The sequence below is a fragment of the Podarcis filfolensis genome (genome assembly GCF_964270895.1).
Source record: "Podarcis filfolensis genome assembly, chromosome: 10".
NCBI classification, from domain to species: domain Eukaryota; kingdom Metazoa; phylum Chordata; class Lepidosauria; order Squamata; family Lacertidae; genus Podarcis; species Podarcis filfolensis.
Genome location: NC_139612.1, coordinates 19,657,195 through 19,799,824, shown reverse-complemented (window position 1 = coordinate 19,799,824; position 142,630 = coordinate 19,657,195).

Sequence of the window (142,630 nt, the reverse complement as noted above, 5' to 3'; positions counted from 1 at the left end):
CCCGGGGCTTAGGGATTTTTTCAAAAAAATCTTTTTCTGCCGGTTAAGTTGTCGAGGGCTGATTTCTTGCACTGTGATATAAAGCCTTCTGTTTCGACCGCCAAACCTCTCAGGGGAGCATTTGCAACCGTTTGGCACCATTTGGATTGAATTGCCGAAAGTCAGATTTTCGATGAAATTATGACCCCGGGGCTTAGGGATTTTTTCAAAAAAATATTTTTCTGCCGGTTAAGTTGTTAAGGGCTAATTTCTTTTCCTGTGATAAAAAGCCTTCTGTTTCGACAGGCAAACCTCTCACGGGAGCATTTGCAACCGTTTGGCACCATTTTTGAGTGAAATGCCGAAAGTAAGAGTTTTGATGAAAATGTGACCCCGGGGCTTAGGCATTTTTTCAAAACAATCTTTTTCTGCGGTTAAGTTGTCGAGGGCTGATTTCTTTTCCCGTTATAAAGAGCCCTCCGTTTCGACCGCCAAACCTCTCAGGGGAGCATTTGCAACCGTTTGGCACCATTTCGATTGAATTGCCGAAAGTCAGATTTTTGATGAAATTGTTACCCTGGGGCTTAGGGATTTTTTCAAAAAAATATTTTTCTGCCGGTTAAGCTGTCCATGGCTGATTTCTTGCTCTGTGATATAAAGCCATCTGTTTCGACCGCCAAACCTCTCAGGGGAGCATTTGGAACCGTTTGGCACCATTTTTGAGTGAATTGCCGAAAGTCGGATTTTTGATGAAATTGTGACCCCGGGGCTTAGGGATTTTTTCAAAAAAATCTTTTTCTGCCGGTTAAATTGTCGAGGGCTGATTTCTTTTCCTCTGATAAAAAGACTTCTGTTTCGACAGAAAAACCTTTCAGGGGAGTATTTGCATCCGTTTAGCACCTTTTTTGAGAGAATTGCCGAAAGTAAGAGTTTTGATGAAATTGTGACCCCGGTGCTTAGGGATTTTTTCAAAAAATCTTTTTCTGCCGGTTAAGTTGTCGAGGGCTGATTTCTTTTCCCATGATAAAAAGCCTTCTGTATCAACCGCCAAACCTCTCAGGGGAGTATTTGCAACCGTTTGGCACCATTTTAGAGTGAATTGCCGAAAGTCAGATTTTTGATGAAATTGTGACACCGGGGTTTAGTGATTTTTTCAAAAAAAATATTTATCTGCCGGTTAAGTTGTCCATGGCTGATTTCTTGCTCTGTGATATAAAGCCATCTGTTTCGACCTCCAAACCTATCAGGGGAGCATTTGCAACCGTTTGGCACCATGTTTGAGTGAAATGTCGAAAGTCAGATTTTTGATGAAATTGTGACCCCGGGGCTTAGGGATTTTTTCAAAAAAATCTTTTTCTGCCGGTTAGGCTGTCGAGGGCTGATTTCTTTTCCCGTGATAAAAAGCCTTCTGTATCGACCGCCAAACCTCTCAGGGGAGTATTTGCAACCGTTTGGCACCATTTTTGAGTGAATTGCCTAAAGTCAGGTTTTTGATGAAATTGTGACCCCGGGGCTTAGGGATTTTTTGAAAAAAATCTTTTTCTGCCGGTTAAGTTGTCGAGGGCTGATACCTTGTTCTGTGATATAAAGCCTTCTGTTTCGTCTTCCAAACCTCTCAGGGGAGCATTTGCAACCGTTTGGCACCATTTTTGAGTGAAATGCCGAAAGTAAGAGTTTTGATGAAATTGTGACCCCGGGGCTTAGGGATTTTTTCAAAAAAATCTTTTTCTGCCGGTTAAGTTGTTGAGGGCTGATTTCTTTTCCCGTGATAAAAAGCCTTCTGTTTCGACCGCCAAACCTCTGAGGCGAGCATTTGCAACCGTTTGGCACCATTTTTGAGTGAATTACCGAAAGTCAGATTTTTTATGAAATTGTGACCCCGGGGCTTAGGGATTTTTTCAAAAAAATCTTTTTCTTCTGGTTAAGTTGTCGAGGGCTGATTTCTTTTCCTGTAATAAAAAGCCTTCTGTTTCGACTGCCAAACCTCTCAGGGGAGCATTTGCAACCTTTTGGCACCATTTTTCTGCTGGTTAATTGTCCATGGCTGATTTCTTGCTCTCTGATATAAAGCCTTCTGTTTCGTCCGCCAAACCTCTCAGGGGAGCTTTTGCAACCGTTTGGCACCATTTTTGAGTGAATTGCTGAAAGTCAGAATTTTGGTGAAATCGTGACCCCGGGGCTTAGGGATTCTTTCAAAAAATTCTTTTTCTGCCGGTTAAGTTGTCGAGGGCTGATTTCTTTTCCTGTGATAAAAAGCCTTCTGTTTCGACCGCCAAACCTCTCAGGGGAGCATTTGCAACCGTTTGGCACCATTTTTCAGTGAAATACCGAAAGTCAGATTTTTGATGAAATTGTGACCCCGTGGCTTAGGGATATTTTTAAAAAAATATTTTTCTGCCGGTTAAGTTGTCCATGGCTGATTTCTTGCTCTGTGATATAAAGCCATCTGTTTCGACCGCCAAACCTCTCAGGGGAGCATTTGGAACCGTTTGGCACCATTTTTGAGTGAATTGCCAAAAGTCAGATTTTTGATGAAATTGTGACCCCGGGGCTTAGGGATTTTTTCAAAAAAATATTTTTCTGCCGGTTAAGTTGTCGAGGGCTGATTTCTTTTCCCGTGAAAAATAGCCTTCTGCATCAACCGCAGTGGCGTAGCGTGGGGGGTGCAGGGGGTGCCGGCCGCACCGGGCGCAACATCTGGGGTTAGGGCAAATCCACGAGTTAGGGGGCGCAAATCCACGGGTTAGGGGGCGCAAATCCATGGGTTAGGGGGCGCAAATTACTTGCCTTGCCCCGGGTGCTGACAACCCACGCTACGCCACTGATCAACCGCCAAACATCTCATGGGAGTATTTGCAACCGTTTTCCACCATTTGGATTGAATTGCCTAAAGTCAGATATTCGGTGAAATTTCAAAAAAATATTTTTCTGCCGGTTAAGTTGACCATGGCTGATTTCTTTTCCTGTGATAAAAAGCCTTCTCTATCGACCGCCAAACCTCTCATGAGAGCATTTGCAACCGTTTGGCACCATTTTTGAGTGAAATGCCAAAAGTCAGATTTTTGATGAAATTGTGACCCCGGGGTTTAGGGATTTTTTCAAAAAAATCTTTTTCTGCCGCTTAAGTTGTCTTGGGCTGATTTCTTTTCCCGTGATAGAAAGCCTTCTGTTTCAGCCGCCAAACCTCTCAGGGGAGCATTTGCAACCGTTTGGCAGCATTTTTGAGTGAATTGCCGAAAGTCAGATTTTTGATGAAATTGTGACCCCGGGGTTTAGGGATTTTTTCAAAAAAAACTTTTTCTGCCGGTTAAGTTGTCTTGGGCTGATTTCTTTTCCCGTGATAGAAAGCCTTCTGTTTCAGCCGCCAAACCTCTCAGGGGAGTATTTGCAACCGTTTGGCACCATTTTTGAGTGAATTGCCGAAAGTCAGATTTTTGATGAAATTGTGACCCTGGGGCTTAGGGATTTTTAAAAAAAATATTTTTCTGCCTGTTAAGTTGTCGAGGGCTGATTTCTTTTCATGTGATAAAAAGGCTTCTGTTTCGATCGCCAAACCTCTCAGGGGAGCATTTGCAATCGTTTGGCACCATTTTTGAGTGAAATGCCGAAAGTCAGATTTTTGATGAAATTGTGACCCCGGGGTTTAGGGATTTTTTCAAAAAAATCTTTTTCTGCTGGTTAAGTTGTCCATGGCTGATTTCTTACTCTGTGATATAAAGCCTTCTGTTTCCACCGCCAAACCTCTCAGGGGAGCATTTGCAACCGTTTGGCACCATTTTTGAGTGAAATGCCGAAAGTCAGATTTTTTATGAAATTGTGACCCCGGGGTTTAGGGATTTTTTTAAAAAAAAATATTTTTCTGCCGGTTAAGTTGTCCATGGCTGATTTCTTTTCCTGTGATAAAAGGCCTTCTGTATCGACCGCCAAACCTCTCAGGGGAGTATTTGCAACCGTTTGGCACCATTTTTGAGTGAATTGCCGAAAGTCAGATTTTTAATGAAATTGTGACCCCGGGGCTTAGGGATTTTTTCAAAAAAATCTTTTTCTGCCGGTTAAGTTGTCGAGGGCTGATACCTTGTTCTGTGATATAAAGCCTTCTGTTTCGTCTGCCAAACCTCTCAGGGGAGCCTTTGCAACCGTTTGGCACCATTTTTGAGTGAAATGCCGAAAGTAAGAGTTTTGATGAAATTGTGACCCCTGGGCTTAGGGATTTTTTCAAAAAAATCTTTTTCTGCCTGTTAAGCTGTCGAGGGCTGATTTCTTTTCCCGTGATAAAAAGCCTTCTGTATCAACCGCCACACCTCTCAGGGGAGTATTTGCAACCGTTTGGCACCATTTTTGAGTGAATTGCCGAAAGTCAGATTTTTGATGAAATTGTGACCCCGGGGCTTAGGGATTTTTTCAAAAAAATATTTTTCTGCCGGTTAGGTTGTCCATGGCTGATTTCTTGCTCTGTGATATAAAGCCTTCTGTTTCGACCGCCAAACCTCTCAGGGGAGCATTTGCAACCGTTTGGCACCATTTTTGAGTGAATTGTCGAAAGTCAGATTTTTGAAGAAATTGTGACCCTGGGGCTTAGGGATTTTTACAAAAAAATATTTTTCTGCCGGTTAAGTTGTCGAGGGCTGATTTCTTTTCATGTGATAAAAAGGCTTCTGTTTCGATCGCCAAACCTCTCAGGGGAGCATTTGCAATCGTTTGGCACCATTTTTGAGTGAAATGCCGAAAGTCAGATTTTTGATGAAATTGTGACCCCGGGGTTTAGGGATTTTTTCAAAAAAATCTTTTTCTGCCGGTTAAGTTGTCCATGGCTGATTTCTTTTCCCGTGATAAAAAGCCTTCTGTTTCCACCGCCAAACCTCTCAGGGGAGCATTTGCAACCGTTTGGCACCATTTTTGAGTGAAATGCCGAAAGTCAGATTTTTTATGAAATTGTGACCCCGGGGTTTAGGGATTTTTTTAAAAAAAATATTTTTCTGCCGGTTAAGTTGTCCATAGCTGATTTCTTTTCCTGTGATAAAAGGCCTTCTGTATCGACCGCCAAACCTCTCAGGGGAGTATTTGCAACCGTTTGGCACCATTTTTGAGTGAATTGCCGAAAGTCAGATTTTTGATGAAATTGTGACCCCGGGGCTTAGGGATTTTTTCAAAAAAATATTTTTCTACCGGTTAAGTTGTCCATGGCTGATTTCTTGCTCTGTGATATAAAGCCATCTGTTTCGACCGCGAAACCTCTCAGGGGAGCATTTGCAACCGTTTGGCACCAGTTTTGAGTGAATTGCCGAAAGTCAGATTTTTGATGAAATTGTGACCCCGGGGCTTAGGGATTTTTTCAAAAAAACTTTTTTAAGTTGTCGAGGGCTGATGCCTTGTTCTGTGATATAAAGCCTTCTGTTTCATCTGCCAAACCTCTCAGGGGAGCATTTGCAACCGTTTGGCACCATTTTTGAGTGTAATGCCGAAAGTAAGAGTTTTGATGAAATTGTGACCCCGGGGCTTAGGGATTTTTTCAAAAAAATCTTTTTCTGCCGGTTAAGTTGTCGAGGGCTGATTTCTTTTCCCGTGATAAAAAGCCTTCTGTTTCGACCGCCAAACCTCTGACGCGAGCATTTGCAACCTTTTGGCACCATTTTTCTGCCGGTTAATTGTCCATGGCTGATTTCTTGCTCTGTGATATAAAGCCTTCTGTTTCGACCACCGAACCTCTCAGGGGAGCTTTTGCAACCGTTTGGCACCATTTTTGAGTGAATTGCCGAAAGTCAGAATTTTGGTGAAATCGTGACCCCGGGGCTTAGGGATTTTTTCAAAAAAATCTTTTTCTGCCGGTTAAGTTGTTGAGGGCTGATTTCTTTTCCCGTAATAAAAAGCCTTCTGTTTCGACCGCCAAACCTCTCAGGGGAGCTTTTGCAACCGTTTGGCACCATTTTTCTGCCGGTTAAGTTGTCCATGGCTGATTTCTTTGCTCTGTGATATAAAGCCTTCTGTTTCGACCGCCAAACCTCTCAGGGGAGCATTTGCAACAGCTGGGCACCATTTTTGGGTGAATTGCCGAAAGTCAGATTTTTGATGAAATTGTGACCGCGCCCTAATATAAATTAGTCAACTACATCTTGTATAGATTCATTCGAAATACTGTCGTATTTATCCAAGCAGTCTATGTTTGTAAGCAGTCCGTTCACAGGTTGCAAGTGTTACCATATTATCAATCCACCGATTAAAGGAGATCATCTCTTTACTCTTCCAGTTTATCAATATCAGCCTCTCAGCTACCATTAGAGTGTGTACAATCCATTTCTGTTGTCCAGTTGTTAACTTCCATATAGTAGGCATATAGTTAAAAAAAGTTTCATGTTTTATTGTTTATTATTTTATCCTGCAAGCTGCTGAGCGTGGCTGGCACGACCCAGACAGATGGGTGGGGTATAAATAATAAAACTATTATTATTATTTATTTATTATTGAATAGGACATCCCTTTTTTCATCAGAGAAGTCTTGGAGGGTTTGAGAATGAAATATACTCTGAGTCGAGAGTGGATTTCATGCTCTTATTTCAGCTCATAGTGGCGAGGAGGAATGGATGTTCCCTCAAAGTATCTGCTTTATATACATTATTTACACAATGGGCTGCATGTGATTGGCTAATTTACTCCTGCCTTAATCCTAGTTCACACCTAGTTTACTCCTCCTTTACACCTAGTTTACTCCTAGTTTACATCTACTTTACACCTAGCCTACTCCTACTTTACTCCTACTTTACACCTACTTTACATCTACTTTACACCTAGCCTACTCCTAGTTTACACCTACTTTACTCCTAGTTTACTCCTAGTTTACTTCTAGTTTACACCTAGTCTACTCCTAGTCTACTCCTAGTTTACTCCTAGTTTACTCCTAGTTTACTCCTAGTTTACTCCTAGTTTACACCTACTTTACTCCTACTTTACACCTACTTTGCACCTAGTTTACTCCTAGTTTGCACCTAGTTTACTCCTACTTTACTTCTAGTTTACTCCTGGTTTACACCTACTTTACTCCTAGTTTACACCTAGTTTACTCCTACTTTATGTGTGCATTTATTTAAAATGCATCTCTGGGTTACTTGGGGGCATAGGAATTTGTTCATTTTTTTCTCACACCACATGGTCTGAGGGACGGTGCACAGGCGGTGGACAACCTCTCAGGGGAGCATTTGCGATTTTTTCAAAAAAATATTTTTCTCCCGGTTGAGTTGTCGAGGGCTGATTTCTTTTCCTGTGATAAAAAGCCTTCTGTTTCAAACGCCAAACCTCTCAGGGGAGCATTTGCAACCGTTTGGCACCATTTTTGGGTGAATTGCAGATCTTCAGATTTAAGTTGTTTAGGGCTGATTTCGTGTCCTACGATAAAAAGCCTTCTGTTTCGACAGCCAAACCTCTCAGGGGGGCATTTGCAACCGTTTGGCACTTTTTTTGAGTGAATTGCCAAAAGTCAGATTTTTGATGAAATTGTGACCCCGGGGCTTAGCGATTTAAAAAATTTTTTTTTCTACCGGTTAAGTTGTCAAGGGCTGATTCCTTTTCTTGTGATAAAAAGCCTTCTGTTTCAAACGCCAAACATCTCAGGGGAGCATTTGCAACCGTTTGGTACCATTTTTGGGTGAATTGCAGAACGTCAGATTTTTGCTGAAATTGTGACCGCGCGGCTTAGGGATTTTTTTAAAAAAGCTTTTCCTACAGACTACGTTGTAGAGGTCTGATTTCTTGTGCTGTGATAAAAACCCTTTTGTTTTGACTGTAAAGCCTCTCAGGTGAGCATTTGCAACCGTTTGGCACCATGTTTGAGTGAAATGTCGAAAGTCAGAGTTTTGATGAAATTGTGACCCCGGGGCTTAGGGATTTTTTCAAAAAAATCTTTTTCTGCCGGTTAAGTTGTTGAGGGCTGATTTCTTTTCCCGTGATAAAAAGCCTTCTGTTTCGACCGCCAAACCTCTGAGGCGAGCATTTGCAACCGTTTGGCACCATTTTTGAGTGAATTACCGAAAGTCAGATTTTTTATGAAATTGTGACCCCGGGGCTTAGGGATTTTTTCAAAAAAATCTTTTTCTTCTGGTTAAGTTGTCGAGGGCTGATTTCTTTTCCTGTAATAAAAAGCCTTCTGTTTCGACTGCCAAACCTCTCAGGGGAGCATTTGCAACCTTTTGGCACCATTTTTCTGCTGGTTAATTGTCCATGGCTGATTTCTTGCTCTCTGATATAAAGCCTTCTGTTTCGACCGCCAAACCTCTCAGGGGAGCTTTTGCAACCGTTTGGCACCATTTTTGAGTGAATTGCTGAAAGTCAGAATTTTGGTGAAATCGTGACCCCGGGGCTTAGGGATTCTTTCAAAAAATTCTTTTTCTGCCGGTTAAGTTGTCGAGGGCTGATTTCTTTTCCTGTGATAAAAAGCCTTCTGTTTCGACCGCCAAACCTCTCAGGGGAGCATTTGCAACCGTTTGGCACCATTTTTCAGTGAAATACCGAAAGTCAGATTTTTGATGAAATTGTGACCCCGTGGCTTAGGGATATTTTTAAAAAAATATTTTTCTGCCGGTTAAGTTGTCCATGGCTGATTTCTTGCTCTGTGATATAAAGCCATCTGTTTCGACCGCCAAACCTCTCAGGGGAGCATTTGGAACCGTTTGGCACCATTTTTGAGTGAATTGCCAAAAGTCAGATTTTTGATGAAATTGTGACCCCGGGGCTTAGGGATTTTTTCAAAAAAATATTTTTCTGCCGGTTAAGTTGTCGAGGGCTGATTTCTTTTCCCGTGAAAAATAGCCTTCTGCATCAACCGCAGTGGCGTAGCGTGGGGGGTGCAGGGGGTGCCGGCCACACCGGGCGCAACATCTGGGGTTAGGGCAAATCCACGAGTTAGGGGGCGCAAATCCACGGGTTAGGGGGCGCAAATCCATGGGTTAGGGGGCGCAAATTACTTGCCTTGCCCCGGGTGCTGACAACCCACGCTACGCCACTGATCAACCGCCAAACATCTCATGGGAGTATTTGCAACCGTTTTCCACCATTTGGATTGAATTGCCTAAAGTCAGATATTCGGTGAAATTTCAAAAAAATATTTTTCTGCCGGTTAAGTTGACCATGGCTGATTTCTTTTCCTGTGATAAAAAGCCTTCTCTATCGACCGCCAAACCTCTCATGAGAGCATTTGCAATCGTTTGGCACCATTTTTGAGTGAAATGCCAAAAGTCAGATTTTTGATGAAATTGTGACCCCGGGGTTTAGGGATTTTTTCAAAAAAATCTTTTTCTGCCGCTTAAGTTGTCTTGGGCTGATTTCTTTTCCCGTGATAGAAAGCCTTCTGTTTCAGCCGCCAAACCTCTCAGGGGAGCATTTGCAACCGTTTGGCAGCATTTTTGAGTGAATTGCCGAAAGTCAGATTTTTGATGAAATTGTGACCCCGGGGTTTAGGGATTTTTTCAAAAAAAACTTTTTCTGCCGGTTAAGTTGTCTTGGGCTGATTTCTTTTCCCGTGATAGAAAGCCTTCTGTTTCAGCCGCCAAACCTCTCAGGGGAGTATTTGCAACCGTTTGGCACCATTTTTGAGTGAATTGCCGAAAGTCAGATTTTTGATGAAATTGTGACCCTGGGGCTTAGGGATTTTTTAAAAAAATATTTTTCTGCCTGTTAAGTTGTCGAGGGCTGATTTCTTTTCATGTGATAAAAAGGCTTCTGTTTCGATCGCCAAACCTCTCAGGGGAGCATTTGCAATCGTTTGGCACCATTTTTGAGTGAAATGCCGAAAGTCAGATTTTTGATGAAATTGTGACCCCGGGGTTTAGGGATTTTTTCAAAAAAATCTTTTTCTGCTGGTTAAGTTGTCCATGGCTGATTTCTTACTCTGTGATATAAAGCCTTCTGTTTCCACCGCCAAACCTCTCAGGGGAGCATTTGCAACCGTTTGGCACCATTTTTGAGTGAAATGCCGAAAGTCAGATTTTTTATGAAATTGTGACCCCGGGGTTTAGGGATTTTTTTTAAAAAAAATATTTTTCTGCCGGTTAAGTTGTCCATGGCTGATTTCTTTTCCTGTGATAAAAGGCCTTCTGTATCGACCGCCAAACCTCTCAGGGGAGTATTTGCAACCGTTTGGCACCATTTTTGAGTGAATTGCCGAAAGTCAGATTTTTAATGAAATTGTGACCCCGGGGCTTAGGGATTTTTTCAAAAAAATCTTTTTCTGCCGGTTAAGCTGTCGAGGGCTGATACCTTGTTCTGTGATATAAAGCCTTCTGTTTCGTCTGCCAAACCTCTCAGGGGAGCCTTTGCAACCGTTTGGCACCATTTTTGAGTGAAATGCCGAAAGTAAGAGTTTTGATGAAATTGTGACCCCTGGGCTTAGGGATTTTTTAAAAAAAATCTTTTTCTGCCTGTTAAGCTGTCGAGGGCTGATTTCTTTTCCCGTGATAAAAAGCCTTCTGTATCAACCGCCACACCTCTCAGGGGAGTATTTGCAACCGTTTGGCACCATTTTTGAGTGAATTGCCGAAAGTCAGATTTTTGATGAAATTGTGACCCCGGGGCTTAGGGATTTTTTCAAAAAAATATTTTTCTGCCGGTTAGGTTGTCCATGGCTGATTTCTTGCTCTGTGATATAAAGCCTTCTGTTTCGACCGCCAAACCTCTCAGGGGAGCATTTGCAACCGTTTGGCACCATTTTTGAGTGAATTGTCGAAAGTCAGATTTTTGAAGAAATTGTGACCCTGGGGCTTAGGGATTTTTACAAAAAAATATTTTTCTGCCGGTTAAGTTGTCGAGGGCTGATTTCTTTTCATGTGATAAAAAGGCTTCTGTTTCGATCGCCAAACCTCTCAGGGGAGCATTTGCAATCGTTTGGCACCATTTTTGAGTGAAATGCCGAAAGTCAGATTTTTGATGAAATTGTGACCCCGGGGTTTAGGGATTTTTTCAAAAAAATCTTTTTCTGCCGGTTAAGTTGTCCATGGCTGATTTCTTTTCCCGTGATAAAAAGCCTTCTGTTTCCACCGCCAAACCTCTCAGGGGAGCATTTGCAACCGTTTGGCACCATTTTTGAGTGAAATGCCGAAAGTCAGATTTTTTATGAAATTGTGACCCCGGGGTTTAGGGATTTTTTGAAAAAAAATATTTTTCTGCCGGTTAAGTTGTCCATAGCTGATTTCTTTTCCTGTGATAAAAGGCCTTCTGTATCGACCGCCAAACCTCTCAGGGGAGTATTTGCAACCGTTTGGCACCATTTTTGAGTGAATTGCCGAAAGTCAGATTTTTGATGAAATTGTGACCCCGGGGCTTAGGGATTTTTTCAAAAAAATATTTTTCTACCGGTTAAGTTGTCCATGGCTGATTTCTTGCTCTGTGATATAAAGCCATCTGTTTCGACCGCGAAACCTCTCAGGGGAGCATTTGCAACCGTTTGGCACCAGTTTTGAGTGAATTGCCGAAAGTCAGATTTTTGATGAAATTGTGACCCCGGGGCTTAGGGATTTTTTCAAAAAAATCTTTTTTAAGTTGTCGAGGGCTGATGCCTTGTTCTGTGATATAAAGCCTTCTGTTTCATCTGCCAAACCTCTCAGGGGAGCATTTGCAACCGTTTGGCACCATTTTTGAGTGTAATGCCGAAAGTAAGAGTTTTGATGAAATTGTGACCCCGGGGCTTAGGGATTTTTTCAAAAAAATCTTTTTCTGCCGGTTAAGTTGTCGAGGGCTGATTTCTTTTCCCGTGATAAAAAGCCTTCTGTTTCGACCGCCAAACCTCTGACGCGAGCATTTGCAACCTTTTGGCACCATTTTTCTGCCGGTTAATTGTCCATGGCTGATTTCTTGCTCTGTGATATAAAGCCTTCTGTTTCGACCACCGAACCTCTCAGGGGAGCTTTTGCAACCGTTTGGCACCATTTTTGAGTGAATTGCCGAAAGTCAGAATTTTGGTGAAATCGTGACCCCGGGGCTTAGGGATTTTTTCAAAAAAATCTTTTTCTGCCGGTTAAGTTGTCCATGGCTGATTTCTTTTCCCGTAATAAAAAGCCTTCTGTTTCGACCGCCAAACCTCTCAGGGGAGCTTTTGCAACCGTTTGGCACCATTTTTCTGCCGGTTAAGTTGTCCATGGCTGATTTCTTTGCTCTGTGATATAAAGCCTTCTGTTTCGACCGCCAAACCTCTCAGGGGAGCATTTGCAACAGCTGGGCACCATTTTTGGGTGAATTGCCGAAAGTCAGATTTTTGATGAAATTGTGACCGCGCCCTAATATAAATTAGTCAACTACATCTTGTATAGATTCATTCGAAATACTGTCGTATTTATCCAAGCAGTCTATGTTTGTAAGCAGTCCGTTCACAGGTTGCAAGTGTTACCATATTATCAATCCACCGATTAAAGGAGATCATCTCTTTACTCTTCCAGTTTATCAATATCAGCCTCTCAGCTACCATTAGAGTGTGTACAATCCATTTCTGTTGTCCAGTTGTTAACTTCCATATAGTAGGCATATAGTTAAAAAAAGTTTCATGTTTTATTGTTTATTATTTTATCCTGCAAGCTGCTGAGCGTGGCTGGCACGACCCAGTCAGATGGGTGGGGTATAAATAATAAAACTATTATTATTATTTATTTATTATTGAATAGGACATCCCTTTTTTCATCAGAGAAGTGTTGGAGGGTTTGAGAATGAAATATACTCTGAGTCGAGAGTGGATTTCAGGCACTTTATTCAGCTCATAGTGGCGAGGAGGAATGGATGTTCCCTCAAAGTATCTGCTTTATATACATTATTTACACAATGGGCTGCATGTGATTGGCTAATTTACTCCTGCCTTACTCCTAGTTCACACCTAGTTTACTCCTCCTTTACACCTAGTTTACTCCTAGTTTACATCTACTTTACACCTAGTCTACTCCTACTTTACTCCTAGTTTACTCCTAGTTTACTCCTAGTTTACTCCTAGTTTACTCCTAGTTTACACCTACTTTACTCCTAGTTTACTCCTAGTTTACTTCTAGTTTACACCTAGTCTACTCCTAGTCTACTCCTAGTTTACTCCTAGTTTACTCCTAGTTTACTCCTAGTTTACACCTACTTTACTCCTACTTTACACCTACTTTGCACCTAGTTTGCTCCTAGTTTGCACCTAGTTTACTCCTACTTTACTTCTAGTTTACTCCTGGTTTACACCTACTTTACTCCTAGTTTACACCTAGTTTACTCCTACTTTATGTGTGCATTTATTTAAAATGCATCTCTGGGTTACTTGGGGGCATAGGAATTTGTTCATTTTTTTCTCACACCACATGGTCTGAGGGACGGTGCACAGGCGGTGGACAACCTCTCAGGGGAGCATTTGCGATTTTTTCAAAAAAATATTTTTCTCCCGGTTGAGTTGTCGAGGGCTGATTTCTTTTCCTGTGATAAAAAGCCTTCTGTTTCAAACGCCAAACCTCTCAGGGGAGCATTTGCAACCGTTTGGCACCATTTTTGGGTGAATTGCAGATCTTCAGATTTAAGTTGTTTAGGGCTGATTTCGTGTCCTACGATAAAAAGCCTTCTGTTTCGACAGCCAAACCTCTCAGGGGGGCATTTGCAACCGTTTGGCACTTTTTTTGAGTGAATTGCCAAAAGTCAGATTTTTGATGAAATTGTGACCCCGGGGCTTAGCGATTTAAAAAATTTTTTTTTCTACCGGTTAAGTTGTCAAGGGCTGATTCCTTTTCTTGTGATAAAAAGCCTTCTGTTTCAAACGCCAAACATCTCAGGGGAGCATTTGCAACCGTTTGGTACCATTTTTGGGTGAATTGCAGAACGTCAGATTTTTGCTGAAATTGTGACCGCGCGGCTTAGGGATTTTTTTAAAAAAGCTTTTCCTACAGACTACGTTGTAGAGGTCTGATTTCTTGTGCTGTGATTAAAAACCCTTTTGTTTTGACTGTAAAGCCTCTCAGGTGAGCATTTGCAACCGTTTGGCACCATGTTTGAGTGAAATGTCGAAAGTCAGATTTTTGATGAAATTGTGACCCCGGGGCTTAGGGATTTTTTCAAAAAAATCTTTTTCTGCCGGTTAAGCTGTCGAGGGCTGATTTCTTTTCCCGTGATAAAAAGCCTTCTGTATCGACCGCCAAACCTCTCAGGGGAGTATTTGCAACCGTTTGGCACCATTTTTGAGTGAATTGCCTAAAGTCAGGTTTTTGATGAAATTGTGACCCCGGGGCTTAGGGATTTTTTGAAAAAAATCTTTTTCTGCCGGTTAAGTTGTCGAGGGCTGATACCTTGTTCTGTGATATAAAGCCTTCTGTTTCGTCTTCCAAACCTCTCAGGGGAGCATTTGCAACCGTTTGGCACCATTTTTGAGTGAAATGCCGAAAGTAAGAGTTTTGATGAAATTGTGACCCCGGGGCTTAGGGATTTTTTCAAAAAAATCTTTTTCTGCCGGTTAAGTTGTTGAGGGCTGATTTCTTTTCCCGTGATAAAAAGCCTTCTGTTTCGACCGCCAAACCTCTGAGGCGAGCATTTGCAACCGTTTGGCACCATTTTTGAGTGAATTACCGAAAGTCAGATTTTTTATGAAATTGTGACCCCGGGGCTTAGGGATTTTTTCAAAAAAATCTTTTTCTGCTGGTTAAGTTGTCGAGGGCTGATTTCTTTTCCTGTAATAAAAAGCCTTCTGTTTCGACTGCCAAACCTCTCAGGGGAGCATTTGCAACCTTTTGGCACCATTTTTCTGCTGGTTAATTGTCCATGGCTGATTTCTTGCTCTCTGATATAAAGCCTTCTGTTTCGACCGCCAAACCTCTCAGGGGAGCTTTTGCAACCGTTTGGCACCATTTTTGAGTGAATTGCTGAAAGTCAGAATTTTGGTGAAATCGTGACCCCGGGGCTTAGGGATTTTTTCAAAAAAATCTTTTTCTGCCGGTTAAGTTGTTGAGGGCTGATTTCTTTTCCCGTAATAAAAAGCCTTCTGTTTCGACCGCCAAACCTCTCAGGGGAGCATTTGCAACCGTTTGGCACCATTTTTGAGTGAATTGCCGAAAGTCAGATTTTTGATGAAATGTGACCCCGGGGCTTAGGGATTCTTTCAAAAAATTCTTTTTCTGCCGGTTAAGTTGTCGAGGGCTGATTTCTTTTCCTGTGATAAAAAGCCTTCTGTTTCGACCGCCAAACCTCTCAGGGGAGCATTTGCAACCGTTTGGCACCATTTTTCTGCCGGTTAAGTTGTCCATGGCTGATTTCTTTGCTCTGTGATATAAAGCCTTCTGTTTCGACTGCCAAACCTCTCAGGGGAGCATTTGCAACAGCTGGGCACCATTTTTGGGTGAATTGCCGAAAGTCAGATTTTTGATGAAATTGTGACCGCGCCCTAATATAAATTAGTCAACTACATGTTGTATAGATTCATTCGAAATACTGTCGTATTTATCCAAGCAGTCTATGTTTGTAAGCAGTCCGTTCACAGGTTGCAAGTGTTACCATATTATCAATCCACCGATTAAAGGAGATCATCTCTTTACTCTTCCAGTTTATCAATATCAGCCTCTCAGCTACCATTAGAGTGTGTACAATCCATTTCTGTTGTCCAGTTGTTAACTTCCATATAGTAGGCATATAGTTAAAAAAAGTTTCATGTTTTATTGTTTATTATTTTATCCTGCAAGCTGCTGAGCGTGGCTGGCACGACCCAGTCAGATGGGTGGGGTATAAATAATAAAACTATTATTATTATTTATTTATTATTGAATAGGACATCCCTTTTTTCATCAGAGAAGTGTTGGAGGGTTTGAGAATGAAATATACTCTGAGTCGAGAGTGGATTTCAGGCACTTTATTCAGCTCATAGTGGCGAGGAGGAATGGATGTTCCCTCAAAGTATCTGCTTTATATACATTATTTACACAATGGGCTGCATGTGATTGGCTAATTTACTCCTGCCTTACTCCTAGTTCACACCTAGTTTACTCCTCCTTTACACCTAGTTTACTCCTAGTTTACATCTACTTTACACCTAGTCTACTCCTACTTTACTCCTAGTTTACTCCTAGTTTACTCCTAGTTTACTCCTAGTTTACTCCTACTTTACTCCAAGTTCACAGCTACTTTACTCCTAGTTCACACCTAGTTTACTCCTCCTTTACACCTAGTTTACATCTACTTTACACCTAGTCTACTCCTACTTTACTCCTCATTTAATCCTAGTTTACACCTACTTTACTTCTAGTTTACTCCTGGTTTACACCTAGTTTATTCCTAGTTTACACCTAGTTTACTCCTACTTTATGTGTGCATTTATTTAAAATGCATCTCTGGGTTACTTGGGGGCATAGGAATTTGTTCATTTTTTTCTCACACCACATGGTCTGAGGGACGATGCACAGGCGGTGGACAACCTCTCAGGGGAGCATTTGCGATTTTTTCAAAAAAATCTTTTTCTCCCGGTTGAGTTGTCGAGGGCTGATTTCTTTTCCTGTGATAAAAAGCCTTCTGTTTCAAACGCCAAACCTCTCAGGGGAGCATTTGCAACCGTTTGGCACCATTTTTGGGTGAATTGCAGATCTTCAGATTTTTGATGAAATCTGCTTCTGCCAGTGAAGTTGTTTAGGGCTGATTTCGTGTCCTACGATAAAAAGCCTTCTGTTTCGACAGCCAAACCTCTCAGGGGGGCATTTGCAACCGTTTGGCACTTTTTTTGAGTGAATTGCCAAAAGTCAGATTTTTGATGAAATTGTGACCCCGGGGGTTAGCGATTTTCAAAAAAAAATCTTTCTACCGGTTAAGTTGTCAAGGCCTGATTCCTTTTCCTGTGATAAAAAGCCTTCTGTTTCAAACGCCAAACATCTCAGGGGAGCATTTGCAACCGTTTGGTACCATTTTTGGGTGAATTTCGGAACGTCAGATTTTTGCTGAAATTGTGACCGCGCGGCTTAGGGATTTTTTTTAAAAAAGCTTTTTCTACAGACTACGTTGTAGAGGTCTGATTTCTTGTGCTGTGATAAAAACCCTTTTGTTTTGACTGTAAAGGCTCTCAGGTGAGCATTTGCAACCGTTTGGCACCATGTTTGAGTGACATGCCGAAAGTCAGATTTTTGATGAAATTGTGACCCCGGGGCTTAGGGATTTTTTCAAAAAAATCTTTTTCTGCCGGTTAAGTTGTCCATGGTTGATTTCTTGCTCTGTGATATAAAGCCTTCTGTTTCGACCGCCAAACCTCTCAGGGGAGCATTTGCCACCGTTTGTCACCATTTTTGAGTGAATTGCCGAAAGTCAGATTTTTGATGAAATTGTGACCCCGGGGCTTAGGGATTTTTTCAAAAAAATCTTTTTCTGCCGGTTAAGTTGTCGAGGGCTGATTTCTTTTCCCGTGATAAAGAGCCTTCCGTTTCGGCCGCCAAACCTCTCAGGGGAGCATTTGCAACCGTTTGGCACCATTTTTGAGTGAATTGCCGAAAGTCAGATTTTTGATGAAATTGTGACTCCGGGGCTTAGGGATTTTTTCAAAAAAATATTTTTCTGCCGGTTAAGTTGTTGAGGGCTGATTTCTTTTCCCATAATAAAAAGCCTTCTGTTTCGACCGCTAAACCTCTCAGGCGAGCATTTGCAACCGTTTGGCACCATTTTTGAGTGAAATGCCGAAAGTCAGATTTTTGATGAAATTGTGACCCCGAGGCTTAGGGATTTTTTCAAAAAAATATTTTTCTGCCGGTTAAGTTGTTAAGGGCTAATTTCTTTTCCTGTGATAAAAAGCCTTCTGTTTCAACAGGCAAACCTCTCACGGGAGCATTTGCAACCGTTTGGCACCATTTTTGAGTGAAAAGCCGAAAGTAAGAGTTTTGATGAAAATGTGACCCCCGGGCTTAGGGATTTTTTCAAGAAAATCTTTTTCTGCCGGTCAAGTTATCTTGGGCTGATTTCTTTTCCTGTGATAGAAAGCCTTCTGTTTCAGCCGCCAAACCTCTCAGGGGAGCATTTGCAACCGTTTGGCACCATTTTTGAGTGAATTGCCAAAAGTCAGATTTTTGATGAAATTGTGACCTTAGGGATTTTTTCAAAAAAATATTCTTCTGCCGGTTAAGTTGTCCATGGCTGATTTCTTGCTCTGTGATATAAAGCCATCTGTTTCGTCCGCCAAACCTCTCAGGGGAGCATTTGCAACCGTTTGGCACCATTTTTGAGTGAATTGCCAAAAGTCAGATTTTTGATGAAATTGTGACCCCGGGGCTTAGGGATATTTTCAAAAAAATCTTTTTTTGCCGGTTAAGTTGTCAAGGGCTGATTTCTTTTCCTGTGATAAAAAGGCTTCTGTTTCGATCGCCAAACCTCTCATGGGAGCATTTACAATCGTTTGGCACCATTTTTGAGTGAAATGCCGAAGTCAGATTTTTGATGAAATTGTGACCCCGGGGCTTAGGGATATTTTGAAAAAAATATTTTTTTACCGGTTAAGTTGTCCATGGCTGATTTCCTGCTCTGTGATATAAAGCCATCTGTTTCGACCGCCAAAACTCTCAGGGGAGCATTTGCAACCGTTTGGCACCATTTTTGAGTGAAATGCTGAAGTCAGATTTTTGATGAAATTGTGACCCCGGGGCTTAGGGATATTTTGAAAAAAATATTTTTTTACCGGTTAAGTTGTCCATGGCTGATTTCCTGCTCTGTGATATAAAGCCATCTGTTTCGACCGCCAAAACTCTCAGGGGAGCATTTGCAACCGTTTGGCATCATTTTTGAGTGAATTGCCGAAAGTCAGATTTTTGATGAAATTGTGACCTTAGGGATTTTTTCAAAAAAATATTTTTCTGCCGGTTAAGTTGTCCATGGCTGATTTCTTGCTCTGTGATATAAAGCCATCTGTTTCGACCGCCAAACCTCTCAGGGGAGCATTTGGAACCGTTTGGCAACATTTTTGAGTGAATTGCCGAAAGTCAGATTTTTGATGAAATTGTGACCCCGGTGCTTAGGGATTTTTTCAAAAAAATATTTTTCTGCCGGTTAAGTTGTCTTGGGCTGATTTCTTTTCCCGTGATAGAAAGCCTTCTGTTTCAGCCGCCAAACCTCTCAGGGGAGCATTTGCAACCGTTTGGCACCATTTTTGAGTGAATTGCCAAAAGTCAGATTTTTGATGAAATTGTGACCCCGGGGCTTAGGGATTTTTTCAAAAAAATCTTTTTCCGCCGGTTAAGTTGTCGAGGGCTGATTTCTCTTCCTGTGATAAAAAGCCTTCTGTTTCGACAGGCAAACCTCTCACGGGAGCATTTGCAACCGTTTGGCACCATTTTTGAGTGAAATGCCGAAAGCAAGAGTGTTGATGAAATTGTGACCCCTGGGCTTAGGGATTTTTTCAAAAAAATCTTTTTCTGGCGGTTAAGCTGTCGAGGGCTGATTTCTTTTCCCGTGATAAAAAGCCTTCTGTATCAACCGCCAAACCTCTCACGGGAGTATTTGCAACCGTTTGGCACCATTTTTGAGTCAATTGCCAAAAGTCAGATTTTTGATGAAATTGTGACCCCGGGGCTTAGGGATTTTTTTTTAAAAAAATTTTTTTCTGCCGGTTAAGTTGTCCATGGCTGATTTCTTGCTCTGTGATAAAAAGCCATCTGTTTCGACCGCCAAACCTCTCAGGGGAGCATTTGCAACCGTTTGGCATCATTTTTGAGTGAATTGCCGAAAGTCAGATTTTTGATGAAATTGTGACCCCGGGGCTTAGGGATTTTTTCAAAAAAATCTTTTTCTGCCGGTTAAGTCGTCGAGGGCTGATTTCTTTTCCTGTGATAAAAAGGCTTCTGTTTCGATCGCCAAACCTCTCAGGGGAGCATTTGCAACCGTTTGGCACCATTTTTGAGTGAATTGCCGAAAGTCAGATTTTTGATGAAATTGTGACCTTAGGGATTTTTTCAAAAAAATATTTTTCTGCCGGTTAAGTTGTCCATGGCTGATTTCTTGCTCTGTGATATAAAGCCATCTGTTTCGACCGCCAAACCTCTCAGGGGAGCATTTGCAACCGTTTGGCACCATTTTTGAGTGAATTGCCAAAAGTCAGATTTTTGATGAAATTGTGACCCCGGGGCTTAGGGATATTTTCAAAATAATCTTTTTTTGCCGGTTAAGTTGTCAAGGGCTGATTTCTTTTCCTGTGATAAAAAGGCTTCTGTTTCGATCGCCAAACCTCTCAGGGGAGCATTTGCAACCGTTTGGCACCATTTTTGAGTGAAATGCCGAAGTCAGATTTTTGATGAAATTGTGACCCCGGGGCTTAGGGATATTTTGAAAAAAATATTTTTTTACCGGTTAAGTTGTCCATGGCTGATTTCCTGCTCTGTGATATAAAGCCATCTGTTTCGACCGCCAAAACTCTCAGGGGAGCATTTGCAACCGTTTGGCACCATTTTTGAGTGAAATGCCGAAGTCAGATTTTTGATGAAATTGTGACCCCGGGGCTTAGGGATATTTTGAAAAAAATATTTTTTTACCGGTTAAGTTGTCCATGGCTGATTTCCTGCTCTGTGATATAAAGCCATCTGTTTCGACCGCCAAAACTCTCAGGGGAGCATTTGCAACCGTTTGGCATCATTTTTGAGTGAATTGCCGAAAGTCAGATTTTTGATGAAATTGTGACCTTAGGGATTTTTTCAAAAAAATATTTTTCTGCCGGTTAAGTTGTCCATGGCTGATTTCTTGCTCTGTGATATAAAGCCATCTGTTTCGACCGCCAAACCTCTCAGGGGAGCATTTGGAACCGTTTGGCAACATTTTTGAGTGAATTGCCGAAAGTCAGATTTTTGATGAAATTGTGACCCCGGTGCTTAGGGATTTTTTCAAAAAAATATTTTTCTGCCGGTTAAGTTGTCTTGGGCTGATTTCTTTTCCCGTGATAGAAAGCCTTCTGTTTCAGCCGCCAAACCTCTCAGGGGAGCATTTGCAACCGTTTGGCACCATTTTTGAGTGAATTGCCAAAAGTCAGATTTTTGATGAAATTGTGACCCCGGGGCTTAGGGATTTTTTCAAAAAAATCTTTTTCTGCCGGTTAAGTTGTCGAGGGCTGATTTCTCTTCCTGTGATAAAAAGCCTTCTGTTTCGACAGGCAAACCTCTCACGGGAGCATTTGCAACCGTTTGGCACCATTTTTGAGTGAAATGCCGAAAGCAAGAGTGTTGATGAAATTGTGACCCCTGGGCTTAGGGATTTTTTCAAAAAAATCTTTTTCTGCCGGTTAAGCTGTCGAGGGCTGATTTCTTTTCCCGTGATAAAAAGCCTTCTGTATCAACCGCCAAACCTCTCAGGGGAGCATTTGCAACCGTTTGGCATCATTTTTGAGTGAATTGACGAAAGTCAGATTTTTGATGAAATTGTGACCTTAGGGATTTTTTCAAAAAAATATTTTTCTGCCGGTTAAGTTGTCCATGGCTGATTTCTTGCTCTGTGATATAAAGCCATCTGTTCCGACCGCCAAACCTCTCAGGGGAGCATTTGCAACCGTTTGGCACCATTTTTGAGTGAATTGCCAAAAGTCAGATTTTTGATGAAATTGTGACCTTAGGGATTTTTTCAAAAAAATCTTTTTTTGCCGGTTAAGTTGTCAAGGGCTGATTTCTTTTCCTGTGATAAAAAGGCTTCTGTTTCGATCGCCAAACCTCTCATGGGAGCATTTACAATCGTTTGGCACCATTTTTGAGTGAAATGCCGAAGTCAGATTTTTGATGAAATTGTGACCCCGGGGCTTAGGGATATTTTGAAAAAAATATTTTTTTACCGGTTAAGTTGTCCATGGCTGATTTCCTGCTCTGTGATATAAAGCCATCTGTTTCGACCGCCAAAACTCTCAGGGGAGCATTTGCAACCGTTTGGCACCATTTTTGAGTGAAATGCCGAAGTCAGATTTTTGATGAAATTGTGACCCCGGGGCTTAGGGATATTTTGAAAAAAATATTTTTTTACCGGTTAAGTTGTCCATGGCTGATTTCCTGCTCTGTGATATAAAGCCATCTGTTTCGACCGCCAAAACTCTCAGGGGAGCATTTGCAACCGTTTGGCATCATTTTTGAGTGAATTGCTGAAAGTCAGATTTTTGATGAAATTGTGACCCCGGGGCTTAGGGATTTTTTCAAAAAAATCTTTTTCTGCCGGTCAAGTTATCTTGGGCTGATTTCTTTTCCCGTGATAGAAAGCCTTCTGTTTCAGCCGCCAAACCTCTCAGGGGAGCATTTGCAACCGTTTGGCACCATTTTTGAGTGAATTGCCGAAAGTCAGATTTTTGATGAAATTGTGACCTTAGGGATTTTTTCAAAAAAATATTTTTCTGCCGGTTAAGTTGTCCATGGCTGATTTCTTGCTCTGTGATATAAAGCCATCTGTTTCGACCGCCAAACCTCTCAGGGGAGCATTTGGAACCGTTTGGCAACATTTTTGAGTGAATTGCCGAAAGTCAGATTTTTGATGAAATTGTGACCCCGGTGCTTAGGGATTTTTTCAAAAAAATATTTTTCTGCCGGTTAAGTTGTCTTGGGCTGATTTCTTTTCCCGTGATAGAAAGCCTTCTGTTACAGCCGCCAAACCTCTCAGGGGAGCATTTGCAACCGTTTGGCATCATTTTTGAGTGAATTGCCAAAAGTCAGATTTTTGATGAAATTGTGACCCCGGGGCTTAGGGATTTTTTCAAAAAAATCTTTTTCTGCCGGTTAAGCTGTCGAGGGCTGATTTCTTTTCCCGTGATAAAAAGCCTTCTGTATCAACCGCCAAACCTCTCACGGGAGTATTTGCAACCGTTTGGCACCATTTTTGAGTCAATTGCCAAAAGTCAGATTTTTGATGAAATTGTGACCCCGGGGCTTAGGGATTTTTTCAAAAAAATCTTTTTCTGCCGGTTAAGTTGTCCATGGCTGATTTCTTGCTCTGTGATAAAAAGGCTTCTGTTTCGATCGCCAAACCTCTCAGGGGAGCATTTGCAATCGTTTGGCACCATTTTTGAGTGAAATGCCGAAAGTCAGATTTTTGATGAAATTGTGACCCCGGGGCTTAGGGATTTTTTCAAAAAAATCTTTTTCTGCCGGTTAAGTTGTCCATGGCTGATTTCTTTTCCCGTGATAAAAAGCCTTCTGTTTCCACCGCCAAACCTCTCAGGGGAGCATTTGCAACCGTTTGGCACCATTTTTGAGTGAAATGCCGAAAGTCAGATTTTTTATGAAATTGTGACCCCGGGGTTTAGGGATTTTTTTTAAAAAAATATTTTTCTGCCGGTTAAGTTGTCCATGGCTGATTTCTTTTCCTGTGATATAAAGCCATCTGTTTCGACCGCCAAACCTCTCAGGGGAGCATTTGGAAACGTTTGGCACCAGTTTTGAGTGAATTGCCGAAAGTCAGATTTTTGATGAAATTGTGACCCCGGGGCTTAGGGATTTTTTCAAAAAAATCTTTTTCTGCCGGTTAAGTTGTCGAGGGCTGATACCTTGTTCTGTGATATAAAGCCTTCTGTTTCAAACGCCAAACATCTCAGGGGAGCATTTGCAACCGTTTGGTACCATTTTTGGGTGAATTGCAGAACGTCAGATTTTTGCTGAAATTGTGACCGCGCAGCTTAGGGATTTTTTTAAAAAAAGCTTTTTCTACAGACTACGTTGTAGAGGTCTGATTTCTTGTCCTGTGATAAAAACCCTTTTGTTTTGACTGTAAAGCCTCTCAGGTGAGCATTTGCAACCGTTTGGCACCATGTTTGAGTGAAATGCCGAAAGTCAGATTTTTGATGAAATTGTGACCCCGGGGCTTAGGGATTTTTTCAAAAAAATCTTTTTCTGCCGGTTAAGTTGTCCATGGTTTATTTCTTGCTCTGTGATATAAAGCCTTCTGTTTCGACCGCCAAACCTCTCAGGGGAGCATTTGCAACCGTTTGGCACCATTTTTGAGTGAAATGCCGAAAGCAAGAGTGTTGATGAAATTGTGACCCCTGGGCTTAGGGATTTTTTCAAAAAAATCTTTTTCTGCCGGTTAAGCTGTCGAGGGCTGATTTCTTTGGTACCATTTTTGGGTGAATTGCAGAACGTCAGATTTTTGCTGAAATTGTGACCGCGCGGCTTAGGGATTTTTTTTAAAAAAGCTTTTTCTACAGAATACGTTGTAGAGGTCTGATTTCTTGTCCTGTGATAAAAACCCTTTTGTTTTGACTGTAAAGCCTCTCAGGTGAGCATTTGCAACCGTTTGGCACCATGTTTGAGTGAAATGCCGAAAGTCAGATTTTTGATGAAATTGTGACCCCGGGGCTTAGGGATTTTTTCAAAAAAATCTTTTTCTGCCGGTTAAGTTGTCCATGGTTTATTTCTTGCTCTGTGATATAAAGCCTTCTGTTTCGACCGCCAAACCTCTCAGGGGAGCATTTGCAACCGTTTGGCACCATTTTTGAGTGAAATGCCGAAAGCAAGAGTGTTGATGAAATTGTGACCCCTGGGCTTAGGGATTTTTTCAAAAAAATCTTTTTCTGCCGGTTAAGCTGTCGAGGGCTGATTTCTTTGGTACCATTTTTGGGTGAATTGCAGAACGTCAGATTTTTGCTGAAATTGTGACCGCGCGGCTTAGGGATTTTTTTTAAAAAAGCTTTTTCTACAGAATACGTTGTAGAGGTCTGATTTCTTGTCCTGTGATAAAAACCCTTTTGTTTTGACTGTAAAGCCTCTCAGGTGAGCATTTGCAACCGTTTGGCACCATGTTTGAGTGAAATGCCGAAAGTCAGATTTTTGATGAAATTGTGACCCCGGGGCTTAGGGATTTTTTCAAAAAAATATTTTTCTACCGGTTAAGTTGTCCATGGCTGATTTCTTGCTCTGTGATATAAAGCCATCAGTTTCGACCGCCAAACCTCTCAGGGGAGCATTTGGAAACGTTTGGCACCAGTTTTGAGTGAATTGCCGAAAGTCAGATTTTTGATGAAATTGTGACCCCGGGGCTTAGGGATTTTTTCAAAAAAATCTTTTTCTGCCGGTTAAGTTGTCGAGGGCTGATACCTTGTTCTGTGATATAAAGCCTTCTGTTTCAAACGCCAAACATCTCAGGGGAGCATTTGCAACCGTTTGGTACCATTTTTGGGTGAATTGCAGAACGTCAGATTTTTGCTGAAATTGTGACCGCGCGGCTTAGGGATTTTTTTTTAAAAAGCTTTTTCTACAGACTACGTTGTAGAGGTCTGATTTTTGTCCTGTGATAAAAACCCTTTTGTTTTGACTGTAAAGCCTCTCAGGTGAGCATTTGCAACCGTTTGGCACCATGTTTGAGTGAAATGCCGAAAGTCAGATTTTTGATGAAATTGTGACCCCGGGGCTTAGGGATTTTTTCAAAAAAATCTTTTTCTGCCGGTTAAGTTGTCCATGGTTTATTTCTTGCTCTGTGATATAAAGCCTTCTGTTTCGACCGCCAAACCTCTCAGGGGAGCATTTGCCACCGTTTGTCACCATTTTTGAGTGAATTGCCGAAAGTCAGATTTTTGATGAAATTGTGACCCCGGGGCTTAGGGATTTTTTCAAAAAAATCTTTTTCTGCCGGTTAAGTTGTCGAGGGCTGATTTCTTTTCCCGTGATAAAGAGTCTTCCGTTTCGGCCGCCAAACCTCTCAGGGGAGCATTTGCAACCGTTTGGCACCATTTTTGAGTGAATTGCCGAAAGTCAGATTTTTGATGAAATTGTGACCCCGGGGCTTAGGGATTTTTTCAAAAAAATCTTTTTCTGCCGGTTAAGTTGTCGAGGGCTGATTTCTTTTCCTGTGATAAAAAGCCTTCTGTTTCAACAGGCAAACCTCTCACGGGAGCATTTGCAACCGTTTGGCACCATTTTTGAGTGAAATGCCGAAAGCAAGAGTGTTGATGAAATTGTGACCCCTGGGCTTAGGGATTTTTTCAAAAAAATCTTTTTCTGCCGGTTAAGCTGTCGAGGGCTGATTTCTTTTCCCGTGATAAAAAGCCTTCTGTATCAACCGCCAAACCTCTCAGGGGAGTATTTGCAACCGTTTGGCACCATTTTTGAGTGAATTGCCAAAAGTCAGATTTTTGATGAAATTGTGACCCCGGGGCTTAGGGATATTTTCAAAAAAATCTTTTTCTGCCGGTTAAGTTGTCCATGGCTGATTTCTTGCTCTGTGGTAAAAAGCCATCTGTTTCGACCGCCAAACCTCTCAGGGGAGCATTTGGAACCGTTTGGCACCATTTTTGAGTGAATTGTCGAAAGTCAGATTTTTGATGAAATTGTGACCCTGGGGCTTAGGGATTTTTACAAAAAAATATTTTTCTGCCGGTTAAGTTGTCGAGGGCTGATTTCTTTTCATGTGATAAAAAGGCTTCTGTTTCGATCGCCAAACCTCTCAGGGGAGCATTTGCAATCGTTTGGCACCATTTTTGAGTGAAATGCCGAAAGTCAGATTTTTGATGAAATTGTGACCCTGGGGCTTAGGGATTTTTTCAAAAAAATCTTTTTCTGCCGGTTAAGTTGTTCATGGCTGATTTCTTTTCCCGTGATAAAAAGCCTTCTGTTTCCACCGCCAAACCTCTCAGGGGAGCATTTGCAACCGTTTGGCACCATTTTTGAGTGAAATGCCGAAAGTCAGATTTTTTATGAAATTGTGACCCCGGGGTTTAGGGATTTTTTTTAAAAAAATATTTTTCTGCCGGTTAAGTTGTCCATGGCTGATTTCTTTTCCTGTGATAAAAGGCCTTCTGTATCGACCGCCAAACCTCTCAGGGGAGTATTTGCAATCGTTTGGCACCATTTTGGAGTGAATTGCCGAAAGTCAGATTTTTGATGAAATTGTGACCCCGGGGCTTAGGGATTTTTTCAAAAAAATATTTTTCTACCGGTTAAGTTGTCCATGGCTGATTTCTTGCTCTGTGATATAAAGCCATCTGTTTCGACCGCCAAACCTCTCAGGGGAGCATTTGGAAACGTTTGGCACCAGTTTTGAGTGAATTGCCGAAAGTCAGATTTTTGATGAAATTGTGACCCCGGGGCTTAGGGATTTTTTCAAAAAAATCTTTTTCTGCCGGTTAAGTTGTCGAGGGCTGATACCTTGTTCTGTGATATAAAGCCTTCTGTTTCAAACGCCAAACATCTCAGGGGAGCATTTGCAACCGTTTGGTACCATTTTTGGGTGAATTGCAGAACGTCAGATTTTTGCTGAAATTGTGACCGCGCGGCTTAGGGATTTTTTTTTAAAAAGCTTTTTCTACAGACTACGTTGTAGAGGTCTGATTTCTTGTCCTGTGATAAAAACCCTTTTGTTTTGACTGTAAAGCCTCTCAGGTGAACATTTGCAACCGTTTGGCACCATGTTTGAGCGAAATGCCGAAAGTCAGATTTTTGATGAAATTGTGACCCCGGGGCTTAGGGATTTTTTCAAAAAAATCTTTTTCTGCCGGTTAAGTTGTCCATGGTTTATTTCTTGCTCTGTGATATAAAGCCTTCTGTTTCGACCGCCAAACCTCTCAGGGGAGCATTTGCCACCGTTTGTCACCATTTTTGAGTGAATTGCCGAAAGTCAGATTTTTGATGAAATTGTGACCCCGGGGCTTAGGGATTTTTTCAAAAAAATCTTTTTCTGCCGGTTAAGTTGTCGAGGGCTGATTTCTTTTCCCGTGATAAAGAGTCTTCCGTTTCGGCCGCCAAACCTCTCAGGGGAGCATTTGCAACTGTTTGGCACCATTTTTGAGTGAATTGCCGAAAGTCAGATTTTTGATGAAATTGTGACCCCGGGGCTTAGGGATTTTTTCAAAAAAATCTTTTTCTGCCGGTTAAGTTGTCGAGGGCTGATTTCTTTTCCCGTGATAAAGAGTCTTCCGTTTCGATCGCCAAACCTCTCAGGGGAGCATTTGCAATCGTTTGGCACCATTTTTGAGTGAATTGCCGAAAGTCAGATTTTTGATGAAATTGTGACCCCGGGGCTTAGGGATTTTTTCAAAAAAATCTTTTTCTGCCGGTTAAGTTGTCGAGGGCTGATTTCTTTTCCTGTGATAAAAAGCCTTCTGTTTCAACAGGCAAACCTCTCACGGGAGCATTTGCAACCGTTTGGCACCATTTTTGAGTGAAATGCCGAAAGCAAGAGTGTTGATGAAATTGTGACCCCTGGGCTTAGGGATTTTTTCAAAAAAATCTTTTTCTGCCGGTTAAGCTGTCGAGGGCTGATTTCTTTTCCCGTGATAAAAAGCCTTCTGTATCAACCGCCAAACCTCTCAGGGGAGTATTTGCAACCGTTTGGCACCATTTTTGAGTGAATTGCCAAAAGTCAGATTTTTGATGAAATTGTGACCCCGGGGCTTAGGGATATTTTCAAAAAAATCTTTTTCTGCCGGTTAAGTTGTCCATGGCTGATTTCTTGCTCTGTGGTAAAAAGCCATCTGTTTCGACCGCCAAACCTCTCAGGGGAGCATTTGGAACCGTTTGGCACCATTTTTGAGTGAATTGTCGAAAGTCAGATTTTTGATGAAATTGTGACCCTGGGGCTTAGGGATTTTTACAAAAAAATATTTTTCTGCCGGTTAAGTTGTCGAGGGCTGATTTCTTTTCATGTGATAAAAAGGCTTCTGTTTCGATCGCCAAACCTCTCAGGGGAGCATTTGCAATCGTTTGGCACCATTTTTGAGTGAAATGCCGAAAGTCAGATTTTTGATGAAATTGTGACCCTGGGGCTTAGGGATTTTTTCAAAAAAATCTTTTTCTGCCGGTTAAGTTGTTCATGGCTGATTTCTTTTCCCGTGATAAAAAGCCTTCTGTTTCCACCGCCAAACCTCTCAGGGGAGCATTTGCCACCGTTTGGCACCATTTTTGAGTGAAATGCCGAAAGTCAGATTTTTGATGAAATTGTGACCCCGGGGCTTAGGGATTTTTTCAAAAAAATATTTTTCTACCGGTTAAGTTGTCCATGGCTGATTTCTTGCTCTGTGATATAAAGCCATCTGTTTCGACCGCCAAACCTCTCAGGGGAGCATTTGGAAACGTTTGGCACCAGTTTTGAGTGAATTGCCGAAAGTCAGATTTTTGATGAAATTGTGACCCCGGGGCTTAGGGATTTTTTCAAAAAAATCTTTTTCTGCCGGTTAAGTTGTCGAGGGCTGATACCTTGTTCTGTGATATAAAGCCTTCTGTTTCAAACGCCAAACATCTCAGGGGAGCATTTGCAACCGTTTGGTACCATTTTTGGGTGAATTGCAGAACGTCAGATTTTTGCTGAAATTGTGACCGCGCGGCTTAGGGATTTTTTTTAAAAAAGCTTTTTCTACAGACTACGTTGTAGAGGTCTGATTTCTTGTCCTGTGATAAAAACCCTTTTGTTTTGACTGTAAAGCCTCTCAGGTGAGCATTTGCAACCGTTTGGCACCATGTTTGAGTGAAATGCCGAAAGTCAGATTTTTGATGAAATTGTGACCCCGGGGCTTAGGGATTTTTTCAAAAAAATCTTTTTCTGCCAGTTAAGTTGTCCATGGTTTATTTCTTGCTCTGTGATATAAAGCCTTCTGTTTCGACCGCCAAAGCTCTCAGGGGAGCATTTGCCACCGTTTGTCACCATTTTTGAGTGAATTGCCGAAAGTCAGATTTTTGATGAAATTGTGACCCCGGGGCTTAGGGATTTTTTCAAAAAAATCTTTTTCTGCCGGTTAAGTTGTCGAGGGCTGATTTCTTTTCCTGTGATAAAAAGCCTTCTGTTTCGACAGGCAAACCTCTCACGGGAGCATTTGCAACCGTTTGGCACCATTTTTGAGTGAAATGCCGAAAGCAAGAGTGTTGATGAAATTGTGACCCCTGGGCTTAGGGATTTTTTCAAAAAAATCTTTTTCTGCCGGTTAAGCTGTCGAGGGCTGATTTCTTTTCCCGTGATAAAAAGCCTTCTGTATCAACCGCCAAACCTCTCAGGGGAGTATTTGCAACCGTTTGGCACCATTTTTGAGTGAATTGCCAAAAGTCAGATTTTTGATGAAATTGTGACCCCGTGGCTTAGGGATATTTTCAAAAAAATCTTTTTCTGCCGGTTAAGTTGTCCATGGCTGATTTCTTGCTCTGTGATAAAAAGCCATCTGTTTCGACCGCCAAACCTCTCAGGGGAGCATTTGGAACCGTTTGGCACCATTTTTGAGTGAATTGTCGAAAGTCAGATTTTTGATGAAATTGTGACCCTGGGGCTTAGGGATTTTTACAAAAAAATATTTTTCTGCCGGTTAAGTTGTCGAGGGCTGATTTCTTTTCATGTGATAAAAAGGCTTCTGTTTCGATCGCCAAACCTCTCAGGGGAGCATTTGCAATCGTTTGGCACCATTTTTGAGTGAAATGCCGAAAGTCAGATTTTTGATGAAATTGTGACCCTGGGGCTTAGGGATTTTTTCAAAAAAATCTTTTTCTGCCGGTTAAGTTGTTCATGGCTGATTTCTTTTCCCGTGATAAAAAGCCTTCTGTTTCCACCGCCAAACCTCTCAGGGGAGCATTTGCAACCGTTTGGCACCATTTTTGAGTGAAATGCCGAAAGTCAGATTTTTTATGAAATTGTGACCCCGGGGTTTAGGGATTTTTTTAAAAAAAATATTTTTCTGCCGGTTAAGTTGTCCATGGCTGATTTCTTTTCCTGTGATAAAAGGCCTTCTGTATCGACCGCCAAACCTCTCAGGGGAGTATTTGCAATCGTTTGGCACCATTTTGGAGTGAATTGTCGAAAGTCAGATTTTTGATGAAATTGTGACCCCGGGGCTTAGGGATTTTTTCAAAAAAATATTTTTCTACCGGTTAAGTTGTCCATGGCTGATTTCTTGCTCTGTGATATAAAGCCATCTGTTTCGACCGCCAAACCTCTCAGGGGAGCATTTGGAAACGTTTGGCACCAGTTTTGAGTGAATTGCCGAAAGTCAGATTTTTGATGAAATTGTGACCCCGGGGCTTAGGGATTTTTTCAAAAAAATCTTTTTCTGCCGGTTAAGTTGTCGAGGGCTGATACCTTGTTCTGTGATATAAAGCCTTCTGTTTCAAACGCCAAACATCTCAGGGGAGCATTTGCAACCGTTTGGTACCATTTTTGGGTGAATTGCAGAACGTCAGATTTTTGCTGAAATTGTGACCGCGCGGCTTAGGGATTTTTTTTTAAAAAGCTTTTTCTACAGACTACGTTGTAGAGGTCTGATTTCTTGTCCTGTGATAAAAACCCTTTTGTTTTGACTGTAAAGCCTCTCAGGTGAGCATTTGCAACCGTTTGGCACCATGTTTGAGTGAAATGCCGAAAGTCAGATTTTTGATGAAATTGTGACCCCGGGGCTTAGGGATTTTTTCAAAAAAATCTTTTTCTGCCGGTTAAGTTGTCCATGGTTTATTTCTTGCTCTGTGATATAAAGCCTTCTGTTTCGAACGCCAAACCTCTCAGGGGAGCATTTGCCACCGTTTGTCACCATTTTTGAGTGAATTGCCGAAAGTCAGATTTTTGATGAAATTGTGACCCCGGGGCTTAGGGATTTTTTCAAAAAAATCTTTTTCTGCCGGTTAAGTTGTCGAGGGCTGATTTCTTTTCCCGTGATAAAGAGTCTTCCGTTTCGGCCGCCAAACCTCTCAGGGGAGCATTTGCAACCGTTTGGCACCATTTTTGAGTGAATTGCCGAAAGTCAGATTTTTGATGAAATTGTGACCCCGGGGCTTAGGGCTTCTTTCAAAAAAATCTTTTTCTGCCGGTTAAGTTGTCGAGGGCTGATTTCTTTTCCTGTGATAAAAAGCCTTCCGTTTCGACCGCCAAACCTCTCACGGGAGCATTTGCAACCGTTTGGCACCATTTTTCTGCCGGTTAAGTTGTCTATGGCTGATTTCTTTGCTCTCTGATATAAAGCCTTCTGTTTCGACCGCCAAACCTCTCAGGGGAGCATTTGCAACAGCCGGGCACCATTTTTGGGTGAATTGCCGAAAGTCAGATTTTTGATGAAATTGTGACCGCGCCCTAATATAAATTAGTCAACTACATGTTGTATAAATTCATTCGAAATACTGTCGTATTTATCCAAGCAGTCTATGTTTGTAAGCAGTCCGTTCACAGGTTGCAAGTGTTACCATATTATCAATCCACCGATTAAAGGAGATCACCTCTTTACTCTTCCAGTTTATCAATATCAGCCTCTCAGCTACCATTAGAGTGTGTACAATCCATTTCTGTTGTCCAGTTGTTAACTTCCATATAGTAGGCATATAGTTCAAAAAAGTTTCATGTTTTATTGTTTATTATTTTATCCTGCAAGCTGCTGAGCGTGGCTGGCACGACCCAGTCAGATGGGTGGGGTATAAATAATAAAACTATTATTATTATTTATTTATTATTGAATAGGACATCCCTTTTTTCATCAGAGAAGTATTGGAGGGTTTGAGAATGAAATATACTCTGAGTCGAGAGTGGATTTCATGCTCTTTAGTCAGCTCATAGTGGCGAGGAGGAATGGATGTTCCCTCAAAGTATCTGCTTTATATACATTATTTACACAATGGGCTGCATGTGATTGGCTAATTTACTCCTACTTTACTCCTAGTTTACAACTAGTTTACTCCTACTTTACACCTACTTTACTCCTGGTTTACACCTACTTTACTCCTAGTTTACTCCTGGTTTACACCTACTTTACTCCTAGTTTACACCTAGTTTACTCCTACTTTATGTGTGCATTTATTTAAAATGCATCTCTGGGTTAATTGGGGGCATAGGAATTTGTTCATTTTTTTCTTACACCACATGGTCTGAGGGACGGTGCACAGGCGGTGGACAACCTCTCAGGGGAGCATTTGCGATTTTTTCAAAAAAATCTTTTTCTCCCGGTTGAGTTGTCGAGGGCTGATTTCTTTTCCTGTGATAAAAAGCCTTCTGTTTCAAACGCCAAACCTCTCAGGGGAGCATTTGCAACCGTTTGGCACCATTTCTGGGTGAATTGCAGAACTTCAGATTTTTGCTGAAATTGTAACCGCGCGGCTTAGGGATTTTTTTAAAAAAAACTTTTTCTACAGACTACGTTGTGGAGGTCTGATTTCCTCTCCTGCGATAAGAAGCCTTCTGTTTCGACCGCCAAACCTCTCGGGGGAGCATTTGCAACCGTTTGGCACCATTTTTGAGAGAATTGCCGAAAGTCAGATTTTTGATGAAATTTGTTTCTGCCAGTGAAGTTGTTTAGGGCTGATTTCGTGTCCTACGATAAAAAGCCTTCTGTTTCGACAGCCAAACCTCTCAGGGGGGCATTTACAACCGTTTGGCACTTTTTTTGAGTGAATTGCCAAAAGTCAGATTTTTGATGAAATTGTGACCCCGGGGCTTAGGGATTTTTTCAAAAAAATATTTTTCTGCCGGTTAAGTTGTCAAGGGCTGATTCCTTTTCCTGTGATAAAAAGCCTTCTGTATCAACCGCCAAACATCTCAGGGGAGTATTTGCAACAGTTTGGCACCATTTTTGAGTGAATTGCCGAAAGTCAGATTTTTTTAAAAAAGCTTTTTCTACAGACTACGTTGTAGAGGTCTGATTTCTTGTCCTGTGATAAAAACCCTTTTGTTTTGAATGTAAAGCCTCTCAGGTGAGCATTTGCAAACGTTTGGCACCATGTTTGAGTGAATTGCCGAAAGTCAGATTTTTGATGAAATTGTGACCCCGGGGCTTAGGGATTTTTTCAAAAAAATCTTTTTCTGCCGGTTAAGTTGTTGAGTGCTGATTTCCTTTCCTGTGATAAAAAGCCTTCTGTTTTGACCGCCAAACCTCTCAGGGGAGCATTTGCAACCGTTTGGCACCATTTTTGAGTGAATTGCCGAAAGTGAGATTGTTGATGAAATTGTGACCCCGGGGCTTAGGGATTTTTTCAAAACAATCTTTTTCTGCGGTTAAGTTGTCGAGGGCTGATTTCTTTTCCCGTTATAAAGAGCCCTCTGTTTCGACCGCCAAACCTCTCAGGGGAGCATTTGCAACCGTTTGGCACCATTTCGATTGAATTGCCGAAAGTCAGATTTTTGATGAAATTGTCACCCCCCCGGGGCTTAGGGATTTTTTCAAAAAAATATTTTTCTGCCGGTTAAGTTGACCATGGCTGATTTCTTTTCCTGTGATAAAAGGCCTTCTGTTTCGACCGCCAAACCTCCCACGGGAGCATTTGCAACCGTTTGGCACCATTTTTGAGTGAATTGCCGAAAGTCATATTTTTGATGAAATTGTGACCCCGGGGCTTAGGGATTTTTTCAAAAAAATCTTTTTCTGCCGGTTAAGTTGTTGAGGGCTGATTTCCTTTCCCGTGATAAAAAGCCTTCTGTTTCCACCGCCAAACCTCTCAGGGGAGCATTTGCAACCGTTTGGCACCATTTTTGAGTGAAATGCCGAAAGTCAGATTTTTTATGAAATTGTGACCCCGGGGTTTAGGGATTTTTTTAAAAAAAATATTTTTCTGCCGGTTAAGTTGTCCATGGCTGATTTCTTTTCCTGTGATAAAAGGCCTTCTGTATCGACCGCCAAACCTCTCAGGGGAGTATTTGCAATCGTTTGGCACCATTTTGGAGTGAATTGCCGAAAGTCAGATTTTTGATGAAATTGTGACCCCGGGGCTTAGGGATTTTTTCAAAAAAATATTTTTCTACCGGTTAAGTTGTCCGTGGCTGATTTCTTGCTCTGTGATATAAAGCCATCTGTTTCGACCGCCAAACCTCTCAGGGGAGCATTTGGAAACGTTTGGCACCAGTTTTGAGTGAATTGCCGAAAGTCAGATTTTTGATGAAATTGTGACCCCGGGGCTTAGGGATTTTTTTTTTAAAAAGCTTTTTCTACAGACTACGTTGTAGAGGTCTGATTTTTGTCCTGTGATAAAAACCCTTTTGTTTTGACTGTAAAGCCTCTCAGGTGAGCATTTGCAACCGTTTGGCACCATGTTTGAGTGAAATGCCGAAAGTCAGATTTTTGATGAAATTGTGACCCCGGGGCTTAGGGATTTTTTCAAAAAAATCTTTTTCTGCCGGTTAAGTTGTCCATGGTTTATTTCTTGCTCTGTGATATAAAGACTTCTGTTTCGACCGCCAAACCTCTCAGGGGAGCATTTGCCACCGTTTGTCACCATTTTTGAGTGAATTGACGAAAGTCAGATTTTTGATGAAATTGTGACCCCGGGGCTTAGGGATTTTTTCAAAAAAATCTTTTTCTGCCGGTTAAGTTGTCGAGGGCTGATTTCTTTTCCCGTGATAAAGAGTCTTCCGTTTCGGCCGCCAAACCTCTCAGGGGAGCATTTGCAACCGTTTGGCACCATTTTTGAGTGAATTGCCGAAAGTCAGATTTTTGATGAAATTGTGACCCCGGGGCTTAGGGATTTTTTCAAAAAAATCTTTTTCTGCCGGTTAAGTTGTCGAGGGCTGATTTCTTTTCCTGTGATAAAAAGCCTTCTGTTTCGACAGGCAAACCTCTCACGGGAGCATTTGCAACCGTTTGGCACCATTTTTGAGTGAAATGCCAAAAGCAAGAGTGTTGATGAAATTGTGACCCCTGGGCTTAGGGATTTTTTCAAAAAATCTTTTTCTGCCGGTTAAGCTGTCGAGGGCTGATTTCTTTTCCCGTGATAAAAAGCCTTCTGTATCAACCGCCAAACCTCTCAGGGGAGTATTTGCAACCGTTTGGCACCATTTTTGAGTGAATTGCCAAAAGTCAGATTTTTGATGAAATTGTGACCCCGGGGCTTAGGGATTTTTTCAAAAAAATATTTTTCTACCGGTTAAGTTGTCCGTGGCTGATTTCTTGCTCTGTGATATAAAGCCATCTGTTTCGACCGCCAAACCTCTCAGGGGAGCATTTGGAAACGTTTGGCACCAGTTTTGAGTGAATTGCCGAAAGTCAGATTTTTGATGAAATTGTGACCCCGGGGCTTAGGGATTTTTTTTTTAAAAAGCTTTTTCTACAGACTACGTTGTAGAGGTCTGATTTTTGTCCTGTGATAAAAACCCTTTTGTTTTGACTGTAAAGCCTCTCAGGTGAGCATTTGCAACCGTTTGGCACCATGTTTGAGTGAAATGCCGAAAGTCAGATTTTTGATGAAATTGTGACCCCGGGGCTTAGGGATTTTTTCAAAAAAATCTTTTTCTGCCGGTTAAGTTGTCCATGGTTTATTTCTTGCTCTGTGATATAAAGACTTCTGTTTCGACCGCCAAACCTCTCAGGGGAGCATTTGCCACCGTTTGTCACCATTTTTGAGTGAATTGCCGAAAGTCAGATTTTTGATGAAATTGTGACCCCGGGGCTTAGGGATTTTTTCAAAAAAATCTTTTTCTGCCGGTTAAGTTGTCGAGGGCTGATTTCTTTTCCCGTGATAAAGAGTCTTCCGTTTCGGCCGCCAAACCTCTCAGGGGAGCATTTGCAACCGTTTGGCACCATTTTTGAGTGAATTGCCGAAAGTCAGATTTTTGATGAAATTGTGACCCCGGGGCTTAGGGATTTTTTCAAAAAAATCTTTTTCTGCCGGTTAAGTTGTCGAGGGCTGATTTCTTTTCCTGTGATAAAAAGCCTTCTGTTTCGACAGGCAAACCTCTCACGGGAGCATTTGCAACCGTTTGGCACCATTTTTGAGTGAAATGCCGAAAGCAAGAGTGTTGATGAAATTGTGACCCCTGGGCTTAGGGATTTTTTCAAAAAATCTTTTTCTGCCGGTTAAGCTGTCGAGGGCTGATTTCTTTTCCCGTGATAAAAAGCCTTCTGTATCAACCGCCAAACCTCTCAGGGGAGTATTTGCAACCGTTTGGCACCATTTTTGAGTGAATTGCCAAAAGTCAGATTTTTGATGAAATTGTGACCCCGGGGCTTAGGGATATTTTCAAAAAAATCTTTTTCTGCCGGTTAAGTTGTCCATGGCTGATTTCTTGCTCTGTGATAAAAAGCCATCTGTTTCGACTGCCAAACCTCTCAGGGGAGCATTTGGAACCGTTTGGCACCATTTTTGAGTGAATTGTCGAAAGTCAGATTTTTGATGAAATTGTGACCCTGGGGCTTAGGGATTTTTACAAAAAAATATTTTTCTGCCGGTTAAGTTGTCGAGGGCTGATTTCTTTTCATGTGATAAAAAGGCTTCTGTTTCGATCGCCAAACCTCTCAGGGGAGCATTTGCAATCGTTTGGCACCATTTTTGAGTGAAATGCCGAAAGTCAGATTTTTGATGAAATTGTGACCCTGGGGCTTAGGGATTTTTTCAAAAAAATCTTTTTCTGCCGGTTAAGTTGTTCATGGCTGATTTCTTTTCCCGTGATAAAAAGCCTTCTGTTTCCACCGCCAAACCTCTCAGGGGAGCATTTGCAACCGTTTGGCACCATTTTTGAGTGAAATGCCGAAAGTCAGATTTTTTATGAAATTGTGACCCCGGGGTTTAGGGATTTTTTTAAAAAAAATATTTTTCTGCCGGTTAAGTTGTCCATGGCTGATTTCTTTTCCTGTGATAAAAGGCCTTCTGTATCGACCGCCAAACCTCTCAGGGGAGTATTTGCAATCGTTTGGCACCATTTTGGAGTGAATTGCCGAAAGTCAGATTTTTGATGAAATTGTGACCCCGGGGCTTAGGGATTTTTTCAAAAAAATATTTTTCTACCGGTTAAGTTGTCCATGGCTGATTTCTTGCTCTGTGATATAAAGCCATCTGTTTCGACTGCCAAACCTCTCAGGGGAGCATTTGGAAACGTTTGGCACCAGTTTTGAGTGAATTGCCGAAAGTCAGATTTTTGATGAAATTGTGACCCCGGGGCTTAGGGATTTTTTCAAAAAAATCTTTTTCTGCCGGTTAAGTTGTCGAGGGCTGATACCTTGTTCTGTGATATAAAGCCTTCTGTTTCAAACGCCAAACATCTCAGGGGAGCATTTGCAACCATTTGGTACCATTTTTGGGTGAATTGCAGAACGTCAGATTTTTGCTGAAATTGTGACCGCGCGGCTTAGGGATTTTTTTTTAAAAAAGCTTTTTCTACAGACTACGTTGTAGAGGTCTGATTTCTTGTCCTGTGATAAAAACCCTTTTGTTTTGACTGTAAAGCCTCTCAGGTGAGCATTTGCAACCGTTTGGCACCATGTTTGAGTGAAATGCCGAAAGTCAGATTTTTGATGAAATTGTGACCCCGGGGCTTAGGGATTTTATCAAAAAAATCTTTTTCTGCCGGTTAAGTTGTCCATGGTTTATTTCTTGCTCTGTGATATAAAGCCTTCTGTTTCGACCGCCAAACCTCTCAGGGGAGCATTTGCCACCGTTTGTCACCATTTTTGAGTGAATTGCCGAAAGTCAGATTTTTGATGAAATTGTGACCCCGGGGCTTAGGCATTTTTTCAAAAAAATCTTTTTCTGCCGGTTAAGTTGTCGAGGGCTGATTTCTTTTCCCGTGATAAAGAGTCTTCCGTTTCGGCCGCCAAACCTCTCAGGGGAGCATTTGCAACCGTTTGGCACCATTTTTGAGTGAATTGCCGAAAGTCAGATTTTTGATGAAATTGTGACCCCGGGGCTTAGGGATTTTTTCAAAAAAATCTTTTTCTGCCGGTTAAGTTGTCAAGGGCTGATTTCTTTTCCTGTGATAAAAAGCCTTCTGTTTCGACAGGCAAACCTCTCACGGGAGCATTTGCAACCGTTTGGCACCATTTTTGAGTGAAATGCCGAAAGCAAGAGTGTTGATGAAATTGTGACCCCTGGGCTTAGGGATTTTTTCAAAATATCTTTTTCTGCCGGTTAAGCTGTCGAGGGCTGATTTCTTTTCCCGTGATAAAAAGCCTTCTGTATCAACCGCCAAACCTCTCAGGGGAGTATTTGCAACCGTTTGGCACCATTTTTGAGTGAATTGCCAAAAGTCAGATTTTTGATGAAATTGTGACCCCGGGGCTTAAGGATATTTTCAAAAAAATCTTTTTCTGCCGGTTAAGTTGTCCATGGCTGATTTCTTGCTCTGTGATAAAAAGCCATCTGTTTCGACCGCCAAACCTCTCAGGGGAGCATTTGGAACCGTTTGGCACCAGTTTTGAGTGAATTGTCGAAAGTCAGATTTTTGATGAAATTGTGACCCTGGGGCTTAGGGATTTTTACAAAAAAATATTTTTCTACCGGTTAAGTTGTCCGTGGCCGATTTCTTGCTCTGTGATATAAAGCCATCTGTTTCGACCGCCAAACCTCTCAGGGGAGCATTTGCAATCGTTTGGCACCATTTTTGAGTGAAATGCCGAAAGTCAGATTTTTGATGAAATTGTGACCCTGGGGCTTAGGGATTTTTTCAAAAAAATCTTTTTCTGCCGGTTAAGTTGTTCATGGCTGATTTCTTTTCCCGTGATAAAAAGCCTTCTGTTTCCACCGCCAAACCTCTCAGGGGAGCATTTGCAATCGTTTGGCACCATTTTGGAGTGAATTGCCGAAAGTCAGATTTTTGATGAAATTGTGACCCCGGGGCTTAGGGATTTTTTCAAAAAAATATTTTTCTACCGGTTAAGTTGTCCATGGCTGATTTCTTGCTCTGTGATATAAAGCCATCTGTTTCGACCGCCAAACCTCTCAGGGGAGCATTTGGAAACGTTTGGCACCATTTTTGAGTGAATGGCCGAAAGTAAGATTTTTGATGAAATTGTGACCCCGGGGCTTAGGGATTTTTTCAAAAAAATCTTTTTCTGCCGGTTAAGTTGTCGAGGGCTGATACCTTGTTCTGTGATATAAAGCCTTCTGTTTCAAACGCCAAACATCTCAGGGGAGCATTTGCAACCGTTTGGTACCATTTTTGGGTGACTTGCAGAACGTCAGATTTTTGCTGAAATTGTGACCGCGCGGCTTAGGGATTTTTTTTAAAAAAGCTTTTTCTACAGACTACGTTGTAGAGGTCTGATTTCTTGTCCTGTGATAAAAACCCTTTTGTTTTGACTGTAAAGCCTCTCAGGTGAGCATTTGCAACCATTTGGCACCATGTTTGAGTGAAATGCCGAAAGTCAGATTTTTGATGAAATTGTGACCCCGGGGCTTAGGGATTTTTTCAAAAAAATCTTTTTCTGCCGGTTAAGTTGTCCATGGTTTATTTCTTGCTCTGTAATATAAAGCCTTCTGTTTCGACCGCCAAACCTCTCAGGGGAGCATTTGCCACCGTTTGTCACCATTTTTGAGTGAATTGCCGAAAGTCAGATTTTTGATGAAATTGTGACCCCGGGGCTTAGGGATTTTTTCAAAAAAATATTTTTCTGCCGGTTAAGTTGTCGAGGGCTGATTTCTTTTCCTGTGATAAAAAGCCTTCTGTTTCGACAGGCAAACCTCTCACGGGAGCATTTGCAACCGTTTGGCACCATTTTTGAGTGAAATGCCGAAAGCAAGAGTGTTGATGAAATTGTGACCCCTGGGCTTAGGGATTTTTTCAAAAAAATCTTTTTCTGCCGGTTAAGCTGTCGAGGGCTGATTTCTCTTCCTGTGATAAAAAGCCTTCTGTATCAACCGCCAAACCTCTCAGGGGAGTATTTGCAACCGTTTGGCACCATTTTTGAGTGAATTGCCAAAAGTCAGATTTTTGATGAAATTGTGACCCCGGGGCTTAGGGATTTTTTCAAAAAAATCTTTTTCTGCCGGTTAAGTTGTCCATGGCTGATTTCTTGCTCTGTGATAAAAAGCCATCTGTTTCGACCGCCAAACCTCTCAGGGGAGCATTTGGAACCGTTTGGCACCATTTTTGAGTGAATTGTCGAAAGTCGGATTTTTGATGAAATTGTGACCCTGGGGCTTAGGGATTTTTACAAAAAAATATTTTTCTGCCGGTTAAGTTGTCGAGGGCTGATTTCTTTTCATGTGATAAAAAGGCTTCTGTTTCGATCGCCAAACCTCTCAGGGGAGCATTTGCAATCGTTTGGCACCATTTTTGAGTGAAATGCCGAAAGTCAGATTTTTGATGAAATTGTGACCCTGGGGCTTAGGGATTTTTTCAAAAAAATCTTTTTCTGCCGGTTAAGTTGTTCATGGCTGATTTCTTTTCCCGTGATAAAAAGCCTTCTGTTTCCACCGCCAAACCTCTCAGGGGAGCATTTGCAACCGTTTGGCACCATTTTTGAGTGAAATGCCGAAAGTCAGATTTTTTATGAAATTGTGACCCCGGGGTTTAGGGATTTTTTTTAAAAAAATATTTTTCTGCCGGTTAAGTTGTCCATGGCTGATTTCTTTTCCTGTGATAAAAGGCCTTCTGTATCGACCGCCAAACCTCTCAGGGGAGTATTTGCAATCGTTTGGCACCATTTTGGAGTGAATTGGCGAAAGTCAGATTTTTGATGAAATTGTGACCCCGGGGCTTAGGGATTTTTTCAAAAAAATATTTTTCTACCGGTTAAGTTGTCCATGGCTGATTTCTTGCTCTGTGATATAAAGCCATCTGTTTCGACCGCCAAACCTCTCAGGGGAGCATTTGGAAACGTTTGGCACCAGTTTTGAGTGAATTGCCGAAAGTCAGATTTTTGATGAAATTTTGACCCCGGGGCTTAGGGATTTTTTCAAAAAAATCTTTTTCTGCCGGTTAAGTTGTCGAGGGCTGATACCTTGTTCTGTGATATAAAGCCTTCTGTTTCAAACGCCAAACATCTCAGGGGAGCATTTGCAACCGTTTGGTACCATTTTTGGGTGAATTGCAGAACGTCAGATTTTTGCTGAAATTGTGACCGCGCGGCTTAGGGATTTTTTTTTTAAAAAGCTTTTTCTACAGACTACGTTGTAGAGGTCTGATTTCTTGTCCTGTGATAAAAACCCTTTTGTTTTGACTGTAAAGCCTCTCAGGTGAGCATTTGCAACCGTTTGGCACCATGTTTGAGTGAAATGCCGAAAGTCAGATTTTTGATGAAATTGTGACCCCGGGGCTTAGGGATTTTTTCAAAAAAATCTTTTTCTGCCGGTTAAGTTGTCGAGGGCTGATTTCTTTTCCCGTGATAAAGAGTCTTCCGTTTCGGCCGCCAAACCTCTCAGGGGAGCATTTGCAACCGTTTGGCACCATTTTTGAGTGAATTGCCGAAAGTCAGATTTTTGATGAAATTGTGACCCCGGGGCTTAGGGATTTTTTCAAAAAAATCTTTTTCTGCCGGTTAAGTTGTCGAGGGCTGATTTCTTTTCCTGTGATAAAAAGCCTTCTGTTTCGACAGGCAAACCTCTCACGGGAGCATTTGCAACCGTTTGGCACCATTTTTGAGTGAAATGCCGAAAGCAAGAGTGTTGATGAAATTGTGACCCCTGGGCTTAGGGATTTTTTCAAAATATCTTTTTCTGCCGGTTAAGCTGTCGAGGGCTGATTTCTTTTCCCGTGATAAAAAGCCTTCTGTATCAACCGCCAAACCTCTCAGGGGAGCATTTGGAACCGTTTGGCACCATTTTTGAGTGAATTGTCGAAAGTCAGATTTTTGATGAAATTGTGACCCTGGGGCTTAGGGATTTTTACAAAAATATATTTTTCTGCCGGTTAAGTTGTCGAGGGCTGATTTCTTTTCATGTGATAAAAAGGCTTCTGTTTCGATCGCCAAACCTCTCAGGGGAGCATTTGCAATCGTTTGGCACCATTTTTGAGTGAAATGCCGAAAGTCAGATTTTTGATGAAATTGTGACCCCGGGGCTTAGGGATTTTTTCAAAAAAATCTTTTTCTGCCGGTTAAGTTGTTCATGGCTGATTTCTTTTCCCGTGATAAAAAGCCTTCTGTTTCCACCGCCAAACCTCTCAGGGGAGCATTTGCAACCGTTTGGCACCATTTTTGAGTGAAATGCCGAAAGTCAGATTTTTTATGAAATTGTGACCCCGGGGTTTAGGGATTTTTTTTAAAAAAATATTTTTCTGCCGGTTAAGTTGTCCATGGCTGATTTCTTTTCCTGTGATAAAAGGCCTTCTGTATCGACCGCCAAACCTCTCAGGGGAGTATTTGCAATCGTTTGGCACCATTTTGGAGTGAATTGCCGAAAGTCAGATTTTTGATGAAATTGTGACCCCGGGGCTTAGGGATTTTTTCAAAAAAATATTTTTCTACCGGTTAAGTTGTCCATGGCTGATTTCTTGCTCTGTGATATAAAGCCATCTGTTTCGACCGCCAAACCTCTCAGGGGAGCATTTGGAAACGTTTGGCACCAGTTTTGAGTGAATTGCCGAAAGTCAGATTTTTGATGAAATTTTGACCCCGGGGCTTAGGGATTTTTTCAAAAAAATCTTTTTCTGCCGGTTAAGTTGTCGAGGGCTGATACCTTGTTCTGTGATATAAAGCCTTCTGTTTCAAACGCCAAACATCTCAGGGGAGCATTTGCAACCGTTTGGTACCATTTTTGGGTGACTTGCAGAACGTCAGATTTTTGCTGAAATTGTGACCGCGCGGCTTAGGGATTTTTTTTTTAAAAAGCTTTTTCTACAGACTACGTTGTAGAGGTCTGATTTCTTGTCCTGTGATAAAAACCCTTTTGTTTTGACTGTAAAGCCTCTCAGGTGAGCATTTGCAACCGTTTGGCACCATGTTTGAGTGAAATGCCGAAAGTCAGATTTTTGATGAAATTGTGACCCCGGGGCTTAGGGATTTTTTCAAAAAAATCTTTTTCTGCCGGTTAAGTTGTCCATGGTTTATTTCTTGCTCTGTGATATAAAGCCTTCTGTTTCGACCGCCAAACCTCTCAGGGGAGCATTTGCCACCGTTTGTCACCATTTTTGAGTGAATTGCCGAAAGTCAGATTTTTGATGAAATTGTGACCCCGGGGCTTAGGGATTTTTTCAAAAAAATCTTTTTCTGCCGGTTAAGTTGTCGAGGGCTGATTTCTTTTCCCGTGATAAAGAGTCTTCCGTTTCGGCCGCCAAACCTCTCAGGGGAGCATTTGCAACCGTTTGGCACCATTTTTGAGTGAATTGCCGAAAGTCAGATTTTTGATGAAATTGTGACCCCGGGGCTTAGGGATTTTTTCAAAAAAATCTTTTTCTGCCGGTTAAGTTGTCGAGGGCTGATTTCTTTTCCCGTGATAAAAAGCCTTCTGTTTCGACAGGCAAACCTCTCACGGGAGCATTTGCAACCGTTTGGCACCATTTTTGAGTGAAATGCCGAAAGCAAGAGTGTTGATGAAATTGTGACCCCTGGGCTTAGGGATTTTTTCAAAATATCTTTTTCTGCCGGTTAAGCTGTCGAGGGCTGATTTCTTTTCCCGTGATAAAAAGCCTTCTGTATCAACCGCCAAACCTCTCAGGGGAGTATTTGCAACCGTTTGGCACCATTTTTGAGTGAATTGCCAAAAGTCAGATTTTTGATGAAATTGTGACCCCGTGGCTTAGGGATATTTTCAAAAAAATCTTTTTCTGCCGGTTAAGTTGTCCATGGCTGATTTCTTGCTCTGTGATAAAAAGCCATCTGTTTCGACCGCCAAACCTCTCAGGGGAGCATTTGGAACCGTTTGGCACCATTTTTGAGTGAATTGTCGAAAGTCAGATTTTTGATGAAATTGTGACCCTGGGGCTTAGGGATTTTTACAAAAAAATATTTTTCTGCCGGTTAAGTTGTCGAGGGCTGATTTCTTTTCATGTGATAAAAAGGCTTCTGTTTCGATCGCCAAACCTCTCAGGGGAGCATTTGCAATCGTTTGGCACCATTTTTGAGTGAAATGCCGAAAGTCAGATTTTTGATGAAATTGTGACCCTGGGGCTTAGGGATTTTTTCAAAAAAATCTTTTTCTGCCGGTTAAGTTGTTCATGGCTGATTTCTTTTCCCGTGATAAAAAGCCTTCTGTTTCCACCGCCAAACCTCTCAGGGGAGCATTTGCAACCGTTTGGCACCATTTTTGAGTGAAATGCCGAAAGTCAGATTTTTTATGAAATTGTGACCCCGGGGTTTAGGGATTTTTTTAAAAAAAATATTTTTCTGCCGGTTAAGTTGTCCATGGCTGATTTCTTTTCCTGTGATAAAAGGCCTTCTGTATCGACCGCCAAACCTCTCAGGGGAGTATTTGCAATCGTTTGGCACCATTTTGGAGTGAATTGCCGAAAGTCAGATTTTTGATGAAATTGTGACCCCGGGGCTTAGGGATTTTTTCAAAAAAATATTTTTCTACCGGTTAAGTTGTCCATGGCTGATTTCTTGCTCTGTGATATAAAGCCATCTGTTTCGACCGCCAAACTTCTCAGGGGAGCATTTGGAAACGTTTGGCACCAGTTTTGAGTGAATTGCCGAAAGTCAGATTTTTGATGAAATTGTGACCCCGGGGCTTAGGGATTTTTTCAAAAAAATCTTTTTCTGCCGGTTAAGTTGTCGAGGGCTGATTTCTTTTCCTGTGATAAAAAGCCTTCTGTTTCGACAGGCAAACCTCTCACGGGAGCATTTGCAACCGTTTGGTACCATTTTTGGGTGAATTGCAGAACGTCAGATTTTTGCTGAAATTGTGACCGCGCGGCTTAGGGATTTTTTTTAAAAAAGCTTTTTCTACAGACTACGTTGTAGAGGTCTGATTTCTTGTCCTGTGATAAAAACCCTTTTGTTTTGACTGTAAAGCCTCTCAGGTGAGCATTTGCAACCGTTTGGCACCATGTTTGAGTGAAATGCCGAAAGTCAGATTTTTGATGAAATTGTGACCCCGGGGCTTAGGGATTTTTTCAAAAAAATCTTTTTCTGCCGGTTAAGTTGTCCATGGTTTATTTCTTGCTCTGTGATATAAAGCCTTCTGTTTCGACCGCCAAACCTCTCAGGGGAGCATTTGCCACCGTTTGTCACCATTTTTGAGTGAATTGCCGAAAGTCAGATTTTTGATGAAATTGTGACCCCGGGTAGGGATTTTTTCAAAAAAATCTTTTTCTGCCGGTTAAGTTGTCGAGGGCTGATTTCTTTTCCCGTGATAAAGAGTCTTCCGTTTCGGCCGCCAAACCTCTCAGGGGAGCATTTGCAACCGTTTGGCACCATTTTTGAGTGAATTGCCGAAAGTCAGATTTTTGATGAAATTGTGACCCCGGGGCTTAGGGCTTCTTTCAAAAAAATCTTTTTCTGCCGGTTAAGTTGTCGAGGGCTGATTTCTTTTCCTGTGATAAAAAGCCTTCCGTTTCGACCGCCAAACCTCTCACGGGAGCATTTGCAACCGTTTGGCACCATTTTTCTGCCGGTTAAGTTGTCTATGGCTGATTTCTTTGCTCTCTGATATAAAGCCTTCTGTTTCGACCGCCAAACCTCTCAGGGGAGCATTTGCAACAGCCGGGCACCATTTTTGGGTGAATTGCCGAAAGTCAGATTTTTGATGAAATTGTGACCGCGCCCTAATATAAATTAGTCAACTACATGTTGTATAAATTCATTCGAAATACTGTCGTATTTATCCAAGCAGTCTATGTTTGTAAGCAGTCCGTTCACAGGTTGCAAGTGTTACCATATTATCAATCCACCGATTAAAGGAGATCACCTCTTTACTCTTCCAGTTTATCAATATCAGCCTCTCAGCTACCATTACAGTGTGTACAATCCATTTCTGTTGTCCAGTTGTTAACTTCCATATAGTAGGCATATAGTTCAAAAAAGTTTCATGTTTTATTGTTTATTATTTTATCCTGCAAGCTGCTGAGCGTGGCTGGCACGACCCAGTCAGATGGGTGGGGTATAAATAATAAAACTATTATTATTATTTATTTATTATTGAATAGGACATCCCTTTTTTCATCAGAGAAGTGTTGGAGGGTTTGAGAATGAAATATACTCTGAGTCGAGAGTGGATTTCATGCTCTTTATTCAGCTCATAGTGGCGAGGAGGAATGGATGTTCCCTCAAAGTATCTGCTTTATATACATTATTTACACAATGGGCTGCATGTGATTGGCTAATTTACTCCTACTTTACTCCTAGTTTACAACTAGTTTACTCCTACTTTACACCTACTTTACTCCTGGTTTACACCTACTTTACTCCTAGTTTACTCCTGGTTTACACCTACTTTACTCCTAGTTTACACCTAGTTTACTCCTACTTTATGTGTGCATTTATTTAAAATGCATCTCTGGGTTACTTGGGGGCATAGGAATTTGTTCATTTTTTTCTTACACCACATGGTCTGAGGGACGGTGCACAGGCGGTGGACAACCTCTCAGGGGAGCATTTGCGATTTTTTCAAAAAAATCTTTTTCTCCCGGTTGAGTTGTCGAGGGCTGATTTCTTTTCCTGTGATAAAAAGCCTTCTGTTTCAAACGCCAAACCTCTCAGGGGAGCATTTGCAACCGTTTGGCACCATTTCTGGGTGAATTGCAGAACTTCAGATTTTTGCTGAAATTGTGACCGCGCGGCTTAGGGATTTTTTTAAAAAAAACTTTTTCTACAGACTACGTTGTGGAGGTCTGATTTCCTCTCCTGCGATAAAAAGCCTTCTGTTTCGACCGCCAAACCTCTCGGGGGAGCATTTGCAACCGTTTGGCACCATTTTTGAGTGAATTGCCGAAAGTCAGATTTTTTTAAAAAAGCTTTTTCTACAGACTACGTTGTAGAGGTCTGATTTCTTGTCCTGTGATAAAAACCCTTTTGTTTTGAATGTAAAGCCTCTCAGGTGAGCATTTGCAAACGTTTGGCACCATGTTTGAGTGAATTGCCGAAAGTCAGATTTTTGATGAAATTGTGACCCCGGGGCTTAGGGATTTTTTCAAAAAAATCTTTTTCTGCCAGTTAAGTTGTTGAGTGCTGATTTCCTTTCCTGTGATAAAAAGCCTTCTGTTTTGACCGCCAAACCTCTCAGGGGAGCATTTGCAACCGTTTGGCACCATTTTTGAGTGAATTGCCGAAAGTGAGATTGTTGATGAAATTGTGACCCCGGGGCTTAGGGATTTTTTCAAAACAATCTTTTTCTGCGGTTAAGTTGTCGAGGGCTGATTTCTTTTCCCGTTATAAAGAGCCCTCTGTTTCGACCGCCAAACCTCTCAGGGGAGCGTTTGCAACCGTTTGGCACCATTTCGATTGAATTGCCGAAAGTCAGATTTTTGATGAAATTGTCACCCCCCCGGGGCTTAGGGATTTTTTCAAAAAAATATTTTTCTGCCGGTTAAGTTGACCATGGCTGATTTCTTTTCCTGTGATAAAAGGCCTTCTGTTTCGACCGCCAAACCTCCCACGGGAGCATTTGCAACCGTTTGGCACCATTTTTGAGTGAATTGCCGAAAGTCATATTTTTGATGAAATTGTGACCCCGGGGCTTAGGGATTTTTTCAAAAAAATCTTTTTCTGCCGGTTAAGTTGTCTTGGGCTGATTTCTTTTCCCGTGATAGAAAGCATTCTGTTTCAGCAGCCAAACCTCTCAGGGGAGCATTTGCAACCGTTTGGCACCATTTTGAGTGAATTGCCGAGAGTCAGATTTTTGATGAAATTGTGACCCCAGAGCTTAGGGATTTTTTCAAAAAAATCTTTTTCTGCCGGTTAAGTTGTTGAGGGCTGATTTCCTTTCCTGTGATAAAAAGCCTTCTGTTTCGACCGCCAAACCTCTCAGGGGAGCATTTGCAACCGTTTGGCACCATTTTTGAGTGAATTGCCGAAAGTCAGATTTTTGACGAAATTGTGACCCCGGGGCTTAGGGATTTTTTCAAAAAAATCTATTTCTGCCGGTTAAGCTGTTGAGGGCTGATTTCTTTTCCTATGATTAAAAGCCTTCTGTTTCGATCGCCAAACCTCTCATGGGAGCATTTGCAACCGTTTGGCACCATTTTTGAGTGAATTGCCGAAAGTCAGATTCTTGATGAAATTGTGACCCCGGGGCTTAGGGATTTCTTCAAAAAAATCTTTTTCTGACGGTTAACTTGTTGAGGGCTGATTTCTTTTCCCGTGATAAAAAGCCTTCTGTATCAACCGTCAAACCTCTCAGGGGAGTATTTGCAACCGTTTGGCACCATTTTTGAGTGAATTGCCGAAAGTCAGATTTTTGATGAAATTGTGACCCCAGGGCTTAGGGATTTTTCAAAAATATCTTTTTCTGCCGGTTAAGTTGTTGAGGGCTGATTTCCTTTCCTGTGATAAAAAGCCTTCTGTTTCGACCGCCAAACCTCTCAGGGGAGCATTTGCAACCGTTTGGCACCATTTTTGAGTGAATTGCCGAAAGTCAGATTTTTGATGAAATTGTGACCCCGGGGCTTAGGGATTTTTTCAAAAAAATCTTTTTCTGCCGGTTAAGTTGTTGAGGGCTGATTTCCTTTCCTGTGATAAAAAGCCTTCTGTTTCGACCGCCAAACCTCTCAGGGGAGCATTTGCAACCGTTTGGCACCATTTTTGAGTGAATTGCCGAAAGTCAGATTTTTGAGGAAATTGTGACCCCGGGGCTTAGGGATTTTTTCAAAAAAATCTATTTCTGCCGGTTAAGCTGTTGAGGGCTGATTTCTTTTCCCGTGATAAAAAGCCTTCTGTATCAACCGTCAAACCTCTCAGGGGAGTATTTGCAACCGTTTGGCACCATTTTTGAGTGAATTGCCGAAAGTCAGATTTTTGATGAAATTCTGACCCCGGGGCTTAGGGATTTTTTCAAAAAAATCTTTTTCTGCCGGTTAACTTGTCGAGGGCTGATTTCTTTTCCCGTGATAAAAAGCCTTCCGTTTCAACTGCCAAACCTCTCACGGGAGCATTTGCAACCGTTTGGCACCATTTTTGAGTGAATTGCCGAAAGTCAGATTTTTGATGAAATTGTGACCCCGGGGCTTAGGGATTTTTTCAAAAAAATCTTTTTCTGCCGGTTAAGTTGTCGAGGGCTGATTTCCTTTCCCGTGATAAAAAGCCTTCTGTATCAACCGCCAAACCTCTCAGGGGAGCATTTGCAACAGTTTGGCACCATTTTTGAGTGAATTGCCGAAAGTCAGATTTTTGATCAAATTGTGACCCCGGGGTTTACGCATGTTTTCAAAAAAATCTTTTTTTGCCGGTTAAGTTGTCAAGGGCTGATTTCTTTTCCTGTGATAAAAAGCCTTCTGTTTCGACCGCCAAACCTCTCATGGGAGCATTTGCAACCGTTTGGCACCATTTTTGAGTGAAATGCCGAAAGTCAGATTTTTGATGAAATTGTGACCCCGGTGCTTAGGAATTTTTTCAAAAAAATATTTTTCTGCCGGTTAAGTCGTCAAGGGCTGATTTCTTTTCCTGTGATAAAAAGGCTTCTGTTTCGATCGCCAAACCTCTCAGGGGAGTATTTGCAACCGATTGGCACCATTTTTGGGTGAATTGCCGAAAGTCATATTTTTGATGAAATTGTGACCCCGGGGCTTAGGGATTTTTTCAAAAAAATATTTTTCAGCCGGTTAAGTTGTCTTGGGCTGATTTCTTTTCCCGTGATAGAAAGCATTCTGTTTCAGCAGCCAAACCTCTCAGGGGAGCATTTGCAACCGTTTGGCACCATTTTGAGTGAATTGCCGAAAGTCAGATTTTTGATGAAATTGTGACCCCAGAGCTTAGGGATTTTTTCAAAAAAATCTTTTTCTGCCGGTTAAGTTGTTGAGGGCTGATTTCCTTTCCTGTGATAAAAAGCCTTCTGTTTCGACCGCCAAACCTCTCAGGGGAGCATTTGCAACCGTTTGGCACCATTTTGAGTGAATTGCCGAAAGTCAGAGTTTTGATGAAATTGTGACCCCAGAGCTTCGGGATTTTTTCAAAAAAATCTTTTTCTGCCGGTTAAGTTGTTGAGGGCTGATTTCCTTTCCTGTGATAAAAAGCCTTCTGTTTCGACCGCCAAACCTCTCAGGGGAGCATTTGCAACCGTTTGGCACCATTTTTGAGTGAAATGCCGAAAGTAAGAGTTTTGATGAAATTGTGACCCCGGGGCTTAGGGATTTTTTCAAAAAAATCTTTTTCTGCCGGTTAAGTTGTCCATGGCTGATTTCTTGCACTGTGATATAAAAATTTCTGTTTCGACCGCCAAACCTCTCAGGGGAGCATTTGGAACCGTTTGGCACCATTTTTGAGTGAATTGCCGAAAGTCGGATTTTTGATGAAATTGTGACCCCGGGGCTTAGGGATTTTTTCAAAAAAATCTTTTTCTGCCGGTTAAGTTGTCGAGGGCGGATTTCTTTTCCCGTGATAAAAAGCCTTCTGTTTCAACCGCCAAAACTCTCACGGGAGCATTTGCAACCGTTTGGCACCATTTTTGAGTGAAATGCCGAAAGTCAGATTTTTGATGAAATTGTGACCCTGGGGCTTAGGGATTTTTACAAAAAAATATTTTTCTGCTGGTTAAGTTGTCGAGGGCTGATTTCTTTTTCCGTGATAAAAAGCCTTCTGTTTCGACTGCTAAACCTCTCACGGGAGCATTTGCAACAGTTTGGCACCATTTTTGAGTGAATTGCCGAAAGTCAGATTTTTGATGAAATTGTGACCCCGGGGCTTAGGGATTTTTTCAAAAAAATCTTTTTCTGCCGGTTAAGTTGTTGAGTGCTGATTTCCTTTCCTGTGATAAAAAGCCTTCTGTTTTGACCGCCAAACCTCTCAGGGGAGCATTTGCAACCGTTTGGCACCATTTTTGAGTGAATTGCCGAAAGTGAGATTGTTGATGAAATTGTGACCCCGGGGCTTAGGGATTTTTTCAAAACAATCTTTTTCTGCGGTTAAGTTGTCGAGGGCTGATTTCTTTTCCCGTTATAAAGAGCCCTCTGTTTCGACCGCCAAACCTCTCAGGGGAGCATTTGCAACCGTTTGGCACCATTTCGATTGAATTGCCGAAAGTCAGATTTTTGATGAAATTGTCACCCCCCCGGGGCTTAGGGATTTTTTCAAAAAAATATTTTTCTGCCGGTTAAGTTGACCATGGCTGATTTCTTTTCCTGTGATAAAAGGCCTTCTGTTTCGACCGCCAAACCTCGCACGGGAGCATTTGCAACCGTTTGGCACCATTTTTGAGTGAATTGCCGAAAGTCATATTTTTGATGAAATTGTGACCCCGGGGCTTAGGGATTTTTTCAAAAAAATCTTTTTCTGCCGGTTAAGTTGTCTTGGGCTGATTTCTTTTCCCGTGATAGAAAGCATTCTGTTTCAGCAGCCAAACCTCTCAGGGGAGCATTTGCAACCGTTTGGCACCATTTTGAGTGAATTGCCGAGAGTCAGATTTTTGATGAAATTGTGACCCCAGAGCTTAGGGATTTTTTCAAAAAAATCTTTTTCTGCCGGTTAAGTTGTTGAGGGCTGATTTCCTTTCCTGTGATAAAAAGCCTTCTGTTTCGACCGCCAAACCTCTCAGGGGAGCATTTGCAACCGTTTGGCACCATTTTTGAGTGAATTGCCGAAAGTCAGATTTTTGATGAAATTGTGACCCCGGGGCTTAGGGATTTTTTCAAAAAAATCTTTTTCTGCCGGTTAAGTTGTTGAGGGCTGATTTCCTTTCCTGTGATAAAAAGCCTTCTGTTTCGACCGCCAAACCTCTCAGGGGAGCATTTGCAACCGTTTGGCACCATTTTTGAGTGAATTGCCGAAAGTCAGATTTTTGACGAAATTGTGACCCCGGGGCTTAGGGATTTTTTCAAAAAAATCTATTTCTGCCGGTTAAGCTGTTGAGGGCTGATTTCTTTTCCCGTGATAAAAAGCCTTCTGTATCAACCGTCAAACCTCTCAGGGGAGTATTTGCAACCGTTTGGCACCATTTTTGAGTGAATTGCCGAAAGTCAGATTTTTGATGAAATTCTGACCCCGGGGCTTAGGGATTTTTTCAAAAAAATCTTTTTCTGCCGGTTAACTTGTCGAGGGCTGATTTCTTTTCCCGTGATAAAAAGCCTTCCGTTTCAACTGCCAAACCTCTCACGGGAGCATTTGCAACCGTTTGGCACCATTTTTGAGTGAATTGCCGAAAGTCAGATTTTTGATGAAATTGTGACCCCGGGGCTTAGGGATTTTTTCAAAAAAATCTTTTTCTGCCGGTTAAGTTGTCGAGGGCTGATTTCCTTTCCCGTGATAAAAAGCCTTCTGTATCAACCGCCAAACCTCTCAGGGGAGCATTTGCAACAGTTTGGCACCATTTTTGAGTGAATTGCCGAAAGTCAGATTTTTGATCAAATTGTGACCCCGGGGTTTACGCATGTTTTCAAAAAAATCTTTTTTTGCCGGTTAAGTTGTCAAGGGCTGATTTCTTTTCCTGTGATAAAAAGCCTTCTGTTTCGACCGCCAAACCTCTCATGGGAGCATTTGCAACCGTTTGGCACCATTTTTGAGTGAAATGCCGAAAGTCAGATTTTTGATGAAATTGTGACCCCGGTGCTTAGGAATTTTTTCAAAAAAATATTTTTCTGCCGGTTAAGTCGTCAAGGGCTGATTTCTTTTCCTGTGATAAAAAGGCTTCTGTTTCGATCGCCAAACCTCTCAGGGGAGTATTTGCAACCGATTGGCACCATTTTTGGGTGAATTGCCGAAAGTCATATTTTTGATGAAATTGTGACCCCGGGGCTTAGGGATTTTTTCATAAAAATATTTTTCTGCCGGTTAAGTTGTCTTGGGCTGATTTCTTTTCCCGTGATAGAAAGCATTCTGTTTCAGCAGCCAAACCTCTCAGGGGAGCATTTGCAACCGTTTGGCACCATTTTGAGTGAATTGCCGAAAGTCAGATTTTTGATGAAATTGTGACCCCAGAGCTTAGGGATTTTTTCAAAAAAATCTTTTTCTGCCGGTTAAGTTGTTGAGGGCTGATTTCCTTTCCTGTGATAAAAAGCCTTCTGTTTCGACCGCCAAACCTCTCAGGGGAGCATTTGCAACCGTTTGGCACCATTTTGAGTGAATTGCCGAAAGTCAGAGTTTTGATGAAATTGTGACTCCAGAGCTTCGGGATTTTTTCAAAAAAATCTTTTTCTGCCGGTTAAGTTGTTGAGGGCTGATTTCCTTTCCTGTGATAAAAAGCCTTCTGTTTCGACCGCCAAACCTCTCAGGGGAGCATTTGCAACCGTTTGGCACCATTTTTGAGTGAAATGCCGAAAGTAAGAGTTTTGATGAAATTGTGACCCCGGGGCTTAGGGATTTTTTCAAAAAAATCTTTTTCTGCCGGTTAAGTTGTCCATGGCTGATTTCTTGCACTGTGATATAAAAATTTCTGTTTCGACCGCCAAACCTCTCAGGGGAGCATTTGGAACCGTTTGGCACCATTTTTGAGTGAATTGCCGAAAGTCGGATTTTTGATGAAATTGTGACCCCGGGGCTTAGGGATTTTTTCAAAAAAATCTTTTTCTGCCGGTTAAGTTGTCGAGGGCGGATTTCTTTTCCCGTGATAAAAAGCCTTCTGTTTCAACCGCCAAAACTCTCACGGGAGCATTTGCAACCGTTTGGCACCATTTTTGAGTGAAATGCCGAAAGTCAGATTTTTGATGAAATTGTGACCCTGGGGCTTAGGGATTTTTACAAAAAAATATTTTTCTGCTGGTTAAGTTGTCGAGGGCTGATTTCTTTTTCCGTGATAAAAAGCCTTCTGTTTCGACTGCTAAACCTCTCACGGGAGCATTTGCAACAGTTTGGCACCATTTTTGAGTGAATTGCCGAAAGTCAGATTTTTGATGAAATTGTGACCCCGGGGCTTAGGGATTTTTTCAAAAAAATCTTTTTCTGCCGGTTAAGTTGTCGAGAGCTGATTTCTTTTCCTGTGATAAAAAGCCTTCTGTTTCGACAGCCAAACCTCTCACGGGAGCATTTGCAACCGTTTGGCACCATTTTTGAGTCAATGGCCGAAAGTAAGAGTTTTGATGAAATTGTGACCCCGGGGCTTAGGGATTTTTACAAAAAAATATTTTTCTGCCGGTTAAGTTGTCGAGGGCTGATTTCTTTTCCCGTGATAAAAAGCCTTCTGTATCAACCGCCAAACCTCTCAGGGGAGTATTTGCAACCGTTTGGCACCATTTTTGAGTGAATTGCCGAAAGTCAGATTTTTGATGAAATTGTGACCCCGGGGCTTAGGGATATTTTGAAAAAAATCTTTTTCTGCCGGTTAAGTTGTCAAGGGAGGATTTCTTTTCCCGTGATAAAGAGTCTTCCGTTTCGGCCGCCAAACCTCTCAGGGGAGCATTTGCAACCGTTTGGCACCATTTTTGAGTGAATTGCCGAAAGTCAGATTTTTGATGAAATTGTGACCCCGGGGCTTAGGGATTTTTTCAAAAAAATCTTTTTCTGCCGGTTAAGTTGTTGAGTGCTGATTTCCTTTCCTGTGATAAAAAGCCTTCTGTTTTGACCGCCAAACCTCTCAGGGGTGCATTTGCAACCGTTTGGCACCATTTTTGAGTGAATTGCCGAAAGTGAGATTGTTGATGAAATTGTGACCCCGGGGCTTAGGGATTTTTTCAAAACAATCTTTTTCTGCGGTTAAGTTGTCGAGGGCTGATTTCTTTTCCCGTTATAAAGAGCCCTCTGTTTCGACCGCCAAACCTCTCAGGGGAGCATTTGCAACCGTTTGGCACCATTTCGATTGAATTGCCGAAAGTCAGATTTTTGATGAAATTGTCACCCCCCCGGGGCTTAGGGATTTTTTCAAAAAAATATTTTTCTGCCGGTTAAGTTGACCATGGCTGATTTCTTTTCCTGTGATAAAAGGCCTTCTGTTTCGACCGCCAAACCTCCCACGGGAGCATTTGCAACCGTTTGGCACCATTTTTGAGTGAATTGCCGAAAGTCATATTTTTGATGAAATTGTGACCCCGGGGCTTAGGGATTTTTTCAAAAAAATCTTTTTCTGCCGGTTAAGTTGTCTTGGGCTGATTTCTTTTCCCGTGATAGAAAGCATTCTGTTTCAGCAGCCAAACCTCTCAGGGGAGCATTTGCAACCGTTTGGCACCATTTTGAGTGAATTGCCGAGAGTCAGATTTTTGATGAAATTGTGACCCCAGAGCTTAGGGATTTTTTCAAAAAAATCTTTTTCTGCCGGTTAAGTTGTTGAGGGCTGATTTCCTTTCCTGTGATAAAAAGCCTTCTGTTTCGACCGCCAAACCTCTCAGGGGAGCATTTGCAACCGTTTGGCACCATTTTTGAGTGAATTGCCGAAAGTCAGATTTTTGATGAAATTGTGACCCCGGGGCTTAGGGATTTTTTCAAAAAAATCTTTTTCTGCCGGTTAAGTTGTTGAGGGCTGATTTCCTTTCCTGTGATAAAAAGCCTTCTGTTTCGACCGCCAAACCTCTCAGGGGAGCATTTGCAACCGTTTGGCACCATTTTTGAGTGAATTGCCGAAAGTCAGATTTTTGACGAAATTGTGACCCCGGGGCTTAGGGATTTTTTCAAAAAAATCTATTTCTGCCGGTTAAGCTGTTGAGGGCTGATTTCTTTTCCTATGATTAAAAGCCTTCTGTTTCGATCGCCAAACCTCTCATGGGAGCATTTGCAACCGTTTGGCACCATTTTTGAGTGAATTGCCGAAAGTCAGATTCTTGATGAAATTGTGACCCCGGGGCTTAGGGATTTCTTCAAAAAAATCTTTTTCTGACGGTTAACTTGTTGAGGGCTGATTTCTTTTCCCGTGATAAAAAGCCTTCTGTATCAACCGTCAAACCTCTCAGGGGAGTATTTGCAACCGTTTGGCACCATTTTGAGTGAATTGCCGAAAGTCAGAGTTTTGATGAAATTGTGACCCCAGAGCTTCGGGATTTTTTCAAAAAAATCTTTTTCTGCCGGTTAAGTTGTTGAGGGCTGATTTCCTTTCCTGTGATAAAAAGCCTTCTGTTTCGACCGCCAAACCTCTCAGGGGAGCATTTGCAACCGTTTGGCACCATTTTTGAGTGAAATGCCGAAAGTAAGAGTTTTGATGAAATTGTGACCCCGGGGCTTAGGGATTTTTTCAAAAAAATCTTTTTCTGCCGGTTAAGTTGTCCATGGCTGATTTCTTGCACTGTGATATAAAAATTTCTGTTTCGACCGCCAAACCTCTCAGGGGAGCATTTGGAACCGTTTGGCACCATTTTTGAGTGAATTGCCGAAAGTCAGATTTTTGATGAAATTGTGACCCCAGAGCTTCGGGATTTTTTCAAAAAAAATCTTTTTCTGCCGGTTAAGTTGTTGAGGGCTGATTTCCTTTCCTGTGATAAAAAGCCTTCTGTTTCGACCGCCAAACCTCTCAGGGGAGCATTTGCAACCGTTTGGCACCATTTTTGAGTGAAATGCCGAAAGTAAGAGTTTTGATGAAATTGTGACCCCGGGGCTTAGGGATTTTTTCAAAAAAATCTTTTTCTGCCGGTTAAGTTGTCCATGGCTGATTTCTTGCACTGTGATATAAAAATTTCTGTTTCGACCGCCAAACCTCTCAGGGGAGCATTTGGAACCGTTTGGCACCATTTTTGAGTGAATTGCCGAAAGTCAGATTTTTGATGAAATTGTGACCCCGGGGCTTAGGGATTTTTTCAAAAAAATCTTTTTCTGCCGGTTAAGTTGTTGAGTGCTGATTTCCTTTCCTGTGATAAAAAGCCTTCTGTTTTGACCGCCAAACCTCTCAGGGGAGCATTTGCAACCGTTTGGCACCATTTTTGAGTGAATTGCCGAAAGTGAGATTGTTGATGAAATTGTGACCCCGGGGCTTAGGGATTTTTTCAAAACAATCTTTTTCTGCGGTTAAGTTGTCGAGGGCTGATTTCTTTTCCCGTTATAAAGAGCCCTCTGTTTCGACCGCCAAACCTCTCAGGGGAGCATTTGCAACCGTTTGGCACCATTTCGATTGAATTGCCGAAAGTCAGATTTTTGATGAAATTGTCACCCCCCCCGGGGCTTAGGGATTTTTTCAAAAAAATATTTTTCTGCCGGTTAAGTTGACCATGGCTGATTTCTTTTCCTGTGATAAAAGGCCTTCTGTTTCGACCGCCAAACCTCCCACGGGAGCATTTGCAACCGTTTGGCACCATTTTTGAGTGAATTGCCGAAAGTCATATTTTTGATGAAATTGTGACCCCGGGGCTTAGGGATTTTTTCAAAAAAATCTTTTTCTGCCGGTTAAGTTGTCTTGGGCTGATTTCTTTTCCCGTGATAGAAAGCATTCTGTTTCAGCAGCCAAACCTCTCAGGGGAGCATTTGCAACCGTTTGGCACCATTTTGAGTGAATTGCCGAGAGTCAGATTTTTGATGAAATTGTGACCCCAGAGCTTAGGGATTTTTTCAAAAAAATCTTTTTCTGCCGGTTAAGTTGTTGAGGGCTGATTTCCTTTCCTGTGATAAAAAGCCTTCTGTTTCGACCGCCAAACCTCTCAGGGGAGCATTTGCAACCGTTTGGCACCATTTTTGAGTGAATTGCCGAAAGTCAGATTTTTGATGAAATTGTGACCCCGGGGCTTAGGGATTTTTTCAAAAAAATCTTTTTCTGCCGGTTAAGTTGTTGAGGGCTGATTTCCTTTCCTGTGATAAAAAGCCTTCTGTTTCGACCGCCAAACCTCTCAGGGGAGCATTTGCAACCGTTTGGCACCATTTTTGAGTGAATTGCCGAAAGTCAGATTTTTGACGAAATTGTGACCCCGGGGCTTAGGGATTTTTTCAAAAAAATCTATTTCTGCCGGTTAAGCTGTTGAGGGCTGATTTCTTTTCCTATGATTAAAAGCCTTCTGTTTCGATCGCCAAACCTCTCATGGGAGCATTTGCAACCGTTTGGCACCATTTTTGAGTGAATTGCCGAAAGTCAGATTCTTGATGAAATTGTGACCCCGGGGCTTAGGGATTTCTTCAAAAAAATCTTTTTCTGACGGTTAACTTGTTGAGGGCTGATTTCTTTTCCCGTGATAAAAAGCCTTCTGTATCAACCGTCAAACCTCTCAGGGGAGTATTTGCAACCGTTTGGCACCATTTTTGAGTGAATTGCCGAAAGTCAGATTTTTGATGAAATTGTGACCCCAGGGCTTAGGGATTTTTCAAAAATATCTTTTTCTGCCGGTTAAGTTGTTGAGGGCTGATTTCCTTTCCTGTGATAAAAAGCCTTCTGTTTCGACCGCCAAACCTCTCAGGGGAGCATTTGCAACCGTTTGGCACCATTTTTGAGTGAATTGCCGAAAGTCAGATTTTTGACGAAATTGTGACCCCGGGGCTTAGGGATTTTTTCAAAAAAATCTTTTTCTGCCGGTTAAGCTGTTGAGGGCTGATTTCTTTTCCTATGATTAAAAGCCTTCTGTTTCGATCGCCAAACCTCTCATGGGAGCATTTGCAACCGTTTGGCACCATTTTTGAGTGAATTGCCGAAAGTCAGATTCTTGATGAAATTGTGACCCCGGGGCTTAGGGATTTCTTCAAAAAAATCTTTTTCTGACGGTTAACTTGTTGAGGGCTGATTTCTTTTCCCGTGATAAAAAGCCTTCTGTATCAACCGTCAAACCTCTCAGGGGAGTATTTGCAACCGTTTGGCACCATTTTTAAGTGAATTGCCGAAAGTCAGATTTTTGATGAAATTCTGACCCCGGGGCTTAGGGATTTTTTCAAAAAAATCTTTTTCTGCCGGTTAACTTGTCGAGGGCTGATTTCTTTTCCCGTGATAAAAAGCCTTCTGTTTCAACTGCCAAACCTCTCACGGGAGCATTTGCAACCGTTTGGCACCATTTTTGAGTGAATTGCCGAAAGTCAGATTTTTGATGAAATTGTGACCCCGGGGCTTAGGGATTTTTTCAAAAAAATCTTTTTCTGCCGGTTAAGTTGTCGAGGGCTGATTTCCTTTCCCGTGATAAAAAGCCTTCTGTATCAACCGCCAAACCTCTCAGGGGAGCATTTGCAACAGTTTGGCACCATTTTTGAGTGAATTGCCGAAAGTCAGATTTTTGATGAAATTGTGACCCCGGGGTTTACGCATGTTTTCAAAAAAATCTTTTTTTGCCGGTTAAGTTGTCAAGGGCTGATTTCTTTTCCTGTGATAAAAAGCCTTCTGTTTCGACCGCCAAACCTCTCATGGGAGCATTTGCAACCGTTTGGCACCATTTTTGAGTGAAATGCCGAAAGTCAGATTTTTGATGAAATTGTGACCCCGGTGCTTAGGAATTTTTTCAAAAAAATATTTTTCTGCCGGTTAAGTCGTCAAGGGCTGATTTCTTTTCCTGTGATAAAAAGGCTTCTGTTTCGATCGCCAAACCTCTCAGGGGAGTATTTGCAACCGATTGGCACCATTTTTGGGTGAATTGCCGAAAGTCATATTTTTGATGAAATTGTGACCCCGGGGCTTAGGGATTTTTTCAAAAAAATATTTTTCTGCCGGTTAAGTTGTCTTGGGCTGATTTCTTTTCCCGTGATAGAAAGCATTCTGTTTCAGCAGCCAAACCTCTCAGGGGAGCATTTGCAACCGTTTGGCACCATTTTGAGTGAATTGCCGAAAGTCAGATTTTTGATGAAATTGTGACCCCAGAGCTTAGGGATTTTTTCAAAAAAATCTTTTTCTGCCGGTTAAGTTGTTGAGGGCTGATTTCCTTTCCTGTGATAAAAAGCCTTCTGTTTCGACCGCCAAACCTCTCAGGGGAGCATTTGCAACCGTTTGGCACCATTTTTGAGTGAAATGCCGAAAGTAAGAGTTTTTGATGAAATTGTGACCCCGGGGCTTAGGGATTTTTTCAAAAAAATCTTTTTCTGCCGGTTAAGTTGTCCATGGCTGATTTCTTGCACTGTGATATAAAAATTTCTGTTTCGACCGCCAAACCTCTCAGGGGAGCATTTGGAACCGTTTGGCACCATTTTTGAGTGAATTGCCGAAAGTCGGATTTTTGATGAAATTGTGACCCCGGGGCTTAGGGATTTTTTCAAAAAAATCTTTTTCTGCCGGTTAAGTTGTCGAGGGCGGATTTCTTTTCCCGTGATAAAAAGCCTTCTGTTTCAACCGCCAAAACTCTCACGGGAGCATTTGCAACCGTTTGGCACCATTTTTGAGTGAAATGCCGAAAGTCAGATTTTTGATGAAATTGTGACCCTGGGGCTTAGGGATTTTTACAAAAAAATATTTTTCTGCTGGTTAAGTTGTCGAGGGCTGATTTCTTTTTCCGTGATAAAAAGCCTTCTGTTTCGACTGCTAAACCTCTCACGGGAGCATTTGCAACAGTTTGGCACCATTTTTGAGTGAATTGCCGAAAGTCAGATTTTTGATGAAATTGTGACCCCGGGGCTTAGGGATTTTTACAAAAAAATATTTTTCTGCCGGTTAAGTTGTCGAGGGCTGATTTCTTTTCCCGTGATAAAAAGCCTTCTGTATCAACCGCCAAACCTCTCAGGGGAGTATTTGCAACCGTTTGGCACCATTTTTGAGTGAATTGCCGAAAGTCAGATTTTTGATGAAATTGTGACCCCGGGGCTTAGGGATATTTTGAAAAAAATCTTTTTCTGCCGGTTAAGTTGTCAAGGGAGGATTTCTTTTCCCGTGATAAAAAGCCTTCTGTTTCGACCGCCAAAACTCTCACGGGAGCATTTGCAACCGTTTGGCACCATTTTTGAGTGAAATGCCGAAAGTCAGATTTTTGATGAAATTGTGACCCTGGGGCTTAGGGATTTTTACAAAAAAATATTTTTCTGCTGGTTAAATTGTCGAGGGCTGATTTCTTTTTCCTGTGATAAAAAGACTTCTGTTTCGACAGCCAAACCTCTCACGGGAGCATTTGCAACCGTTTGGCACCATTTTTGAGTGAAATGCCGAAAGTCAGATTTTTGATGAAATTGTGACCCCGGTGCTTAGGGATTTTTTCAAAAAAATATTTTTGTGCCGGTTAAGTCGTCGAGGGCTGATTTCTTTTCCTGTGATAAAACGCCTTCTGTTTCGATCGCCAAACCTTTCACGGGAGCATTTGCCACCGTTTGGCACCATTTTTGAGTGAAGTGCTGAAAGTCATATTTTTGGTGAAATTGTGACCACGGGGTTTAGGGATTTTTTCAAAAAAATATTTTTCTGCCGGTTAAGTTGTCCATGGCTGATTTCTTGCTCTGTGATATAAAGCCATCTGTTTCGACCGCCAAACCTCTCAGGGGAGCATTTGCAACGGGTTAGCACCATTTTTGAGTGAATTGGCGAAAGTAAGAGTTTTGATGAAATTGTGACCCCAGAGCTTAGGGATTTTTTCAAAAAAATCTTTTTCTGCCGGTTAAGTTGTTGAGGGCTGATTTCCTTTCCTGTGATAAAAAGCCTTCTGTTTCGACCGCCAAACCTCTCAGGGGAGCATTTGCAACCGTTTGGCACCATTTTTGAGTGAAATGCCGAAAGTAAGAGTTTTGATGAAATTGTGACCCCGGGGCTTAGGGATTTTTTCAAAAAAATCTTTTTCTGCCGGTTAAGTTGTCCATGGCTGATTTCTTGCACTGTGATATAAAAATTTCTGTTTCGACCGCCAAACCTCTCAGGGGAGCATTTGGAACCGTTTGGCACCATTTTTGAGTGAATTGCCGAAAGTGAGATTGTTGATGAAATTGTGACCCCGGGGCTTAGGGATTTTTTCAAAACAATCTTTTTCTGCGGTTAAGTTGTCGAGGGCTGATTTCTTTTCCCGTTATAAAGAGCCCTCTGTTTCGACCGCCAAACCTCTCAGGGGAGCATTTGCAACCGTTTGGCACCATTTCGATTGAATTGCCGAAAGTCAGATTTTTGATGAAATTGTCACCCCCCCCGGGGCTTAGGGATTTTTTCAAAAAAATATTTTTCTGCCGGTTAAGTTGACCATGGCTGATTTCTTTTCCTGTGATAAAAGGCCTTCTGTTTCGACCGCCAAACCTCCCACGGGAGCATTTGCAACCGTTTGGCACCATTTTTGAGTGAATTGCCGAAAGTCATATTTTTGATGAAATTGTGACCCCAGAGCTTAGGGATTTTTTCAAAAAAATCTTTTTCTGCCGGTTAAGTTGTCTTGGGCTGATTTCTTTTCCCGTGATAGAAAGCATTCTGTTTCAGCAGCCAAACCTCTCAGGGGAGCATTTGCAACCGTTTGGCACCATTTTGAGTGAATTGCCGAGAGTCAGATTTTTGATGAAATTGTGACCCCAGAGCTTAGGGATTTTTTCAAAAAAATCTTTTTCTGCCGGTTAAGTTGTTGAGGGCTGATTTCCTTTCCTGTGATAAAAAGCCTTCTGTTTCGACCGCCAAACCTCTCAGGGGAGCATTTGCAACCGTTTGGCACCATTTTTGAGTGAATTGCCGAAAGTCAGATTTTTGATGAAATTGTGACCCCGGGGCTTAGGGATTTTTTCAAAAAAATCTTTTTCTGCCGGTTAAGTTGTTGAGGGCTGATTTCCTTTCCTGTGATAAAAAGCCTTCTGTTTCGACCGCCAAACCTCTCAGGGGAGCATTTGCAACCGTTTGGCACCATTTTTGAGTGAATTGCCGAAAGTCAGATTTTTGACGAAATTGTGACCCCGGGGCTTAGGGATTTTTTCAAAAAAATCTATTTCTGCCGGTTAAGCTGTTGAGGGCTGATTTCTTTTCCTATGATTAAAAGCCTTCTGTTTCGATCGCCAAACCTCTCATGGGAGCATTTGCAACCGTTTGGCACCATTTTTGAGTGAATTGCCGAAAGTCAGATTCTTGATGAAATTGTGACCCCGGGGCTTAGGGATTTCTTCAAAAAAATCTTTTTCTGACGGTTAACTTGTTGAGGGCTGATTTCTTTTCCCGTGATAAAAAGCCTTCTGTATCAACCGTCAAACCTCTCAGGGGAGTATTTGCAACCGTTTGGCACCATTTTTGAGTGAATTGCCGAAAGTCAGATTTTTGATGAAATTGTGACCCCAGGGCTTAGGGATTTTTCAAAAATATCTTTTTCTGCCGGTTAAGTTGTTGAGGGCTGATTTCCCTTTCCTGTGATAAAAAGCCTTCTGTTTCGACCGCCAAACCTCTCAGGGGAGCATTTGCAACCGTTTGGCACCATTTTTGAGTGAATTGCCGAAAGTCAGATTTTTGACGAAATTGTGACCCCGGGGCTTAGGGATTTTTTCAAAAAAATCTTTTTCTGCCGGTTAAGCTGTTGAGGGCTGATTTCTTTTCCTATGATTAAAAGCCTTCTGTTTCGATCGCCAAACCTCTCATGGGAGCATTTGCAACCGTTTGGCACCATTTTTGAGTGAATTGCCGAAAGTCAGATTCTTGATGAAATTGTGACCCCGGGGCTTAGGGATTTCTTCAAAAAAATCTTTTTCTGACGGTTAACTTGTTGAGGGCTGATTTCTTTTCCCGTGATAAAAAGCCTTCTGTATCAACCGTCAAACCTCTCAGGGGAGTATTTGCAACCGTTTGGCACCATTTTTGAGTGAATTGCCGAAAGTCAGATTTTTGATGAAATTCTGACCCCGGGGCTTAGGGATTTTTTCAAAAAAATCTTTTTCTGCCGGTTAACTTGTCGAGGGCTGATTTCTTTTCCCGTGATAAAAAGCCTTCTGTTTCAACTGCCAAACCTCTCACGGGAGCATTTGCAACCGTTTGGCACCATTTTTGAGTGAATTGCCGAAAGTCAGATTTTTGATGAAATTGTGACCCCGGGGCTTAGGGATTTTTTCAAAAAAATCTTTTTCTGCCGGTTAAGTTGTCGAGGGCTGATTTCCTTTCCCGTGATAAAAAGCCTTCTGTATCAACCGCCAAACCTCTCAGGGGAGCATTTGCAACAGTTTGGCACCATTTTTGAGTGAATTGCCGAAAGTCAGATTTTTGATGAAATTGTGACCCCGGGGTTTACGCATGTTTTCAAAAAAATCTTTTTTTGCCGGTTAAGTTGTCAAGGGCTGATTTCTTTTCCTGTGATAAAAAGCCTTCTGTTTCGACCGCCAAACCTCTCATGGGAGCATTTGCAACCGTTTGGCACCATTTTTGAGTGAAATGCCGAAAGTCAGATTTTTGATGAAATTGTGACCCCGGTGCTTAGGAATTTTTTCAAAAAAATATTTTTCTGCCGGTTAAGTCGTCAAGGGCTGATTTCTTTTCCTGTGATAAAAAGGCTTCTGTTTCGATCGCCAAACCTCTCAGGGGAGTATTTGCAACCGATTGGCACCATTTTTGGGTGAATTGCCGAAAGTCATATTTTTGATGAAATTGTGACCCCGGGGCTTAGGGATTTTTTCAAAAAAATATTTTTCTGCCGGTTAAGTTGTCTTGGGCTGATTTCTTTTCCCGTGATAGAAAGCATTCTGTTTCAGCAGCCAAACCTCTCAGGGGAGCATTTGCAACCGTTTGGCACCATTTTGAGTGAATTGCCGAAAGTCAGATTTTTGATGAAATTGTGACCCCAGAGCTTAGGGATTATTTCAAAAAAATCTTTTTCTGCCGGTTAAGTTGTTGAGGGCTGATTTCCTTTCCTGTGATAAAAAGCCTTCTGTTTCGACCGCCAAACCTCTCAGGGGAGCATTTGCAACCGTTTGGCACCATTTTGAGTGAATTGCCGAAAGTCAGAGTTTTGATGAAATTGTGACCCCAGAGCTTAGGGATTTTTTCAAAAAAATCTTTTTCTGCCGGTTAAGTTGTTGAGGGCTGATTTCCTTTCCTGTGATAAAAAGCCTTCTGTTTCGACCGCCAAACCTCTCAGGGGAGCATTTGCAACCGTTTGGCACCATTTTTGAGTGAAATGCCGAAAGTAAGAGTTTTGATGAAATTGTGACCCCGGGGCTTAGGGATTTTTTCAAAAAAATCTTTTTCTGCCGGTTAAGTTGTCCATGGCTGATTTCTTGCACTGTGATATAAAAATTTCTGTTTCGACCGCCAAACCTCTCAGGGGAGCATTTGGAACCGTTTGGCACCATTTTTGAGTGAATTGCCGAAAGTCGGATTTTTGATGAAATTGTGACCCCGGGGCTTAGGGATTTTTTCAAAAAAATATTTTTCTGCCGGTTAAGTTGTCGAGAGCTGATTTCTTTTCCTGTGATAAAAAGCCTTCTGTTTCGACAGCCAAACCTCTCACGGGAGCATTTGCAACCGTTTGGCACCATTTTTGAGTCAATGGCCGAAAGTAAGAGTTTTGATGAAATTGTGACCCCGGGGCTTAGGGATTTTTACAAAAAAATATTTTTCTGCCGGTTAAGTTGTCGAGGGCTGATTTCTTTTCCCGTGATAAAAAGCCTTCTGTATCAACCGCCAAACCTCTCAGGGGAGTATTTGCAACCGTTTGGCACCATTTTTGAGTGAATTGCCGAAAGTCAGATTTTTGATGAAATTGTGACCCCGGGGCTTAGGGATATTTTGAAAAAAATCTTTTTCTGCCGGTTAAGTTGTCAAGGGAGGATTTCTTTTCCCGTGATAAAAAGCCTTCTGTTTCGACCGCCAAAACTCTCACGGGAGCATTTGCAACCGTTTGGCACCATTTTTGAGTGAAATGCCGAAAGTCAGATTTTTGATGAAATTCTGACCCCGGGGCTTAGGGATTTTTTCAAAAAAATCTTTTTCTGCCGGTTAAGTTGTCGAGGGCTGGTTTCTTTTCCTGTGATAAAAAGCCTTCTGTTTCGACAGGCAAAACTCTCACGGGAGCATTTGCAACCGTTTGGCACCATTTTTGAGTGAAATGCCGAAAGTAAGAGTTTTGATGAAATTGTGACCCCGGGGCTTAGGGATTTTTTCAAAAAAATATTTTTCTGCCGGTTAAGTTGTCCATGGCTGATTTCTTGCACTGTGATATAAAGCTTTCTGTTTCGACCGCCAAACCTCTCAGGGGAGCATTTGGAACCGTTTGGCACCATTTTTGAGTGAATTGCCGAAAGTCGGATTTTTGATGAAATTGTGACCCCGGGGCTTAGGGATTTTTTCAAAAAAATCTTTTTCTGCCGGTTAAGTTGTCGATGGCGGATTTCTTTTCCCGTGATAAAAAGCCTTCTGTTTCGACCGCCAAAACTCTCACGGGAGCATTTGCAACCGTTTGGCACCATTTTTGAGTGAAATGCCGAAAGTCAGATTTTTGATGAAATTGTGACCCTGGGGCTTAGGGATTTTTACAAAAAAATATTTTTCTGCTGGTTAAGTTGTCGAGGGCTGATTTCTTTTTCCATGATAAAAAGCCTTCTGTTTCGACTGCTAAACCTCTCACGGGAGCATTTGCAACAGTTTGGCACCATTTTGAGTGAATTGCCGAAAGTCAGATTTTTGATGAAATTGTGACCCCGGGGCTTAGGGATTTTTTCAAAAAAATCTTTTTCTGCCGGTTAAGTTGTCGAGGGAGGATTTCTTTTCCCGTGATAAAAAGCCTTCTGTTTCGACCGCCAAAACTCTCACGGGAGCATTTGCAACCGTTTGGCACCATTTTTGAGTGAAATGCCGAAAGTCAGATTTTTGATGAAATTGTGACCCTGGGTCTTAGGGATTTTTACAAAAAAATATTTTTCTGCTGGTTTAATTGTCGAGGGCTGATTTCTTTTTCCTGTGATAAAAAGACTTCTGTTTCGACAGCCAAACCTCTCACGGGAGCATTTGCAACGGTTTAGCACCATTTTTGAGTGAATTGGCGAAAGTCAGATTTTTGATGAAATTGTGACCCCGGGGCTTAGGGATATTTTGAAAAAAATCTTTTTCTGCCGGTTAAGTCGTCGAGGGCTGATTTCTTTTCCTGTGATAAAAAGCCATCTGTTTTGACAGGCAAACCTCTCAGGGGAGCATTTGCAACCGTTTGGCACCATTTTTGAGTGAATGGCCGAAAGTAAGAGTTTTGATGAAATTGTGACCCCGGGGCTTAGGGATTTTTAGAAAAAAATATTTTTCTGCCGGTTAAGTTGTCGAGGGCTGATTTCTTTTCCCGTGATAAAAAGCCTTCTGTATCAACCGACAAATATCTCAGGGGAGTATTTGCAACCGTTTGGTACCATTTTTGAGTGAATTGCTGAAAGTCAGATTTTTGATGAAATTGTGACCCCGGGGCTTAGGGTTTTTTTCAAAAAATATTTTTCTGCCGGTAAAGTTGTCGAGTGCTGATTTCTTTTCCTGTGATAAAAAGGCTTCGATCGCCAAACCTCTCAGGGGAGCATTTCCAACCGTTTTGCACCATTTTTCTGCCGTTTAAGTTGTCCATGGCTGAATTCTTGCTCTGTGATATAAAGCCTTCTGTTTCGACAGCCAAACCTTTAACGGGAGCATTTGCCACCGTTTGGCACCATTTTTTAGTGAAATGCTGAAAGTCAGATTTTTGATGAAATTGTGACCCTGGGGCTTAGGGATTTTTTCAAAAAAATCTTTTTCTGCCGGTTAACTTGTCGAGGGCTGATTTCTTTTCCCGTGATAAAAAGCCTTCTGTATCAACCGCCAAACCTCTCAGGGGAGTATTTCCAACCGTTTGGCACCATTTTTGAGTGAATTGCGGAAAGTCAGATATTTGATGAAATTGTGACCCCGGGGTTTACGGATTTTTCCAAAAAAATCTTTTTCTGCCGGTTAAGTTGTCGAGGGCTGATTTCTTTTCCCGTGATAAAAAGCCTTCTGTATCGACCGCCAAACCTCTCAAGGGAGCATTTGCAACCGTTTGGCACCATTTTTGAGTGAATTGACCAAAGTCAGATTTTTGATGAAATTGTGACCCCGGGGCTTAGGGATTTTTTCAAAAAAATCTTTTTCTGCCGGTTAAATTGTCGAGGGCTGATTTCTTTTTCCTGTGATAAAAAGACTTCTGTTTCGACAACCAAACCTCTCACGGGAACATTTGCAACCGTTTGGCACCATTTTTGAGTGAAATGCCGAAAGTCAGATTTTTGATGAAATTGTAGGGATTTTTTCAAAAAAATATTTTTCTGAGGGTTAAGTTGTCCATGGCTGATTTCTTGCTCTGTGATATAAAGCCATCTGTTTCGACCGCCAAAGCTCTCAGGGGAGCATTTGCAACGGTTTAGCACTATTTTTGAGTGAATTGGCGAAAGTCAGATTTTTGATGAAATTGTGACCCCGGGGCTTAGGGATTTTTTCAAAAAAATCTTTTTCTGCCGGTTAAGTTGTCGATGGCGGATTTCTTTTCCCGTGATAAAAAGCCTTCTGTTTCGACCGCCAAAACTCTCACGGGAGCATTTGCAACCGTTTGGCACCATTTTTGAGTGAAATGCCGAAAGTCAGATTTTTGATGAAATTGTGACCCTGGGGCTTAGGGATTTTTACAAAAAAATATTTTTCTGCTGGTTAAGTTGTCGAGGGCTGATTTCTTTTTCCGTGATAAAAAGCCTTCTGTTTCGACTGCTAAACCTCTCACGGGAGCATTTGCAACAGTTTGGCACCATTTTTGAGTGAATTGCCGAAAGTCAGATTTTTGATGAAATTGTGACCCCGGGGCTTAGGGATTTTTTCAAAAAAATCTTTTTCTGCCGGTTAAGTTGTCGATAGCTGATTTCTTTTCCTGTGATAAAAAGCCTTCTGTTTCGACAGCCAAACCTCTCACGGGAGCATTTGCAACCGTTTGGCACCATTTTTGAGTCAATGGCCGAAAGTAAGAGTTTTGATGAAATTGTGACCCCGGGGCTTAGGGATTTTTACAAAAAAATCTTTTTCTGCCGGTTAAGTTGTCGAGGGAGGATTTCTTTTCCCGTGATAAAAAGCCTTCTGTTTCGACCGCCAAAACTCTCACGGGAGCATTTGCAACCGTTTGGCACCATTTTTGAGTGAAATGCCGAAAGTCAGATTTTTGATGAAATTGTGACCCTGGGGCTTAGGGATTTTTACAAAAAAATATTTTTCTGCTGGTTTAATTGTCGAGGGCTGATTTCTTTTTCCTGTGATAAAAAGACTTCTGTTTCGACAGCCAAACCTCTCACGGGAGCATTTGCAACCGTTTGGCACCATTTTTGAGTGAAATGCCGAAAGTCAGATTCTTGATGAAATTGTGACCCCGGTGCTTAGGGATTTTTTCAAAAAAATATTTTTGTGCCGGTTAAGTCGTCGAGGGCTGATTTCTTTTCCTGTGATAAAAAGCCTTCTGTTTCGATCGCCAAACCTTTCACGGGAGCATTTGCCACCGTTTGGCACCATTTTTGAGTGAAGTGCTGAAAGTCATATTTTTGGTGAAATTGTGACCCCGGGGTTTAGGGATTTTTTCAAAAAAATATTTTTCTGCCGGTTAAGTTGTCCATGGCTGATTTCTTGCTCTGTGATATAAAAATTTCTGTTTCGACCGCCAAACCTCTCAGGGGAGCATTTGGAACCGTTTGGCACCATTTTTGAGTGAATTGCCGAAAGTCAGATTTTTGATGAAATTGTGACCCCGGGGCTTAGGGATATTTTGAAAAAAATCTTTTTCTGCCGGTTAAGTCGTCGAGGGCTGATTTCTTTTCCTGTGATAAAAAGCCATCTGTTTTGACAGGCAAACCTCTCAGGGGAGCATTTGCAACCGTTTGGCACCATTTTTGAGTGAATGGCCGAAAGTAAGAGTTTTGATGAAATTGTGACCCCGGGGCTTAGGGATTTTTAGAAAAAAATATTTTTCTGCCGGTTAAGTTGTCGAGGGCTGATTTCTTTTCCCGTGATAAAAAGCCTTCTGTATCAACCGACAAATATCTCAGGGGAGTATTTGCAACCGTTTGGCACCATTTTTGAGTGAATTGCTGAAAGTCAGATTTTTGATGAAATTGTGACCCCGGGGCTTAGGGTTTTTTTCAAAAAATATTTTTCTGCCGGTAAAGTTGTCGAGTGCTGATTTCTTTTCCTGTGATAAAAAGGCTTCGATCGCCAAACCTCTCAGGGGAGCATTTCCAACCGTTTTGCACCATTTTTCTGCCGTTTAAGTTGTCCATGGCTGAATTCTTGCTCTGTGATATAAAGCCTTCTGTTTCGACAGCCAAACCTTTAACGGGAGCATTTGCCACCGTTTGGCACCATTTTTTAGTGAAATGCTGAAAGTCAGATTTTTGATGAAATTGTGACCCTGGGGCTTAGGGATTTTTTCAAAAAAATCTTTTTCTGCCGGTTAAATTGTCGAGGGCTGATTTCTTTTTCCTGTGATAAAAAGACTTCTGTTTCGACAACCAAACCTCTCACGGGAACATTTGCAACCGTTTGGCACCATTTTTGAGTGAAATGCCGAAAGTCAGATTTTTGATGAAATTGTGACCCCGGGGCTTAGGGATTTTTTCAAAAAAATATTTTTCTGCCGGTTAAGTTGTCCATGGCTGATTTCTTGCTCTGTGATATAAAGCCATCTGTTTCGACCGCCAAAGCTCTCAGGGGAGCATTTGCAACGGTTTAGCACTATTTTTGAGTGAATTGGCGAAAGTCAGATTTTTGATGAAATTGTGACCCCGGGGCTTAGGGATTTTTTCAAAAAAATCTTTTTCTGCCGGTTAAGTTGTCGAGGGCTGATTTCTTTTCCTGTGATAAAAAGCTTTCTGTTTCGACAGGCAAACCTCTCAGGGGAGCATTTGCACCGGTTTGGCACCATTTTTGAGTGAATGGCCGAAAGTAAGAGTTTTGATGAAATTGTGACCCCGGGGCTTTGGGATTTTTACAAAAAAATATTTTTCTGCCGGTTAAGTTGTCTTGGGCTGATTTCTTTTCCCGTGATAGAAAGCATTCTGTTTCAGCAGCCAAACCTCTCAGGGGAGCATTTGCAACCGTTTGGCACCATTTTGAGTGAATTGCCGAAAGTCAGATTTTTGATGAAATTGTGACCCCAGAGCTTAGGGATTTTTTCAAAAAAATCTTTTTCTGCCGGTTAAGTTGTTGAGGGCTGATTTCCTTTCCTGTGAGAAAAAGCCTTCTGTTTCGACCGCCAAACCTCTCAGGGGAGCATTTGCAACCGTTTGGCACCATTTTTGAGTGAAATGCCGAAAGTAAGAGTTTTGATGAAATTGTGACCCCGGGGCTTAGGGATTTTTTCAAAAAAATCTTTTTCTGCCGGTTAAGTTGTCCATGGCTGATTTCTTGCACTGTGATATAAAAATTTCTGTTTCGACCGCCAAACCTCTCAGGGGAGCATTTGGAACCGTTTGGCACCATTTTTGAGTGAATTGCCGAAAGTCGGATTTTTGATGAAATTGTGACCCCGGGGCTTAGGGATTTTTTCAAAAAAATCTTTTTCTGCCGGTTAAGTTGTCGAGGGCGGATTTCTTTTCCCGTGATAAAAAGCCTTCTGTTTCAACCGCCAAAACTCTCACGGGAGCATTTGCAACCGTTTGGCACCATTGTTGAGTGAAATGCCGAAAGTCAGATTTTTGATGAAATTGTGACCCCGGTGCTTAGGGATTTTTTTAAAAAAATATTTTTCTGCCGGTTAAGTCGTCGAGGGCTGATTTCTTTTCCTGTGATAAAAAGCCTTCTGTTTAGACAGGCAAACCTCTCAGGGGAGCATTTGCAACCGTTTGGCACCATTTTTGAGTGAATGGCCGAAAGTAAGAGTTCTAATGAAATTGTGACCCCGGGGCTTTGGGATTTTTACAAAAAAATATTTTTCTGCTGGTTAAGTTGTCGAGGGCTGATTTCTTTTTCCGTGATAAAAAGCCTTCTGTTTCGACTGCTAAACCTCTCACGGGAGCATTTTCAACAGTTTGGCACCATTTTTGAGTGAATTGCCGAAAGTCAGATTTTTGATGAAATTGTGACCCCGGGGCTTAGGGATTTTTTCAAAAAAATATTTTTCTGCCGGTTAAGTCGTCGAGGGCTGATTTCTTTTCCCGTGATAAAAAGCCTTCTGTTTCAACCGCCAAAACTCTCACGGGAGCATTTGCAACCGTTTGGCACCATTTTTGAGTGAAATGCCGAAAGTCAGATTTTTGATGAAATTGTGACCCTGGGGCTTAGGGATTTTTACAAAAAAATATTTTTCTGCTGGTTAAGTTGTCGAGGGCTGATTTCTTTTTCCGTGATAAAAAGCCTTCTGTTTCGACTGCTAAACCTCTCACGGGAGCATTTGCAACAGTTTGGCACCATTTTTGAGTGAATTGCCGAAAGTCAGATTTTTGATGAAATTGTGACCCCGGGGCTTAGGGATTTTTTCAAAAAAATCTTTTTCTGCCGGTTAAGTTGTCGAGAGCTGATTTCTTTTCCTGTGATAAAAAGCCTTCTGTTTCGACAGCCAAACCTCTCACGGGAGCATTTGCAACCGTTTGGCACCATTTTTGAGTCAATGGCCGAAAGTAAGAGTTTTGATGAAATTGTGACCCCGGGGCTTAGGGATTTTTACAAAAAAATATTTTTCTGCCGGTTAAGTTGTCGGGGGCTGATTTCTTTTCCCGTGATAAAAAGCCTTCTGTATCAACCGCCAAACCTCTCAGGGGAGTATTTGCAACCGTTTGGCACCATTTTTGAGTGAATTGCCGAAAGTCAGATTTTTGATGAAATTGTGACCCCGGGGCTTAGGGATATTTTGAAAAAAATCTTTTTCTGCCGGTTAAGTTGTCAAGGGAGGATTTCTTTTCCCGTGATAAAAAGCCTTCTGTTTCGACCGCCAAAACTCTCACGGGAGCATTTGCAACCGTTTGGCACCATTTTTGAGTGAAATGCCGAAAGTCAGATTTTTGATGAAATTGTGACCCTGGGGCTTAGGGATTTTTTCAAAAAAATATTTTTGTGCCGGTTAAGTCGTCGAGGGCTGATTTCTTTTCCTGTGATAAAAAGCCTTCTGTTTCGATCGCCAAACCTTTCACGGGAGCATTTGCCACCGTTTGGCACCATTTTTGAGTGAAGTGCTGAAAGTCATATTTCTGGTGAAATTGTGACCCCGGGGTTTAGGGATTTTTTCAAAAAAATATTTTTCTGCCGGTTAAGTTGTCCATGGCTGATTTCTTGCTCTGTGATATAAAGCCATCTGTTTCGACCGCCAAACCTCTCAGGGGAGCATTTGCAACGGGTTAGCACCATTTTTGAGTGAATTGGCGAAAGTCAGATTTTTGATGAAATTCTGACCCCGGGGCTTAGGGATTTTTTCAAAAAAATCTTTTTCTGCCGGTTAAGTTGTCGAGGGCTGGTTTCTTTTCCTGTGATAAAAAGCCTTCTGTTTCGACAGGCAAAACTCTCAGGGGAGCATTTGCAACCGTTTGGCACCATTTTTGAGTGAAATGCCGAAAGTAAGAGTTTTGATGAAATTGTGACCCCGGGGCTTAGGGATTTTTTCAAAAAAATATTTTTCTGCCGGTTAAGTTGTCCATGGCTGATTTCTTGCACTGTGATATAAAGCTTTCTGTTTCGACCGCCAAACCTCTCAGGGGAGCATTTGGAACCGTTTAGCACCATTTTTGAGTGAATTGCCGAAAGTCGGATTTTTGATGAAATTGTGACCCCGGGGCTTAGGGATTTTTTCAAAAAAATCTTTTTCTGCCGGTTAAGTTGTCGATGGCGGATTTCTTTTCCCGTGATAAAAAGCCTTCTGTTTCAACCGCCAAAACTCTCACGGGAGCATTTGCAACCGTTTGGCACCATTTTTGAGTGAAATGCCGAAAGTCAGATTTTTGATGAAATTGTGACCCTGGGGCTTAGGGATTTTTACAAAAAAATATTTTTCTGCTGGTTAAGTTGTCGAGGGCTGATTTCTTTTTCCGTGATAAAAAGCCTTCTGTTTCGACTGCTAAACCTCTCACGGGAGCATTTGCAACAGTTTGGCACCATTTTTGAGTGAATTGCCGAAAGTCAGATTTTTGATGAAATTGTGACCCCGGGGCTTAGGGATTTTTTCAAAAAAATCTTTTTCTGCCGGTTAAGTTGTCGGGAGCTGATTTCTTTTCCTGTGATAAAAAGCCTTCTGTTTCGACAGCCAAACCTCTCACGGGAGCATTTGCAACCGTTTGGCACCATTTTTGAGTCAATGGCCGAAAGTAAGAGTTTTGATGAAATTGTGACCCCGGGGCTTAGGGATTTTTACAAAAAAATCTTTTTCTGCCGGTTAAGTTGTCGAGGGAGGATTTCTTTTCCCGTGATAAAAAGCCTTCTGTTTCGACCGCCAAAACTCTCACGGGAGCATTTGCAACCGTTTGGCACCATTTTTGAGTGAAATGCCGAAAGTCAGATTTTTGATGAAATTGTGACCCTGGGGCTTAGGGATTTTTACAAAAAAATATTTTTCTGCTGGTTTAATTGTCGAGGGCTGATTTCTTTTTCCTGTGATAAAAAGACTTCTGTTTCGACAGCCAAACCTCTCACGGGAGCATTTGCAACCGTTTGGCACCATTTTTGAGTGAAGTGCTAAAAGTCATATTTTTGGTGAAATTGTGACCCCGGGGTTTAGGGATTTTTTCAAAAAAATATTTTTGTGCCGGTTAAGTCGTCGAGGGCTGATTTCTTTTCCTGTGATAAAAAGCCTTCTGTTTCGATCGCCAAACCTTTCACGGGAGCATTTGCCACCGTTTGGCACCATTTTTGAGTGAAGTGCTAAAAGTCATATTTTTGGTGAAATTGTGACCCCGGGGTTTAGGGATTTTTTCAAAAAAATATTTTTCTGCCGGTTAAGTTGTCCATGGCTGATTTCTTGCTCTGTGATATAAAGCCATCTGTTTCGACCGCCAAACCTCTCAGGGGAGCATTTGCAACGGTTTAGCACCATTTTTGAGTGAATTGGCGAAAGTCAGATTTTTGATGAAATTGTGACCCCGGGGCTTAGGGATATTTTGAAAAAAATCTTTTTCTGCCGGTTAAGTCGTCGAGGGCTGATTTCTTTTCCTGTGATAAAAAGCCATCTGTTTTGACAGGCAAACCTCTCAGGGGAGCATTTGCAACCGTTTGGCACCATTTTTGAGTGAATGGCCGAAAGTAAGAGTTTTGATGAAATTGTGACCCCGGGGCTTAGGGATTTTTAGAAAAAAATATTTTTCTGCCGGTTAAGTTGTCGAGGGCTGATTTCTTTTCCCGTGATAAAAAGCCTTCTGTATCAACCGACAAATATCTCAGGGGAGTATTTGCAACCGTTTGGCACCATTTTTCAGTGAATTGCTGAAAGTCAGATTTTTGATGAAATTGTGACCCCGGGGCTTAGGGTTTTTTTCAAAAAATATTTTTCTGCCGGTAAAGTTGTCAAGGGCTGATTTCTTTTCCTGTGATAAAAAGGCTTCGATCGCCAAACCTCTCAGGGGAGCATTTCCAACCGTTTTGCACCATTTTTCTGCCGTTTAAGTTGTCCATGGCTGAATTCTTGCTCTGTGATATAAAGCCTTCTGTTTCGACAGCCAAACCTTTAACGGGAGCATTTGCCACCGTTTGGCACCATTTTTTAGTGAAATGCTGAAAGTCAGATTTTTGATGAAATTGTGACCCTGGGGCTTAGGGATTTTTTCAAAAAAATCTTTTTCTGCCGGTTAACTTGTCGAGGGCTGATTTCTTTTCCCGTGATAAAAAGCCTTCTGTATCAACCGCCAAACCTCTCAGGGGAGTATTTCCAACCGTTTGGCACCATTTTTGAGTGAATTGCGGAAAGTCAGATATTTGATGAAATTGTGACCCCGGGGTTTACGGATTTTTCCAAAAAAATCTTTTTCTGCCGGTTAAGTTGTCGAGGGCTGATTTCTTTTCCCGTGATAAAAAGCCTTCTGTATCGACCGCCAAACCTCTCAAGGGAGCATTTGCAACCGTTTGGCACCATTTTTGAGTGAATTGACCAAAGTCAGATTTTTGATGAAATTGTGACCCCGGGGCTTAGGGATTTTTTCAAAAAAATCTTTTTCTGCCGGTTAAATTGTCGAGGGCTGATTTCTTTTTCCTGTGATAAAAAGACTTCTGTTTCGACAACCAAACCTCTCACGGGAACATTTGCAACCGTTTGGCACCATTTTTGAGTGAAATGCCGAAAGTCAGATTTTTGATGAAATTGTGACCCCGGGGCTTAGGGATTTTTTCAAAAAAATATTTTTCTGCCGGTTAAGTTGTCCATGGCTGATTTCTTGCTCTGTGATATAAAGCCATCTGTTTCGACCGCCAAAGCTCTCAGGGGAGCATTTGCAACGGTTTAGCACTATTTTTGAGTGAATTGGCGAAAGTCAGATTTTTGATGAAATTGTGACCCCGGGGCTTAGGGATTTTTTCAAAAAAATCTTTTTCTGCCGGTTAAGTTGTCGAGGGCTGATTTCTTTTCCTGTGATAAAAAGCTTTCTGTTTCGACAGGCAAACCTCTCAGGGGAGCATTTGCACCGGTTTGGCACCATTTTTGAGTGAATGGCCGAAAGTAAGAGTTTTGATGAAATTGTGACCCCGGGGCTTTGGGATTTTTACAAAAAAATATTTTTCTGCCGGTTAAGTTGTCGAGGGCTGATTTCTTTTCCCGTGATAAAAAGCCTTCTGTTTCAACTGCCAAACCTCTCAGGGGAGTATTTGCAACCGTTTGGCACCATTTTTGAGTGAATTGCCAAAAGTCAGATTTTTGATGAAATTGTGACCCCGGGGTTTAGGGATTTTTACAAAAAAATCTTTTTCTGCCGGTTAAGTTGTCGAGGGCTGATTTCTTTTCCCGTGATAAAAAGCCTTCTGTATCAACCGCCAAACCTCTCAGGGGAGTATTTGCAACCGTTTGGCACCATTTTTGAGTGAATTGCTGAAAGTCAGATTTTTCATGAAATTGTGACCCCGGGGCTTAGGGATTTTTTCAAAAAAATCTTTATTTGCCGGTTAAGTTGTCAAGGGCTGATTTCTTTTCCTGTGATAAAAAGCCTTCTGTTATGACCGCCAAACCTCTCATGGGAGCATTTGCAACCGTTTGGCACCATTTTTGAGTGAAATGCCTAAAGTCAGATTTTTGATTCAATTGTGACCCCGGTGCTTAGGGATTTTTTCAAAAAAATATTTTTCTGCCGGTTAAGTTGTCCATGGCTGATTTCTTGCCCTGTGATATAAAGCCATCTGTTTCGACCGCCAAAGCTCTCAGGGGAGCATTTGCAACGGTTTAGCACCATTTTTGAGTGAATTGCGGAAAGTCAGATATTTGATGAAATTGTGACCCCGGGGTTTACGGATTTTTCCAAAAAAATCTTTTTCTGCCGGTTAAGTTGTCGAGGGCTGATTTCTTTTCCCGTGATAAAAAGCCTTCTGTATCGACAACCAAACCTCTCACGGGAACATTTGCAACCGTTTGGCACCATTTTTGAGTGAAATGCCGAAAGTCAGATTTTTGATGAAATTGTGACCCCGGGGCTTAGGGATTTTTTCAAAAAAATATTTTTCTGCCGGTTAAGTTGTCCATGGCTGATTTCTTGCTCTGTGATATAAAGCCATCTGTTTCGACCGCCAAAGCTCTCAGGGGAGCATTTGCAACGGTTTAGCACCATTTTTGAGTGAATTGGCGAAAGTCAGATTTTTGATGAAATTGTGACCCCGGGGCTTAGGGATTTTTTCAAAAAAATCTTTTTCTGCCGGTTAAGTTGTCGAGGGCTGATTTCTTTTCCTGTGATAAAAAGCTTTCTGTTTCGACAGGCAAACCTCTCAGGGGAGCATTTGCAACGGTTTGGCACCATTTTTGAGTGAATGGCCGAAAGTAAGAGTTTTGATGAAATTGTGACCCCGGGGCTTTGGGATTTTTCAAAAAAATATTTTTCCGGCGGTTAAGTTGTCCATGGCTGATTTCTTTTCCTGTGATAAAAAGCCTTCTGTTTCGACCGCCAAACCTCTCATGGGAGCATTTGCAACCGTTTGGCACCATTTTTGAGTGAAATGCCGAAAGTCAGATTTTTGATGAAATTGTGACCCCGGTGTTTAGGGATTTTTTCAAAAAAATATTTTTCTGCCGGTTAAGTTGTCCATGGCTGATTTCTTTTCCTGTGATAAAAAGCCTTCTGTTTCGACCGCCAAACCTCTCATGGGAGCATTTGCAACCGTTTGGCACCATTTTTGAGTGAAATGCCGAAAGTCAGATTTTTGATGAAATTGTGACCCCGGGGCTTAGGGATTTTTTCAAAAAAATCTTTTTCTGCCGGTTAAGTTGTCGAGGGCTGATTTCTTTTCCTGTGATAAAAAGCCTTCTGTTTCGACAGGCAAACCTCTCACGGGAGCATTTGCAACCGTTTGGCACCATTTTTGAGTGAAATGCCGAAAGTAAGAGTTTTGATGAAATTGTGACCCCGGGGCTTAGGGATTTTTCCAAAAAAATCTTTTTCTGCCTGTTAAGTTGTCGAGGGCTGATTTCTTTTCCCGTGATAAAAAGCCTTCTGTATCAACCGCCAAACCTCTCAAGGGAGCATTTGCAACCGTTTGGCACCATTTTTGAGTGAATTGCCGAAAGTCAGATTTTTGATGAAATTGTGACCCCGGTGCTTAGGGATTTTTCCAAAAAAATATTTTTCTGCCGGTTAAGTTGTCCATGGCTGATTTCTTGCTCTGTGATATAAAGCCATCTGTTTCGACCGCCAAAGCTCTCAGGGGAGCATTTGCAACGGTTTAGCACCATTTTTGAGTGAATTGGCGAAAGTCAGATTTTTGATGAAATTGTGACGCCGGGGTTTAGGGATTTTTTTAAAAAAATATTTTTCTGCCGGTTAAGTCGTCGAGGGCTGATTTCTTTTCCTGTGATAAAAAGCCTTCTGTTTCGACAGGCAAACCTCTCAGGGGAGCATTTACAACGGTTTGGCACCATTTTTGAGTGAAATGCCGAAAGTCAGATTTTTGATGAAATTGTGACCCCGGTGCTTAGGGATTTTTTCAAAAAAATATATTTCTGCCGGTTAAGTTGTCGAGGGCTGATTTCTTGCTCTGTGATATAAAGCCATCTGTTTCGACTACCAAAGCTCTCAGGGGAGCATTTGCAACGGTTTAGCACCATTTTTGAGTGAATTGGCGAAAGTCAGATTTTTGATGAAATTGTGACCCCGGGCCTTAGGGATTTTTTCAAAAAAATCTTTTTCTGCCGGTTAAGTTGTCGAGGGCTGATTTCTTTTCCTGTGATAAAAAGCCTTTTGTTTCGACAGGCAAACCTCTCACGGGAGCATTTGCATCCGTTTGGCACCATTTTTGAGTGAATTGCCGAAAGTCAGATTTTTGATGAAATTGTGACCCCGGGGCTTAGGGATTTTTTCAAAAAAATCTTTTTCTGCCGGTTAAGATGTCGAGGGCTGATTTCTTTTCCTGTGATAAAAAGCCTTCTGTTTCGACAGGCAAACCTCTCACGGGAGCATTTGCAACTGTTTGGCACCATTTTTGAGTGAAATGCCGAAAGTCAGATTTTTGATGAAATTGTGACCCCGGTGCTTAGGGATTTTTTTAAAAAAATATTTTTCTGCCGGTTAAGTCGTCGAGGGCTGATTTCTTTTCCTGTGATAAAAAGCCTTCTGTTTAGACAGGCAAACCTCTCAGGGGAGCATTTGCAACCGTTTGGCACCATTTTTGAGTGAATGGCCGAAAGTCAGATTTTTGATGAAATTGTGACCCCGGGGTTTAGGGATTTTTGCAAAAAAATCTTTTTCTGCCGGTTAAGTTGTCGAGGGCTGATTTCTTTTCCCGTGATAAAAAGCCTTCTGTATCAACCGCCAAACCTCTCAGGGGAGTATTTGCAACCGTTTGGCACCATTTTTGAGTGAATGGCCGAAAGTAAGAGTTTTGATGAAATTGTGACCCCGGGGCTTAGGGATTTTTAGAAAAAAATCTTTTTCTGCCGGTTAAATTGTCGAGTGCTGATTTCTTTTCCTGTGATAAAAAGGCTTCGATCGCCAAACCTCTCAGGGGAGCATTTGCAACCGTTTGGCACCATTTTTCTGCCGTTTAAGTTGTCCATGGCTGAATTCTTGCTCTGTGATATAAAGCCTTCTGTTTCCACAGCCAAACCTTTCACGGGAGCATTTGCCACCGTTTGGCACCATTTTTTAGTGAAATGCTGAAAGTCAGATTTTTGATGAAATTGTGACCCTGGGGCTTAGGGATTTTTTCAAAAAAATCTTTTTCTGCCGGTTAACTTGTCGAGGGCTGATTTCTTTTCCCGTGATAAAAAGCCTTCTGTATCAACCGCCAAACCTCTCAGGGGAGTATTTGCAACAGTTTGGCACCATTTTTGAGTGAATTGCCGAAAGTCAGATATTTGATGAAATTGTGACCCCGGGGCTTAGGGATTTTTTCAAAAAAATCTTTTTCTGCGGGTTAAGTTGTCCATGGCTGATTTCTTTTCCTGTGATAAAAAGCCTTCTGTTTCGACCGCCAAACCTCTCAGGGGAGTATTTGCAATCGTTTGGCACCATTTTGGAGTGAATTGCCGAAAGTCAGATTTTTGATGAAATTGTGACCCCGGGGCTTAGGGATTTTTTCAAAAAAATATTTTTCTGCCGGTTAAGTTGTCCATGGCTGATTTCTTGCTCTGTGATATAAAGCCATCTGTTTCGACCGCCAAACCTCTCAGGGGAGCATTTCCAACCGTTTGGCACAATTTTTGAGTGAATTGCCGAAAGTCAGATTTTTGATGATATTGTGACCCTGGGGCTTAGGGATTTTTACAAAAAAATATTTTTCTGCCGGTTAAGTTGTCCATGGCTGATTTCTTTTCCTGTGATAAAAAGCCTTCTGTTTCGACCGCCAAACCTCTCATGGGAGCATTTGCAACCGTTTGGCACCATTTTTGAGTGAAATGCCGAAAGTCAGATTTTTGATGAAATTGTGACCCCGGTGTTTAGGGATTTTTTCAAAAAAATATTTTTCTGCCGGTTAAGTCGTCGAGGGCTGATTTCTTTTCCTGTGATAAAAAGCCTTCTGTATCAACCGCCAAACCTCTAAGGGGAGTATTTGCAACCGTTTGGCACCATTTTTGAGTGAATTGACGAAAGTCAGATTTTTGATGAAATTGTGACCCCGGGGCTTAGGGATTTTTTCAAAAAAATCTTTTTCTGCCGGTTAAATTGTCGAGGGCTGATTTCTTTTTCCTGTGATAAAAAGACTTCTGTTTCGACAACCAAACCTCTCACGGGAACATTTGCAACCGATTGGCACCATTTTTGAGTGAAATGCCGAAAGTCAGATTTTTGATGAAATTGTGACCCCGGGGCTTAGGGATTTTTTCAAAAAAATATTTTTCTGCCGGTTCAGTTGTCCATGGCTGATTTCTTGCTCTGTGATATAAAGCCATCTGTTTCGACCGCCAAAGCTCTCAGGGGAGCATTTGTAACGGTTTAGCACCATTTTTGAGTGAATTGGCGAAAGTCAGATTTTTGATGAAATTGTGACCCCGGGGCTTAGGGATTTTTTCAAAAAAATCTTTTTCTGCCGGTTAAGTTGTCGAGGGCTGATTTCTTTTCCTGTGATAAAAAGCCTTCTGTTTTGACAGGCAAACCTCTCACGGGAGCATTTGCAACCGTTTGGCACCATTTTTGAGTGAAATGCCGAAAGTAAGAGTTTTGATGAAATTGTGACCCCGGGGCTTAGGGATTTTTCCAAAAAAATCTTTTTCTGCCTGTTAAGTTGTCGAGGGCTGATTTCTTTTCCCGTGATAAAAAGCCTTCTGTATCAACCGCCAAACCTCTCAAGGGAGCATTTGCAACCGTTTGGCACCATTTTTGAGTGAATTGCCGAAAGTCAGATTTTTGATGAAATTGTGACCCCGGTGCTTAGGGATTTTTCCAAAAGAATATTTTTCTGCCGGTTAAGTTGTCCATGGCTGATTTCTTGCTCTGTGATATAAAGCCATCTGTTTCGACCGCCAAAGCTCTCAGGGGAGCATTTGCAACGGTTTAGCACCATTTTTGAGTGAATTGGCGAAAGTCAGATTTTTGATGAAATTGTGACGCCGGGGTTTAGGGATTTTTTTAAAAAAATATTTTTCTGCCGGTTAAGTCGTCGAGGGCTGATTTCTTTTCCTGTGATAAAAAGCCTTCTGTTTCGACAGGCAAACCTCTCAGGGGAGCATTTACAACGGTTTGGCACCATTTTTGAGTGAAATGCCGAAAGTCAGATTTTTGATGAAATTGTGACCCCGGTGCTTAGGGATTTTTTCAAAAAAATATATTTCTGCCGGTTAAGTTGTCGAGGGCTGATTTCTTGCTCTGTGATATAAAGCCATCTGTTTCGACCACCAAAGCTCTCAGGGGAGCATTTGCAACGGTTTAGCACCATTTTTGAGTGAATTGGCGAAAGTCAGATTTTTGATGAAATTGTGACCCCGGGCCTTAGGGATTTTTTCAAAAAAATCTTTTTCTGCCGGTTAAATTGTCGAGGGCTGATTTCTTTTTCCTGTGATAAAAAGACTTCTGTTTCGACAACCAAACCTCTCACGGGAACATTTGCAACCGATTGGCACCATTTTTGAGTGAAATGCCGAAAGTCAGATTTTTGATGAAATTGTGACCCCGGGGCTTAGGGATTTTTTCAAAAAAATATTTTTCTGCCGGTTCAGTTGTCCATGGCTGATTTCTTGCTCTGTGATATAAAGCCATCTGTTTCGACCGCCAAAGCTCTCAGGGGAGCATTTGTAACGGTTTAGCACCATTTTTGAGTGAATTGGCGAAAGTCAGATTTTTGATGAAATTGTGACCCCGGGGCTTAGGGATTTTTTCAAAAAAATCTTTTTCTGCCGGTTAAGTTGTCGAGGGCTGATTTCTTTTCCTGTGATAAAAAGCCTTCTGTTTTGACAGGCAAACCTCTCACGGGAGCATTTGCAACCGTTTGGCACCATTTTTGAGTGAAATGCCGAAAGTAAGAGTTTTGATGAAATTGTGACCCCGGGGCTTAGGGATTTTTCCAAAAAAATCTTTTTCTGCCTGTTAAGTTGTCGAGGGCTGATTTCTTTTCCCGTGATAAAAAGCCTTCTGTATCAACCGCCAAACCTCTCAAGGGAGCATTTGCAACCGTTTGGCACCATTTTTGAGTGAATTGCCGAAAGTCAGATTTTTGATGAAATTGTGACCCCGGTGCTTAGGGATTTTTCCAAAAAAATATTTTTCTGCCGGTTAAGTTGTCCATGGCTGATTTCTTGCTCTGTGATATAAAGCCATCTGTTTCGACCGCCAAAGCTCTCAGGGGAGCATTTGCAACGGTTTAGCACCATTTTTGAGTGAATTGGCGAAAGTCAGATTTTTGATGAAATTGTGACGCCGGGGTTTAGGGATTTTTTTAAAAAAATATTTTTCTGCCGGTTAAGTCGTCGAGGGCTGATTTCTTTTCCTGTGATAAAAAGCCTTCTGTTTCGACAGGCAAACCTCTCAGGGGAGCATTTACAACGGTTTGGCACCATTTTTGAGTGAAATGCCGAAAGTCAGATTTTTGATGAAATTGTGACCCCGGTGCTTAGGGATTTTTTCAAAAAAATATATTTCTGCCGGTTAAGTTGTCGAGGGCTGATTTCTTGCTCTGTGATATAAAGCCATCTGTTTCGACCACCAAAGCTCTCAGGGGAGCATTTGCAACGGTTTAGCACCATTTTTGAGTGAATTGGCGAAAGTCAGATTTTTGATGAAATTGTGACCCCGGGCCTTAGGGATTTTTTCAAAAAAATCTTTTTCTGCCGGTTAAGTTGTCGAGGGCTGATTTCTTTTCCTGTGATAAAAAGCCTTTTGTTTCGACAGGCAAACCTCTCACGGGAGCATTTGCAACCGTTTGGCACCATTTTTGAGTGAAATGCCGAAAGTCAGATTTTTGATGAAATTGTGACCCCGGTGCTTAGGGATTTTTTTTAAAAAAAAAATTTCTGCCGGTTAAGTTGTCGAGGGCTGATTTCTTTTCCTGTGATAAAAAGCCTTCTGTTTCGACAGGCAAACCTCTCAGGGGAGCATTTGCAATGGTTTGGCACCATTTTTGAGTGAATGGCCGAAAGTAAGAGTTTTGATGAAATTGTGACCCCGGGGCTTTGGGATTTTTACAAAAAAATATTTTTCTGCCGGTTAAGTTGTCGAGGGCTGATTTCTATTCCCGTGATAAAAAGCCTTCTGTTTCAACTGCCAAACCTCTCACGGGAGCATTTGCATCCGTTTGGCACCATTTTTGAGTGAATTGCCGAAAGTCAGATTTTTGATGAAATTGTGACCCCGGGGCTTAGGGATTTTTTCAAAAAAATCTTTTTCTGCCGGTTAAGATGTCGAGGGCTGATTTCTTTTCCTGTGATAAAAAGCCTTCTGTTTCGACAGGCAAACCTCTCACGGGAGCATTTGCAACTGTTTGGCACCATTTTTGAGTGAAATGCCGAAAGTCAGATTTTTGATGAAATTGTGACCCCGGTGCTTAGGGATTTTTTTAAAAAAATATTTTTCTGCCGGTTAAGTCGTCGAGGGCTGATTTCTTTTCCTGTGATAAAAAGCCTTCTGTTTAGACAGGCAAACCTCTCAGGGGAGCATTTGCAACCGTTTGGCACCATTTTTGAGTGAATGGCCGAAAGTCAGATTTTTGATGAAATTGTGACCCCGGGGTTTAGGGATTTTTGCAAAAAAAATCTTTTTCTGCCGGTTAAGTTGTCGAGGGCTGATTTCTTTTCCCGTGATAAAAAGCCTTCTGTATCAACCGCCAAACCTCTCAGGGGAGTATTTGCAACCGTTTGGCACCATTTTTGAGTGAATGGCCGAAAGTAAGAGTTTTGATGAAATTGTGACCCCGGGGCTTAGGGATTTTTAGAAAAAAATCTTTTTCTGCCGGTTAAATTGTCGAGTGCTGATTTCTTTTCCTGTGATAAAAAGGCTTCGATCGCCAAACCTCTCAGGGGAGCATTTGCAACCGTTTGGCACCATTTTTCTGCCGTTTAAGTTGTCCATGGCTGAATTCTTGCTCTGTGATATAAAGCCTTCTGTTTCCACAGCCAAACCTTTCACGGGAGCATTTGCCACCGTTTGGCACCATTTTTTAGTGAAATGCTGAAAGTCAGATTTTTGATGAAATTGTGACCCTGGGGCTTAGGGATTTTTTCAAAAAAATCTTTTTCTGCCGGTTAACTTGTCGAGGGCTGATTTCTTTTCCCGTGATAAAAAGCCTTCTGTATCAACCGCCAAACCTCTCAGGGGAGTATTTGCAACAGTTTGGCACCATTTTTGAGTGAATTGCCGAAAGTCAGATATTTGATGAAATTGTGACCCCGGGGCTTAGGGATTTTTTCAAAAAAATCTTTTTCTGCGGGTTAAGTTGTCCATGGCTGATTTCTTTTCCTGTGATAAAAAGCCTTCTGTTTCGACCGCCAAACCTCTCAGGGGAGTATTTGCAATCGTTTGGCACCATTTTGGAGTGAATTGCCGAAAGTCAGATTTTTGATGAAATTGTGACCCCGGGGCTTAGGGATTTTTTCAAAAAAATATTTTTCTGCCGGTTAAGTTGTCCATGGCTGATTTCTTGCTCTGTGATATAAAGCCATCTGTTTCGACCGCCAAACCTCTCAGGGGAGCATTTCCAACCGTTTGGCACAATTTTTGAGTGAATTGCCGAAAGTCAGATTTTTGATGATATTGTGACCCTGGGGCTTAGGGATTTTTACAAAAAAATATTTTTCTGCCGGTTAAGTTGTCCATGGCTGATTTCTTTTCCTGTGATAAAAAGCCTTCTGTTTCGACCGCCAAACCTCTCATGGGAGCATTTGCAACCGTTTGGCACCATTTTTGAGTGAAATGCCGAAAGTCAGATTTTTGATGAAATTGTGACCCCGGTGTTTAGGGATTTTTTCAAAAAAATATTTTTCTGCCGGTTAAGTCGTCGAGGGCTGATTTCTTTTCCTGTGATAAAAAGCCTTCTGTATCAACCGCCAAACCTCTAAGGGGAGTATTTGCAACCGTTTGGCACCATTTTTGAGTGAATTGACGAAAGTCAGATTTTTGATGAAATTGTGACCCCGGGGCTTAGGGATTTTTTCAAAAAAATCTTTTTCTGCCGGTTAAATTGTCGAGGGCTGATTTCTTTTTCCTGTGATAAAAAGACTTCTGTTTCGACAACCAAACCTCTCACGGGAACATTTGCAACCGATTGGCACCATTTTTGAGTGAAATGCCGAAAGTCAGATTTTTGATGAAATTGTGACCCCGGGGCTTAGGGATTTTTTCAAAAAAATATTTTTCTGCCGGTTCAGTTGTCCATGGCTGATTTCTTGCTCTGTGATATAAAGCCATCTGTTTCGACCGCCAAAGCTCTCAGGGGAGCATTTGTAACGGTTTAGCACCATTTTTGAGTGAATTGGCGAAAGTCAGATTTTTGATGAAATTGTGACCCCGGGGCTTAGGGATTTTTTCAAAAAAATCTTTTTCTGCCGGTTAAGTTGTCGAGGGCTGATTTCTTTTCCTGTGATAAAAAGCCTTCTGTTTTGACAGGCAAACCTCTCACGGGAGCATTTGCAACCGTTTGGCACCATTTTTGAGTGAAATGCCGAAAGTAAGAGTTTTGATGAAATTGTGACCCCGGGGCTTAGGGATTTTTCCAAAAAAATCTTTTTCTGCCTGTTAAGTTGTCGAGGGCTGATTTCTTTTCCCGTGATAAAAAGCCTTCTGTATCAACCGCCAAACCTCTCACGGGAGCATTTGCAACCATTTGGCACCATTTTTGAGTGAAATGCCGAAAGTCAGATTTTTGATGAAATTGTGACCCGGGTGCTTAGGGATTTTTTTAAAAAAATATTTGTCTGCCGGTTAAGTTGTCGAGGGCTGATTTCTTTTCCCGTGATAAAAAGCCTTCTGTTTCAACTGCCAAACCTCTCACGGGAGCATTTGCAACCGTTTGGCACCATTTTTGAGTGAATTGCCGAAAGTCAGATTTTTGATGAAATTGTGACCCCGGGGTTTAGGGATTTTTGCAAAAAAATCTTTTTCTGCCGGTTAAGTTGTCGAGGGCTGATTTCTTTTCCCGTGATAAAAAGCCTTCTGTATCAACCGCCAAACCTCTCAGGGGAGTATTTGCAACCGTTTGGCACCATTTTTGAGTGAATTGCCGAAAGTCAGATTTTTGATGAAATTGTGACCCCGGGGTTTACGGATTTTTTCAAAAAAATATTTTTCTGCCGGTTAAGTTGTCCATGGCTGATTTCTTGCTCTGTGATATAAAGCCATCTGTTTCGACCGCCAAAGCTCTCAGGGGAGCATTTGCAACGGTTTAGCACCATTTTTGAGTGAATTGGCGAAAGTCAGATTTTTGATGAAATTGTGACCCCGGGGCTTAGGGATTTTTTCAAAAAAATCTTTTTCTGCCGGTTAAGTTGTCGAGGGCTGATTTCTTTTCCTGTGATAAAAAGCCTTCTGTTTCGACAGGCAAACCTCTCAGGGGAGCATTTGCAACGGTTTGGCACCATTTTTGAGTGAATGGCCGAAAGTAAGAGTTCTGATGAAATTGTGACCCCGGGGCTTTGGGATTTTTACAAAAAAATATTTTTCTGCCGGTTAAGTTGTCGAGGGCTGATTTCTTTTCCTGTGATAAAAAGCCTTCTGTTTCAACTGCCAAACCTCTCACGGGAGCATTTGCAACCGTTTGGCACCATTTTTGAGTGAATTGCCGAAAGTCAGATTTTTGATGAAATTGTGACCCCTGGGTTTAGGGATTTTAGCAAAAAAATCTTTTTCTGCCGGTTAAGTTGTCGAGGGCTGATTTCTTTTCCCGTGATAAAAAGCCTTCTGTTTCGACCGCCAAACCTCTCATGGGAGCATTTGCAACCGTTTGGCACCATTTTTGAGTGAAATGCCGAAAGTCAGATTTTTGATGAAATTGTGACCCCGGGGCTTGGGAATTTTTTCAAAAAAATCTTTTTCTGCCGGTTAAGTTGTCCATGGCTGATTTCTTGCTCTGTGATATAAAGCCATCTGTTTCGACCTCCAAAGCTCTCAGGGGAGCATTTGCAACGGTTTAGCACCATTTTTGAGTGAATTGGCGAAAGTCAGATTTTTGATGAAATTGTGACCCTGGGGCTTAGGGATTTTTTCAAAAAAATCTGTTTCTGCCGGTTAAGTTGTCGAGGGCTGATTTCTTTTCCTGTGATAAAAAGCCTTCTGTTTCGACAGGCAAACCTCTCACGGGAGCATTTGCAACCGTTTGGCACCATTTTTGAGTGAAATGCCGAAAGTCAGATTTTTGATGAAATTGTGACCCCGGTGCTTAGGGATTTTTTAAAAAAAATATTTTTCTGCCGGTTAAGTTGTCGAGGGCTGATTTCTTTTCCCGTGATAAAAAGCCTTCTGTTTCAACTGCCAAACCTCTCACGGGAGCATTTGCAACCGTTTGGCACCATTTTTGAGTGAATTGCCGAAAGTCAGATTTTTCATGAAATTGTGATCCCGGGGTTTAGGGATTTTTTCAAAAAAATATTTTTCTGCCGGTTAAGTTGTCCATGGCTGATTTCTTTTCCCGTGATAAAAAGCCTTCTGTATCAACCGCCAAACCTCTCAGGGGAGTATTTGCAACCGTTTGGCACCATTTTTGAGTGAAATGCCGAATGTCAGATTTTTGATGAAATTGTGACCCCGGTGCTTAGGGATTTTTTTAAAAAAATATTTTTCTGCCGGTTAAGTCGTCGAGGGCTGATTTCTTTTCCTGTGATAAAAAGCCTTCTGTTTCGACAGGCAAACCTCTCAGGGGAGCATTTGCAACCGTTTGGCACCATTTTTGAGTGAATGGCCGAAAGTAAGAGTTCTGATGAAATTGTGACCCCGGGGCTTTGGGATTTTTACAAAAAAATCTTTTTCTGCCGGTTAAGTTGTCGAGGGCTGATTTCTTGCACTGTGATATAAAGCCATCTGTTTCGACCGCCAAACCTCTCACGGGAGCATTTGCAACCGTTTGGCACCATTTTTGAGTGAATGGCCGAAAGTAAGACTTTTGATGAAATTGTGACCCCGGGGCTTTGGGATTTTTACAAAAAATCTTTTTCTGCCGGTTAAGTTGTCGAGGGCTGATTTCTTTTCCCGTGATAAAAAGCCTTCTGTATCAACCGCCAAACCTCTAAGGGGAGTATTTGCAACCGTTTGGCACCATTTTTGAGTGAATTGACGAAAGTCAGATTTTTGATGAAATTGTGGCTTAGGGATTTTTTCAAAAAAATCTTCTTCTGCCGGTTAAATTGTCGAGGGCTGATTTCCTTTTCCTGTGATAAAAAGCCTTCTGTTTCGACAACCAAACCTCTCACGGGAACATTTGCAACCGATTGGCACCATTTTTGAGTGAAATGCCGAAAGTCAGATTTTTGATGAAATTGTGACCCCGGGGCTTAGGGATTATTTCAAAAAAATATTTTTCTGCCGGTTAAGTTGTCCATGGCTGATTTCTTGCTCTGTGATATAAAGCCATCTGTTTCGACTGCCAAAGCTCTCAGGGGAGCATTTGCAACGGTTTAGCACCATTTTTGAGTGAATTGGCGAAAGTCAGATTTTTCATGAAATTGTGACCCCGGGGCTTAGGGATTTTTACAAAAAAATATTTTTCTGCCGGTTAAGTTGTCCATGGCTGATTTCTTTTCCTGTGATAAAAAGCCTTCTGTTTCGACCGCCAAACCTCTCATGGGAGCATTTGCAACCGTTTGGCACCATTTTTGAGTGAAATACCGAAAGTCAGATTTTTGATGAAATTGTGACCCCGGTGCTTAGGGATTTTTTCAAAAAAATATTTTTCTGCCGGTTAAGTCGTCGAGGGCTGATTTCTTTTCCTGTGATAAAAAGCCTTCTGTTTCGACAGGCAAACCTCTCAGGGGAGCATTTGCAACCGTTTGGTACCATTTTTGAGTGAATGGCCGAAAGTAAGAGTTTTGATGAAATTGTGACCCCGGGGCTTTGGGATTTTTACAAAAAATCTTTTTCTGCCGGTTAAGTTGTCGAGGGCTGATTTCTTTTCCCGTGATAAAAAGCCTTCTGTATGAATCGCCAAACCTCTAAGGGGAGTATTTGCAACCGTTTGGCACCATTTTTGAGTGAATTGACGAAAGTCAGATTTTTGATGAAATTGTGACCCCGGGGCTTAGGGATTTTTTCAAAAAAATCATTTTCTGCCGGTTAAATTGTCGAGGGCTGATTTCCTTTTCCTGTGATAAAAAGCCTTCTGTTTCGACAACCAAACCTCTCACGGGAACATTTGCAACCGATTGGCACCATTTTTGAGTGAAATGCCGAAAGTCAGATTTTTGATGAAATTGTGACCCCGGGGCTTAGGGATTTTTTCAAAAAAATATTTTTCTGCCGGTTAAGTTGTCCATGGCTGATTTCTTGCTCTGTGATATAAAGCCATCTGTTTCGACCGCCAAAGCTCTCAGGGGAGCATTTGCAACGGTTTAGCACCATTTTTGAGTGAATTGGCGAAAGTCAGATTTTTGATGAAATTGTGACCCCGGGGCTTAGGGATTTTTTCAAAAAAATCTTTTTCTGCCGGTTAAGTTGTCGAGGGCTGATTTCTTTTCCTGTGATAAAAAGCCTTCTGTTTCGACAAGCAAACCTCTCACGGGAGCATTTGCAACCGTTTGGCACCATTTTTGAGTGAAATGCCGAAAGTAAGAGTTTTGATGAAATTGTGACCCCGGTGCTTAGGGATTTTTTTAAAAAAATATTTTTCTGCCGGGTAAGTTGTCGAGGGCTGATTTCTTTTCCTGTGATATAAAGCCATCTGTTTCGACCACCAAAGCTCTCAGGGGAGCATTTGCAACGGTTTAGCACCATTTTTGAGTGAATTGGCGAAAGTCAGATTTTTGATGAAATTGTGACCCCGGGGCTTTGGGATTTTTTCAAAAAAATCTTTTTCTGCCGGTTAAGTTGTCGAGGGCTGATTTCTTTTCCTGTGATAAAAAGCCTTTTGTTTCGACAGGCAAACCTCTCACGGGAGCATTTGCAATCGTTTGGCACCATTTTTGAGTGAAATGCCGAAAGTCAGATTTTTTATGAAATTGTGACCCCGGTGCTTAGGGATTTTTTTAAAAAAAATATGTTTCTGCCGGTTAAGCTGTTGAGGGCTGATTTCTTTTCCTATGATTAAAAGCCTTCTGTTTCGATCGCCAAACCTCTCATGGGAGCATTTGCAACCGTTTGGCACCATTTTTGAGTGAATTGGTGAAAGTCAGATTTTTGATGAAATTGTGACCCCGGGGCTTAGGGATTTTTTCAAAAAAATCTTTTTCTGCCGGTTAAGTTGTCGAGGGCTGATTTCTTGCTCTGTGATATAAAGCCATCTGTTTCGACCGCCAAAGCTCTCAGGGGAGCATTTGCAACGGTTTGGCACCATTTTTGAGTGAATGGCCGAAAGTAAGAGTTCTGATGAAATTGTGACCCCGGGGCTTAGGGATTTTTACAAAAAAATATTTTTCTGCCGGTTAAGTTGTCGAGGGCTGATTTCTTTTCCCGTGATAAAAAGCCTTCTGTTTCAACTGCCAAACCTCTCACGGGAGCATTTGCAACCGTTTGGCACCATTTTTGAGTGAATTGCCGAAAGTCAGATTTTTGATGAAATTGTGACCCCTGGGTTTAGGGATTTTTGCAAAAAAATCTTTTTCTGCCGGTTAAGTTGTCGAGGGCTGATTTCTTTTCCCGTGATAAAAAGCCTTCTGTATCAACCGCCAAACCTCTCAGGGGAGTATTTGCAACCGTTTGGCGCCATTTTTGATCAATTGCCGAAAGTCAGATTTTTGATGAAATTGTTACCCCGGGGTTTACGGATTTTTTCAAAAAAATATTTTTCTGCCGGTTAAGTTGTCCATGGCTGATTTCTTGCTCTGTGATATAAAGCCATCTGTTTCGACCGCCAAACCTCTCAGGGGAGCATTTGCAACGGTTTAGCACCATTTTTGAATGAATTGCCGAAAGTCAGATTTTTGATGAAATTGTGACCCCGGGGCTTAGGGATTTTTTCAAAAAAATCTTTTTTTGCCGGTTAAGTTGTCAAGGGCTGATTTCTTTTCCTGTGATAAAAAGCCTTCTGTTTCGACCGCCAAACCTCTCATGGGAGCATTTGCAACCGTTTGGCACCATTTTTGAGTGAAATGCCGAAAGTCAGATTTTTGATGAAATTGTGACCCCGGTGCTTAGGGATTTTTTCAAAAAAATATTTTTCTGCCGGTTAAGTTGTCCATGGCTGATTTCTTGCTCTGTGATATAAAGCCATCTGTTTCGACCGCCAAAGCTCTCAGGGGAGCATTTGCAACGGTTTAGCACCATTTTTGAGTGAATTGGCGAAAGTCAGATTTTTGATGAAATTGTGACCCCGGGGCTTAGGGATTTTTTCAAAAAAAATCTTTTTCTGCCGGTTAAGTTGTCGAGGGCTGATTTCTTTTCCTGTGATAAAAAGCCTTCTGTTTCGACAGGCAAACCTCTCACGGGAGCATTTGCAACCGTTTGGCACCATTTTTGAGTGAAATGCCGTACGTCAGATTTTTGATGAAATTGTGACCCCGGTGCTTAGGGATTTTTTTAAAAAAATATTTTTCTGCCGGTTAAGTCGTCGAGGGCTGATTTCTTTTCCTGTGATAAAAAGCCTTCTGTTTCGACAGGCAAACCTCTCAGGGGAGCATTTGCAACCGTTTGGCACCATTTTTGAGTGAATGGCCGAAAGTAAGAGTTCTGATGAAATTGTGACCCCGGGGCTTAGGGATTTTTTCAAAAAAATATTTTTCTGCCGGTTAAGTTGTCGAGGGCTGATTTCTTTTCCCGTGATAAAAAGCCTTCTGTTTCAACTGCCAAACCTCTCACGGGAGCATTTGCAACCGTTTGGCACCATTTTTGAGTGAATTGCCGAAAGTCAGATTTTTCATGAAATTGTGACCCCGGGGTTTAGGGATTTTTGCAAAAAAATCTTTTTCTGCCGGTTAAGTTGTCGAGGGCTGATTTCTTTTCCCGTGATAAAAAGCCTTCTGTATCAACCGCCAAACCTCTCAGGGGAGTATTTGCAACCGTTTGGCACCATTTTTGAGTGAAATGCCGAAAGTCAGATTTTTGATGAAATTGTGACCCCGGTGCTTAGGGATTTTTTTAAAAAAATATTTTTCTGCCGGTTAAGTCGTCGAGGGCTGATTTCTTTTCCTGTGATAAAAAGCCTTCTGTTTCGACAGGCAAACTTCTCACGGGAGCATTTGCAACCGTTTGGCACCATTTTTGAGTGAAATGCCGAAAGTCAGATTTTTGAGGAAATTGTGACCCCGGTGCTTAGGGATTTTTTAAAAAAATATTTTTCTGCCGGTTAAGTCGTCGAGGGCTGATTTCTTTTCCTGTGATAAAAAGCCTTCTGTATCAACCGACAAATATCTCAGGGGAGTATTTGAAACCGTTTGGCACCATTTTTGAGTGAATTGCTGAAAGTCAGATTTTTGATGAAATTGTGACCCCGGGGTTTACGGATTTTTTCAAAAAAATATTTTTCTGCGGGTTAAGTTGTCCATGGCTGATTTCTTTTCCTGTGATAAAAAGCCTTCTGTTTCGACCGCCAAACCTCTCATGGGAGCATTTGCAACCGTTTGGCACCATTTTTCTGCCGTTTAAGTTGTCCATGGCTGAATTCTTGCTCTGTGATATAAAGCCTTCTGTTTCGACAGCCAAACCTTTCACGGGAGCATTTGCCACCGTTTGGCACCATTTTTTAGTGAAATGCTGAAAGTCAGATTTTTGATGAAATTGTGACCCCGGGGCTTAGGGATTTTTTCAAAAAAATCTTTTTCTGCCGGTTAAGTTGTCGAGGGCTGATTTCTTTTCCCGTGATAAAAAGCCTTCTGTTTCGACTGCCAATCCTCTCACGGGAGCATTTCAAACGCTTTGGCACTATTTTTGAGTGAATTGCCGAAAGTCAGATTTTTGATGAAATTGTGACCCCGGGGCTTAGGGATTTTTTCAAAAAAATATTTTTCTGCCGGTTAACTTGTCGAGGGCTGATTTCATTTCCCGTGATAAAAAGCCTTCTGTATCAACCGCCAAACCTCTCAGGGGAGTATTTGCAACAGTTTGGCACCATTTTTGAGTGAATTGCCGAAAGTCAGATATTTGATGAAATTGTGACCCCGGGGTTTACGGATTTTTTCAAAAAAATATTTTTCTGCGGGTTAAGTTGTCCATGGCTGATTTCTTTTCCTGTGATAAAAAGCCTTCTGTTTCGACCGCCAAACCTCTCATGGGAGCATTTGCAACCGTTTGGCACCATTTTTGAGTGAAATGCCGAAAGTCAGATTTTTGATGAAATTGTGACCCCGGTGCTTAGGGATTTTTTCAAAAAAATATTTTTCTGCCGGTTAAGTCGTCGAGGGCTGATTTCTTTTCCTGTGATAAAAAGCCTTCTGTTTCGACAGGCAAACCTCTCAGGGGAGCATTTGCAACCGTTTGGCACCATTTTTGAGTGAATGGCCGAAAGTAAGAGTTTTGATGAAATTGTGACCCCGGGGCTTTGGGATTTTTACAAAAAATCTTTTTCTGCCCGTTAAGTTGTCGAGGGCTGATTTCTTTTCCCGTGATAAAAAGCCTTCTGTATCAACCGCCAAACCTCTAAGGGGAGTATTTGCAACCGTTTGGCACCATTTTTGAGTGAATTGACGAAAGTCAGATTTTTGATGAAATTGTGACCCCGGGGCTTAGGGATTTTTTAAAAAAATCTTTTTCTGCCGGTTAAATTGTCGAGGTCTGATTTCTTTTTCCTGTGATAAAAAGACTTCTGTTTCGACAACCAAACCTCTCACGGGAACATTTGCAACCGTTTGGCACCATTTTTGAGTGAAATGCCGAAAGTCAGATTTTTGATGAAATTGTGACCCCGGGGCTTAGGGATTTTTTCAAAAAAATCTTTTTCTGCCGGTTAAGTTGTCCATGGCTGATTTCTTGCTCTGTGATATAAAGCCATCTGTTTCGACCGCCAAAGCTCTCAGGGGAGCATTTGCAACGGTTTAGCACCATTTTTGAGTGAATTGGCGAAAGTCAGATTTTTGATGAAATTGTGACCCCGGGGCTTAGGGATTTTTTCAAAAAAATATTTTTCTGCCGGTTAAGTTGTCGAGGGCTGATTTCTTTTCCCGTGATAAAAAGCCTTCTGTATCAACCGCCAAACCTCTCAAGGGAGCATTTGCAACCGTTTGGCACCATTTTTGAGTGAAATGCCGAAAGTAAGAGTTTTGATGAAATTGTGACCCCGGGGCTTAGGGATTTTTGCAAAATAATCTTTTTCTGCCTGTTAAGTTGTCGAGGGCTGATTTCTTTTCCCGTGATAAAAAGCCTTCTGTATCAACCGCCAAACCTCTCAAGGGAGCATTTGCAACCGTTTGGCACCATTTTTGAGTTAAGTTGTCCATGGCTGATTTCTTTTTCCTGTGATAAAAAGACTTCTGTTTCGACAGCCAAACCTCTCACGGGAGCATTTGCAACCGTTTGGCACCATTTTTGAGTGAAATGCCGAAAGACAGATTTTTGATGAAATTGTGACCCCGGTGCTTAGGGATTTTTACAAAAAATCTTTTTCTGCCGGTTAAGTTGTCGAGGGCTGATTTCTTTTCCTGTGATAAAAAGCCTTCTGTTTCGACAGGCAAACCTCTCAGGGGAGCATTTGCAACCGTTTGGCACCATTTTTGAGTGAAATGCCGAAAGTAAGAGTTTTGATGAAATTGTGACACCGGGGCTTAGGGATTTTCACAAAAAAATCTTTTTCTGCCGGTTAAGTTGTCGAGGGCTGATTTCTTTTCCCGTGATAAAAAGCCTTCTGTATCAACCGCCAAACCTCTCAAGGGAGTATTTGCAACCGTTTGGCACCATTTTTGAGTGAATTGCCGAAAGTCAGATTTTTGATGAAATTGTGACACCGGGGCTTAGGGATTTTTTCAAAAAAATCTTTTTCTGCCGGTTAAGTCGTCGAGGGCTGATTTCTTTTCCTGTGATAAAAAGGCTTCTGTTTCGATCGCCAAACCTCTCAGGGGAGCATTTGCAACCGTTTGGCACCATTTTTGAGTGAAATGGCGAAAGTCAGATTTTTGATGAAATTGTGACCCCGGGGCTTAGGGATTTTTCCAAAAAAATCTTTTTCTGCCGGTTAAGTCGTCGAGGGCTGATTTCTTTTCCTGTGATAAAAAGGCTTCTGTTTCGACAGGCAAACCTCTCACGGGTGCATTTGCAACCGTTTGGCACCATTTTTGAGTGAAATGCCTAAAGTAAGAGTTTTGATGAAATTGTGACCCCGGGGCTTAGGGATTTTTTCAAAAAAATCTTTTTCTGCCGGTTAAGTTGTCGAGGGCTGATTTCTTTTCCCGTGATAAAAAGCCTTCTGTTTCAACAGGCAAACCTCTCACGGGAGCATTTCAAACGGTTTGGCACTATTTTTGAGTGAATTGCCGAAAGTCAGATTTTTGATGAAATTGTGACCCCGGGGCTTAGGGATTTTTTCAAAAAAATATTTTTCTGCCGGTTAACTTGTCGAGGGCTGATTTCTTTTCCCGTGATAAAAAGCCTTCTGTATCAACCGCCAAACCTCTCAGGGGAGTATTTGCAACAGTTTGGCACCATTTTTGAGTGAATTGCCGAAAGTCAGATATTTGATGAAATTGTGACCCCGGGGTTTACGGATTTTTTCAAAAAAATATTTTTCTGCGGGTTAAGTTGTCCATGGCTGATTTCTTTTCCTGTGATAAAAAGCCTTCTGTTTCGACCGCCAAACCTCTCATGGGAGCATTTGCAACCGTTTGGCACCATTTTTGAGTGAATGGCCGAAAGTAAGAGTTTTGATGAAATTGTGACCCCGGGGCTTTGGGATTTTTACAAAAAATCTTTTTCTGCCGGTTAAGTTGTCGAGGGCTGATTTCTTTTCCCGTGATAAAAAGCCTTCTGTATCAACCGCCAAACCTCTCAGGGGAGTATTTGCAACCGTTTGGCACCATTTTTGAGTGAATTGCCGAAAGTCAGATTTTTGATGAAATTGTGACCCCGGGGCTTAGGGATTTTTTCAAAAAAATCTTTTTCTGCCGGTTAAGTTGTCGAGGGCTGATTTCTTTTCCTGTGATAAAAAGCCTTCTGTTTCGACAGGCAAACCTCTCAGGGGAGCATTTGCAACCGTTTGGCACCATTTTTGAGTGAATGGCCGAAAGTAAGAGTTTTGATGAAATTTTTACAAAAAATTTTTTTCTGCCGGTTAAGTTGTCGAGGGCTGATTTCTTTTCCTGTGATAAAAAGCCTTCTGTTTCGACAGGCAAACCTCTCAGGGGAGCATTTGCAACCGTTTGGCACCATTTTTGAGTGAAATGCCGAAAGTAAGAGTTTTGATGAAATTGTGACACCGGGGCTTAGGGATTTTCACAAAAAAATCTTTTTCTGCCGGTTAAGTTGTCGAGGGCTGATTTCTTTTCCCGTGATAAAAAGCCTTCTGTATCAACCGCCAAACCTCTCAAGGGAGTATTTGCAACCGTTTGGCACCATTTTTGAGTGAATTGCCGAAAGTCAGATTTTTGATGAAATTGTGACCCCGGGGCTTAGGGATTTTTTCAAAAAAATCTTTTTCTGCCGGTTAAGTCGTCGAGGGCTGATTTCTTTTCCTGTGATAAAAAGGCTTCTGTTTCGATCGCCAAACCTCTCAGGGGAGCATTTGCAACCGTTTGGCACCATTTTTGAGTGAAATGGCGAAAGTCAGATTTTTGATGAAATTGTGACCCCGGGGCTTAGGGATTTTTTCAAAAAAATATTTTTCTGCCGGTTAACTTGTCGAGGGCTGATTTCTTTTCCCGTGATAAAAATCCTTCTGTTTCAACTGCCAAACCTCTCACGGGAGCATTTGCAACCGTTTGGCACCATTTTTGAGTGAATTGCCGAAAGTCAGATTTTTGATGAAATTGTGACCCCGGGGTTTAGGGATTTTTTCAAAAAAATATTTTTCTGCCGGTTAAGTTGTCGAGGGCTGATTTCTTTTCCCGTGATAAAATGCCTTCTGTATCAACCGCCAAACCTCTCAGGGGAGTATTTGCAACCGTTTGGCACCATTTTTGAGTGAATTGCCGAAAGTCAGATTTTTGATGAAATTGTGACCCCGGGGCTTAGGGATTTTTTCAAAAAAATCTTTTTCTGCCGGTTAAGTTGTCGAGGGCTGATTTCTTTTCCTGTGATAAAAAGCCTTCTGTTTCGACAGGCAAACCTCTCACGGGAGGATTTGCAACCGTTTGGCACCATTTTTGAGTGAAATGCTGAAAGTAAGAGTATTGATGAAATTGTGACCCCGGGGCTTAGGGATTTTTCCAAAAAAATCTTTTTCTGCCGGTTAAGTCGTCGAGGGCTGATTTCTTTTCCTGTGATAAAAAGGCTTCTGTTTCGACAGGCAAACCTCTCACGGGTGCATTTGCAACCGTTTGGCACCATTTTTGAGTGAAATGCCTAAAGTAAGAGTTTTGATGAAATTGTGACCCCGGGGCTTAGGGATTTTTTCAAAAAATTCTTTTTCTGCCGGTTAAGTTGTCGAGGGCTGATTTCTTTTCCCGTGATAAAAAGCCTTCTGTTTCGACAGGCAAACCTCTCACGGGAGCATTTCAAACGGTTTGGCACTATTTTTGAGTGAATTGCCGAAAGTCAGATTTTTGATGAAATTGTGACCCCGGGGCTTAGGGATTTTTTCAAAAAAATATTTTTCTGCCGGTTAACTTGTCGAGGGCTGATTTCTTTTCCCGTGATAAAAAGCCTTCTGTATCAACCGCCAAACCTCTCAGGGGAGTATTTGCAACAGTTTGGCACCATTTTTGAGTGAATTGCCGAAAGTCAGATATTTGATGAAATTGTGACCCCGGGGTTTACGGATTTTTTCAAAAAAATATTTTTCTGCGGGTTAAGTTGTCCATGGCTGATTTCTTTTCCTGTGATAAAAAGCCTTCTGTTTCGACCGCCAAACCTCTCATGGGAGCATTTGCAACCGTTTGGCACCATTTTTGACTGAAATGCCGAAAGTCAGATTTTTGATGAAATTGTGACCCCGGTGCTTAGGGATTTTTTCAAAAAATATTTTTCTGCCGGTTAAGTCGTGGAGGGCTGATTTCTTTTCCTGTGATAAAAAGCCTTCTGTTTCGACAGGCAAACCTCTCAGGGGAGCATTTGCAACCGTTTGGCACCATTTTTGAGTGAATGGCCGAAAGTAAGAGTTTTGATGAAATTGTGACCCCGGGGCTTTGGGATTTTTACAAAAAATCTTTTTCTGCCGGTTAAGTTGTCGAGGGCTGATTTCTTTTCCCGTGATAAAAAGCCTTCTGTATCAACCGTCAAACCTCTAAGGGGAGTATTTGCAACCGTTTGGCACCATTTTTGAGTGAATTGACGAAAGTCAGATTTTTGATGAAATTGTGACCCCGGGGCTTAGGGATTTTTTCAAAAAAATCTTTTTCTGCCGGTTAAATTGTCGAGGTCTGATTTCTTTTTCCTGTGATAAAAAGACTTCTGTTTTGACAACCAAATCTCTCACGGGAACATTTGCAACCGTTTGGCACCATTTTTGAGTGAAATGCCGAAAGTCAGAGTTTTGATGAAATTGTGACCCCGGGGCTTAGGGATTTTTTCAAAAAAATCTTTTTCTGCCGGTTAAGTTGTCGAGGGCTGATTTCTTTTCCCGTGATAAAAAGCCTTCTGTTTCGACAGGCAAACCTCTCACGGGAGCATTTCAAACGGTTTGGCACTATTTTTGAGTGAATTGCCGAAAGTCAGATTTTTGATGAAATTGTTACCCCGGGGCTTAGGGATTTTTTCAAAAAAATATTTTTCTGCTGGTTAACTTGTCGAGGGCTGATTTCTTTTCCCGTGATAAAAAGCCTTCTGTATCAACCGCCAAACCTCTCAGGGGAGTATTTGCAACAGTTTGGCACCATTTTTGAGTGAATTGCCGAACGTCAGATATTTGATGAAATTGTGACCCCGGGGTTTACGGATTTTTTCAAAAAAATATTTTTCTGCGGGTTAAGTTGTCCATGGCTGATTTCTTTTCCTGTGATAAAAAGCCTTCTGTTTCGACCGCCAAACCTCTCATGGGAGCATTTGCAACCGTTTGGCACCATTTTTGACTGAAATGCCGAAAGTCAGATTTTTGATGAAATTGTGACCCCGGTGCTTAGGGATTTTTTCAAAAAAATATTTTTCTGCCGGTTAAGTCGTGGAGGGCTGATTTCTTTTCCTGTGATAAAAAGCCTTCTGTTTCGACAAGCAAACCTCTCAGGGGAGCATTTGCAACCGTTTGGCACCATTTTTGAGTGAATGGCCGAAAGTAAGAGTTTTGATGAAATTGTGACCCCGGGGCTTTGGGATTTTTACAAAAAATCTTTTTCTGCCGGTTAAGTTGTCGAGGGCTGATTTCTTTTCCCGTGATAAAAAGCCTTCTGTATCAACCGCCAAACCTCTCAGGGGAGTATTTGCAACCGTTTGGCACCATTTTTGAGTGAATTGCCGAAAGTCAGATTTTTGATGAAATTGTGACCCCGGGGCTTAGGGATTTTTTCAAAAAAATCTTTTTCTGCCGGTTAAGTTGTCGAGGGCTGATTTCTTTTCCTGTGATAAAAAGCCTTCTGTTTCGACAGGCAAACCTCTCAGGAGAGCATTTGCAACCGTTTGGCACCATTTTTGAGTGAATGGCCGAAAGTAAGAGTTTTGATGAAATTTTTACAAAAAATCTTTTTCTGCCGGTTAAGTTGTCGAGGGCTGATTTCTTTTCCCGTGATAAAAAGCCTTCTGTATCAACCGTCAAACCTCTAAGGGGAGTATTTGCAACCGTTTGGCACCATTTTTGAGTGAATTGACGAAAGTCAGATTTTTGATGAAATTGTGACCCCGGGGCTTAGGGATTTTTTCAAAAAAATCTTTTACTGCCGGTTAAATTGTCGAGGTCCGATTTCTTTTTCCTGTGATAAAAAGACTTCTGTTTTGACAACCAAATCTCTCACGGGAACATTTGCAACCGTTTGGCACCATTTTTGAGTGAAATGGCGAAAGTCAGATTTTTGATGAAATTGTGACCCCGGGGCTTAGGGATTTTTTCAAAAAAATATTTTTCTGCCGGTTAACTTGTCGAGGGCTGATTTCTTTTCCCGTGATAAAAAGCCTTCTGTATCAACCGCCAAACCTCTCAGGGGAGTATTTGCAACAGTTTGGCACCATTTTTGAGTGAATTGCCGAAAGTCAGATATTTGATGAAATTGTGACCCCGGGGTTTACGGATTTTTTCAAAAAAATATTTTTCTGCGGGTTAAGTTGTCCATGGCTGATTTCTTTTCCTGTGATAAAAAGCCTTCTGTTTCGACCGCCAAACCTCTCATGGGAGCATTTGCAACCGTTTGGCACCATTTTTGACTGAAATGCCGAAAGTCAGATTTTTGATGAAATTGTGACCCCGGTGCTTAGGGATTTTTTCAAAAAATATTTTTCTGCCGGTTAAGTCGTGGAGGGCTGATTTCTTTTCCTGTGATAAAAAGCCTTCTGTTTCGACAGGCAAACCTCTCAGGGGAGCATTTGCAACCGTTTGGCACCATTTTTGAGTGAATGGCCGAAAGTAAGAGTTTTGATGAAATTGTGACCCCGGGGCTTTGGGATTTTTACAAAAAATCTTTTTCTGCCGGTTAAGTTGTCGAGGGCTGATTTCTTTTCCCGTGATAAAAAGCCTTCTGTATCAACCGTCAAACCTCTAAGGGGAGTATTTGCAACCGTTTGGCACCATTTTTGAGTGAATTGACGAAAGTCAGATTTTTGATGAAATTGTGACCCCGGGGCTTAGGGATTTTTTCAAAAAAATCTTTTTCTGCCGGTTAAATTGTCGAGGTCTGATTTCTTTTTCCTGTGATAAAAAGACTTCTGTTTTGACAACCAAATCTCTCACGGGAACATTTGCAACCGTTTGGCACCATTTTTGAGTGAAATGCCGAAAGTCAGAGTTTTGATGAAATTGTGACCCCGGGGCTTAGGGATTTTTTCAAAAAAATCTTTTTCTGCCGGTTAAGTTGTCGAGGGCTGATTTCTTTTCCCGTGATAAAAAGCCTTCTGTTTCGACAGGCAAACCTCTCACGGGAGCATTTCAAACGGTTTGGCACTATTTTTGAGTGAATTGCCGAAAGTCAGATTTTTGATGAAATTGTTACCCCGGGGCTTAGGGATTTTTTCAAAAAAATATTTTTCTGCTGGTTAACTTGTCGAGGGCTGATTTCTTTTCCCGTGATAAAAAGCCTTCTGTATCAACCGCCAAACCTCTCAGGGGAGTATTTGCAACAGTTTGGCACCATTTTTGAGTGAATTGCCGAACGTCAGATATTTGATGAAATTGTGACCCCGGGGTTTACGGATTTTTTCAAAAAAATATTTTTCTGCGGGTTAAGTTGTCCATGGCTGATTTCTTTTCCTGTGATAAAAAGCCTTCTGTTTCGACCGCCAAACCTCTCATGGGAGCATTTGCAACCGTTTGGCACCATTTTTGACTGAAATGCCGAAAGTCAGATTTTTGATGAAATTGTGACCCCGGTGCTTAGGGATTTTTTCAAAAAAATATTTTTCTGCCGGTTAAGTCGTGGAGGGCTGATTTCTTTTCCTGTGATAAAAAGCCTTCTGTTTCGACAAGCAAACCTCTCAGGGGAGCATTTGCAACCGTTTGGCACCATTTTTGAGTGAATGGCCGAAAGTAAGAGTTTTGATGAAATTGTGACCCCGGGGCTTTGGGATTTTTACAAAAAATCTTTTTCTGCCGGTTAAGTTGTCGAGGGCTGATTTCTTTTCCCGTGATAAAAAGCCTTCTGTATCAACCGCCAAACCTCTCAGGGGAGTATTTGCAACCGTTTGGCACCATTTTTGAGTGAATTGCCGAAAGTCAGATTTTTGATGAAATTGTGACCCCGGGGCTTAGGGATTTTTTCAAAAAAATCTTTTTCTGCCGGTTAAGTTGTCGAGGGCTGATTTCTTTTCCTGTGATAAAAAGCCTTCTGTTTCGACAGGCAAACCTCTCAGGAGAGCATTTGCAACCGTTTGGCACCATTTTTGAGTGAATGGCCGAAAGTAAGAGTTTTGATGAAATTTTTACAAAAAATCTTTTTCTGCCGGTTAAGTTGTCGAGGGCTGATTTCTTTTCCCGTGATAAAAAGCCTTCTGTATCAACCGTCAAACCTCTAAGGGGAGTATTTGCAACCGTTTGGCACCATTTTTGAGTGAATTGACGAAAGTCAGATTTTTGATGAAATTGTGACCCCGGGGCTTAGGGATTTTTTCAAAAAAATCTTTTACTGCCGGTTAAATTGTCGAGGTCCGATTTCTTTTTCCTGTGATAAAAAGACTTCTGTTTTGACAACCAAATCTCTCACGGGAACATTTGCAACCGTTTGGCACCATTTTTGAGTGAAATGGCGAAAGTCAGATTTTTGATGAAATTGTGACCCCGGGGCTTAGGGATTTTTTCAAAAAAATATTTTTCTGCCGGTTAAGTTGTCGAGGGCTGATTTATTTTCCTGTGATAAAAAGCCTTCTGTTTCGACAGGCAAACCTCTCACGGGAGCATTTGCAACCGTTTGGCACCATTTTTGAGAGAAAGGCCGAAAGTCAGATTTTTGATGAAATTGTGACCATGGGGCTTAGGGATTTTTACAAAAAAATATTTTTCTGCCGGTTAAGTTGTCGAGGGCTGATTTATTTTCCCGTGATAAAAAGCCTTCTGTATCAACCGCCAAACCTCTCAGGGGAGCATTTGCAACCGTTTGGCACCATTTTTGAGTGAAATGCCGAAAGTCAGAGTTTTGATGAAATTGTGACACCGAGGCTTAGGGATTTTCACAAAAAAATCTTTTTCTGCCGGTTAAGTCGTCGAGGGCTGATTTCTTTTCCTGTGATAAAAAGGCTTCTGTTTCGATCGCCAGACCTCTCAGGGAAGCATTTGCAACCGTTTGGCACCATTTTTGAGTGAATTGCCGAAAGTCAGATTTTTGATGAAATTGTGACCCCGGGGCTTAGGGATTTTTTCAAAAAAATCTTTTTCTGCCGGTTAAGTTGTCGAGGGCTGATTTCTTTTCCTGTGATAAAAAGCCTTCTGTTTCGACAGGCAAACCTCTCACGGGAGCATTTCAAACGGTTTGGCACTATTTTTGAGTGAATTGCCGAAAGTCAGATTTTTGATGAAATTGTGACCCCGGGGCTTAGGGATTTTTTCAAAAAAATATTTTTCTGCCGGTTAACTTGTCGAGGGCTGATTTCTTTTCCCGTGATAAAAAGCCTTCTGTATCAACCGCCAAACCTCTCAGGGGAGTATTTGCAACAGTTTGGCACCATTTTTGAGTGAATTGCCGAAAGTCAGATATTTGATGAAATTGTGACCCCGGGGTTTACGGATTTTTTCAAAAAAATATTTTTCTGCGGGTTAAGTTGTCCATGGCTGATTTCTTTTCCTGTGATAAAAAGCCTTCTGTTTCGACCGCCAAACCTCTCATGGGAGCATTTGCAACCGTTTGGCACCATTTTTGACTGAAATGCCGAAAGTCAGATTTTTGATGAAATTGTGACCCCGGTGCTTAGGGATTTTTTCAAAAAAATATTTTTCTGCCGGTTAAGTCGTGGAGGGCTGATTTCTTTTCCTGTGATAAAAAGCCTTCTGTTTCGACAGGCAAACCTCTCACGGGAGCATTTGCAACCGTTTGGCACCATTTTTGAGTGAATGGCCGAAAGTAAGAGTTTTGATGACATTGTGACCCCGGGGCTTTGGGATTTTTACAAAAAATCTTTTTCTGCCGGTTAAGTTGTCGAGGGCTGGTTTCTTTTCCCGTGATAAAAAGCCTTCTGTATCAACCGCCAAACCTCTCAGGGGAGTATTTGCAACCGTTTGGCACCATTTTTGAGTGAATTGCCGAAAGTCAGAGTTTTGATGAAATTGTGACCCCGGGGCTTAGGGATTTTTTCAAAAAAATCTTTTTCTGCCGGTTAAGTTGTCGAGGGCTGATTTCTTTTCCTGTGATAAAAAGCCTTCTGTTTCGACAGGCAAACCTCTCACGGGAGCATTTCAAACGGTTTGGTGCTATTTTTGAGTGAATTGCCGAAAGTCAGATTTTTGATGAAATTGTGACCCCGGGGCTTAGGGATTTTTTCAAAAAAATATTTTTCTGCCGGTTAACTTGTCGAGGGCTGATTTCTTTTCCCGTGATAAAAAGCCTTCTGTATCAACCGCCAAACCTCTCAGGGGAGTATTTGCAACAGTTTGGCACCATTTTTGAGTGAATTGCCGAAAGTCAGATATTTGATGAAATTGTGACCCCGGGGTTTACGGATTTTTTCAAAAAAATATTTTTCTGCGGGTTAAGTTGTCCATGGCTGATTTCTTTTCCTGTGATAAAAAGCCTTCTGTTTCGACCGCCAAACCTCTCATGGGAGCATTTGCAACCGTTTGGCACCATTTTTGAGTGAAATGCCGAAAGTCAGATTTTTGATGAAATTTTTACAAAAAATCTTTTTCTGCCGGTTAAGTTGTCGAGGGCTGATTTCTTTTCCCGTGATAAAAAGCCTTCTGTATCAACCGTCAAACCTCTAAGGGGAGTATTTGCAACCGTTTGGCACCATTTTTGAGTGAATTGACGAAAGTCAGATTTTTGATGAAATTGTGACCCCGGGGCTTAGGGATTTTTTCAAAAAAATCTTTTTCTGCCGGTTAAATTGTCGAGGTCTGATTTCTTTTTCCTGTGATAAAAAGACTTCTGTTTTGACAACCAAATCTCTCACGGGAGCATTTGCAACCGTTTGGCACCATTTTTGAGTGAAATGCCGAAAGTCAGAGTTTTGATGAAATTGTGACCCCGGGGCTTAGGGATTTTTTCAAAAAAATCTTTTTCTGCTGGTTAAGTTGTCGAGTGCTGATTTCTTTTCCTGTGATAAAAAGCCTTCTGTTTCGACAGGCAAACCTCTCACGGGAGCATTTGCAACCGTTTGGCACCATTTTTGAGTGAAATGCCGAAAGTAAGAGTTTTGATGAAATTGTGACACCGGGGCTTAGGGATTTTCACAAAAAAATCTTTTTCTGCCGGTTAAGTTGTCGAGGGCTGATTTCTTTTCCCGCGATAAAAAGCCTTCTGTATCAACCGCCAAACCTCTCAAGGGAGTATTTGCAACCGTTTGGCACCATTTTTGAGTGAATTGGCGAAAGTCAGATTTTTGATGAAATTGTGACTCCAGGGCTTAGCGATTTTTTCAAAAAAATCTTTTTCTGCCGGTTAAGTCGTCGAGGGCTGATTTTTTTTCCTGTGATAAAAAGGCTTCTGTTTCGATCGCCAAACCTCTCAGGGGAGCATTTGCAACCGTTTGGCACCATTTTTGAGTGAAATGGCGAAAGTCAGATTTTTGATGAAATTGTGACCCCGGGGCTTAGGGATTTTTTCAAAAAAATATTTTTCTGCCGGTTAACTTGTTGAGGGCTGATTTCTTTTCCCGTGATAAAAAGCATTCTGTTTCAACTGCCAAACCTCTCAGGGGAGCATTTGCAACCGTTTGGCACCATTTTTGAGTGAAATGGCGAAAGTCAGATTTTTGATGAAATTGTGACCCCGGGGTTTAGGGATTTTTTCAAAAAAATATTTTTCTGCCGGTTAAGTTGTCGAGGGCTGATTTCTTTTCCCGTGATAAAAAGCATTCTGTATCAACCGCCAAACCTCTCAGGGGAGTATTTGCAACCGTTTGGCACCATTTTTGAGTGAATTGCCGAAAGTCAGATTTTTGATGAAATTGTGACCACGGGGCTTAGGGATTTTTTCAAAAAAATCTTTTTCTGCTGGTTAAGTTGTCGAGGGTTGATTTCTTTTCCTGTGATAAAAAGCCTTCTGTTTCGACAGGCAAACCTCTCACGGGAGCATTTCAAACGGTTTGGCACTATTTTTGAGTGAATCGCCGAAAGTCAGATTTTTGATGAAATTGTGACCCCGGGGTTTACGGATTTTTTCAAAAAAATATTTTTCTGCCGGTTAAGTTGTCCATGGCTGATTTCTTTTCCTGTGATAAAAAGCCTTCTGTTTCGACAGGCAAACCTCTCAGGGGAGCATTTGCAACCGTTTGGCACCATTTTTGAGTGAATGGCCGAAAGTAAGAGTTTTGATGAAATTTTTACAAAAAATCTTTTTCTGCCGGTTAAGTTGTCGAGGGCTGATTTCTTTTCCTGTGATAAAAAGCCTTCTGTTTCGACAGCAAACCTCTCACGGGAGCATTTCAAACGGTTTGGCACTATTTTTGAGTGAATTGCCGAAAGTCAGATTTTTGATGAAATTGTGACCCCGGGGCTTAGGGATTTTTTCAAAAAAATATTTTTCTGCCGGTTAACTTGTCGAGGGCTGATTTCTTTTCCCGTGATAAAAAGCCTTCTGTATCAACTGCCAAACCTCTCAGGGGAGTATTTGCAACAGTTTGGCACCATTTTTGAGTGAATTGCCGAAAGTCAGATATTTGATGAAATTGTGACCCCGGGGTTTACGGATTTTTTCAAAAAAATATTTTTCTGCGGGTTAAGTTGTCCATGGCTGATTTCTTTTCCTGTGATAAAAAGCCTTCTGTTTCGACCGCCAAACCTCTCATGGGAGCATTTGCAACCGTTTGGCACCATTTTTGAGTGAAATGCCGAAAGTCAGATTTTTGATGAAATTGTGACCCCGGTGCTTAGGGATTTTTTCAAAAAAATCTTTTTCTGCCGGTTAAGTCGTCGAGGGCTGATTTCTTTTCCTGTGATAAAAAGCCTTCTGTTTCGACAGGCAAACCTCTCAGGGGAGCATTTGCAACCGTTTGGCACCATTTTTGAATGAAAGGCCGAAAGTAAGAGTTTTGATGAAATTTTTACAAAAAATCTTTTTCTGCCGGTTAAGTTGTCGAGGGCTGATTTCTTTTCCCGTGATAAAAAGCCTTCTGTATCAACCGTCAAACCTCTAAGGGGAGTATTTGCAACCGTTTGGCACCATTTTTGAGTGAATTGACGAAAGTCAGATTTTTGATGAAATTGTGACCCCGGGGCTTAGGGATTTTTTCAAAAAAATCTTTTTCTGCCGGTTAAATTGTCGAGGTCTGATTTCTTTTTCCTGTGATAAAAAGACTTCTGTTTTGACAACCAAATCTCTCACGGGAGCATTTGCAACCGTTTGGCACCATTTTTGAGTGAAAGGCCGAAAGTCAGATTTTTGATGAAATTGTGACCATGGGGCTTAGGGATTTTTACAAAAAAATATTTTTCTGCCGGTTAAGTTGTCGAGGGCTGATTTCTTTTCCCGTGATAAAAAGCCTTCTGTATCAACCGCCAAACCTCTCAGGGGAGCATTTGCAACCGTTTGGCACCATTTTTGAGTGAAATGCCGAAAGTCAGAGTTTTGATGAAATTGTGACCCCGGGGCTTAGGGATTTTTTCAAAAAAATCTTTTTCTGCTGGTTAAGTTGTCGAGTGCTGATTTCTTTTCCTGTGATAAAAAGCCTTCTGTTTCGACAGGCAAACCTCTCACGGGAGCATTTGCAACCGTTTGGCACCATTTTTGAGTGAAATGCCGAAAGTAAGAGTTTTGATGAAATTGTGACACCGGGGCTTAGGGATTTTCACAAAAAAATCTTTTTCTGCCGGTTAAGTTGTCGAGGGCTGATTTCTTTTCCCGCGATAAAAAGCCTTCTGTATCAACCGCCAAACCTCTCAAGGGAGTATTTGCAACCGTTTGGCACCATTTTTGAGTGAATTGCCGAAAGTCAGATTTTTGATGAAATTGTGACTCCAGGGCTTAGGGATTTTTTCAAAAAAATCTTTTTCTGCCGGTTAAGTCGTCGAGGGCTGATTTCTTTTCCTGTGATAAAAAGGCTTCTGTTTCGATCGCCAAACCTCTCAGGGGAGCATTTGCAACCGTTTGGCACCATTTTTGAGTGAAATGGCGAAAGTCAGATTTTTGATGAAATTGTGACCCCGGGGCTTAGGGATTTTTTCAAAAAAATATTTTTCTGCCGGTTAACTTGTCGAGGGCTGATTTCTTTTCCCGTGATAAAAAGCATTCTGTTTCAACTGCCAAACCTCTCACGGGAGCATTTGCAACCGTTTGGCACCATTTTTGAGTGAATTGCCGAAAGTCAGATTTTTGATGAAATTGTGACCCCGGGGCTTAGGGATTTTTTCAAAAAAATATTTTTCTGCCGGTTAAGTTGTCGAGGGCTGATTTCTTTTCCCGTGATAAAATGCCTTCTGTATCAACCGCCAAACCTCTCAGGGGAGTATTTGCAACCGTTTGGCACCATTTTTGAGTGAATTGCCGAAAGTCAGATTTTTGATGAAATTGTGACCCCGGGGCTTAGGGATTTTTTCAAAAAAATCTTTTTCTGCCGGTTAAGTTGTAGAGGGCTGATTTCTTTTCCTGTGATAAAAAGCCTTCTGTTTCGACAGGCAAACCTCTCACGGGAGCATTTCAAACGGTTTGGCACTATTTTTGAGTGAATTGCCGAAAGTCAGATTTTTGATGAAATTGTGACCCCGGGGCTTAGGGATTTTTTCAAAAAAATATTTTTCTGCCGGTTAAGTCGTCGAGGGCTGATTTCTTTTCCTGTGATAAAAAGGCTTCTGTTTCGACAGGCAAACCTCTCAGGGGAGCATTTGCAACCGTTTGGCACCATTTTTGAGTGAATGGCCGAAAGTAAGAGTTTTGATGAAATTTTTACAAAAAATCTTTTTCTGCCGGTTAAGTTGTCGAGGGCTGATTACTTTTCCCGTGATAAAAAGCATTCTGTTTCAACTGCCAAACCTCTCACGGGAGCATTTGCAACCGTTTGGCACCATTTTTGAGTGAATTGCCGAAAGTCAGATTTTTGATGAAATTGTGACCCCGGGGTTTAGGGATTTTTTCAAAAAAATATTTTTCTGCCGGTTAAGTTGTCGAGGGCTGATTTCTTTTCCCGTGATAAAATGCCTTCTGTATCAACCGCCAAACCTCTCAGGGGAGTATTTGCAACCGTTTGGCACCATTTTTGAGTGAATTGCCGAAAGTCAGATTTTTGATGAAATTGTGACCCCGGGGCTTAGGGATTTTTTCAAAAAAATCTTTTTCTGCCGGTTAAGTTGTCGAGGGCTGATTTCTTTTCCTGTGATAAAAAGCCTTCTGTTTCGACAGCAAACCTCTCACGGGAGCATTTCAAACGGTTTGGCACTATTTTTGAGTGAATTGCCGAAAGTCAGATTTTTGATGAAATTGTGACCCCGGGGCTTAGGGATTTTTTCAAAAAAATATTTTTCTGCCGGTTAACTTGTCGAGGGCTGATTTCTTTTCCCGTGATAAAAAGCCTTCTGTATCAACTGCCAAACCTCTCAGGGGAGTATTTGCAACAGTTTGGCACCATTTTTGAGTGAATTGCCGAAAGTCAGATATTTGATGAAATTGTGACCCCGGGGTTTACGGATTTTTTCAAAAAAATATTTTTCTGCGGGTTAAGTTGTCCATGGCTGATTTCTTTTCCTGTGATAAAAAGCCTTCTGTTTCGACCGCCAAACCTCTCATGGGAGCATTTGCAACCGTTTGGCACCATTTTTGAGTGAAATGCCGAAAGTCAGATTTTTGATGAAATTGTGACCCCGGTGCTTAGGGATTTTTTCAAAAAAATATTTTTCTGCCGGTTAAGTCGTCGAGGGCTGATTTCTTTTCCTGTGATAAAAAGCCTTCTGTTTCGACAGGCAAACCTCTCAGGGGAGCATTTGCAACCGTTTGGCACCATTTTTGAGTGAATGGCCGAAAGTAAGAGTTTTGATGAAATTTTTACAAAAAATCTTTTTCTGCCGGTTAAGTTGTCGAGGGCTGATTTCTTTTCCCGTGATAAAAAGCCTTCTGTATCAACCGTCAAACCTCTAAGGGGAGTATTTGCAACCGTTTGGCACCATTTTTGAGTGAATTGACGAAAGTCAGATTTTTGATGAAATTGTGACCCCGGGGCTTAGGGATTTTTTCAAAAAAATCTTTTTCTGCCGGTTAAATTGTCGAGGTCTGATTTCTTTTTCCTGTGATAAAAAGACTTATGTTTTGACAACCAAATCTCTCACGGGAACATTTGCAACCGTTTGGCACCATTTTTGAGTGAAATGCCGAAAGTCAGATTTTTGATGAAATTGTGACCCCGGGGCTTAGGGATTTTTTCAAAAAAATATTTTTCTGCCGGTTAAGTTGTCGAGGGCTGATTTCTTTTCCTGTGATAAAAAGCCTTCTGTTTCGACAGGCAAACCTCTCACAGGAGCATTTGCAACCGTTTGGCACCATTTTTGAGTGAAAGGCCGAAAGTCAGATTTTTGATGAAATTGTGACCATGGGGCTTAGGGATTTTTACAAAAAAATATTTTTCTGCCGGTTAAGTTGTCGAGGGCTGATTTCTTTTCCCGTGATAAAAAGCCTTCTGTATCAACCGCCAAACCTCTCAGGGGAGCATTTGCAACCGTTTGGCACCATTTTTGAGTGAAATGCCGAAAGTCAGAGTTTTGATGAAATTGTGACCCCGTGGCTTAGGGATTTTCACAAAAAAATCTTTTTCTGCCGGTTAAGTTGTCGAGGGCTGATTTCTTTTCCCGTGATAAAAAGCCTTCTGTTTCGACAGGCAAACCTCTCAAGGGAGTATTTGCAACCGTTTGGCACCATTTTTGAGTGAATTGCCGAAAGTCAGATTTTTGATGAAATTGTGACCCCAGGGCTTAGGGATTTTTTCAAAAAAATCTTTTTCTGCCGGTTAAGTCGTCGAGGGCTGATTTCTTTTCCTGTGATAAAAAGGCTTCTGTTTCGATCGCCAAACCTCTCAGGGGAGCATTTGCAACCGTTTGGCACCATTTTTGAGTGAAATGGCGAAAGTCAGATTTTTGTTGAAATTGTGAACCCGGGGCTTAGGGATTTTTTCAAAAAAATCTTTTTCTGCCGGTTAAGTTGTCGAGGGCTGATTTCTTTTCCTGTGATAAAAAGCCTTCTGTTTCGACAGGCAAACCTCTCACGGGAGCATTTGCAACCGTTTGGCACCATTTTGAGTGAAATGCCGAAAGTCAGAGTTTTGATGAAATTGTGACCCCGGGGCTTTGGGATTTTTACAAAAAATCTTTTTCTGCCGGTTAAGTTGTCGAGGGCTGATTTCTTTTCCCGTGATAAAAAGCATTCTGTTTCAACTGCCAAACCTCTCAGGGGAGCATTTGCAACCGTTTGGCACCATTTTTGAGTGAAATGGCGAAAGTCAGATTTTTGATGAAATTGTGACCCCGGGGCTTAGGGATTTTTTCAAAAAAATATTTTTCTGCCGGTTAACTTGTCGAGGGCTGATTTCTTTTCCCGTGATAAAAAGCATTCTGTTTCAACTGCCAAACCTCTCACGGGAGCATTTGACACCGTTTGGCACCATTTTTGAGTGAATTGCCGAAAGTCAGATTTTTGATGAAATTGTGACCCCGGGGTTTAGGGATTTTTTCAAAAAAATACTTTTCTGCCGGTTAAGTTGTCGAGGGCTGATTTCTTTTCCCGTGATAAAAAGCATTCTGTATCAACCGCCAAACCTCTCAGGGGAGTATTTGCAACCGTTTGGCACCATTTTTGAGCGAATTGCCGAAAGTCAGATTTTTGATGAAATTGTGACCCCGGGGCTTAGGGATTTTTTCAAAAAAATCTTTTTCTGCTGGTTAAGTTGTCGAGGGCTGATTTCTTTTCCTGTGATAAAAAGCCTTCTGTTTCGACAGGCAAACCTCTCACGGGAGCATTTCAAACGGTTTGGCACTATTTTTGAGTGAATCGCCGAAAGTCAGATTTTTGATGAAATTGTGACCCCGGGGCTTAGGGATTTTTTCAAAAAAATATTTTTCTGCCGGTTAACTTGTCGAGGGCTGATTTCTTTTCCCGTGATAAAAAGCCTTCTGTATCAACCGCCAAACCTCTCAGGGGAGTATTTGCAACAGTTTGGCACCATTTTTGAGTGAATTGCCGAAAGTCAGATATTTGATGAAATTGTGACCCCGGGGTTTACGGATTTTTTCAAAAAAATATTTTTCTGCGGGTTAAGTTGTCCATGGCTGATTTCTTTTCCTGTGATAAAAAGCCTTCTGTTTCGACCGCCAAACCTCTCATGGGAGCATTTGCAACCGTTTGGCACCATTTTTGAGTGAAATGCCGAAAGTCAGATTTTTGATGAAATTGTGACCCCGGTGTTTAGGGATTTTTTCAAAAAAATCTTTTTCTGCCGGTTAAGTCGTCGAGGGCTGATTTCTTTTCCTGTGATAAAAAGGCTTCTGTTTCGACAGGCAAACCTCTCAGGGGAGCATTTGCAACCGTTTGGCACCATTTTTGAGTGAATGGCCGAAAGTAAGAGTTTTGATGAAATTTTTACAAAAAATCTTTTTCTGCCGGTTAAGTTGTCGAGGGCTGATTTCTTTTCCTGTGATAAAAAGCCTTCTGTTTCGACAGCAAACCTCTCACGGGAGCATTTCAAACGGTTTGGCACTATTTTTGAGTGAATTGCCGAAAGTCAGATTTTTGATGAAATTGTGACCCCGGGGCTTAGGGATTTTTTCAAAAAAATATTTTTCTGCCGGTTAACTTGTCGAGGGCTGATTTCTTTTCCCGTGATAAAAAGCCTTCTGTATCAACTGCCAAACCTCTCAGGGGAGTATTTGCAACAGTTTGGCACCATTTTTGAGTGAATTGCCGAAAGTCAGATATTTGATGAAATTGTGACCCCGGGGTTTACGGATTTTTTCAAAAAAATATTTTTCTGCGGGTTAAGTTGTCCATGGCTGATTTCTTTTCCTGTGATAAAAAGCCTTCTGTTTCGACCGCCAAACCTCTCATGGGAGCATTTGCAACCGTTTGGCACCATTTTTGAGTGAAATGCCGAAAGTCAGATTTTTGATGAAATTGTGACCCCGGTGCTTAGGGATTTTTTCAAAAAAATATTTTTCTGCCGGTTAAGTCGTCGAGGGCTGATTTCTTTTCCTGTGATAAAAAGCCTTCTGTTTCGACAGGCAAACCTCTCAGGGGAGCATTTGCAACCGTTTGGCACCATTTTTGAGTGAAAGGCCGAAAGTAAGAGTTTTGATGAAATTTTTACAAAAAATCTTTTTCTGCCGGTTAAGTTGTCGAGGGCTGATTTCTTTTCCCGTGATAAAAAGCCTTCTGTATCAACCGTCAAACCTCTAAGGGGAGTATTTGCAACCGTTTGGCACCATTTTTGAGTGAATTGACGAAAGTCAGATTTTTGATGAAATTGTGACCCCGGGGCTTAGGGATTTTTTCAAAAAAATCTTTTTCTGCCGGTTAAATTGTCGAGGTCTGATTTCTTTTTCCTGTGATAAAAAGACTTCTGTTTTGACAACCAAATCTCTCACGGGAACATTTGCAACCGTTTGGCACCATTTTTGAGTGAAATGCCGAAAGTCAGATTTTTGATGAAATTGTGACCATGGGGCTTAGGGATTTTTTCAAAAAAATATTTTTCTGCCGGTTAAGTTGTCGAGGGCTGATTTCTTTTCCTGTGATAAAAAGCCTTCTGTTTCGACAGGCAAACCTCTCACGGGAGCATTTGCAACCGTTTGGCACCATTTTTGAGTGAAAGGCCGAAAGTCAGATTTTTGATGAAATTGTGACCATGGGGCTTAGGGATTTTTACAAAAAAATATTTTTCTGCCGGTTAAGTTGTCGAGGGCTGATTTCTTTTCCCGTGATAAAAAGCCTTCTGTATCGACCGCCAAACCTCTCAGGGGAGCATTTGCAACCGTTTGGCACCATTTTTGAGTGAAATGCCGAAAGTCAGAGTTTTGATGAAATTGTGACCCCGGGGCTTAGGGATTTTTTCAAAAAAATCTTTTTCTGCTGGTTAAGTTGTCGAGTGCTGATTTCTTTTCCTGTGATAAAAAGCCTTCTGTTTCGACAGGCAAACCTCTCACGGGAGCATTTGCAACCGTTTGGCACCATTTTTGAGTGAAATGCCGAAAGTAAGAGTTTTGATGAAATTGTGACACCGGGGCTTAGGGATTTTCACAAAAAAATCTTTTTCTGCCGGTTAAGTTGTCGAGGGCTGATTTCTTTTCCCGCGATAAAAAGCCTTCTGTATCAACCGCCAAACCTCTCAAGGGAGTATTTGCAACTGTTTGGCACCATTTTTGAGTGAATTGCCGAAAGTCAGATTTTTGATGAAATTGTGACTCCAGGGCTTAGGGATTTTTTCAAAAAAATCTTTTTCTGCCGGTTAAGTCGTCGAGGGCTGATTTCTTTTCCTGTGATAAAAAGGCTTCTGTTTCGATCGCCAAACCTCTCAGGGGAGCATTTGCAACCGTTTGGCACCATTTTTGAGTGAAATGGCGAAAGTCAGATTTTTGATGAAATTGTGACCCCGGGGCTTAGGGATTTTTTCAAAAAAATATTTTTCTGCCGGTTAACTTGTCGAGGGCTGATTTCTTTTCCCGTGATAAAAAGCATTCTGTTTCAACTGCCAAACCTCTCACGGGAGCATTTGCAACCGTTTGGCACCATTTTTGAGTGAATTGCCGAAAGTCAGATTTTTGATGAAATTGTGACCCCGGGGTTTAGGGATTTTTTCAAAAAAATATTTTTCTGCCGGTTAAGTTGTCGAGGGCTGATTTCTTTTCCCGTGATAAAATGCCTTCTGTATCAACCGCCAAACCTCTCAGGGGAGTATTTGCAACCGTTTGGCACCATTTTTGAGTGAATTGCCGAAAGTCAGATTTTTGATGAAATTGTGACCCCGGGGCTTAGGGATTTTTTCAAAAAAATCTTTTTCTGCCGGTTAAGTTGTAGAGGGCTGATTTCTTTTCCTGTGATAAAAAGCCTTCTGTTTCGACAGGCAAACCTCTCACGGGAGCATTTCAAACGGTTTGGCACTATTTTTGAGTGAATTGCCGAAAGTCAGATTTTTGATGAAATTGTGACCCCGGGGCTTAGGGATTTTTTCAAAAAAATATTTTTCTGCCGGTTAAGTCGTCGAGGGCTGATTTCTTTTCCTGTGATAAAAAGGCTTCTGTTTCGACAGGCAAACCTCTCAGGGGAGCATTTGCAACCGTTTGGCACCATTTTTGAGTGAATGGCCGAAAGTAAGAGTTTTGATGAAATTTTTACAAAAAATCTTTTTCTGCCGGTTAAGTTGTCGAGGGCTGATTTCTTTTCCCGTGATAAAAAGCATTCTGTTTCAACTGCCAAACCTCTCACGGGAGCATTTGCAACCGTTTGGCACCATTTTTGAGTGAATTGCCGAAAGTCAGATTTTTGATGAAATTGTGACCCCGGGGTTTAGGGATTTTTTCAAAAAAATATTTTTCTGCCGGTTAAGTTGTCGAGGGCTGATTTCTTTTCCCGTGATAAAATGCCTTCTGTATCAACTGCCAAACCTCTCAGGGGAGTATTTGCAACCGTTTGGCACCATTTTTGAGTGAATTGCCGAAAGTCAGATTTTTGATGAAATTGTGACCCCGGGGCTTAGGGATTTTTTCAAAAAAATCTTTTTCTGCCGGTTAAGTTGTCGAGGGCTGATTTCTTTTCCTGTGATAAAAAGCCTTCTGTTTCGACAGCAAACCTCTCACGGGAGCATTTCAAACGGTTTGGCACTATTTTTGAGTGAATTGCCGAAAGTCAGATTTTTGATGAAATTGTGACCCCGGGGCTTAGGGATTTTTTCAAAAAAATATTTTTCTGCCGGTTAACTTGTCGAGGGCTGATTTCTTTTCCCGTGATAAAAAGCCTTCTGTATCAACTGCCAAACCTCTCAGGGGAGTATTTGCAACAGTTTGGCACCATTTTTGAGTGAATTGCCGAAAGTCAGATATTTGATGAAATTGTGACCCCGTGGCTTAGGGATTTTTTCAAAAAAATCTTTTTCTGCTGGTTAAGTTGTCGAGTGCTGATTTCTTTTCCTGTGATAAAAAGCCTTCTGTTTCGACAGGCAAACCTCTCACGGGAGCATTTGCAACCGTTTGGCACCATTTTTGAGTGAAATGCCGAAAGTAAGAGGTTTGATGAAATTGTGACCATGGGGCTTAGGGATTTTTTCAAAAAAATATTTTTCTGCCGGTTAAGTTGTCGAGGGCTGATTTCTTTTCCTGTGATAAAAAGCCTTCTGTTTCGACAGGCAAACCTCTCACGGGAGCATTTGCAACCGTTTGGCACCATTTTTGAGTGAAAGGCCGAAAGTCAGATTTTTGATGAAATTGTGACCATGGGGCTTAGGGATTTTTACAAAAAAATATTTTTCTGCCGGTTAAGTTGTCGAGGGCTGATTTCTTTTCCCGTGATAAAAAGCCTTCTGTATCGACCGCCAAACCTCTCAGGGGAGCATTTGCAACCGTTTGGCACCATTTTTGAGTGAAATGCCGAAAGTCAGAGTTTTGATGAAATTGTGACCCCGGGGCTTAGGGATTTTTTCAAAAAAATCTTTTTCTGCTGGTTAAGTTGTCGAGTGCTGATTTCTTTTCCTGTGATAAAAAGCCTTCTGTTTCGACAGGCAAACCTCTCACGGGAGCATTTGCAACCGTTTGGCACCATTTTTGAGTGAAATGCCGAAAGTAAGAGTTTTGATGAAATTGTGACACCGGGGCTTAGGGATTTTCACAAAAAAATCTTTTTCTGCCGGTTAAGTTGTCGAGGGCTGATTTCTTTTCCCGCGATAAAAAGCCTTCTGTATCAACCGCCAAACCTCTCAAGGGAGTATTTGCAACTGTTTGGCACCATTTTTGAGTGAATTGCCGAAAGTCAGATTTTTGATGAAATTGTGACTCCAGGGCTTAGGGATTTTTTCAAAAAAATCTTTTTCTGCCGGTTAAGTCGTCGAGGGCTGATTTCTTTTCCTGTGATAAAAAGGCTTCTGTTTCGATCGCCAAACCTCTCAGGGGAGCATTTGCAACCGTTTGGCACCATTTTTGAGTGAAATGGCGAAAGTCAGATTTTTGATGAAATTGTGACCCCGGGGCTTAGGGATTTTTTCAAAAAAATATTTTTCTGCCGGTTAACTTGTCGAGGGCTGATTTCTTTTCCCGTGATAAAAAGCATTCTGTTTCAACTGCCAAACCTCTCACGGGAGCATTTGCAACCGTTTGGCACCATTTTTGAGTGAATTGCCGAAAGTCAGATTTTTGATGAAATTGTGACCCCGGGGTTTAGGGATTTTTTCAAAAAAATATTTTTCTGCCGGTTAAGTTGTCGAGGGCTGATTTCTTTTCCCGTGATAAAATGCCTTCTGTATCAACCGCCAAACCTCTCAGGGGAGTATTTGCAACCGTTTGGCACCATTTTTGAGTGAATTGCCGAAAGTCAGATTTTTGATGAAATTGTGACCCCGGGGCTTAGGGATTTTTTCAAAAAAATCTTTTTCTGCCGGTTAAGTTGTAGAGGGCTGATTTCTTTTCCTGTGATAAAAAGCCTTCTGTTTCGACAGGCAAACCTCTCACGGGAGCATTTCAAACGGTTTGGCACTATTTTTGAGTGAATTGCCGAAAGTCAGATTTTTGATGAAATTGTGACCCCGGGGCTTAGGGATTTTTTCAAAAAAATATTTTTCTGCCGGTTAAGTCGTCGAGGGCTGATTTCTTTTCCTGTGATAAAAAGGCTTCTGTTTCGACAGGCAAACCTCTCAGGGGAGCATTTGCAACCGTTTGGCACCATTTTTGAGTGAATGGCCGAAAGTAAGAGTTTTGATGAAATTTTTACAAAAAATCTTTTTCTGCCGGTTAAGTTGTCGAGGGCTGATTTCTTTTCCCGTGATAAAAAGCATTCTGTTTCAACTGCCAAACCTCTCACGGGAGCATTTGCAACCGTTTGGCACCATTTTTGAGTGAATTGCCGAAAGTCAGATTTTTGATGAAATTGTGACCCCGGGGTTTAGGGATTTTTTCAAAAAAATATTTTTCTGCCGGTTAAGTTGTCGAGGGCTGATTTCTTTTCCCGTGATAAAATGCCTTCTGTATCAACTGCCAAACCTCTCAGGGGAGTATTTGCAACCGTTTGGCACCATTTTTGAGTGAATTGCCGAAAGTCAGATTTTTGATGAAATTGTGACCCCGGGGCTTAGGGATTTTTTCAAAAAAATCTTTTTCTGCCGGTTAAGTTGTCGAGGGCTGATTTCTTTTCCTGTGATAAAAAGCCTTCTGTTTCGACAGCAAACCTCTCACGGGAGCATTTCAAACGGTTTGGCACTATTTTTGAGTGAATTGCCGAAAGTCAGATTTTTGATGAAATTGTGACCCCGGGGCTTAGGGATTTTTTCAAAAAAATATTTTTCTGCCGGTTAACTTGTCGAGGGCTGATTTCTTTTCCCGTGATAAAAAGCCTTCTGTATCAACTGCCAAACCTCTCAGGGGAGTATTTGCAACAGTTTGGCACCATTTTTGAGTGAATTGCCGAAAGTCAGATATTTGATGAAATTGTGACCCCGTGGCTTAGGGATTTTTTCAAAAAAATCTTTTTCTGCTGGTTAAGTTGTCGAGTGCTGATTTCTTTTCCTGTGATAAAAAGCCTTCTGTTTCGACAGGCAAACCTCTCACGGGAGCATTTGCAACCGTTTGGCACCATTTTTGAGTGAAATGCCGAAAGTAAGAGGTTTGATGAAATTGTGACACCGGGGCTTAGGGATTTTCACAAAAAAATCTTTTTCTGCCGGTTAAGTTGTCGAGGGCTGATTTCTTTTCCCGTGATAAAAAGCCTTCTGTATCAACCGCCAAACCTCTCAAGGGAGTATTTGCAACCGTTTGGCACCATTTTTGAGTGAATTGCCGAAAGTCAGATTTTTGATGAAATTGTGACCCCAGGGCTTAGGGATTTTTTCAAAAAAATCTTTTTCTGCCGGTTAAGTCGTCGAGGGCTGATTTCTTTTCCTGTGATAAAAAGGCTTCTGTTTCGATCGCCAAACCTCTCAGGGGAGCATTTGCAACCGTTTGGCACCATTTTTGAGTGAAATGGCGAAAGTCAGATTTTTGATGAAATTGTGAACCCGGGGCTTAGGGATTTTTTCAAAAAAATCTTTTTCTGCCGGTTAAGTTGTCGAGGGCTGATTTCTTTTCCTGTGATAAAAAGCCTTCTGTTTCGACAGGCAAACCTCTCACGGGAGCATTTGCAACCGTTTGGCACCATTTTGAGTGAAATGCCGAAAATCAGAGTTTTGATGAAATTGTGACCCCGGGGCTTAGGGATTTTTCCAAAAAAATCTTTTTCTGCCGGTTAAGTCGTCGAGGGCTGATTTCTTTTCCTGTGATAAAAAGGCTTCTGTTTCGACAGGCAAACCTCTCACGGGTGCATTTGCAACCGTTTGGCACCATTTTTGAGTGAAATGCCTAAAGTAAGAGTTTTGATGAAATTGTGACCCCGGGGCTTAGGGATTTTTCCAAAAAAATCTTTTTCTGCCGGTTAAGTTGTCGAGGGCTGATTTCTTTTCCCGTGATAAAAAGCCTTCTGTATCAACCGCCAAACCTCTCAGGGGAGTATTTACAACCGTTTAGCACCATTTTTGAGTGAATTGCCGAAAGTCAGATTTTTGATGAAATTGTGACCCCAGGGCTTAGGGATTTTTTCAAAAAAATCTTTTTCTGCCGGTTAAGTCGTCGAGGGCTGATTTCTTTTCCTGTGATAAAAAGGCTTCTGTTTCGATCGCCAAACCTCTCAGGGGAGCATTTGCAACCGTTTGGCACCATTTTTGAGTGAAATGGCGAAAGTCAGATTTTTGATGAAATTGTGACCCCGGGGCTTAGGGATTTTTTCAAAAAAATATTTTTCTGCCGGTTAACTTGTCGAGGGCTGATTTCTTTTCCCGTGATAAAAAGCATTCTGTTTCAACTGCCAAACCTCTCACGGGAGCATTTGCAACCGTTTGGCACCATTTTTGAGTGAATGGCCGAAAGTAAGAGTTTTGATGAAATTTTTACAAAATATTTTTCTGCCGGTTAAGTCGTCGAGGGCTGATTTCTTTTCCTGTGATAAAAAGGTTTCTGTTTCGATCGCCAAACCTCTCAGGGGAGCATTTGCAACCGTTTGGCACCATTTTTGAGTGAAATGGCGAAAGTCAGATTGTTGATGAAATTGTGACCCCGGGGCTTAGGGATTTTTTCAAAAAAATATTTTTCTGCCGGTTAACTTGTCGAGGGCTGATTTCTTTTCCCGTGATAAAAAGCATTCTGTTTCAACTGCCAAACCTCTCACGGGAGCATTTGCAACCGTTTGGCACCATTTTTGAGTGAATGGCCGAAAGTAAGAGTTTTGATGAAATTTTTACAAAAAATCTTTTTCTGCCGGTTAAGTTGTCGAGGGCTGATTTCTTTTCCCGTGATAAAAAGCCTTCTGTATCAACCGTCAAACCTCTAAGGGGAGTATTTGCAACCGTTTGGCACCATTTTTGAGTGAATTGACGAAAGTCAGATTTTTGATGAAATTGTGACCCCGGGGCTTAGGGATTTTTTCAAAAAAATCTTTTTCTGCCGGTTAAATTGTCGAGGTCTGATTTCTTTTTCCTGTGATAAAAAGACTTCTGTTTTGACAACCAAATCTCTCACGGGAACATTTGCAACCGTTTGGCACCATTTTTGAGTGAAATGCCGAAAGTCAGATTTTTGATGAAATTGTGACCCCGGGGCTTAGGGATTTTTTCAAAAAAATATTTTTCTGCCGGTTAAGTTGTCGAGGGCTGATTTCTTTTCCTGTGATAAAAAGCCTTCTGTTTCGACAGGCAAACCTCTCACGGGAGCATTTGCAACCGTTTGGCACCATTTTTGAGTGAAAGGCCGAAAGTCAGATTTTTGATGAAATTGTGACCATGGGGCTTAGGGATTTTTACAAAAAAATATTTTTCTGCCGGTTAAGTTGTCGAGGGCTGATTTCTTTTCCCGTGATAAAAAGCCTTCTGTTTCGACAGGCAAACCTCTCACGGGTGCATTTGCAACCGTTTGGCACCATTTTTGAGTGAAATGCCGAAAGTAAGAGGTTTGATGAAATTGTGACACCGGGGCTTAGGGATTTTCACAAAAAAATCTTTTTCTGCCGGTTAAGTTGTCGAGGGCTGATTTCTTTTCCTGTGATAAAAAGCCTTCTGTATCAACCGCCAAACCTCTCAAGGGAGTATTTGCAACCGTTTGGCACCATTTTTGAGTAAAATGGCGAAAGTCAGATTTTTGATGAAATTGTGAACCCGGGGCTTAGGGTTTTTTTCAAAAAAATCTTTTTCTGCCGGTTAAGTTGTCGAGGGCTGATTTCTTTTCCTGTGATAAAAAGCCTTCTGTTTCGACAGGCAAACCTCTCACGGGAGCATTTGCAACCGTTTGGCACCATTTTGAGTGAAATGCCGAAAGTCAGAGTTTTGATGAAATTGTGACCCCGGGGCTTAGGGATTTTTCCAAAAAAATCTTTTTCTGCCGGTTAAGTCGTCGAGGGCTGATTTCTTTTCCTGTGATAAAAAGGCTTCTGTTTCGACAGGCAAACCTCTCACGGGTGCATTTGCAACCGTTTGGCACCATTTTTGAGTGAAATGCCTAAAGTAAGGGTTTTGATGAAATTGTGACCCCGGGGCTTAGGGATTTTTCCAAAAAAATCTTTTTCTGCCGGTTAAGTTGTCGAGGGCTGATTTCTTTTCCCGTGATAAAAAGCCTTCTGTATCAACCGCCAAACCTCTCAGGGGAGTATTTACAACCGTTTAGCACCATTTTTGAGTGAATTGCCGAAAGTCAGATTTTTGATGAAATTGTGACCCCAGGGCTTAGGGATTTTTTCAAAAAAATCTTTTTCTGCCGGTTAAGTCGTCGAGGGCTGATTTCTTTTCCTGTGATAAAAAGGCTTCTGTTTCGATCGCCAAACCTCTCAGGGGAGCATTTGCAACCGTTTGGCACCATTTTTGAGTGAAATGGCGAAAGTCAGATTTTTGATGAAATTGTGACCCCGGGGCTTAGGGATTTTTTCAAAAAAATATTTTTCTGCCGGTTAACTTGTCGAGGGCTGATTTCTTTTCCCGTGATAAAAAGCATTCTGTTTCAACTGCCAAACCTCTCACGGGAGCATTTGCAACCGTTTGGCACCATTTTTGAGTGAATTGCCGAAAGTCAGATTTTTGATGAAATTGTGACCCCGGGGTTTAGGGATTTTTTCAAAAAAATCTTTTTCTGCCGGTTAAGTTGTCGAGGGCTGATTTCTTTTCCCGTGATAAAATGCCTTCTGTATCAACCGCCAAACCTCTCAGGGGAGTATTTGCAACCGTTTGGCACCATTTTTGAGTGAATTGCCGAAAGTCAGGTTTTTGATGAAATTGTGACCCCGGGGCTTAGGGATTTTTTCAAAAAAATCTTTTTCTGCCGGTTAAGTTGTCGAGGGCTGATTTCTTTTCCTGTGATAAAAAGCCTTCTGTTTCGACAGGCAAACCTCTCACGGGAGCATTTGCAACCGTTTGGCACCATTTTTGAGTGAAATGCCGAAAGTCAGAGTTTTGATGAAATTGTGACCCCGGGGCTTAGGGATTTTTTCAAAAAAATTTTTTTCTGCCGGTTAAGTTGTCGAGGGCGGATTTCTTTTCCCGTGATAAAAAGCCTTCTGTTTCGACCGCCAAACCTCTAAAGGGAGCATTTGCAACCGTTTGGCGCCATTTTTGAGTGAAATGCCGAAAGTCAGATTTTTGATGAAATTGTGACCCTGGGGCTTAGGGATTTTTACAAAAAAATATTTTTCTGCTGGTTAAGTTGTCGAGGGCTGATTTCTCTTCCCGTGATAAAAAGCCTTCTGTTTCGACAGCCAAACCTTTCACGGGAGCATTTGCAACCGTTTGGCACCATTTTTGAGTGAATGGCCGAAAGTCAGATTTTTGATGAAATTGTGACCCCGTGGCTTAGGGATTTTTTCAAAAAAATCTTTTTCTGCCGGTTAAATTGTCGAGGGCTGATTTCGTGTTCCTGTGATAAAAAGACTTCTGTTTCGACAGCCAAACCTCTCAGGCGACAATTTGCAACCGTTTTGCACCATTTTTGAGTGAATTGCCGAAAGTCAGATTTTTGATGAAATTGTGACCCCGGGGCTTAGGGATTTTTTCAAAAAAATCTTTTTCTGCCGGTTAAGTTGTCGAGGGCTGATTTCTTTTCCTGTGATAAAAAGCCTTCTGTTTCGACAGGCAAACCTCTCAGGGGAGCATTTGCAACCGTTTGGCACCATTTTTGAGTGAAATGCCGAAAGTAAGAGTTTTGATTAAATTGTGACCCCGGGCCTTAGGGATTTTTTCAAAAAAATCTTTTTCTGCTGGTTAAGTTGTCGAGGGCTGATTTCTTTTCCCGTGATAAAAAGCCTTCTGTTTCGACAGCCAAACCTTTCACGGGAGCATTTGCAACCGTTTGGCACCATTTTTGAGTGAATGGCCGAAAGTCAGATTTTTGATGAAATTGTGACCCCGGGGCTTAGGGATTTTTTCAAAAAAATCTTTTTCTGCCGGTTAAGTTGTCGAGGGCTGATTTCTTTTCCTGTGATAAAAAGCCTTCTGTATCAACCGCCAAACCTCTAAGGGGAGTATTTGCAACCGTTTGGCACCATTTTTGAGTGAATTGCCGAAAGTCAGATTTTTGATGAAATTGTGACCCCGGGGCTTAGGGATTTTTTCAAAAAAATCTTTTTCTGCCGGTTAAGTTGTCGAGGGCTGATTTCTTTTCCTGTGATAAAAAGCCTTCTGTTTCGACAGGCAAACCTCTCACGGGAGCATTTCAAACGGTTTGGCACTATTTTTGAGTGAATTGCCGAAAGTCAGATTTTTGATGAAATTGTGACCCCGGGGCTTAGGGATTTTTTCAAAAAAATAGTTTTCTGCCGGTTAACTTGTCGAGGGCTGATTTCTTTTCCCGTGATAAAAAGCCTTCTGTATCAACCGCCAAACCTCTCAGGGGAGTATTTGCAACAGTTTGGCACCATTTTTGAGTGAATTGCCGAAAGTCAGATATTTGATGAAATTGTGACCCCGGGGCTTAGGGATTTTTTCAAAAAAATATTTTTCTGCCGGTTAAGCTGTCCATGGCTGATTTCTTGCTCTGTGATATAAAGCCATCTGTTTCGACCGCCAAACCTCTGAGGGCAGCATTTGCAACCGTTTCACACCATTTTTGAGTGAAATGCCGAAAGTCAGATTTTTGATGAAATTGTGACCCCGGTGCTTAGGGATTTTTTCAAAAAAATATTTTTCTGCCGGTTAAGTCGTCGAGGGCTGATTTCTTTTCCTGTGATAAAAAGCCTTCTGTTTCGACAGGCAAACCTCTCAGGGGAGCATTTGCAACCGTTTGGCACCATTTTTGAGTGAATGGCCGAAAGTAAGAGTTTTGATAAAATTTTTACAAAAAATATTTTTCTGCCGGTTAAGTTGTCGAGGGCTGATTTCTTTTCCCGTGATAAAAAGCCTTCTGTATCAACCGCCAAACCTCTCAGGGGAGCATTTGCAACCGTTTGGCACCATTTTTGAGTGAAATGGCGAAAGTCAGATTTTTGATGAAATTGTGACCCCGGGGCTTAGGGATTTTTTCAAAAAAATCTTTTTCTGCTGGTTAAGTTGTCGAGTGCTGATTACTTTTCCTGTGATAAAAAGCCTTCTGTTTCGACAGGCAAACCTCTCACGGGAGCATTTGCAACCGTTTGGCACCATTTTTGAGTGAAATGCCGAAAGTAAGAGTTTTGATGAAATTGTGACACCGGGGCTTAGGGATTTTCACAAAAAAATCTTTTTCTGCCGGTTAAGTTGTCGAGGGCTGATTTCTTTTCCCGTGATAAAAAGCCTTCTTTATCAACCGCCAAACCTCTCAAGGGAGTATTTGCAACCGTTTGGCACCATTTTTGAGTGAATTGCCGAAAGTCAGATTTTTGATGAAATTTTGACCCCAGGGCTTAGGGATTTTTTCAAAAAAATCTTTTTCTGCCGGTTAAGTCGTCGAGGGCTGATTTCTTTTCCTGTGATAAAAAGGCTTCTGTTTCGATCGCCAAACCTCTCAGGGGAGCATTTGCAACCGTTTGGCACCATTTTTGAGTGAAATGGCGAAAGTCAGATTTTTGATGAAATTGTGACCCCGGGGCTTAGGGATTTTTTCAAAAAAATATTTTTCTGCCGGTTAACTTGTCGAGGGCTGATTTCTTTTCCCGTGATAAAAAGCATTCTGTTTCAACTGCCAAACCTCTCACGGGAGCATTTGCAACCGTTTGGCACCATTTTTGAGTGAATTGCCGAAAGTCAGATTTTTGATGAAATTGTGACCCCGGGGCTTAGGGATTTTTTCAAAAAAATATTTTTCTGCGGGTTAACTTGTCGAGGGCTGATTTCTTTTCCCGTGATAAAAAGCCTTCTGTATCAACCGCCAAACCTCTCAGGGGAGTATTTGCAACAGTTTGGCACCATTTTTGAGTGAATTGCCGAAAGTCAGATATTTGATGAAATTGTGACCCCGGGGTTTACGGATTTTTTCAAAGAAATATTTTTCTGCGGGTTAAGTTGTCCATGGCTGATTTCTTTTCCTGTGATAAAAAGCCTTCTGTTTCGACCGCCAAACCTCTCATGGGAGCATTTGCAACCGTTTGGCACCATTTTTGAGTGAAATGCCGAAAGTCAGATTTTTGATGAAATTGTGACCCCGGGGCTTAGGGATTTTTTCAAAAAAATATTTTTCTGCCGGTTAAGTTGTCGAGGGCTGATTTCTTTTCCTGTGATAAAAAGCCTTCTGTTTCGACAGGCAAACCTCTCACGGGAGCATTTGCAACCGTTTGGCACCATTTTTGAGTGAAAGGCCGAAAGTCAGATTTTTGATGAAATTGTGACCATGGGGCTTAGGGATTTTTACAAAAAAATATTTTTCTGCCGGTTAAGTTGTCGAGGGCTGATTTCTTTTCCCGTGATAAAAAGCCTTCTGTATCAACCGCCAAACCTCTCAGGGGAGCATTTGCAACCGTTTGGCACCATTTTTGAGTGAAATGGCGAAAGTCAGATTTTTGATGAAATTGTGACCCCGGGGCTTAGGGATTTTTTCAAAAAAATCTTTTTCTGCTGGTTAAGTTGTCGAGTGCTGATTCCTTTTCCTGTGATAAAAAGCCTTCTGTTTCGACAGGCAAACCTCTCACGGGAGCATTTGCAACCGTTTGGCACCATTTTTGAGTGAAATGCCGAAAGTAAGAGTTTTGATGAAATTGTGACACGGGGGCTTAGGGATTTTCACAAAAAAATCTTTTTCTGCCGGTTAAGTTGTCGAGGGCTGATTTCTTTTCCTGTGATAAAAAGCCTTCTGTTTCGACAGGCAAACCTCTAAGGGGAGTATTTGCAACCGTTTGGCACCATTTTTGAGTGAATTGACGAAAGTCAGATTTTTGATGAAATTGTGACCCCGGGGCTTAGGGATTTTTTCAAAAAAATCTTTTTCTGCCGGTTAAATTGTCGAGGTCTGATTTCTTTTTCCTGTGATAAAAAGACTTCTGTTTTGACAACCAAATCTCTCACGGGAACATTTGCAACCGTTTGGCACCATTTTTAAGTGAAATGCCGAAAGTCAGATTTTTGATGAAATTGTGACCCCGGGGCTTAGGGATTTTTTCAAAAAAATATTTTTCTGCCGGTTAAGTTGTCGAGGGCTGATTTCTTTTCCTGTGATAAAAAGCCTTCTGTTTCGACAGGCAAACCTCTCACGGGAGCATTTGCAACCGTTTGGCACCATTTTTGAGTGAAAGGCCGAAAGTCAGATTTTTGATGAAATTGTGACCATGGGGCTTAGGGATTTTTACAAAAAAATATTTTTCTGCCGGTTAAGTTGTCGAGGGCTGATTTCTTTTCCCGTGATAAAAAGCCTTCTGTATCAACCGCCAAACCTCTCAGGGGAGCATTTGCAACCGTTTGGCACCATTTTTGAGTGAAATGGCGAAAGTCAGATTTTTGATGAAATTGTGACCCCGGGGCTTAGGGATTTTTTCAAAAAAATCTTTTTCTGCTGGTTAAGTTGTCGAGTGCTGATTACTTTTCCTGTGATAAAAAGCCTTCTGTTTCGACAGGCAAACCTCTCACGGGAGCATTTGCAACCGTTTGGCACCATTTTTGAGTGAATGGCCGAAAGTAAGAGTTTTGATAAAATTTTTACAAAAAATATTTTTCTGCCGGTTAAGTTGTCGAGGGCTGATTTCTTTTCCCGTGATAAAAAGCCTTCTGTATCAACCGCCAAACCTCTCAGGGGAGCATTTGCAACCGTTTGGCACCATTTTTGAGTGAAATGGCGAAAGTCAGATTTTTGATGAAATTGTGACCCCGGGGCTTAGGGATTTTTTCAAAAAAATCTTTTTCTGCTGGTTAAGTTGTCGAGTGCTGATTACTTTTCCTGTGATAAAAAGCCTTCTGTTTCGACAGGCAAACCTCTCACGGGAGCATTTGCAACCGTTTGGCACCATTTTTGAGTGAAATGCCGAAAGTAAGAGTTTTGATGAAATTGTGACACCGGGGCTTAGGGATTTTCACAAAAAAATCTTTTTCTGCCGGTTAAGTTGTCGAGGGCTGATTTCTTTTCCCGTGATAAAAAGCCTTCTTTATCAACCGCCAAACCTCTCAAGGGAGTATTTGCAACCGTTTGGCACCATTTTTGAGTGAATTGCCGAAAGTCAGATTTTTGATGAAATTTTGACCCCAGGGCTTAGGGATTTTTTCAAAAAAATCTTTTTCTGCCGGTTAAGTCGTCGAGGGCTGATTTCTTTTCCTGTGATAAAAAGGCTTCTGTTTCGATCGCCAAACCTCTCAGGGGAGCATTTGCAACCGTTTGGCACCATTTTTGAGTGAAATGGCGAAAGTCAGATTTTTGATGAAATTGTGACCCCGGGGCTTAGGGATTTTTTCAAAAAAATATTTTTCTGCCGGTTAACTTGTCGAGGGCTGATTTCTTTTCCCGTGATAAAAAGCATTCTGTTTCAACTGCCAAACCTCTCACGGGAGCATTTGCAACCGTTTGGCACCATTTTTGAGTGAATTGCCGAAAGTCAGATTTTTGATGAAATTGTGACCCCGGGGCTTAGGGATTTTTTCAAAAAAATATTTTTCTGCGGGTTAACTTGTCGAGGGCTGATTTCTTTTCCCGTGATAAAAAGCCTTCTGTATCAACCGCCAAACCTCTCAGGGGAGTATTTGCAACAGTTTGGCACCATTTTTGAGTGAATTGCCGAAAGTCAGATATTTGATGAAATTGTGACCCCGGGGTTTACGGATTTTTTCAAAGAAATATTTTTCTGCGGGTTAAGTTGTCCATGGCTGATTTCTTTTCCTGTGATAAAAAGCCTTCTGTTTCGACCGCCAAACCTCTCATGGGAGCATTTGCAACCGTTTGGCACCATTTTTGAGTGAAATGCCGAAAGTCAGATTTTTGATGAAATTGTGACCCCGGGGCTTAGGGATTTTTTCAAAAAAATATTTTTCTGCCGGTTAAGTTGTCGAGGGCTGATTTCTTTTCCTGTGATAAAAAGCCTTCTGTTTCGACAGGCAAACCTCTCACGGGAGCATTTGCAACCGTTTGGCACCATTTTTGAGTGAAAGGCCGAAAGTCAGATTTTTGATGAAATTGTGACCATGGGGCTTAGGGATTTTTACAAAAAAATATTTTTCTGCCGGTTAAGTTGTCGAGGGCTGATTTCTTTTCCCGTGATAAAAAGCCTTCTGTATCAACCGCCAAACCTCTCAGGGGAGCATTTGCAACCGTTTGGCACCATTTTTGAGTGAAATGGCGAAAGTCAGATTTTTGATGAAATTGTGACCCCGGGGCTTAGGGATTTTTTCAAAAAAATCTTTTTCTGCTGGTTAAGTTGTCGAGTGCTGATTCCTTTTCCTGTGATAAAAAGCCTTCTGTTTCGACAGGCAAACCTCTCACGGGAGCATTTGCAACCGTTTGGCACCATTTTTGAGTGAAATGCCGAAAGTAAGAGTTTTGATGAAATTGTGACACGGGGGCTTAGGGATTTTCACAAAAAAATCTTTTTCTGCCGGTTAAGTTGTCGAGGGCTGATTTCTTTTCCTGTGATAAAAAGCCTTCTGTTTCGACAGGCAAACCTCTAAGGGGAGTATTTGCAACCGTTTGGCACCATTTTTGAGTGAATTGACGAAAGTCAGATTTTTGATGAAATTGTGACCCCGGGGCTTAGGGATTTTTTCAAAAAAATCTTTTTCTGCCGGTTAAATTGTCGAGGTCTGATTTCTTTTTCCTGTGATAAAAAGACTTCTGTTTTGACAACCAAATCTCTCACGGGAACATTTGCAACCGTTTGGCACCATTTTTAAGTGAAATGCCGAAAGTCAGATTTTTGATGAAATTGTGACCCCGGGGCTTAGGGATTTTTTCAAAAAAATATTTTTCTGCCGGTTAAGTTGTCGAGGGCTGATTTCTTTTCCTGTGATAAAAAGCCTTCTGTTTCGACAGGCAAACCTCTCACGGGAGCATTTGCAACCGTTTGGCACCATTTTTGAGTGAAAGGCCGAAAGTCAGATTTTTGATGAAATTGTGACCATGGGGCTTAGGGATTTTTACAAAAAAATATTTTTCTGCCGGTTAAGTTGTCGAGGGCTGATTTCTTTTCCCGTGATAAAAAGCCTTCTGTATCAACCGCCAAACCTCTCAGGGGAGCATTTGCAACCGTTTGGCACCATTTTTGAGTGAAATGGCGAAAGTCAGATTTTTGATGAAATTGTGACCCCGGGGCTTAGGGATTTTTTCAAAAAAATCTTTTTCTGCTGGTTAAGTTGTCGAGTGCTGATTACTTTTCCTGTGATAAAAAGCCTTCTGTTTCGACAGGCAAACCTCTCACGGGAGCATTTGCAACCGTTTGGCACCATTTTTGAGTGAAATGCCGAAAGTAAGAGTTTTGATGAAATTGTGACACCGGGGCTTAGGGATTTTCACAAAAAAATCTTTTTCTGCCGGTTAAGTTGTCGAGGGCTGATTTCTTTTCCTGTGATAAAAAGCCTTCTGTTTCGACAGGCAAACCTCTCACGGGAGCATTTGCAACCGTTTGGCACCATTTTTGAGTGAAAGGCCGAAAGTCAGATTTTTGATGAAATTGTGACCATGGGGCTTAGGGATTTTTACAAAAAAATATTTTTCTGCCGGTTAAGTTGTCGAGGGCTGATTTCTTTTCCCGTGATAAAAAGCCTTCTGTATCAACCGCCAAACCTCTCAGGGGAGCATTTGCAACCGTTTGGCACCATTTTTGAGTGAAATGGCGAAAGTCAGATTTTTGATGAAATTGTGACCCCGGGGCTTAGGGATTTTTTCAAAAAAATATTTTTCTGCTGGTTAAGTTGTCGAGTGCTGATTACTTTTCCTGTGATAAAAAGCCTTCTGTTTCGACAGGCAAACCTCTCACGGGAGCATTTGCAACCGTTTGGCACCATTTTTGAGTGAAATGCCGAAAGTAAGAGTTTTGATGAAATTGTGACACCGGGGCTTAGGGATTTTCACAAAAAAATCTTTTTCTGCCGGTTAAGTTGTCGAGGGCTGATTTCTTTTCCCGTGATAAAAAGCCTTCTGTATCAACCGCCAAACCTCTCAAGGGAGTATTTGCAACCGTTTGGCACCATTTTTGAGTGAATTGCCGAAAGTCAGATTTTTGATGAAATTTTGACCCCAGGGCTTAGGGATTTTTTCAAAAAAATCTTTTTCTGCCGGTTAAGTCGTCGAGGGCTGATTTCTTTTCCTGTGATAAAAAGGCTTCTGTTTCGATCGCCAAACCTCTCAGGGGAGCATTTGCAACCGTTTGGCACCATTTTTGAGTGAAATGGCGAAAGTCAGATTTTTGATGAAATTGTGACCCCGGGGCTTAGGGATTTTTTCAAAAAAATATTTTTCTGCCGGTTAACTTGTCGAGGGCTGATTTCTTTTCCCGTGATAAAAAGCATTCTGTTTCAACTGCCAAACCTCTCACGGGAGCATTTGCAACCGTTTGGCACCATTTTTGAGTGAATTGCCGAAAGTCAGATTTTTGATGAAATTGTGACCCCGGGGCTTAGGGATTTTTTCAAAAAAATATTTTTCTGCGGGTTAACTTGTCGAGGGCTGATTTCTTTTCCCGTGATAAAAAGCCTTCTGTATCAACCGCCAAACCTCTCAGGGGAGTATTTGCAACAGTTTGGCACCATTTTTGAGTGAATTGCCGAAAGTCAGATATTTGATGAAATTGTGACCCCGGGGTTTACGGATTTTTTCAAAGAAATATTTTTCTGCGGGTTAAGTTGTCCATGGCTGATTTCTTTTCCTGTGATAAAAAGCCTTCTGTTTCGACCGCCAAACCTCTCATGGGAGCATTTGCAACCGTTTGGCACCATTTTTGAGTGAAATGCCGAAAGTCAGATTTTTGATGAAATTGTGACCCCGGTGCTTAGGGATTTTTTCAAAAAAATATTTTTCTGCCGGTTAAGTCGTCGAGGGCGGATTTCTTTTCCCGTGATAAAAAGCCTTCTGTTTCGACCGCCAAACCTCTAAAGGGAGCATGTGCAACCGTTTGGCACCATTTTTGACTGAAATGCCGAAAGTCAGATTTTTGATGAAATTGTGACCCTGGGGCTTAGGGATTTTTACAAAAAAATATTTTTCTGCTGGTTAAGTTGTCGAGGGCTGATTTCTCTTCCCGTGATAAAAAGCCTTCTGTTTCGACAGCCAAACCTTTCACGGGAGCATTTGCAACCGTTTGGCACCATTTTTGAGTGAATGGCCGAAAGTCAGATTTTTGATGAAATTGTGACCCCGTGGCTTAGGGATTTTTTCAAAAAAATCTTTTTCTGCCGGTTAAATTGTCGAGGGCTGATTTCGTGTTCCTGTGATAAAAAGACTTCTGTTTCGACAGCCAAACCTCTCAGGCGAGAATTTGCAACCGTTTTGCACCATTTTTGAGTGAATTGCCGAAAGTCAGATTTTTGATGAAATTGTGACCCCGGGGCTTAGGGATTTTTTCAAAAAAACCTTTTTCTGCCGGTTAAGTTGTCGAGGGCTGATTTCTTTTCCTGTGATAAAAAGCCTTCTGTTTCGACAGGCAAACCTCTCAGGGGAGCATTTGCAACCGTTTGGCACCATTTTTGAGTGAAATGCCGAAAGTAAGAGTTTTGATTAAATTGTGACCCCGGGCCTTAGGGATTTTTTCAAAAAAATCTTTTTCTGCCGGTTAAGTTGTCGAGGGCTGATTTCTTTTCCCGTGATAAAAAGCCTTCTGAATCAACCACCAAACCTCTCAGGGGAGTATTTGCAACCGTTTGGCACCATTTTTGAGTGAATTGCCGAAAGTCAGATTTTTGATGAAATTGTGACCCCGGGGCTTAGGGAGTTTTTCAAAAAAATATTTTTCTACCGGTTAGGTTGTCCATGACTGATTTCTTGCTCTGTGATATAAAGCCATCTGTTTCGACCGCCAAACCTCTCAGGGGAGCATTTGGAACCGTTTGGACCATTTTTGAGTCAATTGCCGAAAGTCAGATTTTTGATGAAATTGTGACCCCGGGGCTTAGGGATTTTTTGAAAAAAATCTTTTTCTGCCGGTTAAGTTGTCGAGGGCGGATTTCTTTTCCCGTGATAAAAAGCCTTCTGAATCAACCACCAAACCTCTCAGGGGAGCATTTGCAACCGTTTTGCACCATTTTTGAGTGATTTGCCGAAAGTAAGAGTTTTGATTAAATTGTGACCCCGGGGCTTAGGGATTTTTTCAAAAAAATATTTTTCTGCCGGTTAGGTTGTCCATGACTGATTTCTTGCTCTGTGATATAAAGCCATCTGTTTCGACCGCCAAACCTCTCAGGGGAGCATTTGGAACCGTTTGGACCATTTTTGAGTCAATTGCCGAAAGTCAGATTTTTGATGAAATTGTGACCCTGGGGCTTAGGGATTTTTACAAAAAAATATTTTTCTGCTGGTTAAGTTGTCGAGGGCTGATTTCTCTTCCCGTGATAAAAAGCCTTCTGTTTCGACAGGCAAACCTCTCAGGGGAGCATTTGCAACCGTTTGGCACCATTTTTGAGTGAATGGCCGAAAGTCAGATTTTTGATGAAATTGTGACCCCGTGGCTTAGGGATTTTTTTAAAAAAATCTTTTTCTGCCGGTTAAATTGTCGAGGGCTGATTTCGTGTTCCTGTGATAAAAAGACTTCTGTTTCAACTGCCAAACCTCTCACGGGAGCATTTGCAACCGTTTGGCACCATTTTTGAGTGAATTGCCGAAAGTCAGATTTTTGATGAAATTGTGACCCCGGGGTTTAGGGATTTTTTAAAAAAAATCTTTTTCTGCCGGTTAAGTTGTCGAGGGCTGATTTCTTTTCCCGTGATAAAATGCCTTCTGTATCAACCGCCAAACCTCTAAGGGGAGTATTTGCAACCGTTTGGCACCATTTTTGAGTGAATTGCCGAAAGTCAGATTTTTGATGAAATCTTTACAAAAAATCTTTTTCTGCCGGTTAAGTTGTCGAGGGCTGATTTCTTTTCCCGTGATAAAAAGCCTTCTGTATCAACCGTCAAACCTCTAAGGGGAGTATTTGCAACCGTTTTTCACCATTTTTGAGTGAATTGCCGAAAGTCAGATTTTTGATGAAATTGTGACCCCGGGGCTTAGGGATTTTTTCAAAAAAATCTTTTTCTGCCGGTTAAGTTGTCGAGGGCTGATTTCTTTTCCTGTGATAAAAAGCCTTCTGTTTCGACAGGCAAACCTCTCAAGGGAGCATTTCAAACGGTTTGGCACTATTTTTGAGTGAATTGCCGAAAGTCAGATTTTTGATGAAATTGTGACCCCGGGGCTTAGGGATTTTTTCAAAAAAATATTTTTCTGCCGGTTAACTTGTCGAGGGCTGATTTCTTTTCCCGTGATAAAAAGCCTTCTGTATCAACCGCCAAACCTCTCAGGGGAGTATTTGCAACAGCTTGGCACCATTTTTGAGTGAATTGCCGAAAGTCAGATATTTGATGAAATTGTGACCCCGGGGCTTAGGGATTTTTTCAAAAAAATATTTTTCTGCCGGTTAAGTTGTCCATGGCTGATTTCTTGCTCTGTGATATAAAGCCATCTGTTTCGACCGCCAAACCTCTGAGGGCAGCATTTGCAACCGTTTCACACCATTTTTGAGTGAAATGCCGAAAGTCAGATTTTTGATGAAATTGTGACCATGGGGCTTAGGGATTTTTACAAAAAAATATTTTTCTGCCGGTTAAGTTGTCGAGGGCTGATTTCTTTTCCCGTGATAAAAAGCCTTCTGTTTCGACAGGCAAACCTCTCAGGGGAGCATTTGCAACCGTTTGGCACCATTTTTGAGTGAAATGCCGAAAGTAAGAGTTTTGATTAAATTGTGACCCCGGGCCTTAGGGATTTTTTGAAAAAAATCTTTTTCTGCCGGTTAAGTTGTCGAGGGCGGATTTCTTTTCCCGTGATAAAAAGCCTTCTGAATCAACCACCAAACCTCTCAGGGGAGCATTTGCAACCGTTTTGCACCATTTTTGAGTGAATTGCCGAAAGTAAGAGTTTTGATTAAATTGTGACCCCGGGGCTTAGGGATTTTTTCAAAAAAATATTTTTCTGCCGGTTAGGTTGTCCATGACTGATTTCTTGCTCTGTGATATAAAGCCATCTGTTTCGACCGCCAAACCTCTCAGGGGAGCATTTGGAACCGTTTGGACCATTTTTGAGTCAATTGCCGAAAGTCAGATTTTTGATGAAATTGTGACCCTGGGGCTTAGGGATTTTTACAAAAAAATATTTTTCTGCTGGTTAAGTTGTCGAGGGCTGATTTCTCTTCCCGTGATAAAAAGCCTTCTGTTTCGACAGGCAAACCTCTCAGGGGAGCATTTGCAACCGTTTGGCACCATTTTTGAGTGAATGGCCGAAAGTCAGATTTTTGATGAAATTGTGACCCCGTGGCTTAGGGATTTTTTTAAAAAAATCTTTTTCTGCCGGTTAAATTGTCGAGGGCTGATTTCGTGTTCCTGTGATAAAAAGACTTCTGTTTCAACTGCCAAACCTCTCACGGGAGCATTTGCAACCGTTTGGCACCATTTTTGAGTGAATTGCCGAAAGTCAGATTTTTGATGAAATTGTGACCCCGGGGTGTAGGGATTTTTTTAAAAAAATCTTTTTCTGCCGGTTAAGTTGTCGAGGGCTGATTTCTTTTCCCGTGATAAAATGCCTTCTGTATCAACCGCCAAACCTCTAAGGGGAGTATTTGCAACCGTTTGGCACCATTTTTGAGTGAATTGCCGAAAGTCAGATTTTTGATGAAATCTTTACAAAAAATCTTTTTCTGCCGGTTAAGTTGTCGAGGGCTGATTTCTTTTCCCGTGATAAAAAGCCTTCTGTATCAACCGTCAAACCTCTAAGGGGAGTATTTGCAACCGTTTTTCACCATTTTTGAGTGAATTGCCGAAAGTCAGATTTTTGATGAAATTGTGACCCCGGGGCTTAGGGATTTTTTCAAAAAAATCTTTTTCTGCCGGTTAAGTTGTCGAGGGCTGATTTCTTTTCCTGTGATAAAAAGCCTTCTGTTTCGACAGGCAAACCTCTCACGGGAGCATTTGCAACCGTTTGGCACCATTTTTGAGTGAAAGGCCGAAAGTCAGATTTTTGATGAAATTGTGACCATGGGGCTTAGGGATTTTTACAAAAAAATATTTTTCTGCCGGTTAAGTTGTCGAGGGCTGATTTCTTTTCCCGTGATAAAAAGCCTTCTGTATCAACCGCCAAACCTCTCAGGGGAGCATTTGCAACCGTTTGGCACCATTTTTGAGTGAAATGCCGAAAGTCAGAGTTTTGATGAAATTGTGACCCCGGGGCTTAGGGATTTTTTCAAAAAAATCTTTTTCTGCTGGTTAAGTTGTCGAGTGCTGATTTCTTTTCCTGTGATAAAAAGCCTTCTGTTTCGACAGGCAAACCTCTCACGGGAGCATTTGCAACCGTTTGGCACCATTTTTGAGTGAAATGCCGAAAGTAAGAGTTTTGATGAAATTGTGACACCGGGGCTTAGGGATTTTCACAAAAAAATCTTTTTCTGCCGGTTAAGTTGTCGAGGGCTGATTTCTTTTCCCGTGATAAAAAGCCTTCTGTATCAACCGCCAAACCTCTCAAGGGAGTATTTGCAACCGTTTGGCACCATTTTTGAGTGAATTGCCGAAAGTCAGATTTTTGATGAAATTTTGACCCCAGGGCTTAGGGATTTTTTCAAAAAAATCTTTTTCTGCCGGTTAAGTCGTCGAGGGCTGATTTCTTTTCCTGTGATAAAAAGGCTTCTGTTTCGATCGCCAAACCTCTCAGGGGAGCATTTGCAACCGTTTGGCACCATTTTTGAGTGAAATGGCGAAAGTCAGATTTTTGATGAAATTGTGACCCCGGGGCTTAGGGATTTTTTCAAAAAAATATTTTTCTGCCGGTTAACTTGTCGAGGGCTGATTTCTTTTCCCGTGATAAAAAGCATTCTGTTTCAACTGCCAAACCTCTCACGGGAGCATTTGCTACCGTTTGGCACCATTTTTGAGTGAATTGCCGAAAGTCAGATTTTTGATGAAATTGTGACCCCGGGGTTTAGGGATTTTTTCAAAAAAATGTTTTTCTGCCGGTTAAGTTGTCGAGGGCTGATTTCTTTTCCTGTGATAAAAAGCCTTCTGTTTCGACAGGCAAACCTCTCACGGGAGCATTTCAAACGGTTTGGCACTATTTTTGAGTGAATTGCCGAAAGTCAGATTTTTGAGGAAATTGTGACCCCGGGGCTTAGGGATTTTTTCAAAAAAATATTTTTCTGCCGGTTAACTTGTCGAGGGCTGATTTCTTTTCCCGTGATAAAAAGCCTTCTGTATCAACCGCCAAACCTCTCAGGGGAGTATTTGCAACAGTTTGGCACCATTTTTGAGTGAATTGCCGAAAGTCAGATATTTGATGAAATTGTGACCCCGGGGTTTACGGATTTTTTCAAAGAAATATTTTTCTGCGGGTTAAGTTGTCCATGGCTGATTTCTTTTCCTGTGATAAAAAGCCTTCTGTTTCGACCGCCAAACCTCTCATGGGAGCATTTGCAACCGTTTGGCACCATTTTTGAGTGAAATGCCGAAAGTCAGATTTTTGATGAAATTGTGACCCCGGTGCTTAGGGATTTTTTCAAAAAAATATTTTTCTGCCGGTTAAGTCGTCGAGGGCTGATTTCTTTTCCTGTGATAAAAAGCCTTCTGTTTCGACAGGCAAACCTCTCAGGGGAGCATTTGCAACCGTTTGGCACCATTTTTGAGTGAATGGCCGAAAGTAAGAGTTTTGATGAAATTTTTACAAAAAATCTTTTTCTGCCGGTTAAGTTGTCGAGGGCTGATTTCTTTTCCCGTGATAAAAAGCCTTCTGTATCAACCGTCAAACCTCTAAGGGGAGTATTTGCAACCGTTTGGCACCATTTTTGAGTGAATTGACGAAAGTCAGATTTTTGATGAAACTGTGACCCCGGGGCTTAGGGATTTTTTCAAAAAAATCTTTTTCTGCCGGTTAAATTGTCGAGGTCTGATTTCTTTTTCCTGTGATAAAAAGACTTCTGTTTTGACAACCAAATCTCTCACGGGAACATTTGCAACCGTTTGGCACCATTTTTGAGTGAAATGCCGAAAGTCAGATTTTTGATGAAATTGTGACCATGGGGCTTAGGGATTTTTACAAAAAAATATTTTTCTGCCGGTTAAGTTGTCGAGGGCTGATTTCTTTTCCCGTGATAAAAAGCCTTCTGTATCAACCGCCAAACCTCTCAGGGGAGCATTTGCAACCGTTTGGCACCATTTTTGAGTGAAATGCCGAAAGTCAGAGTTTTGATGAAATTGTGACCCCGGGGCTTAGGGATTTTTTCAAAAAAATCTTTTTCTGCTGGTTAAGTTGTCGAGTGCTGATTTCTTTTCCTGTGATAAAAAGCCTTCTGTTTCGACAGGCAAACCTCTCATGGGAGCATTTGCAACCGTTTGGCACCATTTTTGAGTGAAATGCCGAAAGTAAGAGTTTTGATGAAATTGTGACACCGGGGCTTAGGGATTTTCACAAAAAAATCTTTTTCTGCCGGTTAAGTTGTCGAGGGCTGATTTCTTTTCCCGTGATAAAAAGCCTTCTGTATCAACCGCCAAACCTCTCAAGGGAGTATTTGCAACCGTTTGGCACCATTTTTGAGTGAATTGCCGAAAGTCAGATTTTTGATGAAATTGTGACCCCAGGGCTTAGGGATTTTTTCAAAAAAATCTTTTTCTGCCGGTTAAGTCGTCGAGGGCTGATTTCTTTTCCTGTGATAAAAAGGCTTCTGTTTCGATCGCCAAACCTCTCAGGGGAGCATTTGCAACCGTTTGGCACCATTTTTGAGTGAAATGGCGAAAGTCAGATATTTGATGAAATTGTGACCCCGGGGCTTAGGGATTTTTTCAAAAAAATATTTTTCTGCCGGTTAACTTGTCGAGGGCTGATTTCTTTTCCCGTGATAAAAAGCATTCTGTTTCAACTGCCAAACCTCTCACGGGAGCATTTGCAACCGTTTGGCACCATTTTTGAGTGAATTGCCGAAAGTCAGATTTTTGATGAAATTGTGACCCCGGGGTTTAGGGATTTTTTCAAAAAAATATTTTTCTGCCGGTTAAGTTGTCGAGGGCTGATTTCTTTTCCCGTGATAAAATGCCTTCTGTATCAACCGCCAAACCTCTCAGGGGAGTATTTGCAACCGTTTGGCACCATTTTTGAGTGAATTGCCGAAAGTCAGATTTTTGATGAAATTGTGACCCCGGGGCTTAGGGATTTTTTCAAAAAAATCTTTTTCTGCCGGTTAAGTTGTCGAGGGCTGATTTCTTTTCCTGTGATAAAAAGCCTTCTGTTTCGACAGGCAAACCTCTCACGGGAGCATTTGCAACAGTTTGGCACCATTTTTGAGTGAAATGCCGAAAGTCAGAGTTTTGATGAAATTGTGACCCCGGGGCTTAGGGATTTTTCCAAAAAAATCTTTTTCTGCCGGTTAAGTCGTCGAGGGCTGATTTCTTTTCCTGTGATAAAAAGGCTTCTGTTTCGACAGGCAAACCTCTCACGGGTGCATTTGCAACCGTTTGGCACCATTTTTGAGTGAAATGCCTAAAGTAAGAGTTTTGATGAAATTGTGACCCCGGGGCTTAGGGATTTTTCCAAAAAAATCTTTTTCTGCCGGTTAAGTTGTCGAGGGCTGATTTCTTTTCCCGTGATAAAAAGCCTTCTGTATCAACAGCCAAACCTCTCAGGGGAGTATTTACAACCCTTTGACACCATTTTTGAGTGAATTGCCGAAAGTCAGATTTTTGATGAAATTGTGACCCTGGGGCTTAGGGATTTTTACAAAAAAATATTTTTCTGCCGGTTAAGTTGTCGAGGGCTGATTTCTTTTCCTGTGATAAAAAGCCTTCTGTTTCGACAGGCAAACCTCTCATGGGAGCATTTGCAACCGTTTGGCACCATTTTTGAGTGAAATGCCGAAAGTCAGATTTTTGATGAAATTGTGACCCCGGGGCTTAGGGATTTTTTGAAAAAAATCTTTTTCTGCCGGTTAAGTTGTCGAGGGCGGATTTCTTTTCCCGTGATAAAAAGCCTTCTGAATCAACCACCAAACCTCTCAGGGGAGCATTTGCAACCGTTTTGCACCATTTTTGAGTGAATTGCCGAAAGTCAGATTTTTGATGAAATTGTGACCCCGGGGCTTAGGGATTTTTTCAAAAAAAACTTTTTCTGCCGGTTAAGTTGTCGAGGGCTGATTTCTTTTCCTGTGATAAAAAGACTTCTGTTTCGACAGCCAAACCTCTCAGGGGAGCATTTGCAACCGTTTTGCACCATTTTTGAGTGAATTGCCGAAAGTAAGAGATTTGATTAAATTGTGACCCCGGGGCTTAGGTATTTTTTCAAAAAAATATTTTTCTGCCGGTTAGGTTGTCCATGACTGATTTCTTGCTCTGTGATATAAAGCCATCTGTTTCGACCGCCAAACCTCTCAGGGGAGCATTTGGAACCGTTTGGACCATTTTTGAGTCAATTCCCGAAAGTCAGATTTTTGATGAAATTGTGACCCTGGGGCTTAGGGATTTTTTCAAAAAAATATTTTTCTGCCGGTTAAGTTGTCGAGGGCTGATTTCTTTTCCTGTGATAAAAAGCCTTCTGTTTCGACAGGCAAACCTCTCACGGGAGCATTTGCAACCGTTTGGCACCATTTTTGAGTGAAAGGCCGAAAGTCAGATTTTTGATGAAATTGTGACCATGGGGCTTAGGGATTTTTACAAAAAAATATTTTTCTGCCGGTTAAGTTGTCGAGGGCTGATTTCTTTTCCCGTGATAAAAAGCCTTCTGTATCAACCGCCAAACCTCTCAGGGGAGCATTTGCAACCGTTTGGCACCATTTTTGAGTGAAATGCCGAAAGTCAGAGTTTTGATGAAATTGTGACCCCGGGGCTTAGGGATTTTTTCAAAAAAATCTTTTTCTGCTGGTTAAGTTGTCGAGTGCTGATTTCTTTTCCTGTGATAAAAAGCCTTCTGTTTCGACAGGCAAACCTCTCACGGGAGCATTTGCAACCGTTTGGCACCATTTTTGAGTGAAATGCCGAAAGTAAGAGTTTTGATGAAATTGTGACACCGGGGCTTAGGGATTTTCACAAAAAAATCTTTTTCTGCCGGTTAAGTTGTCGAGGGCTGATTTCTTTTCCCGTGATAAAAAGCCTTCTGTATCAACCGCCAAACCTCTCAAGGGAGCATTTGCAACCGTTTGGCACCATTTTTGAGTGAATTGCCGAAAGTCAGATTTTTGATGAAATTTTGACCCCAGGGCTTAGGGATTTTTTCAAAAAAATCTTTTTCTGCCGGTTAAGTCGTCGAGGGCTGATTTCTTTTCCTGTGATAAAAAGACTTCTGTTTCGACAGCCAAACCTCTCAGGGGAGCATTTGCAACCATTTTGCACCATTTTTGAGTGAATTGCCGAAAGTAAGAGTTTTGATTAAATTGTGACCCCGGGGCTTAGGGATTTTTTCAAAAAAATCTTTTTCTGCCGGTTAGGTTGTCCATGGCTGATTTCTTGCTCTGTGATATAAAGCCATCTGTTTCGACTGCCAAACCTCTCAGGGGAGCATTTGCAACGGTTTAGCACCATTTTTGAGTGAATTGGCGAAAGTCAGATTTTTGATGAAATTGTGACCCCGGGGCTTAGGGATTTTTTCAAAAAAATCTTTTTCTGCCGGTTAAGTTGTCGAGGGCTGATTTCTTTTCCTGTGATAAAAAGCCTTCTGTTTCGACAGGCAAACCTCTCACGGGAGCATTTGCAACCGTTTGGCACCATTTTTGAGTGAAAGGCCGAAAGTCAGATTTTTGATGAAATTGTGACCATGGGGCTTAGGGA